This window comes from Phyllostomus discolor, chromosome 15 (assembly GCF_004126475.2).
Source record: "Phyllostomus discolor isolate MPI-MPIP mPhyDis1 chromosome 15, mPhyDis1.pri.v3, whole genome shotgun sequence".
Taxonomy (NCBI): domain Eukaryota; kingdom Metazoa; phylum Chordata; class Mammalia; order Chiroptera; family Phyllostomidae; genus Phyllostomus; species Phyllostomus discolor.
Window position 1 is genome coordinate 7,223,097 of NC_040917.2, and position 129,438 is coordinate 7,352,534.

A 129,438-nucleotide genomic window follows, 5' to 3' on the forward strand; every position below is an offset into this window, starting at 1 on the left:
TGAGAGGAAAAATATACGGGCATTTTCCTATCCTTCTGCTCTGCACACACACCATTAAAAACAAAACCAGCCAACACATGCAGAGTGGGGGTTTGTCATCAGGATCAATGACGAAGCAGGTGACCGCCCGAAGGGCCTGAGACACAAGACACGGATTATATTCACACTGTTTAAAAAAAAACACCCGAGTCATTAAAGACGAAAAGAGAGAGAGAGATGCAAGAGGAGACAGAAATACGCAGGGCGAGAGCAGGACCTCAGCCCTCCCGGGTGTGGCTTCCCAGCAGGGCCCTCTAAACAAAGAGGAGGCATGTCTGCCAAGGATGCTACTGAGGAACATGAAGTGTTGAAAGTCAGGGTTTTTACACGAAGGTACTTGCTATAAACGAACAAGGGTCAGACGACAGACAGAAAACAAACACCTACAGAGGGGAACCTGTGGGCAGCTCTCATTCCCCTGTCTGCACCGGTTTCCGTGGCTTCCCGCTCTCACCTTTGACACCGGCACCTATAAAATAGGGGGCCCACCTGCGTGCAGGTCGCTCTGGGCCCTCACGCTTCGCTGTGTATTCACCATCACCCGTCTCATTTCTGAGTCCTCGAGATTTAAATTCGGGCAAGAAGGAAGAGTGGTGCCCGTGTTTTCTGAGGAAACAATCCCAAGATCGCAGAGGTCATCATTTTTCCTCTAAGAGTCTCACCGTTGTAACTCTTACAGTTAGGTCTACTTTTTATTTTGTGCATATATGTCCTTCTTTTTCCATTTCTCCAGATATGTACACTGGACAGATAATGGAATGATTAAAGAATGTAAATATGTTTATTGTTTTTGATGTACACTTTAAACTGGATTGTGAGGAAAATTACACTGACTCATACCATTTAGAGCAGTTTATGGCAATAAAAGTTCACTTGGATTCACAGTATGGATGAATTCTGTCGTTCTCGTCTCTCCACCTTCACTGCGAGGTGATTGACATGTATCATTATGGAAGTTTAAGGTGCACAGCATGTTGATGTGACGCATGTAATATTGTAAAATGTTGAGCACAATAAGAATAGTTGGCATGTCTTTCACCCCAAGTAATTGTCATTTCTAAAACATATTTCCAATGACCAGGAATGTTTCTTCCCAAGGAAGTGAGAAGGACCTGGGCTTCTTCATAAAGAAATATGTGGAAAGAATGCCATCCCATAAATGACAATGGGCAGATTTCAAATACTTCATCTAACAAATGAGAATTCAAACAATTAGTCAAAATAAAAGTACTCAGAGAACCATGTCCCAGTTATGGGCAGGCTTTTCTGCACACGTTTAGTTATTCAGGAGGACGTGACGGGCTGCATTAACTACCAAAGACTCGCTCTGTAATGAGAATGTAAATTACACCCCAGAAAACAGTACTATTTCCCCTCAAAGGAATGAAAAACTAAATTACATAGATTTTGGTCTTCAAAGACCATCAAAACTTGTGATATAGACAAAGGCTAGGCAAAGAATGAATTTTCCACCACGCGTTTTTATAAAAGATGTTGCTCACACAGTTTCAAGCCAGTAGTTTGTCAGTGGCACCAGGGACTCAGAATCCAACGTAAGAAACAGCGATCCCGTGAGTCTGTGCAGCGCACATGCCCCAGGCTGGAGAGAATGCAATCTCAGTCCTAGTGCATGGGGTTAAGTTGTACTCTGAGCTGTTCTGAGGGCGCTGCACGGGTTAGAGAAAAGTTTTAACCTCCCTTTACCGTGGTAAGAATGAGAAAAGCGGCGCCTGACTTGGGGAGCCGGCCCACACTCTCCACTCTATCTCGGTTAGACGGGGACAACGTCCCAGAACATCAACATCAGGCAAGGCCGTGATGGATCGAAACACAAGTAAGACTTGTGTACAGTCACTTCTGAGCACAGACAAAACAGACTCCAGTCCGCTTGCCCACTCCGCTCCAGCAAGACATCTGCAGTGTGTCACCTCCAGCGGGGCGAGCAATCTTCGGCCCAAAGCAAAAGCGTGTTCCCAAACCTTTTCCCAAGCTCCACTGGCGGGCGCTGATTTACACTGAGAGGAGTCCCTTCCCCTGACCCCTGATTGGTCCATCCTCCAGCAAATGAGACTACAAATCCTCACAGTGTGATTGGCCCAAAAAGCAGTGTTCTGATTGGTTGGAGTGGAGCCACTCTGATTGGTCAGTGAAGATGCTAATAGTGGGGGGCGGTATAGCTGCACAACTGTGATGCTACAGGAAAGTCTCAGCATTATTGGTTGAAATACAATTCCAGGAGCTCCTTTAAAAGGGTCCGCTCAACAGACAGAAACACAGTGCGGATAGGCAGTTAGTTTAGTGAGGGAGGCAAACAGCTTAGTGCCGGCTTCTCCCTGAAGCGTGGTCTGTGTGAGAGGCCCCTGTTCGGGGACAGCTTCTAGGCTCCGTTTTTTAATTTAAGTGGTGACACTTGTCCACCAGGATCCCTTCTGGGTAAGTATCTTCTTTCTAGGGGTGGACAATAGTGTGGAGGAGCGTGGACAAAACGGCCTTTGGTCACAGATCTTTAAGATGTTATGTCCATCACAGGAGAATGATACCCCATGATACAATTGACATCTGTAAAGCCGATACTCATCCTTACCTTACAAGAAGTAATATAGTGCTCTACTTTATTTCTAATAGTGGTGAATTCTGCAGAACACACGATGCCATTAAAAGAGCTGATACACTGTTGAACTTTACATCAACAGGGCATGGGGTGTTCGCATGAATAACAGGGGTGCCACCAATTCAAACACCCTTGGGCACCGAGTTTCATCCGCCTTGTTATAACCTACAGAGGGAAAGGGGCTACACACACCCAGGGCATTTCAGATTAATTTTCAGTCATTAAACCCACCAGAGTGTTTAAACTCAGGGATTGCAACAGCAGACTGACAGAGATTTCTGCAATGCCTTCGTATATACGTCCACAACGCACAGGAGAAATTAGTCTGCAAACTATAAAAACATTCAAGTAGTCTTCATCTTTGCTGCATGTCTGGTCATGAGAAAAATGTTGACATTGAAGTTTTTTCATGGCCCTTTCCACAGCCTGTAGGGTAAGATGACGAGCAGAGATCCACCTGTGCAGGCTGTCATCTGGGGGTCCCCTGTGTCCCCCCCTTTGTTTCAGGTGTGTTGTGGGTGCGGGTGTGTTTCCTGGTGTGTGTGCTGTGTGCGTGGGTGTGCTGTGTATAGTTCAGTGTGTGTGCGTGTGCGCGTGTGCTCCCACAGTGCGAGCACAGAGCCCGGTGTGTGGTCTGTTCACACTCACTGAGAGCACGTCAGGGAGCGTTTCTGGAACGCACGTGTGTACACGGGCTGCCACGTGGACCGGGAGAGGGCTGGTTGCCTAAAGGGGCCACTGAGGGTGGGACACGCACTGCTCCAGGTGTGTCGGTCCAGCTCCGCCCAGGCTGACCCGCGCCTTGGGGTGGGACCTGCAGCAGCGACAGCGCTCCTCCCTTTGGTCCCGGTTTGGAAGAGCATTCGAAAAAGGTCACTTTATAAAGATCGCCTTCTTCTTTCTGAGTAACTGTTGCTGAGAATGCTTTCATTGGCTCCCTGCATTTTTTAGATATCTTCCCAATCATATCCATTATTTTCCCTTTTTCTTCTAAGGGTACAAATTTGGCTGCATTTCTACAAACAGCCCAGGGGTGTTGGTTTTCGTTGTCTGTGAACTAATGTGTATATACTGCCATCTAGTGCTCAGAAAGCAAAAAATCCAATGCAAGCAATTCGAACATGATTCTTCCATTCTTTGAAATAGGCAATGTTGAGTTTGGGCTACAAAGAGATTCAAGAACAATCATCATTAAATTCACTGATTTGAATCACTTCTGTACCATGAGGAAGAGTATAAATAACTACCTCTTCCAGGAGGAAATACTGGGCTTAGTGGAAAATTCAGTACCTATTAAATCATAAAACAGAGATTTTTCTAGTGTTTACTTAGAGCTTCCAATCACCAGCCACTGGACCTCACACAATCAAACCTTGTAGAAGACTCTTTTTAAAATAATTGTCTTTCTACAGACTGATGGAGTAAAATGGATATTTATTTTCTGTGGGAAACATTGCTAAATAGACTAAGTTAAAACATTTGGAAAGACTACATTAGCCTGTGTCCTGACTTCGATATCCAGATTGACAAAAACCTATACCCCCTAGGTCCTCGGCAGCTGTGCATGTCAGCTGTCTTTGTAGATATGGGCTGGGGGTGTCCTGCCACCAAGCAGACAGACCTGGATTGCACTTCAGGGGGAAAATGCCACCGCTGACACAGAACCAGTGGCCATTGTAAGGAGTGGTGAAGCACAAGATGGCCAGTGGGGGCCCCCAAATTAATCAGCATGTCAGAGATCAGAGAATGGTGACATTTACTATTAGGTCCCTATCCTACAGTGTTAGGAGTGGGGGCTTTTATATAGTTTGCACCGTTCTGCTATTGAGAGAAAGAACAGAGAGGAAAGGTAACAAGTGACCATGTGCTGTGAAACTCACCCTGAACTTCCGACATCATGGCCCCTTGGGGTTGTGTAGGGAGGCAGACTCAGTAGGGCTGCTCCTTTAATAAAACTCAGGAGCCTCCACTTCCAGTTTGGAGGAAACCAGTGTTGATGGCTCTGGGACCGGGAAACGCTCAGGAGGTACTGTATGGATTAGGGAAGGTGTTTGAGAGGATGGGAGGTGAGCTCCCACTGCTTTCTCCTCTCTGGGCTGTGTTACAAGTGGGCTCGTGGGCTCTGAGTCCTTCCTCCTTTCGGCAGCACCCTCTCTGGCTCTTCTCACCACTTCCTGGAGAGATTTCTTTCCTTTGCATCCCTTGTCTGCATCACTCAGCATCTTCAACCATCACCAAAATTCAGAGGACTCCAGAATCTCTCCCCAGCTCCAACCTCTGTTTCAAATTCCAGTCCACCTGCCAGTTGAATGTTCTAGAGTTTTCCATCATTGAGAGCTGCAAACTCTGCCTCTGCAAAAGTGATTCCCATTTACCCCAAGCACCCATGCTCCTCTTGGTGCTTCATTTCTGGTTGACAGCGCACGGCTTCCCCCGTGGCTGACTGTCCACCCTCACTGACCCCTCACTGGCCCCTTACTCTTCTTTGCCCTCCATGGCCAGTCGTCCCATTTGGAGATTGTAAACTTCTCAGCTGCTCCCTTTCCTCAGTATTCTTGCTGTGAGACCCAGCGACATCTCCTCCATGTTTACAGTTCTTCCCCGAACTTCACACGTAGGTCCTACTCAATATTTGGAAGCATGTGCATCTGTTATGGGATAAACCCCACTTGAACATAGCGTATTTTTATGTATTGTTGAATGTATTGTTTGACTGTATTGTTGAATTCAGGTTGCTGATATTTTTGAGGACTTTTGCATTCATTGGGGATATTGGCTTATAATTTTCTTTCTCGTGGTGCCCTTGTCTTGTTTTGGTAGCAGGGTAATGTTGGCCTTGTAAAATGAGTTTGGAAGTGTTTCTTTCTCTTTTATTTTTTTGGAAGAGTTTGAGAAGGACAGGTGTTCATTTTTTGAATGTTTGGTAGAATTCACCTTGAAGCCATCTTGCTCTGAACTTTTGTTTGTTAAGAGGCTTTTGATAACTGTTCAATTTCCCTATTAGTAGTTGGTCTTTTCAGATTTTCTATATCTCCGTGATTCAGTCTTCAGAAAGCTGTATGCTTCTAAAAATGTATTCATTTCTTGTAGCTTTCCAAAGTGTAGGTAAGTAATTGTTCACGTGATCCTTTGCATTTCTGTAGTGTCAGTTGTAACGTCTTCTCCTTCATTTCTAACTTTATTGGGAACCTCCCTCTTTTCTTGGTGAGTCTGGGTAAAGGTTAATCCATTTTCTTCATCTTTTCCAAGAACCAGCTCTTAGTTTCATTGATCTTCTCTGTTGGCTTTTTAGTCTCTACTTCATTTTTCTGCTCGGATCTTTGTTGTTTTCTTCCTTCTACTGCTGTTGAGCTTCTCTTGTTTTCCTTTCCTGGTGCCTTGCCGTGTAAAGGTAGGTTGAGACTTCTCCCGTTCCTTGAGGCAGGCATTTATCACCGTGAGGTTCCCTCTTACACAGCTCGGCAGCATCCCAGATGTCCTGGTGTGCTGCTTCCCATTTTCATGTGTGCCAAGGAATTTTTGGTTCCCCTCTGGATTTCTTTGTTCACCCATGGGCTATACAGTAGCATGGTGATTAATCTCAACATAGTTATGAATATTTGTCATTTGTAATTGATTCCTAGTTTCGTAAGTTTGTGGTGTGAAAGATGCTTTATATGGTTCCAATTTTCTTAAAATGTTAAGATCTAATTTGTGGCTTAACATATATATGGTCCTGGAGAATGTTCCTGTGCATTGGGGAGGAATCATGTATGCTGCTGTTTTGGGATGGGATAGATGTATCTCTTAAACCCAACTACTCTGATGGGTCATTGGAGGCTGGTGTTTCTTTATTGATTTTCTGTCTGGCTGATCTGTCCATTGATGTAAGTACAGGTGTTGAAGTCTCTTACTGTATTGCTGACTGTTCTTCCCTTTAGGTCTATTAATATTTAGTTTATGTATTTAGATGTTCCTATGCTGAAAAGCACCTATATTTTATTCTTTATGTATATTGTACTATTTAATTTGTTAACATTTTTGCATCTATGTTCATAAGGACTATTGGACCTTATTGGACTACTACTCTGGGTTTGATATCAAGGTAATGCTGGCCTCATAGCATGAATTTGGGAGAATTCCTCCTTTTCCATTTCCCAGAGCACCTTAGGTAGAAACTCACCAGAAAAGCCATCTAGGCCTGGAGTTTTCTTTATGAGATTATTTTAATATATAGATTCATTTTCTTTAATAAATATAGGGACTATTCAAAGTATCTACTGTTTCTGTGATACTTCTGTCTCTGTATTAGTTTGTGAGAGCTCCTGTAACAAAATATCCCAGATCAGGAGCCTTCAACAACAGAAAATTTGCTCAGATTCTGGAGGCAGAAGTCTGAGATGAAGATGCTGACAGGGTTGGTTTCTCCAGAGGCCCCTCTCTCCCAGATGGCCACGCCCAGGCTGCCTTTTCACATGAAAGTTGAGGAAAATAATCCTGGTGCATGTGCTTGGCCCTTGTGTGTCTGTGTCCTAACCCTCCTTTATTCTTAGGACTCAGAACAGGTTGGTTAGTGCACACACCTTCACAGACTCATTTTACCCTAACCACCTCATCGGAGACCCTGTGTCCACCTACACTCACATTCTGAGGTCCTGGGGGTCAGGGTTTCAACATACAAATTCTAGGGGCACACAAGCTCAGCCCATGAGTGTCTTTCAAGAAATCTGTGCATTTTATCCAAGTTGAAGAATGCATGATTATAGTTGTTTCTAGTATGTTCTTCTGATTCTTGTTGTCTATTCAGCAGGAAATATATGAACTTACACTTTCTGTATTTCCAAGTTCTGGTTTTAGGTGCATAAACATTTGGGCTTGTTCTGTGTTTCTGACAAACCGATCTCCTAACATTATGAAGTATCCTCTTTGTCTTTCACAATACTCTCTACTTAGAAACGTGCTTTCTCTACTGTTAATATAGTCACTTCACATTTCTTTTGGTAGGTGTTCATGTGGTATACTTTCTCTTCCTTCTTGTTTTTACCTGTTTCTTGTAGACAGGGTATGGTTTCATCTTGCCTTTATAACCAATCCAACAGTTTCTAAGTGTTCATTGGGATGTTTATAACATTTAACGTGCTTACCATCATTTATTTAAATCTGTATTTTTTGTTTCCTATTGTCCCATCTATTCTTTGGTTCCCGCACTTTTTATGCTTTCCTTTCAATTTGGTATTTTTTTTTAGATTTTTATTTCTTTATTTTTAGAGAGGGAAGGGAGGGAGAAAGAGAGAAAAATCAATGTGTGGTTGCTGGGGGCTGTGGCCTGCAACCCAGGCATGTGCCCTGACTGGGAATTGAACTTGCAACACTTTGGTTTGCAGCCCACGCTCAATCCACTGAACTACACCAGCCAGGGCTTCAATTTGGTATTTTTAATGATTCTGTTCATGATGTGTGTTAGCCTGTGGCTCTATTCTTTTCCTGTGGCGGGTTCTGAACGCACAGCACATCTCTTTAGCCTACCGCAATCTACCTTCAGATCATATCACACCACGTCACATGTACCGGAAGGGCTCCAAAGCAAAGTGCTTTTCCCTCCTCCTCCTCCCACCTCTCTGCCCTTTGTGCTAGAAAACCAACAGTAAATGGAGAGGCCAAAGAACTTACATGTATGGCCCATGGACATGAACTAAAGGAGAGAATACCATGGGGGGAGGTGCACAGGGTGGAGGAGAGTAAAGGGGGGAAATGGGACAACTGTCATAGCATAATCAATAAAATATATTTAAATAAAAACCAACAATATATTATGACTTTGGTGCATGTAGTTAGCCATTTATATTTAAATACATTTAAAAAGAAGGAAAATGTATGCATTTTTAACCTATTTACAATTTCTGGTGTTTTTTATTCTTTTGTCTACAGTTACATCTGGTGTCACATCCCTTTTGTATGAAGGACTTCCTTTAACATTTCTGATGGTACAGGTCTGTTCACGGTGAATTCTTTTAGCTGTCATATGTCTGCAAAACTCATTATACTGCCTTTGTTTTTGAAAAATGTTTTCACTTGGTATAGAATTCTAGTTGGTGGTTCTTCCACCTTTCAAGGGACTTTAAAGTATGTTTCAGAAATTTAAAGATGATGCTTTACTGTCTTTTGGCTTGCTTTTTTTTTTTTTTTTGTCTTGTCTGATGAGAAGTCTGTGGTCACTTCATCTTTGTCCTTCTGTGCTTAAAGTTTGTTACCTGTTGCTTTTAAAATTTTGAATCACTGATTTTAAGCAATTTGACTATTATATGTCTCAGCATAAATTTGCTTCTTTTGCTTGCAGTTAATTGCACTTCTTGGATTTATCAGTTTAGAGTTTTCATTACATTTGGAAATTTATCATCCACGAATTCTCCAAATTAGAAGTCTCCTTTTCCTCTCTTCACTTGGGGACTCAAAATGTAACAACATTTTTCCAGAAATATTCCCATAGCTCATTCATGTCTCCTGATATTTTTCTGGTTTTCTTACAGCTGCTGTTTCCCAATTCACTAACCCTTTGTTCTGCAGCGTCAAACCTGCTATTACGGCCATTCAGTTATTTCTCATCTCTGACAGCATATTTTCCATCTGCAGCAGTTTGATTTGAAGTCAACATTCTCCATCTTTTCTCTACTAGCTTGAACATATAGGTTGTAATAATGTTTTATAGTTATATAGGTGCTTTAATTTAATGAAAACTAATGTAATACAACAATTGTTTTATAACTAGTTTAGTGTCCTTTTATAGTAATTCTATCTTTGTATCATTTCTGGGTGCATAGACTGATTGGTTCCTGTCCTCATTTTGGGTTCTATTTTCCTGCTTTTTTGTAGCTCTGCTAATATTTAGGCATGAGACACTGAATGTTACCTTCTTCTTTGCTGTACATATTTGTATTCCTGTAGGTATTCTTGAATATTCTTCAAGAATGCAGGAACTTGGGAACAGTCTCATCTTCCTGAGGCTGGCCTGAAGCTCTGATGGGCCAGACTAGAGGAATCTGTGAGTCTGGGGCTGTTTTTAGTCCCCGCCCCCCTCCCCACTGAGACCTGTGCTTCTTAGCCCTCCGCCTTGTGACATATGTGGTTTTCCACTCTTGTGGTGGGGACACAAATCTGTTTCTGTGAGTCAAAGGTCTTCTTTCTCTGCTCCTTTTGGGAGGTTTTTGGACCACAGGTTGTTCCCTTTACAGACGCACTGATGCACTCTGCTGGAGACCTGAGGAAAATCCTCTTGAAGATCCACCGCCATTTGAGCAGATCTCTCTTCCCCAGCTTTGTGCCCTGCATGCTCATGCCCCCTTGGCCCGCCCTGGATCTGTAGCGCGTCTCCACTAAGGGAGACCTCCTCATAAGATGTGGGCTGGAATCCTTCAGTTAGCCAGGGGGGATCTCGTTCTTCATCAGAAATGAATCTGCTGTTTTGATCATCTGTCAGACTGCGCTATGTTTTAGCTGAGGAAGAGAGGCTTTATTGCCTCCACAAACCATTTAGAAACAAAACATTATTATTATTTTTAAGAGAATGCCTCCCTCCTTCCCTCTAGGGTAATTACTGTCCCCCTCCCCCCGCCCAATATACTCTAGGGATACAGCTACACTGTATCATTAACAGTGGTTTCAAATTGCAATGATTCCCTTAGGGACAGGGCATGCAGGTATGGTTTAAAACAGATTCCAATATGCAAAAAATGCACATTTCTACAATTTCCCCCTTATATCCATCATTGGCCAAAGGAGGAATCTCTGTACTCATTTCTAAAAGTTAGAAACAGGTTTTACATATAATCAACATTTTGCATCAACTAAAACAACCTGAGTATAATTATTTAACCTATTAATATGGCATTTCCTTACACTGAGCCTAATTATAATTCCAGAACAAATTTAGCTTAGTCATGAGATGCCATTACATTACTGTATTTCTAAATGCTGTTTCTAGTATTTAAGATTTCCAAACGTATGTACTCAAGTGAGATTAATCACGTTTTCAATTTTGGATAATCTGATTAAGATTTGCGCTCTTCGGTTGCAAGCAAGAGGAATTGGTTTCTTGTCAAGCAACGTTGTAATTAATGGGAGGTAAATTCCCACAGAGTGGAAGAGAAGGCGAAAGGACCAGAGAGACCCAGGAGGCACTTAAGTGTGCCGTTCTCATTTCGATTTGATCTCAACCATTCTCCTGAACCATTTTCTCTTGTTACAGGAATAGCTCCTCAAATTAACCTAGTGTCGGTATCACCTTGATGACAACATTAAGGAAAGTGACTGACAGGCGCACCAAAAGGCTGTCCAGTGGGGAATTAGTTAATCCCCCAGATGAGAATGAGGTACTAGTACAGCTTCCAAAAAAAAGAATGCATGAAGCATAACATCAAAAGATGTTTATATTGACTCAGTTGTGGGTCCTAATTTTTCCTTTGCTGAAGAACATGGGGATTATCAGCTACCTGCAGGTTACAGGTGACTTATTAGCACCCTCACTGTCGCCAAGGACATTTAGTGAGCAGTTGTGAAGTCCTGTGTCTCCCCGAAGTGAGGCGGCGGAAGGGGCGGGGCCAGGACGCGTCATCCCGCGGCGCCGCGGCCGGGGGCCGGAAGTTGTGCCCGCGGAGCGGTTGGAGGCCCGTGCACCCGTGTTCCCCTTGCACCCGCACCTCCTAGCGCGCGGTCCATTAGCGACGCTCCCCGGAGGCGCGGCGAGGCTGGTGGGCCGTGTCCTCCCGTCGTCAGCCACCAGAGTGAGGGTGGGCGCCGGCCCTGACCCCAGAGCCCCAACCCCGGTCTGTCCCGGACCCGATCCTTTCCCTGTCGGGTCCGGGTGTAAGGATTCCTGTAGCAGCCACACGAGGACTGGGCTCCGGCGCTCGGACGCGGACACAGATTTACGGGATCCCCAGCTGTTCCTCTCGGAGTGGGTCCTGCGGGGCGACTCGAGATTAGTGCTTATTCCGACGGTGCCCCAAAGGGAGTGCCATCTGTGTAGTACACGAAGCAACGTAATATAACGACCTCTGTAGTTCACACTTGCACAAAAAAAAAAACCCATTTTCAACTTTTTTAAAGGCCATTTTGGCAGTAAAAACCTAAATCACGAAAACCTCATTGGCTGTAGATGGGATTCTATGCGGTTGCCTCGCAATAAGGATTTTTTTTTTTTAATTCTTCAGGCAATTACGTATCAACCATCTATCTTCAGCCTTAGCCGTAACTACTGTTTAGCACTACGTGCTTTTCAGGTGTTATCTCTAATGACTGCAATGCTGGAGGTTGATAGTATTTTTCACAATTTTACAGTTAGAATTGAGGCTCAGACACGTTACGCAACTTTTTCAAGACAAGAGCTCGATCCTCAGGACGAATTTAAATTTAAGTTTCTAGTCTGAAACAGCATGTTTGCACCACCCGAAGTTGCCCTTAGCAACGAACGCACTGAAGTACCAAAGAATAAGGTGCAGGTTGGCGCGCACATTTCAGCTGGGGGACAGGGACGTTTGTAATTGATGCAAGGGACAAAGATTTGTCATAGGTGATCATTTAAGTATCGCAGCCCCCAATATTTGTTGATTTGAGGTTGGATTTTTTTGTTAATTAACAGTGGGGTCTTTACTGGCCCAATAGAGTGTGTATGGGCTTATGGGTTAGTCCAAAAGCCAACCTCTGGAATTGTGTATCTATTGTTAGGAGACAGGGTAGAGAGTCAGCCCAGGGCCAATCATTCAAGTACCTCTTGTTATCCCTCTAGTGTGCCAGAGGCCATGCTGCTGCTGGGGGTGTGATGTTGTATAGACCTGGTCCTTGTGCTGTTGGAACTTTCAGTTGGGCTGAGGCTGCGGGACAACTGTATTGATAAGGCTTCTACAGTAAAAAAATGACTTCTTAAACTCAAGTCGCTATATCTAGGGCTGACTTCAACAATTCATACCAAAGGTACTATGTCCTTGGACTCTGAAAGTTCCATATGTGTGTGTACCAGTTAATCACTTTGTTTATTGTTGGTGTTTTAGATACTGACAAAACACTTCAGTGATGATGGAGTCAATCCCCTTCCTCTTTTCCATGGAGAGCCTGCCATGGGAAAGTATTAGGTCTTTTCCAGTCTAACAGTCTCACGTTTCCGTGTGTGATCAGCGCTTCTTCACAGTGGCATCCATTTTGGCCTGTGATGTGCTCAGGGTGAGCGCTGCTGAGCCAGGCCAGCCCAGTCCGCACCCTGCCATCTCCGCAGCAGACTTCGGCTGAGCTCTGGCTCTAGCCCGGGTCCTGGGCAACATGCTGATGCCTGTGATGGTCTGCAGGGTCACCCGACACCTCGCTTCCTCTGTCTCTTCTCGGTGACTGGCCACCACGAAAGCCAGTCCTGATTCAGTGATTCAGGGGAGGAGACTCAGCCCCAGGTCCTGCCTGGGAGGGATGTCTGAAGAGTCTGCAGCCCCGCTTCACAGCCCCCATGGACGCGCCCTGCCCACTGGCCCCTGATAATTTCTCCAGCCTTTCTGTTTCTGATTAGAATGAATAACAGGCTCCCACCACCTAGTTTTCAAATGTAAAATCTGTAACAATTTTATAGACACGTTTTCTTGAAAGTGATGGGAACCTACAGAACGATTTGAAAGCATATTTCGTAGAACTTCACTGTAAAACCTGCAAACACACAGAGACCTCTCCCTCTCAGGTGCTGAGCTCTGAGAAGAGGGTCCGATTTCAGCCTGGGCTGCTTTCGCCCACAGGAGCCGAAAGGGAAGCTGCCCGGTGAGCCTCGGTGAGGGAACACATAAACCTCACAGCTGGCAGTGAGTGTGGCAAGGCTGTTGGGTGAGGACATGCCGAGGGAGGACTCCCCGGCCCGATGACCCGCAGGGCCAGGGCACGGGGAGGAAGACTGGCAATGGCCCGTCTCAGGGCGAGGTTGTGGGTGGGCTGTCACAGAGTCCGAGAACGTCCACTAGAAATGACCGCTGGACAATCAGAAGGGGGCCTGGCTCTTGGGAAAGAAGTGGAAAAAGAGGGAACTTTGGGATTGTAGAGTCAGCAGGCAGATTCTCAGGTTGTCTTTGTCCACAAAGCGTGATGCTTTTAGCGGGTTGTGCGCTGACTTTCGGTGAGTGAGGAAACTGAGTCGCAGAGGAAGTGCTTGGCTCGGTGGACGAGTCACGTGAGTGTTTTGCACAGGTGCTGGGTGGGCATCTGAATTGTTGTCATGTGTATGTAAATATTTTTATTTTTCAGGTTAGAGGGCAATTCTGAAACAAATGCCTGTGACTATTTATTCATAAAAATCCTGTACAAGGGACATCGCCACATACCTGAGAATCAGTGAGTTGTAATGACTTGGATAACCTCCCTGTTACTGAGACATAAGTTTCATCCTCAAAATTGTTAAAACATGAACTAAGCAAATGGGGATCGCAGACTTAGCTATTTTCTGTGTTTTGAAGTGTGTACGTGTGCTGATAGCTTTAGAATCCACTATTGCTCCCTGGGAGGAATTGTCGGAGGAGCCCATACTGTGTGTGCCCACGCTGGTCTGTCTGACACAGTTCACCACAGTCAGGTCTGCATGGACTGAACACCCGCCGTGTTTGATGGTTGTGCTAGTGACCAGAAACAGACTGAGAGGTGGCCAGGCTCCCCAGGACCACAGTGCAGCAGGTCTGAGCGTGACGGCCACAGAAGGATGGCGTGGAACGAGCCCCAGGGAGTTTCACTGTGACTCTCAGGCGGCAGCAGCCACTCCTGAACTCAGCAGCATCTGCGTCTGAACTCGGTGCTGTCCCAGCGCCACGCTGGTGGTGCCAGCTGTGCTCGGAAACATCAGCTCACACCGCGCACTCGTGTCCCTGCAGGTGGCTGCCTCCTTGGGGCGGAGACGCCAGCAGTGGGTGTAGAAGACCGCGCTCTCTGCAGAGGTCTCTGCACCTGTGAAGCAGGTGGGTGGCCTCCACCCCATTTTGGAGGGAGCACCTGGATGCCATTGTGACTATTACTTTGAAGGAAACTTTTTAGGGAAGGCTATGGTGCATGCTGTTTGAACACACTGTTTGTAATTTGGGCATGTGGGAATACGGGGTTCTAGCAACTGAAATGAATGTTTGGGTCTCCAACACCATGGGAGCTACACCTGGGCAGCCAGCCCTGAAGGGGTCTTCCCATGTGTCGTATGTCTCAGAACGTGCTGCATCCTTAGGGAGTGACTGTTCTGCAAAGTCCTACAACTCTGAGCTGAGTGACACCTATACAGCTTTGAACTTCTGGGCTGCTTCCACAAACTTCCACCCAGCTGCACTCTCAGTAGCAGTTGATGGAGGATGCCTGTTACATCCTTCCCCAAACAGGGCATTTAAAAATCTCTCCCAGGTGCATGGGAAAGATGGCACCTCCCTGTCACTGGAACTCCTCTGAGCCCTGGAGACACTGACCGCATGTCTGTGCTGGAGCTGTTGGCCTTTCCCTTCCCGGGAGGCCACCGGCTGTGCTCCCAGCACCACTGACAGGTCCCGTCTGTCAGCATTGGGTCTTTGCCCCTGAGATGCGTGTCCCTTTCCACAGTCCCCGCGTGTTTCCCCCCCACTGTCATGGTCTTTGCCCCTGAGAAGGTTTCCCCACCTCCGCCCACTGCCATGTTTCAGGTAGACGCTCTGTGACGTCCAGGGTCCAGGAGGCAGCAGTGGCCTCCTCCCCTCCCCCACTCCGGGGGGCTTCCCTGTGGCCATCAGAGCTCTCTCCCCGCCCCACCCTCACCTGTTCTAGAACTTACTGGACAGTAGGCTTGGTATCCCTAGTGACACAACAGAAGTCACTGTGACCTCACTGCACCCTGAGCAGCTCTGCTCAGACGTGGGTCCCACCATCTCAGGAAGGGGAGCTCGTGCACCCCCAGTTGCTGCTCTACCCTTCACCCAGTCTCACCACAGGACTCATGGCTTCCCCGGGTCCAGGTGAACGCCCACTGTCCAGGTGCCACTGAAACAGGTGAGAGGGACAGTTGAGTCCCTGGGGCTCCTGGTGTGTGTATGTGTGTGTGGGGGGCGTGTCAGGGGGCAGTGGGACCTCAGGGTTTCACAGAGGGTCCAGGTGCTACGATGTAGAGCCGGAACACAGAAAGGGGGAGGTGGCAGGTACCTGGAGAGTTTGGCAGGCAGCCCAGGGCCAGGCTGGCTTCCAAGGCCAGGGGTGTGTTTTAAAGTCAGGGACAAGGACAGCAGAGACTGTGGAGTCCAGTGGGACCCACCCAGGTAGAAGGCAGGATGTGGAAAGAGGACAGGGGGGTTACAAGCAGCAGCATTGTCGTTGTGACCAGAGCAGGTGGCTCCTGTCCGCACCCATGCCTGTGTAAGCCCTTTGACCTCATCACAGCTGATCCCCGCTCCAGCCCCACATGGGGACTGACCTTCCCAGCGGTCAGGACTTAGCACAGGTCACAGAGCTCGAGCCAGGCGGGTGGGATTTTCAGCAGCAACTCAGTTCCAGTCTGAGAGACCAGGTGGTCAAGATGGCTGTACAGTTAGCAAGGCCCCTGGACTGGGTGCCGAGGCCTGAAGGTCAATGTGAGGGTGGAGAGATCTGAGTGACAGGGACACAGGCAGAGCACACTGGGCCGGCGGGTGGCTTTGGTCAGCCTTCAGGGTTTGGAGTGTCAGACTTCCTGAGATTAACACCAGTTTCCAACACCTGCTGGTTCTTGGCCAGCTCTGCTCTCTCACTGGCTGGCCGCCCACCAGCTCCCGGAAAGGCCCGGGCAGGCTGCTGCTGTCTGGGCCGACGCAGCTCTGCCGGGCCCAAAGGGACAGACGGGAACAGCAGGCAGAGGACACAAACTCCCCCACCAGGCAGAGCTCTGCTTGCTGTCCCCGCCTTTTCTGTGACAGGAGGGGACAGGTGCCACGCACTCAGGAGTCCATAGACCCTGCACACTCTGTGAGCCACGCCTGGGCTGGCAGCTGGAAGACAGGGATGGAGATGCCCGCTGCCTTCACCGCAGCTGGGCCTTGGGTCTCATTCTGATCCAGCTGCCTTGGGTCCTGCGGCGAGTGACCAGACCCTGGGTTCTGAGGAGCTGGTTGGTGGAGGGCTTTTGCAGAGGCCAGGATTGGTAAGGTGGAGAGAGAAGGAGAAAACGAAGTCACAGTGTGAGGACACCACTCTGTGGTGTTTGAGAAGACGGTTCCTGTGACTTAGCCCATCAGTAAATACAGACCCCAAATTTACAGAATTTTTATCTGTAATTCTAAAGTAGTCTACGAGGGCAATGGCAGTCTGTCTAGTTAAACAATAGTAATATTTAGTATTGGAGACCCCAAAGTAAAGTCAAATGTCATTTAAATTCTTTTACCTTCTAAAAATGTTGAGTTTAAACTGTTGAAAGTGTGATGATGCACATGACTCAGAAACAAAAACCTGAAAACGTGTTCGTGGTAAAGGCTGCTTCCCAGCCCTCCTCTCCCCTGCGCAGTTTGTCCGTGGTCCCCTGTGCAAGCAATGTCCTCCCTTCGATTTCTCGGAGCTCTTCATGTGCTGAGGATAGGAACTGTGGTCAGTTTCCTGTGTGTTTCCCGTAGTTCCCTGATGTAATGTGCATAAACAAATACAAATGTGCGTGTTCGCCTTCACTGTTTTGTACACAATAGTAGCACCTTGTACACACTGCACCCCACCTGGCTCTTTGCTTACGGGATGCTTTGGGGAGGCCCCCACAGCAGTACATGGAGCACTTTGCTTTGATTTAAAGCTGCCTGGTGTTTCATTGTGTGAGTGTTTGCTGCGGACAGGCACTTAACATTATTTCACATCTTTCATTGTGACAAACAAGGCTGCAGTGAAAGCCTTGGTATATGTCACTGTGCGCCTCTCTTTAGAATCAGTCCCTGGAAGTGAAATTGTTCAAAAGATATGTCCGTTGTAATTTTATAGCTATTGCCAAATTATTCTCAAATGTGTTACAGATTTCCTCATCCAATGTATTAATATAAAAATGCCTCCATCTCTAGTCTCATTAACAATTATAACATTTTTTGACTTTTGCCAATCTGATAGGTTTTGTATTATTAATAAAGTTAAGCATCATTTTGTCTTTGATGCTTGACTGTCTAGTTAAAGTGTTAGCCCATTTATCAATTGGGTTCATGATCTTTGTGTTGTTTATTAATTTCTAGGAACTCTGCATATTAGAGGTATGGGGTGTAATAGGGAGTAAAATATGAATGTTTTTCTTTTTATTGAATTTATTGGGGTGACATTTGATAATAAAACTATGCAGGTTTAAGGCTACAATTCTGTCGCGCATCATCTGTGTATTGTAATCCATGTTCATCACCCCAAGCCAAGGCTCCTTCCATCAGCCTGCACCTCCCCTGTGCCCTCTTCCCCCTCCCCCACTCCCGTGCTCTCTGACAGTTACCATGCTGTTGTCTGTCTTTGGAAATACCTGTTTTTTCTTATCGTCTCTCTTGATTTATGAGTATGCTGATGCAGAAGTTTTATTGTTATGCAGTGTAATCTATGAACACTTTTACTGCATTTGGATTTTCAGTTTTCATTAAAAGACTCTTCCGTTGGTACAACGTGGTAAAGCAATTTGCTCATGATTTCCATTAGTGCTTTTCTGATTTTATTTTTACCACTGAAACAATTGACTTGCTTGGAATTTATTTGGGTATACAGAGTGAGTTATGGGTGCAACTTTTTTCTTATTTATTTCGCTAGATGGTGACTCAGTTGTCCTCATAGCATGTATCACATAGTCATTTTTTACTGTTATTTGAGATGTCACCTTTATTACACAGTGATCTCCCATGTGTTCTGTGTCTCCCTGGACTCTCCACATTGGTCTGTTGTTCCTGCATCTGCTCATGAGCCGGTGCAGCAGCATTTGAACTAGGACAGCGGTGTGATGAGGGACTGGTGGGGCTCGCCCCCATCTCCACTCTTTCCAGAGGTTCTGCCTGTCTTTTTCCTTCTCTGTTTGAACTTCAGAGAATGGCTTCCTGGGCCTTTGAAAGGGTCACTTAATAGAGGAGCCCCCGTCCAGCCAGGCACGGGCCTGCACATGTTCCGATTGCTGCGATTCTCTGTCCCAGGCACATGTGAGCGCGGCTGTCCCTGAGCTCTGGGGAGGCTTCTGTGCCCGCACGACACAGCCCAGACGGTGTCTACCTGCTCCCTGGGGAGGACGTGGCACCGTCCACTTGTCCCTTTAGTGTCTGCCTTTGCAGACACGTGACCCAGCATTCGATGAGCAGAAGGGGTTGGTCACCAGTGAAGGCCGTTCTGTGAGCTCAGCCTCTGCGACTATAATAGCGAACTGCAGGCAGGGGTTCAGTCTCCGCCCTTCGCCGGATTTCTTGAACTGAGAGACCTGGGTGAGGACACCTGCAGCCCAGACAGGGGGACCTGCATCTGTCAGAGGCACCTCCCCTTCCTGAAGCAGCCCATCCTGGGCCAAGAGGTCATGTGAAGGTCACATACTCCTCATCACAGAGAGCAGGAATACCAGTCTGCACACACGTGCCCTCGCTTCCCCAGAGGCTGAGACGAGGGCGGAGTCTGAAAACGTTCGTGGCACAGAGACCCGTCCCCCTGACAGAACCAGGCCCGTCCTGGACCAAAGATCCCCTCCTCAGATATGTTGTTTATGGGGTTGGTTGCCATGGAGATGATCAAGTTAAAGATCTGGGTTTCTCCTTGAATCCACACCAGTTTTAGGTGATACTGGGCCCCGGTCTGAGCCTATATTTTGTTCTTTCTTTTTTATTTATGTTTAGAGAGAGGAAGGGAGGGAGAAAGAGAGGAAGAGAAACATCAGTGTGTGGAGGAAGGGGTGGGGTTTTGGACCCTGGTGGCTGGCTGCTGATACGACCTTTGAATTCACCTCAGATTTCTCATTTTTTTCAGAAAGGGGATAAAGATGTCCCTCATCACTTCTGTAAGTGTGAAAGGTAAGGGAAGATAGGATTAAAATGTAGCTTTTAGGAAGAACTGTGTTTTCCAAAGTTCATAATAATGACTCTTAGGATGAAAATTTCCAACTTGTTTTCCTTAGATTTACTGCTTATCAGTAAATGGAAAACTTGGTGTCTAGAAACTCCACCCGATTTCTTGGGTTCAGAGTTGGTCTCAGAAGCCAGAAGCCCACATTTTGTACCACTTTTGTCCCAAGACTTCTGTGTAAATGTGTAAGGAAAGTAAACTCATTTTGGGGAGTGAATAAAACAAATATACGGTTATTTTGCTAAAAGCAAGATTAAACGAGGCCAAATTTGTTCAAAGAGCGCCCTGCTCTCGCCCTTCTTCTTGACCTCTGCACCTCCAACTGACCTTGGACGGCCCTGGGTCCTGGCATTGGAAAGCCACCTCCCGGCACATCTGCTGGGGACGGGGGACTGGCCCTCCCTGGGGAACTGGGAGGGTACAGGGTGGGGCCGTGGGTTTGAGTCCCTGGCCAGCATACTGGGGATGTGGCCACCTGCACGCTACTAAGGAGAGTTGCGAGGCCCTCAGGTCAGGAACTTAAGGAACAAACAGGCTGCCATCTCTCTGGGTGGACCACCTGACCCGTGCCAAGGAGGGTCACGGGTCACGGTGCCTTTGCCTCACAGCCTTTGCTTTGTGATGTCACCAGGGTGTGATCCTCAGTGCCACCACACCCTGGTGCCTGTGGCCTCAGAGCAGAAGTGGCACCAGTAGCGGAGAGAGGTGGACGCAGGAGCCAGGAGGGCTTTGTCCTGCGGGCCTGGTTCCCCCTGGCACCCAGAGGAGCAGGTGCTCACACTCAGCACCTGCCACCAGCTCCAGGCTGGGCTGATGGGTCCCCAGGCCCCTGCAGCCATGGGGTGTCCCTGAGACCCTTCCTGAACCACACGGGTCAAACGCACGCCCTCTGAGACACTCCCATCTTTGAGTGTCTTCATTCTTGACCTAACTGTGGCCCCCGTGGCCAGGAGTGAAGGGTGTAAAGCTTGATGACACGTTGAGTTCTGGAGGCGGTTTTACTCGGAGCTGGTGAGTTCGTTCACGGTGAAGGGGTTCATTCAAGGACGGGGAGAAGGGAGGGAGAGGGTGAGGCAGTGCCGGCCGGTCCTCTCCTTGTCTCTATCCTGTCACCGTGTCCCTCAGATACTGTTGCTGCTGGGACTGGACAAGGCGGCCGCTGGAGCCTGGGGGCCTGGCGGAGCCTTTGCTCGCAGCCCACCGATGTCTGCACCAGTCGTGGCGTGGAGCTGCTGCAGTGCGGAGCTGCCACCCTGCCCCAGAACTCCATCGGGATGATTTTTTTCCTTTTTCTGGCCAATTCCTATTGCCACTTTGTCTCCACAGGGGGTGTGCCCCCACTGCCTGCACAAATCGTCTCCTCCGGGCAAAGAGCTGCGATGGTGGAGCAGACCCATGACATGGCCGGGGGTGAGTGTGACGGGGACCAGGGTGCCCCTGAGGAAGCAGGGATTCGTGCTCAGAACAGCATCACGTGTGAACCAGTCCACGTGTCATGTCCTCCCTGGCTCACTGTGAAGCCAGCTGCCAGCGCGACCTCCACGTCTCCGAGCAGGTCAGTGGACTTTGGGAAAAGGGACAGTACACTGCCAGGCATGGGCCTTAGGGAAGCCTCCAGGGTCCTTGGGCTCCCTCAGACCTGTGGCCAGGCCTGGGCAGGATCCAGAGGGGACTCCATGGCCAGGGTGACAGGGACCTTCAGGGAAAGGAGCCCAGGAGAGACAGGGACAGACAGACACAGAGAGGAAGAGACATGCAAAGACAGACAGAGACAGAGACACAGAGAGACACACAGGCAGAGAGACACAGACAGACAGAGACAGAGACACATAAAGACATTCAGAGACACAAAGATACACAAAGACAGACAGAGACACAATGAAACACATGGGGAGAGAAGAGTCACGGAGAGAGACAGATATGCAGAGACACACAGGGAGACACAGAGACAAAGAGACAGAGTCTGTGGGCTGGGGGAGGCCTGGCAGACCCAGGGAAGGGGAGGGTGCTGAGGGGACCGGCAGCTCATGTAAATGGTGGGGATGGTGACAGGTGACCAAGGCCACAGGCTGACAGCTGTGAGAGGGCGAGAAGCACCCACCATTCATGCCTGCAGTAGCAAGCAGGTCAGCGCCCTGGTCGGGGGTGAAGCCGCTCTCCTGAGATGGGGCCTCAGCTCTGGAAGGAAAGGCAGTCAGGTGCGTCAGAAGGACACATTTGGGGCTCAGAGCCTGGTGGGGGCGGTGAGCCCCACGTAAATGGGTTGTCAGGCTTGGCGAGGACCCCTGTGGACCTCCCTGTCCTCCTGTCCTCATGGGCAGGGTCTGCTGTGGACATTCTGGGACATACACTGAAGCTGTCACAAGGCCTGCCTCACCTGTAATTCAAACACGAAATTTTCTTGGAACAAGATGAACTTAATGATGCAATTTAAAAAGTTTCCCTAGGGGTTCCAATTGCAATATACCTGGTGAGCTTGTCTTCGAGGAGCCCTGGGCTTTCTGGAATTTCCTGGAGAGGCAGGGGCTGCAGTGGGGACCCTGGGCAGCCACACAGCCCGCACAGCACAGCAGTGTCCCAGGCCCGGCAAAGTGCACGTGACTCACACTAGCCGTCCTGCTCCTGGAGAGCCGTTGGGGGAAACACAAACTGACCACGTGTAAGGGAGACACTCCCAGGGTCCACCACAGCCCTGGGAGGGGCCCAAGTCCGTGTCACCTTGTCTTCCGCCTGTAGCTTCCAGTGAGAGCACCCGAGAAATGCTCAGGTGGTCTCAGAAAAGAATCCCAGGCCAGCATCAGAGGAAAACTGCGGGCATCACACCTCTTCACAATACACCAGTCCCAGGTGTGACATTTAACTTGCATATCTCATAACACAGTGCACAAGATGTGTGGCATGGAACAGGGGTGTGTTGTATCCATACACTCACAGAAGTGTGCACAACAATCACTGTGCTGTCTGGGATTTTGTCACACTCACAAGTCACAGCACTGGTGGCACCCAGTGCACCACGTGACTGGAATGGAAACCCAGGACCATGCTTAGAAACCATGAACTAGTGAAAGACAGCCTAAGCAGCACAGGGGTGCATGCAGGGAGACCCTGGACAGGATCTGTCTCTGAGAGTGGCACCACAGCAGGGACCCCCAGTGGGAGACCCTGAGCACCGAGCACCTGGGCATGGGCCCGCCTGAGCTGGGAAAGCCCTGAGTCACCCCCAAAGTGAAGACCCCTAATGGACACCTCGCTGAACCCAAACTGCACTGATGATACACCCCCTTGATCAGAGCCCCCCTGAGCATGAACTCCTAGACTCTGTGTGACCCCAAAACAGGTGCTTCTGTGAGCATGGGTGCCTGAGCATGAGCCCACCGGAGTCTTCACTCCCCGCATCACAGACACCCCCTCAGCCTTAACTGCTCAGAGTCTGGACCACCCAGAGAACGCACCGCCTTCAGAATGCACCCCGCTGAACACAGACTCCCACAGCGTGAAGCACCCCGAGCACCACCCACAGGGTGGGCCCCCTGACCATGGACTCTGCTGATCACACCCTGTCCCGACCACAGCCTGCCTGACGTCCACATGTGCACGTGGACTATGCATAACACTAACACGCATGTGATCGGCAGTGTGCCCTGAGATTCACTCCTCCCGGAGCAGATAACCCCTGAACAGGGACAACTAGCTTGACCCCATTTATCATGGACCTTGGGGTCACCACTCTCCTGACCACGCCTCTCCTGAGCATGCACTCACGAGGTTATAAACAGCCTCCAAACCTGTGTTCATGGCAGCATAGACTGATGCTCTGCCCATCAGCCCTTCCGAGTCTAAGTATCGCCACACCCTGTACCCGCCCTGAGCACAAAACCTCGGCACAGTGCATGCATACTGAGACGGGGCCGTCTGGGGAATGATCGCCTGAGTGCTGAGTGTCCAGACATGCACCACGGTGCAGAGGCTTTCCCGATCACATGCTGCTGAGCTTGAGCCCTGTGGATGACATGTTGTGAGCACAGGAGGCCCAAGTGTGGAGCCTGGTGGCCATGATGCCCAACCATAGACTCTGCTCTGCAGCATAGACACCGCTGTCATGGACCTGGGTGGGTACAGAAATACCTAAAGAAATGAATCATTGGATGAAGACCGCTGCTTCCCATGGAATGACCTTGTAACTGACATCCTCAGCATTCTCTTCGTATACATGGATTCCTCTGATCATGGAATCCCTGAGCGGAAACACTTCTGAGGATCAACCGTGTTAGCTTGGATCTTCCTGATTTTGGATGCCCCTCATCGTAACTCCGATAATCCTTTTCCCTGTAGAGAGAATGGACCCTCTCATTTATGTGTACATTCTGTACCTGTAGCTTCCCAAGCATGGAAGCCCCAGCTTGTGACCCTCCTGATCGTGGACCGGCTTTTGAAAACCGCCTGGTCTTGGCCCCACTTGGGCATGTACCCTGCTGGTCATGTGTAACCCCTGAGCATGAAACTGTTGCCCTTGGCATCTTCTGGGCAAGGACCAGCCTTGTGGCCCACACTTGAAGGGTACACTCTGTTGCTTGTAAACCCTTGTTGTTATGTACCCTCAGTATTGTAGCCTTTTGTTCGCATGTACCCCTTGTTGTTGTGTATCCTCCATATGTTGGTTCTCCCGAGAAGCCATGCACTCACTCTCGACGGATCTGTCTCTGTTCACCAAGGGTCAGTCAGTCAATGGAGAAAACACTGAGGAGCACAGACCCATGTCATTTGGTTCCCAGCTGGGAACGGAAGAGTTCTGAGAACTAACCCTCCTGAGTGTACACTGACTGAGCAGGCTATCCCGATCGTAAACCACATCAACATCCCTTCCAGGTTGTGAAAGTTCTGGACCGAGTCTCCTCTGAGTATGGATGTCAGCATCGTGGAAATTCTGAATTTTGCCGTGCCCAAGTCATCAGTTTCCCTGACTGGAGCCCATTTGGAGCATGTGCACCTCAGGTCTCCCATCAGCCCTGTTGTGTTCATTCCTTTCAATGGCGCCCCAACTGAAAACCTATGATCATCCTATGATGATCTGCACCACAGCCAAGCACTATCCTAGTATCAAGCATGAAACTTGTGAGTGATGTTCTGAGCACAGGAGGCCTGAGTGTGGAGCTAGGTGGCCATGATCCGCAGTTTTCGACTCCGCTCCGCCACATAGGCACCAGTCTCGTGGACCTGGATGAGTATGAAAATATCTTAACAAACGAATCATTGGATGAAGAAACCTTCTTCCCATGGAATTCCTCTGTAACAAACATGTTTAACATTCACTACGGGAGCGTGGATTTCTGTGATGGTGGAATACCTGAGCAGAAACACTTCTGAGGATCCAACCCATTAGCTTGGGTCTTCCTGATTTTGCATGCCCCTCATCATAACTCCCCTCTTTTCCCTGTAGAGAGAATGGACCACCTCATTTACATGTACCCTCTCTACCTGTAGTTTCCCAAGCATGGGTGCCCCAACTTGTGACCCTCCTAATATTGTTCCGGGTTTCTGAATACTACATGGTCCTAGCCCCACTTGGGCATGTGCCCTGCTGGTCATGTGTAATCCCTGAGCATGAAACTCTTCCCCTTGGCATCTTCTGGGGAACGACCAGCTTTGTGGCCCACTCTTGTGCTTATGGGCCTTTCAAGGGTACACTCTCTTGCTTGTAAACCCTTGTTGTTGTGTACCCTCAGTATTGTAGCCTTTTGTTGGCATATACGCCTTATTGTACATTCCCTGAATGTGTGCTCTCCTGGGCAACCACCCACTCATTCTCGACAGACCTGTGCTGTTCACCAAGGGTCAGTCAGTCAATGGAGAAAACACTCATGAGCACAGACCAACTTCATTTGGCTCCCACCTGGCAATTTCCCTGGTCGTAGCCCATTTGGAGCACATGAAACTCAGGTCTCCCATCAGCCCTGTTGTGTTCATTCCTCACAAGGGCACCCAAACTGGAAACCCTCCTCTTATGATCAGCACCTCGGCCAACCACCATGATCTGGCACCACATGAGATAGTGCCCCAGGAATCAAGCATGAACCCAGTATATGTAATGTTCTGGGCCCAGCAGGCCCAAGTGTGGAGCTAGGTGGCCATGATCCCCAATCACAGAGTCCACTCTGCAGCAAAGGCACCTACTTGTAGACCTGGATGGCTGTGGAAATATCTTAACAAAAGAATCATTGGATGGAAAAACCTGCTTTGGGTGGAGTTCCACTGTTACACACATCCTTAGCATTCTCTACGTGAGTGGGGATTCCTCTGATGGAGGAAAGCCTGAGCAGAAACACTTCTGAGGATCATGCAGGTAAGTGTGGATCTTCCTGATATGGGGCATCCTGATATGGATGCCCCTCATCATAACTCCCTGAAAGTGAATACACCCCCTCATTAACGTGGACCCTCTGTACATATATGGTCCTGAGCGTGGAAATCCCAAATTGTGAGCCTACTGATTTTGTACAATTTTGTGAAAATCCACCTTGTCCTAGCCCCCCCTGGGGCCTGTACCGTGTTCATCGAGGATAAACCCTGATCATGTAACTGCTGCCCCCGGCATCTTCTGGGCAAGGTGCAGGCTTGTGACTCAAAATTCGAAGTATGAGCCCTTTAACGGTACACCCTCCTACTTGTTAACCCTTGTTGTGAGGTCCCCTAACTCTTGTAGCCTTTGTTCCCCCATACCCCTTGTTATTGTATATTCTCACAGTGTGTGTTCTCCTTAGTGGCCATACCCTCACTCTAGATGGGCCTGTCTCCCCTCACCAAAGGTAAGTCAGTGAAAGGACCACACCCACAGCTGAGTGGGGATCCTGTTCATTTGGGGCCCCCTGAAGGAATGAAGAACTTGTGAGAATTCACCTTCCTGAGAGGGCCATCCTGACAGTCACCCCCATCAACATCCCCTTCAGAATGTGAAAGCTCTGAGACAAAGGGAAATGGAAGATTCCTTGGATGCCATCATCATGGAAATTCTGAATTATCCCGTGCCCTAGTCATCAAGTTTCCTCAATCCTAGCCCATTTGGAGCATGTCCACTGCAGGTCTGGCCTCAGCCCTGTTGTGTTCATTCCTTACAATGGCGCCCAAACTGAAAACCCTCCTATGATGATCTGCAACACAACCAAGCATTGTGACCTCATGGAACATGAGGTCGTACCCCAGCATAAAGGATGAACCCTGTGCACGTAATGTTCTGAGCACAGGCGGCCTGAGTGTGGAGCTAGGTGGCCATGATCCCCAGTCATGGACTCCGCTCCATGGCATAGGCACCACTCTCCTGAACCTGCCTGAATACGGAAATATCTTAACAAAGGAATCATTGGATGAAGAAACCTGCTTCCCATGGAATTCCTCTGTAACAAACATCTTTAGCATTCACTATGTGAGCGTGGATTTCTGAGATGGTGGAATCCCTGAGCAGAAACACTTCTGAGGATCAACCCCGATACCTTGGATCTTCATGATTTTGGATGCTCTTCATCATAATTCCCCTAACCCTTTCCCTATAGACACAATGTACCCCCTTGTTTATGTGTACCCTCTCTACCTGTTACTTCCTGAGAATGGAAGCCCAAATTGTGTGACCCTCCTGATCTTGGACAGGCTTTTGAAAACCGCCTGGTCCTAGCTCCACTGGGGCATGTACCCTGCTGGTCATGTGTAACCCCTGGCATGAAACTGTTGCCCTTGGCATCTCCTGGGCAAGGACCAGCCATGTGGCCCACACTTGTACACGTGGGCCCTTGAAGGGTACACTCTGTTGCTTGTAAACCCTTGTTGTTATGTACCCTCAATATTGTAGCCTTTTGTTCACATGTACCCCTTGTTGTTGTGTATCCTCCATACGTTGGTTCTCCCGAGAAGCCATGCACTCACTCTCGACGGATCTGTCTCTGTTCACCAAGGGTCAGTCAGTCAATGGAGAAAACACTCATGAGCACAGACCCATGTCATTTGGCTCCCACCTGGGAATGGAAGAGTTTTGAGAAGTAACCCTCCTGAGTGTACACTTACTGAGTGGGCCATCCCAACTGTAAACCACATCAACATCCCCTCCACCTCATCCATACTCTGAGTCTCCTCTGAGTATGGATGTCAACATCGTGGAAATGCTGAATTTTGCCGTGCCCAAGTCATCAGTTTCCCTGACCGTAGCCCATTTGGAGCATGTGCACCTCAGGTCTCCCATCAGCCCTGTTGTGTTCATTGCTCACAAGGGCACCCAAACTGAAAACCCTTCTATAATGACCTGCACCACAGCCAAGCATTGTGACCTCATATAAAATGAGGTGGTACCCCAGCATCAAGCATGAACCCTGTGAGTGAAATGTTCTGAGCACAGGAGTCCTGAGTGTGGAGCTAGGTGGCCATGACTCCCAGTCATGGACTCCACTCCACGGCATAGGCACCACTCTCATGAACCTGGATGAGTATGGAAATATCCTAACAAATGAGTCATTGGATGAAGAAACCTGCTTCCCATGGAATTCCTCTGTAACAAACATCTTTAGCATTCACTATGTGACCATGGATTTCTGTGATGGTGGAATCCCTGAGCAGAAACACTTCTGGGGATCAACCCCATTAGCTTGGGTCTTCCTGATTCTGGATGCCCCTCATCATAACTCCCCTCTTTTCCCTGTAGAGAGAATGGATCACCTCATTTACTTGTACCCTCTCTACCTGTAGCTTCCCAAGCATGGAAGCCCCTACTTGTGACCCTCCTGATCTGTGACAGCGTTTCTGAAAGCTGCCTGGTCCTAGCCCCACTTGGGCATGTGCCCTGCTGGTCATGTGTAATCCCTGAGCATGAAACTGTTGTCCTTGGCATCTCCTGGGAAAGGTCCAGCCTTGTGGCCCACTCTTGTGCTTATGGGCCTTTCAAGGGTACACTCTCTTGCTTGTAAACCCTTGTTGTAGTGTACCCTCAGTATTGTAGTCTTTTGTTAGCATATACCCCTTGTTGTACATTCTCTGAACATGTGCTCTCCTGAGCAACCACCCACTCACTCTGAACGACCCTATATGTGTTCACCAAGGGTCAGTCAGTCAATGGAAAAAACACTCATGAGCACAGACCCATGTCATTTGGTTCCCACCTGGGAATATAAGAGTTTTGAGAATCAATTCTCCTGAGAAGGGACCAGGTGAGCGCAGACATCTTGACCGTTAACCACATCAACATGCACTCTGGGATATGAAAGCTCTTGTCCAAATCTCTTCTGAGCATGGATGTCTACATCATGGAAAATCTGAATGATCCCATGCCCAAGTCGTCAGTCTCCCTGATCCTAGGCCTTTTGGAGCATGTGCACTGCAGTTCTTCCATCAGCTCTGCTGTGTTCCTTCCTCACAAGGGCACCCAAAAGAGAAACCCTCCTGTGATGATCTGCACCTCGGCCAACCACCGTGATCTGGCACCACGTGAGCTTGTACCCAAAGGCCTAAGTATCAACCCAGTATATGTAATGTTCTGAGCACAGGAGTCCCGAGTGTGGAGCTAGGTGGCCATGATCCCCAATCATGGACTCCGCTCTGCAGCATAGGCACCACTCTCCTGGACCTGGATGAGTATAGAAATATTTTAAATGAATTATTGGACAAAGAAACCTGCTTTGCATGGAGTATCCTGTTACAGACATCATTAGCATTCAGTGCGTGGGCGGGTTCCTCTGATCTTGGGATCCCTGAGCAGAAACACTTCTGAGGATCAAACAGGTAAGTGTGGATTTCTTGATTTTGGATGCCCCTCATCATAACTCCCTGAGCCTTTCCTCCTGTAGAGAGAATGGACCCCCTCATTTGCTTGTACTCTCTGTACGTATTTGTTCCTGAGCACCAATGCCCCGAATTGTGACCCTACTGATCTTGTACGATTTTGTGAAAACTCACCTGGTCCTAGTCCACCTTGGGCATGTGCCCTGTTGATCAGGTATAACCCCTGAGCATGAAACTGTTGCCTTTGGCATCTTCTGTGCAAGGACCAGCCTTGTGGCCCACCCTGTGCTCATGGGTCTTTCAAGGGTACACTCTCTTGCTTGTAAACCCTTGTTGCTATGTACCCTCAGTACAGCAGCCTTTTGTTGGCATGTACCCTTTGTTGTATATTCCCTCAATGCGTGCTCTCCCGAGAAGCCATGCACTCACTCTGGACGGACCTGTCTCTGTTCACCAAAGGTCAGTCAGTCAATGGAGAAAACACTCATGAGCACGGACCCATGTCATTTGGCTCCCACCTGGTAATTGACGAGTTTTGAGAATTAACCCTCCTGAGTGTACACTTACTGAGCGGGCCACCCCCACTGTAAACCACGTCAACATCCACTCTGGGATGCGAAAGTTCTGGACGGAGTCTCCTCTGAGCACGGATGACAACATTGTGGAAATTCTGAATCATGCCACACCCAGGTCGTCAGTTTCCATGATCATAGCCCATTTGGAGCATGTGCACCGCAGGACTCCCATCAGCCCTGTACGTGTTCATTCCTCACAAGGGCACCCCAAATGGAAACCCTCCTGTCATGATCTGTGCCTCGGCCAACCAGCATGATCTGGCACCAGGTGACCTTGTAACCCATGAATCAAGCATGAACCCGGTATATGTAGTGTTCTGGGCCCAGCAGGCCCGAATATGGAGCTAGGTGGCCGTGATCCCCAGTCACACAGTCCACTCTGCAGCAAAGGCACCCACTTGTAGACCTGGATGGCTATGGAAATACCTTAACAAAGAATCATTGGATGGAAAAGCCCTGCTTAGGGTGGAGTTCCACTGTTACACACATCCTTAGCATTCTCTACGTGAGTGGGGATTACTCTGATCAGGGAATGCCTGAGCAGAAACACTTTTGAGGATCATGCAGGTAAGTGTGAATCTTCCTGATATGGATGCCCCTCATCATAACCCCCTAAAAGTGAAGACACCTCCCCATTTCCGCATACCCTCTGTAGGTATATGGTCCTGAGCATGGAAGTCCCAAATTGTGACCCTACTGGTCTTGTACGGTTTTGTGTAAAACCCACCTGGTCCTAGCCTCCCTGGATCATGTACCCTGTTGATCAAGGATAACCCCTGATCATGTAACTGCTGCCCTGGGCATCTTCTGGGCAAGGTACAGCCTTGTGACACAAAATTGTATGTATGAGCCCTTGAAGGGTACACCCTCCTGCTTGTTAATCTTTGCTGTGAGGTCCCCTAACTCCTGTAGCATTTTGTTCCAACGTACCATTTGTTATTGTATATTCCCCCAATGTGTGCTCTCCTTAGTGGCCATACCCTCACTCTAGATGGGCCTGTCTCTCCTCATCAAAGGTAAGTCAGTGAAACAACCACACCCACAGCTGAGTGGGATCCTGTTCATTCGGGACCCCCTGGAGGAATGGAGAAGCTGTGATTATTCACCCTCCTGAGCGGACCATCCTGACTGTCACCCAAATCACTGTCACCCTTCAGAATGTGAGAGCTCTGAGCCAAAGGGGAATGGAAGAGTTTCCTTGGATGTCAACATCATGGGAATTCTGAATTATCCCATGCCCTAGTCATCAGTTTCCTCGATCCTAGCCCATTTGGAGCATGTCCACGGCAGGTCTGGCCTCAGCCCTGTTGTGTTCATTCCTTTCAATGGCGCCCAAACTGGAAACTCTCCTATGATGATCTGCAGCACAGCCAAGCATTGTGACCTCATGGAACATGAGGTCGTACCCCAGCATCAAGGATGAACCCTGTGCACGTAATGTTCTGAGCACAGGAGCTGTGAGTGTGGAGCTAGGTGGCCATGATCCCCAGTCATGGACTCCGCTCCATGGCATAGGCACCACTCTCGTGAACCTGGATGAGTACAGATCAGAAATATCTTAACAAACGAATCATTGGATGAAGAAACCTGCTTCCCATGGAATTCCTCTGTAACAAAATTCTTCAGTATTCATTGAGTGAGCGTGGATTTCTGTGATGGTGGAATCCCTGAGCAGAAACACTTCTGAGGATCAACCCCATTACCTTGGATCATTCTGCTTTTGGATGCTCTTCATCATAATTCCCCTAACCCTTTTCCCTGTAGAAAGAATGTACCCCCTCATTTATGTGTACCCTCTTTACCTGTAACTTCCTGAGAATGGAAGCCCCAAATGGTGACCCTCCTGATCTTGGACTGGCTTTTGAAAACCGCCTGGTCCTAGCCCCACTTGGGCATGTACCCTGCTGGTCATGTGTAACCCCTGGCATGAAACTGTTGCCCTTGGCATCTTCTGGGCAAGGACCAGCTATGTGGCCCACACTTGTACACGTGGGCCCTTGAAGGGTACACTCTGTTGCTTGTAAACCCTGTTGTTATGTACCCTCAATATTGTAGCCTTTTGTTCACATGTACCCCTTGTTGTTGTGTATCCTCCATATGTTGGTTCTCCCGAGAAGCCATGCACTCACTCTCGACGGATCTGTCTCTGTTCACCAAGGGTCAGTCAGTCAATGGAGAAAACACTCATGAGCACAGACCCATGTCCTTTGGTTCCCACCTGGGAATATAAGAGTTTTGAGAATCAATTCTCCTGAGAAGGGACCAGCTGAGCGTGGACATCTTGACCGTTAACCACATCAACATGCACTCTGGGATATGAAAGCTCTTGTCCAAATCTCTTCTGAGCATGGATGTCTACATCATGGAGAATCTGAATGATCCCATGCCCAAGTCGTCAGTCTCCCTGATCCTAGGCCTTTTGGAACATGTGCACTGCAGGTCTCCCATCAGCTCTGCTGTGTTCCTTGCTCACAAGGGCACCCAAATGAGAAACCCTCCTGTGATGATCTGCACCTCGGCCAACCACCGTGATCTGGCACCACGTGAGCTTTTACCCCAAGGCCTAAGTATCAACCCAGTATATGTAATGTTCTGAGCACAGGAGGCCCGAGTGTGGAGCTAGGTGGCCATGATCCCCAATCATGGACTCCGCTCTGCAGCATAACCACCCTCTCGCAGATTTGGATGAGTATAGTAATATCTTAAATGAATTACTGGACAAAGAATCCTGCTTTGCATGGAGCATCCCGTTACAGACATCCTTAGCATTCGGCACGTGGGTGTGGATTCCTCTGACCATGGAATCCCTGAGCAGAAATACTTCTGAGGTTCATGCAGGTAAGTGTGGATCTTCCTGATATGGATGCCCCTCATCATAACTCCCTGAGCCTTTTTTCCTGTAGAGAGAATGGACCCCCTCATTTACATGTACTCTCTGTACCTATACGTTCCTCAGCATGGAAGCCCCAAATTGTGATCCTACTGATCTTGTACAATTTTGTGAAAACCCACCTGGTCCTAACTGCCATTGGGCATGTACCCTGTTGATCAGGTATAACCCCTGAGCATGTAATTGTTGCCCCTGGCATCCTCTGGGAAAGGATCAGCATTGTTGGCCACACTTGTAGGCATGGACCCTTGAAGGGTACACCCTCCTGCTTGTTAACCCTTCTTGTGAGGTACCCTAACTTTGTAGCCTTTTGTTCGCATGTAGCCTTGTTGATGTATAATCCCTCAAGTTGTGCTCTCCTTAGTGGCCATGCCCTCACTCTAAACAGGCCTGTCTCTGTTCAGCAAAGGTCAGTCAGTGAAAGGACCACACCCACAGCTGAGCGGGGATCCTGTTCCTTTGGGACCACCTTTGGGAATGGACAGGTTTTGAGATTTCACCCATCCGAGTGGGCCATCCCGACTGTCACCCACATCAACACTCCACTCTTGCCCATGAAAGGTCTGGGCCAGATCTCTTCTGAGCATGGCTGTCAGCATCATAGAAATTCTGAATCATCCCATGCCCAGGTCATCAGTTTCCCTGATCATAGCCCATTTGGAGCATGTGCACCACAGGTCTAGTCTCAGCCCTGTTGTGGTCATTCCTCACAATGGCGCCTTAACTAAAACCACTCCTATGATAATCTTCAGCACAACCAAGTATCATGACCTTGCACATGAGCTTGTACCCCAGATCAATCCTGGACTCAGTATATATAATGTTCTGGAGACAGGAGGTCTGAGTGTGGAGCTAGGTGGCCATGATCCCCAATCATGGACTCCGCTCTGTGGCAAACAGTCCCACGTCATGGACTTAGATGAGTATGGAAATGTCTGTTTTTTAAATATATTTTATTGATTATGCCATTACAGTTGTCCCATTTCCCCCTTCACTCCCCTCTACCCTGTACACCCTCTCCCACCCACATCCCCCCTTTAGTCATGTCCATATGTCATACTTATAAGTTCTTTAGCTTCTACATTTCCCATACTATTCTTACCCTCCCCCTATTTTTAACCTACAATCTATGCTACTTTTTCTCTGTACCTTTTCTCCCTCTCTCCTCCTCCCACTCCTCTGTTGCTAACCCTCCATGTGATCTCCATTTCTGTGGTTCTGTTCCTGTTCTAGTTGTTCGCATAGTTTCTTTTGGTTTTGCTTTAGGTGTTGTTGTTAATAATTGTGAGTTTGCTGTCCTTTTACTATACATGTTTTTTTAATCTTCTTTTCTTAGATAAGTCCCTTTAACATTTCATAAAATAAGGGCTTGGTGATGATGAACTCCTTTCCCTTGACCTTATCTGAGAAGCACTTTATCTGTCCTTCCATTCTAAATGAAAGCTTTGTCAGATAGAGTAATCTGGGATATAGGTCCTTGTCTTTCATGACTTGGAATACTTCTTTCTAGCCCCTTCTTGCCTGTAGGGTCTCTTGTGAGAAATCAGCTGACAGTCTGATGGAAACTCCTTTGTAGGTTACTGTCCCCTTATCTCTTGCTGCTTCTAGGATTCTCTCCTTCATTTTTACCTTGGCTAATGTAATTATGATGTGCCTTGGTGTGTTTCTTTTTGGGTCCAACTTCTTTGGGGCTCTCTGAGCTTCCTGGATTTCCTGGAAGTCTATTTCCTTTGCCAGAATGGGGAAGTTCTCCTTTATTATTTGTTCAAATATGTGTTCAATCTGTTGCTTTTCCTCCTCCCCTTCTGGTACCCCTATAATTCGGATGTTGGAACATTTAAAGATGTTCTGGAGGTTCCTAAGCTTCTTCTCATTTTTTTGAATTCTTATTTCTCCATTCTTTCCTGTTTGGTTGTTTTTTTCTTCCTTCTGGTCCACTCTATTGTTTTGAGTCCCAGTTTCCTTCCCATCACTATTGGTTCTCTGTGCATTTTCCTTCATTTCTTTTATGGTAACCTGCATTTTTTCATGTAATTTGAGCCCCAAACCAACCAATTCTGTGAGCTTCCTGATCACCAGTGTTTTGAACTGTGCATCTGATAGATTGGCTTTCTCTGGGTCGCTTAAAATGATGAGTCCTGGGTCATTGATCTGTTCTTCTGTTTGAGACATATCTTTCTCTCTCTCTCTCTCTCTCTCTCTTTTTTTTTTTTTTTTTTTGGTCTGGTTGCTCCTGTTACTGTGAGGGGCAGAGCCTTAGGTGTTCACCAGGGCTGGGCACCCCAGTTGCTAGATTGTGACGTTGTATGTGGGGGCGTGGGTGAAGGTGGGGGCCGGAGGGAACAATGGCGGTAGCTCCATTTTCCTGGGAACTCAGTCCCTTCTCTGGGATCCGGTGTTGCGCGCTCTGCCCTCGTCCACAATTGCAGCCTCACTGGGTCTGCCAGCTGTCCCTCCAGTACTCATGGTCCACCCACTGCGATCTGGCGCACCCCAGATGCCTTATGTGCCCCCAGTTGCCTTATGTGCCCACTGCTGTCTGTTCTCCTTGCTGAGACCCACGCCTGGCTGTTCCTCTCCGCCCCTCCTACTGGTCTGGATGAACGGGTCTACTTCAACTTCTTGGCTGTCCGACTTCCATTCAGATAAATTCTCTGTCAATTCTGGGCGTTATTCTGCCTCTAAATTGTTGTTGTTCTAATCTTGGTTGTGCATGGAGGTATGGTGCGTCCACCTATGCCTCCATCTTGGAGGAAGTCGAGTATGGAAATGTCTTAACAAATGAATCATTGGACAAAGAATCCTACTTTGCATGGAGTTTCCCTCTTACAGACATCCTTAGCATTCACTACGTGAGCAGAGATTCCTCCAGCATGGAACCCCTAAGCCAAAATACTTCTGAACGTGAAACTGGTAAGTGTGGATCTTCCTGATTTTGGATGCCCCTCAGCAGAACTCTCCTCACCTTTTTCCCTGTAGAGAGGATGTTCTCCCTAGTTTACGTGTACACTCTGTACTCGCACCTTCCTGAGCGTGAATCCCCCAAGCTGTGACTCCCCTGCTCATGTCCAGCCAGCTTGTTTGTAAACGTGCTGGTCCCAGTTCTCCCCTTGTCACGCACCCATTGACTGTGTGCAGCCCCTGAGCCTGTACCTTTCTGAACACAGACTCTTCTGTGTTTGGATCCCCTGGGCTGAGCTGTTCTCCCATGGACCTGGTAAGTGTGGGTTTTCCTAAGGAGGCCCCCTGGTTATTAACTGCCATGCTCTCATCCCTTTCTGTTCCTGTCCCTCATCAGTAAAGCAGAGACCATGAGAATGTACATTCCAGATGCGAGTCCCCTTGGGTACGTATATTCTTGACTCCGTCATCCTGAACCGTAGGCTTGTTGGAGGACACACCTTGGTGAACTTGGGCTTGGTGAGTATGTACCCACTGAGGCAGGGAATGCTGCTCAGAATGAACCTCTCAGAGCAGGGGGTCTCTGAGTGTGGACCATCCGGAGCTGAACAACCTGCACTCTGTCCCTCCTCAACGTGGAACCACTCAGGTACAGTAACTGTCCCAAGAATGCCCTAGGTATTTGTCAGTTGGTGACAGCCCCTATGGAAAGGAAGCCAGGCTCATTCCCTGTGACCCCAGGGAGTTAGGTTGGCTCTAGAGGTGGAAGTGGGTGGTGGCCTACTTCCCAGCACTGTGGGAAATGACTCCAAGCAATGACAGCTGTGACCCCTGTTGGCTGGGGCTGCCTCTGACCGAGCCCCCAGGTACAGCAGGGTGCTGGGGTCCCTGGGGAGAGGCTCACAGCAGATTGGTGCTTCTCTGGTGTGGTGGGCTTGGCCTGGGTGTCTTAGAGGTGTGATTCCAGAAAATTCCACAAAGTAAGAGAAGCCTCATGATACAACTCACAGTCAGATCGTATTTTTGTATTATTTATAAGAAGCTCTGATGGTCTTTAGAGAGAAGGCACCACACTCTCCTCTGGAGGCTCCCAGGCCATGAGCACCAGGGACTGGGCTGGGCACATCCTGGGGCTCCAGGAAAGGGGCCCAGTGACAACATGCACCCTTGCACCCTGCTGCATGCAGGATGCCCTAGCCTTCTCCCCATTACGTGGGGTCTGGTCTCATGGCGACCCCAGTGTGCAGACAGGTGCCCCAGCCACCTGGATTATCCAGGGACTCTTGGACTTAACTCGCTTCAGGTGAGTAAACAGAGAAAGCCAAGCCCTGGAGAAACCCAGGTGAGTGTTTAAGAGCTCATGCTCTCCACCTGCACGGTTTGCCAACTGCTCACCTCCTGGTGCCGGGTCCCTCCCAGGCCCAGGGCAGAGGCCACCCCCAGCTCCAGATGTGGCTGTGAGCTGCAGGCATGCTGGCCCCTGGCACTGGGGGGTGGGGAGGGTGCTTACAGCACAGTGACCTGCAGCAGAGCCACACTCATCCAGCGAGGACAGCCAGGAGTGAGCAGAGTGTTGGTCCCCAACATGGAAAATGCCCTCGCGTCTGGTCAGAGGTAAGGTGTCCTGCCAGGCCAGCTGTGCCTCTTAGACAACCTGAGGGAGGGGCGCAGCTTGCACAGCAGAGGTGGCTCAGCCCAGACACCTGCCAGGTAACCTGAGACTGCAGGGGTGCACAAGGCTCCTGTGGGGCATGGGGACTCTGGCACAGAGCTCTCCCTGCTCAGCAGCCAGATGCCTGTCCTGCCCTGACCTGGTCCGGAGCTCCTGTCTGGAGTTCCGAGTCCAGCTCAGCCACCTGAACCAGGGCCCTTTGGACAAGAGAGATGCCTCTCGCCCAGCATGAAGACTCCGGACTGCAGTGGGCGCATCCTGGCAGAGCTGTGCTTCCTCTGCCTGCTGCCTGTGGATGGTGACGCTGAAACCATGGGCACGGTGTCCCCACCCCAGGCCTGGAGCATGCTCCCTAGGGCAGGGAGCAGCTCCACTCCATCCCACACTCACCCCCACCCCTCCAAAGCTCGCCCCCACCCATGCACACCTGCAGCCACATCCTCTTTGTTGTGTCATGGGCGAAGCTGGTCACGGCCTGTATCTTGTCTCCCCCTCCTGGCCTGGGTCCCCACATCATCGGACCCACCTTCATGCACCCCGGAGCCGTCGCACACGCTGCCACCTGCCATCTAAACACGACACAATTAAGAGCCTTTTCTGTGGTCATGGTGGCTCCATCGTTCCTCCCCTCCCTTCACAGAAAATTCCACACTAGTGTGTCAGGGTGGCCTGTGCTTCCCCATGTTTCTGGTTCCCCCAACACAGCGCCCCTGAAACATCCGACCCTCCCCCTCCTCAGGCCATGGGCTGCTTCTCAGTGGTCAGAGCACGGCATCCTGCCTGCCCACACCTTTCAATCACTCTCTCCCTGGTATGCCCGCCAGGAAGACTAACATCACGTTGGATATTGAAGGAGAGTTCCTCACATGCGGAATTACTTGGTGTCTTAGGGGCCCGTGCAGAAGGAGGTGTGGCCCGGAGGTATGTGACAGGGAGCCCTACTGCCCCTGGGGAGCCAGAAACTCACCACAAGGGGGTGTCCTGTGGTTGGACTCATAGGTGTCCACCCTCAGGGGCACATCCCTAGGGACACAGCCCCAGGGACCCACCACCAGAGGCCCATCCCAGGAGTCCCGCCCCGAGGCAGTGCTCACAGTTGTCCCTTTATCTTCTCAGTAGCTGGAGGCAGTTGAAACTCGTGAGGCCGAGTGGCCAGTGGAGACGGGCTGTCACAGGGGAAGGAACCTGGTCTTCTGAGGGAACAACCTGTGGTGTGAATAACCTCACTTAACAAGCAACTAAACTCTCTGGGACTGTGAGGCAGCAGCTACCCGACCAGACTGTTGGGAGGGTTCCTGGAAGGTTCTGTGGTCAGAGTCAGCGAGCGGCCGCACGGTGGCTCTGATTTCCCCACCTGTGTTTACTGGACAGGAAGTGGGAACAGGCCTTGGACAGGCAGCCTGGACTCGGATGGAAACCCTCGCCTCTGTCCTGGAGGGCACAGCAGGTCACAACAACAGCCCCATATCTCCATGACAACCCTGCATCACAGCCATCAGAATCAGCTGGGTCCGACTCCACGTGGGAATCCATGAGAAGGCCACGTGTACACTCCAGTCTGAAGACAGAGTGGAGGTATCCAGAGAAATGCTGAGGGCTGGAGAAGGTTCTAGACAAGAGGGACACCACAGACAGGGTGTGTGCACATGGGCCCACGTATACATGCACCTCCACATTCCATAAGGAGGGCTACTTGCATGTTTATTCTGTGGCGTGCCCAGCGCAGCACCCTGCTGAGTGTGCCTGCCGGTTGCAGCCCGTCCTCCCTAAGTGCACACTGCTAACAATACACGTCATTCTTCCAAAGGCCTGTTGTCTTGTGTATTCTGCCTCTGTGGGGGACCAGAGGGCTGGGGATGGAAGCCAGATGAGGGTGGCTCTTCCCTCGATGGGCTGCTTCCTCATGGCTGTCACAGTCGGGCCAGGGCAGCTGTGTGGACGTGCACAATGTCTCCTCGTCTGCCCTTTAAACTCTGGGCTGCACATCAGGGCTGTCCTCACCCCCTCACCCCACAACAGCGGTGTCAAGGAGGCACAGCCACCTCACTCCATCCTGTTTGCACAGAATTACCCCACTTCCCAGTTCAAAAGGGAATGAATTTGGGATTTAAAAAGTGTAAGTGTGGCTCTGGTCAGTAAACGCGTGTGCACAGGTGTGTGTGTGCACTGAGGGGCAGCGTGCACTGAGCAGTGAGGTGGAGGGAGGCATGGTCCCAGGATGGGGCAAGTGTAGACAGAATGGCTAAGCTTCACTGAGCAACAATACCCTCATGCCCTGAGCTTTGTCTCTGCTCTTTGTAGAGGACAGCGAAGAAACTAGAAAATGAACCCACATTTCTGGGGGATCTGGGGAAGGCTGATTAATGTGCCAGGGGCAGGCGTGCCTGCTATGCTCTAAAGCCCTCGCTGGCCTTCTAGCCAGAGAGCTCGGGGTGGGCAGCCAGGCCCCCAGGGAAGGACTGGGTGGTGTGGTAGGAACCGGGCCACAGCAGGAACTGGGGCCTGACAGAGTGTCTACACTGTGCTGACAACACTTCATTCTCTGGTTGGGTGAAGCTTTTGGTAGTTTTTCTACATGTGACAGAATGAGTCCCTGTGATATAGAAAGGTCAAGCTGGTCAGCATGGAGTTCGGACTGGATGACCCAGTGTCAGGAAGCAGAGGGACCAGTGAGGAGGCTGGTGTGAGCGGATGTGGGTCCCTGGAACAGTGAAGGGCCAGGCCCCCTCCTCCTCCCCCACCCAGCCCCTTGCCCAGCTGCCTGCCCGAGTCCCACAGCAAACCCACCTCGGGGTTGTGCTTGGCAAGCTGGGCCTTTTCAGAAGTGAAGCATATGTACAGCTTGAGCATAATTATTTTACATTTATAGTGAAGTTCTTAATTTCACCATTTACAACCCATCATTTTTCTTAGCTACTCTATTAGACATGAATGTTCAAGTACCTTCAATTTACACTCACCAAACAAGCACGCTGTGCTACTCCCCACCATTAGCTTTGAAGTAAGTACTCACAGGATTGTAGACGTTGAACTTTTTGATGAATGAAAAACTACGGAATTCTATGCAGCAGAAAGAAAGAAGGAGCTCCTACCCTTTGCAACAGCATGGATGGAGCTGGAAAGCATTATGCTAAGCGAAACAAGCCAGGCAGCGAAAGACAAATACCACATGATATCACCTTTAACAGGAATCTAAACAAAACAAAAAAACTAGCAAAAGATAACCAAAGACACTGAAATAGGGGATAGTCTGACAGTGACCAGAGGGGAGAGAAGAGGGAATTTCAGGGGGGAATGGGTAGGGTTTACAGGAACAAATTTGGAGGACACATGGACAAAAACTAGGGGTGGGGGGTAATGGGGTGAAGTGGGGAGGGTTGGGTGGGTGAGCTGGATTGGGAGTAGGGGGGAGAAAATTGTACTTGAACAATAATTAAAATAAAATTTTAAAAAAAGGAAAAAAAAACCTACCTTAGCTTTGGGTTTCATTGACAAATCTGGAGTGTCCCACACCTTCACCTTCTGCGCCTGTGTGGTTATCACAGGGGTGAGCAGGTAGGTGACAGTGATCAGATGCAGGCTGGCTCTTTGGAAGTTTACCAAACTTCTCTGTGTCTACTTCAGATCAATGACACAGGGATACTCCTGCCTACCTAACACAGTTTATTAAAGAGAGTAACAGGAGGTGTCTTATGTGGAAAACTAGTTGACATACAATGGTGATAAAAATCCCTCCATCTCACGTGTGGGGGCCAGGCTGGCATCTACAGGAAGTGCTGGGACCTATAGGAAGTGCTAGGATGTACAGGAAGTGCTGGGATGTGCAGGAAATGGTGGGATCTGTAGGAAGGGCTGGGATGTGCAGGAAGTGCTGGGATGTACAGGAAATGGTGGGATCTCCAGGAAATGCTGGGATCTGCAGGAAGTTCTGGGATCTCCATGAAGTGCTGGGATGTACAGGAAGTACTGTGATCGACAACAAGTGCTGAGATGTGCAGGAAGTGCTGACATCTGTAGGAAGTGCTGGGATCTCCAGGAACTGCTGGGGTGTGCAGGAAGTGGTGGGATCTACAGGAAGTGCTGGGATCTGCAGGGAAATGCTGGGATCTGACTTTCTAATTCACCCAAACTTTCATCTCTGAGTAAGAATTACCACCAGATGTTGGATGGTTTCTGAAATTCAATGATGTCAACATGTTAACATTTACTGGACTCATTAATCACAGTCCTGGGGTGCCAAGGGACGTTTCCCTGCTGCGCTAACTCCTTGTGGCAGACGAGTGCCTCCGGAGCAGCCGGAGCTGCACGCTCTCACAGGGAACTGCAGCTCTGCAGTACGCCTGTCACCACACAGATTTCACATGAAATGCTTTGTTACACTTTTAAAAAAAGTATTTAATGCTGCAGCTCATTTAGTCATCTTCAGTGTAATGAATTTGGGAGGTTAATGCCTGGCTAATTAAGCATCAATAATCTTTATTAATGTGTATTTCTTCACTGAATACAAAATGAACCACTACAAAATATAGTCAGTTATCAGAAGACCTCAGCCACTGAGCAAGTAGACTAGCCACAAAAAGAAGTTTATTAAAAAAAATAGACAACAAATGTAAACATCGTTTTCACTCACGAGGCTCCATGACCCAGCCTCAGGCCCGGGCCTCACCCCTGTGCAGGAAAGCACCTTCCCTGTGGACTAGTCAGTTTAATCACCTTGCAGTGCGCTAGGAAGTCAGTATGGAAATAAATGACCAGATTCTAGGAAGTGGACACAGAGGAAATCGCAATGTACAATAGATCTCAGCAGAAAAACAGTTCTTCATAGTAACACGTGAGAGTGAATCCTTGTATTGCAATTGTCTTTCTTTTTTTGTTGTTGTTTAAAAATATATTTTATTGATTATGCTGTTATGGTTGTTCCATTTTTTTAAATATATTTTATTGATTATGCTATTACAGTTGTCCCATTTCCCCCCTTCTCTCCCCTCCACCCTGTACCCCCTCCCACCCACATTTCCCCCTTTAGTTCATGTCCATGTGTCATACTTATGAGTTCTTTAGTTTCTACATTTCCCGTACTATTCTTGCCCTCCCCCTATCTATTTTCAACCTACATTCTATGCTACTTATTCTCTATACCTTTTCCCCCTCTCTCCTCCTCCTACCCCCCTGCTGCTAACCCTCCATGTGTCCTCCATTTCTGTGGTTCTGTTCCTGTTCTAATTGTTTACTTAGTTTCTTTTGGTTTTGCTTTAGGTGTGGTTGTTAATATTTGTGAGTTTGCTGTCCTTTTACTATACATGTCTTTTCTTTATCTTCTTTTCTTAGATAAGTCCCTTTAGCATTTCATAAAATAAGGGCTTGGTGATGATGAACTCCTTTAACTTGACCTTATCTGAGAAGCACTTTATCTGCCCTTCCATTCTAAATGAGAGCTTTGCTGGATAGAGCAATCTGGGATGTAGGTCCTTGTCTTTCATGACTTGGAATATTTCTTTCCAGCCCCTTCTTGCCTGTAAGGTCTCTTTGGAGAAATCGGCTGACAGTCTGATGGGAACTCCTTTGTAGGTGACTGTCCCCTTATCTCTTGCTGCTTCTAGGATTCTCTCCTTCGTTTTTACCTTGGCTAATGTAATTATGATGTGCCTTGGTGTGTTTCTTCTTGGGTCCAACTTCTTTGGGGCTCTCTGAGCTTCTTGGATTTCTTGGAAGACTGTTCCCTTTGCCAGATTGGGGAAGTTCTCCTTTATTATTTGTTCAAATACGTGCTCAATCTGTTGCTTTTCCCCTTCCGATTCTGGTACCCCTATAATTCGGATATTGGAACATTTAAAGGTGTCTTGGATGCTCTTAATCTTTTCCTCAATTTTTTGAATTCTTATTTCATCATGCTTTCCTGCTTGGTTGATTCTATCTTCCTTCTGGTCCACTGTATTGTTTTGAGACTCATATTCCTTCCTTTCACTATTGGCTCTCCTCCGAGTGTCTTCCTGCATCTGTTTTATGGTAATCTGCATTCTTTCATCTAAATTTCGTCCAAAATCAACCAGTTCCGTGAGCTTTCTGATCACCAGTGTTTTGAACTGTGCATCTGATAGATTGGCTAATTCTTGGTCGCTCAATAGGATGAGTCCTGGGGGACTGATCTGCTCTGTTGAAAACATATTTTTTTTCCCCTGTCTCTCCTTTTTTTTTTCCCCCGGTCTGTTTGCTCTTGTTACAGTGGGGGGCGGAGCCTTAGATGCTCACTGGGGCTGGGCACCCCAGTCGCTAGATTGTGACGTTATATGTGAGGGTGGGGCGGGGGCGGCAGCGGGAGCGGGACGGGAGAAAACAATGGCGGTAGTTCTGTTCCCCTGGACTCAGACCCTTGTCTGGGCTTCTGGGCCGCGAGTTCTGCCCTGGTCCACAATCGCTGCCCCTCTGGGTCTGCTAGCCGCAGCTTGCGTACTCAGGGATCACCACTGCCTTCTTGCGCCCCCGGATGGCTTTTGCGCCGATTTCGTGCCAAACCTTCCCCCGACCTCCGCGCGCCGCCGACCCGAGCCAGCCCCGTGCCCGCCTGGCTCGTCTTCTCCTACCAGTCCGGATGAACGCGTCTACTTCAACTTCTTGGCTGCCCGACTTCCATTCAGATAAATCCTCTGCTGGATCTGGGTGTTATTCTGATAGTAAATTATTGTTGTAAATTATTGGTTTTCTAATCTTGGCTGTACGAGGAGGTACGGTGCGTCCACCTATTCCTCCATCTTGCCGGAAGTTTGTCCCACAATTGTCTTTCTAAACGGCTTCACTTCTGAATTCATTAAACACAGAGTTGACTAGAATTAAGTGAAACAGGAAGAGGAGCAGAGGGGGGAGACAGATGGACCCCCTCCAGGCCACCCCCCACGTGGCATTTTGGTGGAAGCAAACTGAGCACCCAGTGTCTGTACTTCTCCCATGCGTTGTTTCAGGCACGTATTTCCTTTCCTTTCCGCTGGACGTTACATGCCCCGAATGACAGAGAACAAAGCAGCCAACCACAGTTCTGAACGTGATAAAATTTTCAGGAAGCCCAATCGATGGCCTAATTCAACCTCCACCAAAAGTAAAGCCAAATCATAGGGTGGACGATAACCCAACAAAACGCAGTAAGTACCTGAGATTTTTCTGCAGGAATCTTAAATACGAGATTGCGTTCTTTAGGGCAACATGTCCCTCTGCTCCTTCCGTGCTCATTTCGTCATCTGCTGGCCACACGCCTGCAAGGTGACGAAGGTGTTCCCAAGTGGCCAAGTAGAATATTTCATGATTTCTACGGGCAGGTGTTCTGTCACCTCTGATTTCATTTCAGTGGCTGACATCTCAGTTACTCAGCAAACCTTAAAGAGGGTAAGATTCTAAAGAACATATCAATTGAGACTTGTAGTGTTTCATTGTATGGACACATTTAAATATCCATTGTCTGTCATCTGAATGACCACATTCCAGTAACAGAAGAGGAAGGAAACAGACTTGGCAGGAGAAACACCGACCAATCTGCAAGCTCCTGGGGAACGACTTCTGTTGTTTTGTGACTCAGGGGTCTCTTTGCATGATTTCTAAGTGGCTCACTTACAATGTGAAATCACTGAAAATCCTGATCTGCTTTTCAAAGACCCATTTTATAAACCCATATCTGAAATTAATCCGTAATACATTTGCCCTTTCCGCCATAGCAGCTTACCACAACAGATTTCTGACATTTCAGTCACAACTAAACTCAGTGTGAACGACCACGTACTACTCAAGTTTGGACAGTGCCACTGCTTTGTGACTCGGCCGTGTCTCTCCCTACCTGTACCTGGATTTATTATCATAGTTCTGCATTTAAATACAGAAAAATGAAATTCAATGACATGAATGTTTACAATACAGGATGTATGTTCCAACTTTTAAAAATTCCGCTACAGAACGGAAAGGCTTCACACTCCTGAGGGCCAGGCAAATGGCCACTGAAGGAGGAGGCATCCTTTCCACCGGAACCGCCCGAGGCATTCCAGACCTCATTCCGCCCCCCCAGGAACAGCTGGGGCTACAAGCAGAAGACAGCACACCGCTGTGCTTCCGGGAAGCACACCAGCACAGCTGGGCTTTTCCTGGAAGTGAGCTCTGCCGTGCTGCGCACTTCCTGCTTCACATGGGCAGGCAGTACACGTTAGCAGGCGGGACTCCTAAGGGAAAATCAATCCACGTGGATAGGTTACAGTGATCACATCCATTGTTTGAGAAGTTGTCCATGCGTACCATTGTAGGAACATGGCCACAGCTTTGGAAAACACAGCAGCATAAAACAATTCAAAGGTAGACACAGTGTTTTAATTTGTTCCCTTAAAAAAAAGAAGAAATGCTTGAACAGGGTAAGGCACTTAAGAAAGGAATTCCTTCTCCAGCTGGTAGATGGAGGGCTGGCTGGTTCTGCTCTTCATCCGGCACAAGGGCACCGTGCAGTCGCCGCTCTGGCCCTCCGTGTCCGCGTCCAGTAAGGAAGGCACGTGCAGTATAGTTCTGTCCTTGGCACCCAGGGAAGAGTGAGGGGGCAGTCCCCCGTCATTCAGCCTCAGGTTTGTCTGGGTTGGCCCAGGCTCTCTTCTCCCTGGGGAGGTCTTGGGGGGTATCTGACAGGAAGCCCGAGGCAGAGGCCCAAGGTAGAGGCACGGTGGCGGCCGTTGTTTGTGTTCCAGGCGAGGCCTCGCAGGGCAGGTCGCTGCGAGGACCAGAGAGGGCGAGGGGCAGCCCCCACACCTGCTCAGGGGGCGGGGCAGGGGCCCTGGCGGCACCAGCTGGTTGAGAAAGAAGACACAGTGTGCGATCAGAAAGACAGCGATGTCCATAACAAAGCTTATCAAGAAAAACAACTAGGATGACAGTGCAGTTTCTTTAAAGGGGGTTTCCTTAAAAAACCTGAACACAAACATTTTGAAACTGTTAGGACACATGGTTGTTCAGTGTCTCCTGAAAAAGTACTGCAAGGCAGGAGAGAGGCTTCCCATGACGGAAACGGCAGCTGTCACGGGGGCCGAGCTGCCCCACAGTGCTCAGGCCAGCCACCAGTGCAGCACACACAGGGCGGGATCTGAGATGGATGGGGCCCGGATACAGCTGAGACTTAAAAATGGTGGTGAGCCCGGCCTGGTGGCTCAGTTGGTTGGAGTGTCATTCCATACACCAGAAGGTGGTGGGTTCGATCCCTGGTGAGGGCAGATACCTAGGTTGCAGGTTCCAATCCCAGTGTGGGTGCATATCAAGGTGACCGATTGATGTTTCTCTCTTACACTGATGTTTCTCCCTGTTCCCGCCCCCTCTCTTTGTCTCTAGCTCATCAGTAAACTTATCCTTGGGTCAGGGTTGTTTTTTTTTAGGTGAGGATTTAAAAACATGATGGTGAATATGATTAAACTTCACTTCTAGGTTATGATTTGAAAAAACTCATGAAAATAAAGAAGAGTCAGGGTTTTGCATGTTAACTGTTTTCTTTCTGTTCAGAAGGACTGACTTATTACCACGCTAACAAATAATTACTGGCCTACAAAATTAAGACAAAAAGAATGGCTTCCTAGAGATCACATATCATGAAAACCTATACAATGTACATCTGAAACCTATATAATCTATCAACCAATGTCACCCCAATAAATCTAATAAAATAAAAGGGCAGTTGCCTATGGGACTATTGTGCTAGGATTTCTCCCGGTACAGTGAGAAATTACTAAACCTTCACTGTGTTACAAAAGCCTAATAGACCAATTTACTTAAAGGCAATGAGGAATAATCTAAAAAAACCACGTCCAGGTGTAGCACTTAAGGAGAAGAGGAAGCGGAGAGAATGAAAGCGCCATCTGCCCCAACACACTTTACCGCCAACCCCAGAGTGACGTGTCCCCACACAGAGTGTCAGTCCCAGGGACTGTGCCTCACCTCGCACTCGGGACAGAGCTCTGAAGGGCCGTGACAACCTTCACAGAGAGAGGTACCAGTCACCCGGTCAGCACCTAGTGAGCTGTGCGCTTTTCACAGGACACCTGCACACTCCATCTGAGCAGTGGGGCCAGGTGACGCAGGACACAGGTGCCCCAGGCAGGGGAGATGACCCGTGTTCCTTCCAGCTCTCCCACTGATTACTGGTCCATAGTGTGGGCAACCTGTCCCCTCACCTCGAGGGACACAGGGCAGTTATTGTCACATGCGCTTTGTGTTTTAATGTGTCATGACCAGTTTGAGTCACTGAAGTTTAGTTACACTTCTCCCAGAATCCAAATGATAGTTACGTGAAAGAGGAGGGTAAAATCTGAAGGTCCACGTGAACTGTGAAAACAAACTGGGAAATGTGACACTCGGAAATGTAGTCACTTGTCAGACACCCAGACTGGGAGGGGACATGCCACGTGCAGAGTGGCAACTGGATCTCTGCAGGGGGTGCATGGGGGTCCAGAGCGCCATGGGCACTGCCCTTGAAGGAGTCCTTGCCCTCCGTCTGCAGCAAGCACCTCGTGGAGAGAGAAGGCCTGGACAGCAGGCTCAGGGCGCCCGGCAAGGTCAGCATCGTACGCTGGCCGCTGCCTCCAGAAGTTACTAACAAGAGTGTTGTAGCCACTCACCTGGCCTTTGTAAGGAACATGAGTCTGATGAAACAGTGGTTCCCTTCGGTGACAGGACCACACAGTGAGACCCACTGATGCGAGACCCTCTGTGACACAGCCAGCACGGGCTGCGGGAAAGCGCAGGTGGAGACTTGGATGTGCTGCGGTTGTCAGTGGTTCCCCATGGGAAACCTATCAACGAACCTGACGCTAGCCTCACCACAGGTTAGAATTATGTGTTGTTCATGGGGTCGGTTGCCATGGAGATGATCAAGTTAAAGATCTGGGTTTCTCCTTGAATCCACACCAGTTTTAGGTGATCCTGGGCCCCTGTCTGAGCCTATATTTCATTCTTTCTTTTTTTTTATTTATGTTTAGAGAGGGGAAAGGAGGGTGAAAGAGAGGGAGAGAAACATCAGTGTGTGGTTACCTCTTGAACACCCCACTGGGCACCTGGCCTGCAACCCAGGCATGGGCCCTGACTGGGAACTGAACTGGCGACCCTGTGCTTCCCAGGCTCGGGCTCAATCCACTGAGCCACGCCAGCCAGGGCAGTGGCCACGTTTCTGCCCCAGGCAATAAATGACGAAGGCGGCTGGGACTGGGCACCAGGGTCAGGCCACACCGTTATTCTGGGGTCGGGGTGGATTGATGGGCGGGGACAGAGTGACTGGAAATCTGTCAGTAAATTGTGGCGGTGGGGTGGGGTTTTGAACCCTGGTTGCTGGCTGCTGATACGACATTTGAATTCTCCTCAGCTTTCTCATTTTTTTCAGAAAGGGGATAAAGATGTCCCTCTTCACTTCTCTCAGTGTGAAAAGAAAGGGAAGATAGGATTAAAATGTAGCTTTTAGGAAGAACTGTGTTTTCCAAAGTTCATAATAATGACTCTTAGGATGAAAATTTCGAACTTGGTTTCCTTCGATTTACTGCTTATCAGTAAATGGAAAACTTGGTGTCTAGAAACTCCACCCAATTTCTTGGGTTTGGAACTGGTCTCAGAAGCCAGAAGCCTACATTTTGTACCATTTTTGTCCCAAGACTTCTGTGTAAGTATGTAAGGAAAGTAAACTCATTTTGGGGTGTGAATAAAACAAATATATGGTTCTTTTGCCAAAAGCAAGATTAAACGAGGCCAAATTTGTTCAGAAAAGAGCGCCCTGCTCTTGCCCTTCTGTCTCGACCTCTGCGCCTCCCACTGACCTCCGAAGGCCCCGGGACCTGGCATCGGAAAGCCACCACCTGGCACCGCTGCTGGGGAAAGGGGACCGGCCCTCCCTGGGGGACTGGGAGGGTGCAGGGTGGGGCCGTGGGTGTGAGTCCCCATCCACCACATTGGGGATGTGGCCACCTGCATGCTACTAAGGAGAGTTGCGGGGCCCTCAGGTCAGGAATTTAAGGAACACACCGGCTGCCATCTCTCTGGGTGGACCACCTGACCGGTGCTGAAGAGGGTCACGGGTCACAGTGCCTTTGCCTCACAGCCTTTGTTTTGTGATGTCACCAGGGTGTGATCCTCAGTGCCACCACACCCTGGTGTCTGTGGCCTCAGAGCAGAAGCGGCACTGGTAGTGGAGAGAGGTGGCCGCAGGAGCCAGCCCCCATCGCACACAAGGAGGGCCTTGTCCTGCGGGTCTTGTTCCCCCTGGCACCCAGAGGGGCAGGTGGTCACTCTCAGTACCTGCCACCCCCTCTGGGCTGAGCTGACCGGTACCCAGGCCCTGCAGCTATGGGGTGTCCCCAAGATGCTTTCTGAGCCACACCGCTCAAACACACGTCCTCTGAGACATTCCCATCTTGGAGTGTCTTCTTTTTTGGCCTAACTGTGGCCCCCGTGGCCAGCACTGACTGGCGTAAAGCTTGATGACGCATTGAGTTCTGGAGACGGTTTTACTTGGAGCTGGTGAGTTCATTCACGGTAATGGGGTTCATTCAAGGACAGGGAGAAGGGAGGGAGAGGGTGAGGCAGTGCTGGCCATTCCTCTCCTTGTCTCTATCCTCTCACCGCGTCCCTTGGACACTGTTGCTGCTGGGACTGGACAAGGCAGCCGCTGGAGCCTGGGGACTGGCCGAGCCTTCGCTCTCAGCCCACCGACGTCTGCACCAGCCACGGCGTGGAGCTGCCATGCTGCCCCAGAACTCCACTGGGATGATTTTTTTCCCTTTTTCTGGCCAATTTCCATTGCCACTTTGTCTCCACAGGGGGTGTGTCCCCACCACCTGCACAAATCGTCTCCTCTGGGCAAGGAGCTGCGATGGTGGAGCAGACCCATGACATGGCCAGGAGTGAGTGTGACGGGGACCAGGGTGCCCCTGAGGAAGCAGGGACACGTGCTCAGAATGTCCCAGACGGCATGACGTGTGAACCAGTCCATGTGTCATGTCCTCCCTGGCTCACCGTGAAGCCAGCTGCCAGCTCGACCTCCACGTCTCCGAGCAGGTCAGTGGACTTTGGGAAAAGGGACAGTACACCACCAGGTGTGGGCCTTAGGGAAGCCTCCAGGGTCCTCGGGCTCCCTCAGACCCGCTGCCTGGTCTGGGCAGGGTCCAGAGGGGACTCCATGGCCAGGGTGACAGGGACCTTCAGGGCAAGGAGCCCAGGAGAGACAGGGACAGACACAGAGAGGAAGAGACATGCAAAGACAGAGACACAATGAAACACATGGGGAAATAAGAGACACAGAGCGAGACAGACACAGGGAGCGAGAGACACACAGGGAGACACAGAGACAAAGAGACAGAGTCTGTGGCCTGGGGGAGGCCTGGCAGACCCAGCGAAGGGGAGGGCCCTAAGGGGACCGGGGACTCATGTAAATTGTGGGGATGGTGACAGGTGACCAAGGCCACAGGCTGACAGCTGTGAGAGGGCGAGAAGCACCCACCGTTCATGCCTGCTGTACTGGTCAGTGCCCTGGTCGGGGGTGAAGCCGCTCTCCTGAGACGGGGCCCTGGCTCTGGAAGGAAAGGCGGTCAGGTGCGTCAGAAGGACACATTTGGGGCTCAGAGCATGGTGGGGGGGTTGAGCCCCACGTAAATGGGTCGCCAGGCTTGGTGAGGGCCCTGTGGACCTCCCTGTCCTCCTGTCCTCATGGGCAGGGTCTGCTGTGGACATTCTGGGACATACACTGAAGCTGTCACAAGGCCTGTCTCACCTGTAATTCAAACACGAAATTTTCTTGGAACAAGATGAACTTAATGATGCAATTTAAAAAGTTTCCCTAGATGTCCCAATTGCAATATACCTGGTGAGCTTGTCTTTGAGGAACCCTGGGCTTTCAGGAATTTCCTGGAGGGGCAGGGGCTGCAGTGGGGACCCTGGACAACCAGAAAGCCTGCACAGCACAGCAGTGTCCCGGGCCCGGCAAAGTGCATGTGGCTCACACTAGCCATCCTGCTCCTGGAGAGCCGTTGGGGGAAACACAAACTGACCACGTGTAAGGGAGACACTCCCAGGGTCCGCCACAGCCCTGGGAGGGGGCCTAAGTCTGTGTCCCTTGCCAGACTGCCTTGTCTCCAGCCTGTGAGCTCCCAGCAACAGCACCTGAGAAACACTCAGGTGGTCTCAGAAAAGAATCCTGGACCACTGTCAGAGGAAAACTGTGGATATCACACCTCCTCACAATACACGAGTCGCAGGTCTCATCACACAGTGCACAAGATGTGTGGCATAGAACGGGGGTGTGTTGTAGCCATACACTCACGGAAGTGTGCACAACAATCACTGTACTGTCTGGGGTTTTGTCACACTCACAAGTCACAGCACTGGTGGCACCCAGTGCACCACGTGACTGGAATGGAAACCCAGGACCATGCTTAGAAACCATGAACTAGTGAAAGACAGCCTAAGCAGCACAGGGGTGCAACCAGGGAGACCCTGGACAGGATCTGTCTCTGAGAGCGGGCACCCCAGCAGGGACCCCCAGTGGGAGCCCCTGAGCACCGAGCACCTGGGCATGGACCCGCCTGAGCTGGGAAAGCCCTCGGAATCACTCCCAAAGCAAAGACCCCTAAGCGGCACCTCGCTGAACCTGAACTGCACTGATGATAGAACCCCTGGATCAGAGCCCCCCTGAGCATGAACTCCTAGACTCTGTGTGACCCCAAAACAGGTGCTTCTGTGAGCATGGGTGCTTGAGCATGAGCCCACCGGAGTCTTCACTTCCCGCATCACAGACACCCCCTCAGCCTTAACTGCTGAGAGTCCGGACCACCCTGAGAACGCACCGCCTTCAGAATGCACCCCGCTGAACACAGACTCCCGTAGCGTGAAACACCCCGAGCACCACCCACAGGGTGGGCCCCCCGACCATGGACTCTGCTGATCACACCCTGTCCTGACCACAGCCTGCCTGACATCCACATGTGCACGTGGACTATGCATAACACTAACACGCATGTGATCAGCACGTGTGCCCTGAGATGCACACTCCTCCTGGAGCGGATAACCCCCGAGCAGGGACAACTAGCTTGACCCTATTTATCATGGACCTTGGGGTCACCACTCTCCTGACTACGCCTCTCCTGAGCATGCACTCACGAGGTTATAAACAGCCTCCAAACCTGTGTTCACGGCAGCATAGACTGATGCTCTGCCCATCAGCTCTTCTGAGTCTGAGTATCGCTACACCGTGTACCCGCCCTGAGCACAAAACCTCGGCACAGTGCACACACACAGAGACGGGGCCGTCCGGGGGAGGATGGCCTGAGTGCTGAGTGTCCAGACACACACCACGGGGCAGAGGCTTTCCCAATCACGTGCTGCTGAGCTTGTACATCTGGGATCAAGCATGAGCCACGTGTGTGACATGTTCTCAGCACTGGAGGCCTGAGTGTGGAGCCTGGTGGCCATGATTCCCACTCATGGACTCTCCTCTGCAGCATAGACACCGCTGTCATGGACCTGGGTGGGTACGGAAATACCTTAAGAAATGAATCACTGGATGAAGAAACCTGCTTCCCATGGAATGACCTTGTAACTGACATCCTCAGCATTCTCTGCATGTACATGGATTCCTCTGATCATGGAATCCCTGAGCGGAAACACTTCTGAGGATCAACCCCGTTAGCTTGGATCTTCCTGATTTTGGATGCCCCTCATTGTAATTCCCCAAACCCTTTTCCCTTTAGAGAGAATGGACCCCCTCATTTACCTGTACCCTCTCTACCTGTAGCTTCCCAAGCATGGAAGCTGCAACTTGTGACCCTCTGGATCTTGGACCAGTTTCTGAAAACCGCCTGGTCCTAATCCCACTTGGGCATGTGCCCTGCTGGTCATGTGTAACCGCTGAGCATGAAACAGTTGCCCTTGGCATCTTTTGGGCAAGGACCAGCCTTGTGGCCACACTTGTACACATGGGCCCTTGAAGGGTACACTGTATTGCTTGTAAACCCTTGTTATTATGTACCCTCAGTATTGTAGCCTTTTGCTGGCATGTACCCCTTGTTGTTCAATGTGTGCTCTCCTGAGAAGCTATGCACTCACTCTGGACAGACCTGTGCCTGTTCACCAAGGATCAGTCAGTCAATGGAGAAAACACTCATGAGCACAGACCCATGTCACTTGGCTCCCACCCGGCAATTGACAAGTTTTGAGAATTAACCCTCCTGAGTGTACACTTACTGAGCGGGCCATCCCGACTGTAAACCACATCAACATCCACTCTGGGATGTGAAAGCTCTGAACAGAGTCTCCTCTAGGCACTGATGCCAACATTGTGGAAATTCTGAATTATTCTGTGCCCTAGTCATCAGTTTCCCTGATTGTAGCCCATTTGGAGCATGGCACTGCAGGTCTCCCATCAGCCATGCTGTGTTCCTTGCTCACAAGGGCACCCAAAATGGAAACCTTCCTGCCATGATCTGCACCTGGGCCAACCACCATGATCTGGAACCACGTGAGCTTGTATCCCATGAATCAAGCATGATCCCAGTATATATGTTCTGAGCACAAGAGGTCCAAATGTGGAGCTAGGTGGGCGTGATCCCCAATTACAGAGTCCACTCTGTGGTAAATGCACCCACTTATAGACCGGGATGGCTATGGAAATATCTTAACAAAAGAGTCATTGGATGGAAAAACCTGCTTTGGGTGGAGTATCCCCTGTTACACACATCCTCAGCATTCTCTATGTGAGTAGGGATTCCTCTGATGGAGGAATGCCTGAGCAGAAACACTTCTGAGGATCATGCAGGTAAGTGTGGATCTTCCTGATATGGGGCATCCTGATATGGATGCCCCTCATCATAACTCCCTGAAAGTGAAGACAACTCCTCATTTACATGAACCCTCTGTACATATATGGTCCTGAGCATGGAAGTCCCAAATTGTGACCCTCCTGGTCTTGTACGGTGTTGTGAAAACCCACCTTGCCCTAGCCCCGCTGGGACCTGTACCATGTTCATCAAGGATAACCCCTGATCATGTAACTGCTGCCCCGGGCATCTTCTGGGCAAGGTACAGCCTTGTGACACAAAATTGTATGTATGAGCCCTTTAAGGGTACACCCTCCTACTTGTTAACCCTTGTTGTGAGGTCCCCTAACTCTTGAAGCCTTTTGTCCCACATACCCCTTGTTATTGTATATTCCCCCAGTGTGTGCTCTCCTTAGTGGCCATGCCCTCACTCTAGGTGGGCCTGTCTCTCCTCAGCAAAGGTAAGTCAGTGAAAGGACCACACCCACAGCTGAGTGGGGATCCTGTTCATTTGGGAACCCTGGAGGATGGAGAAGTTGTGAGAATTCACCCTCCTGAGTGGGCAATCTGACTGCCACCCACATCAACATCGCCCTGCAGGATGTGAAAGCTCTGAGCCAAAGGGGAATGGAAGAGTTTCCATGGATGTCAACATCATGGGAATTCTGAATTATCCCGTGCCCTAGTCATCAGTTTCCCTGATTGTAGCCCATCTGGAGCACGTCCACCACAAGTCTGGCCTCAGCCCTGTTGTGTTCATTCCTTACAATGGCGCCCAAACTGAAAACCGTCCTATGATGATCTGCACCACAGGCAAGCATTGAGACCTCATGTATCATGAGGTCGTACCCCAGCATCAAGCATGAACCCTGTGCGTGTAATGATCTGAGCACAGGAGGCCTGAGTGTGGAGCTAGGTGGCCATGATCCCCAGTCATGGACTCCGCTTCACCGCATACGCACCAGTCTCGTGAAACTTGATGAGTACGGAAATATCTTAACAAACGAATCATTGGATGAAGAAACCTGCTTCCCATGGAATTCCTCTGTAACAAACATCTTTAGCATTCACTACATGAGTGTGGATTTCTGTGATCGTGGAATCACATGATCAACCCCATGGATCAACCCCGTTAGCTTGGATCTTCTGATTTTGGATGCTCTTCATCATAATTCCCCTAACCCTTTTCCCTGTAGAAAGAATGTACCCCCTCATTTACGTGTACCCTCTTTACCTGTAACTTCCTTAGAATGGAAGCCCCAAATTGTGTGACCCTCCTGATCTTGGACCGGTTTTGAAAACTGCCTGGTCCTCGCCCCACTTGGGCATGTACCCTGATGGTCTTGTGTAATCCCTGAACATGAAACTGTTGCCCTTGCCATCTTCTGGGCAAGTAGCAGCCTTGTGGCCCACTCTTGTGTGCATCGACCTTTCAAGGGTGCACTCTCTTCCTTGTAAACCCTTGTTGCTAAGTATCCTTAGTACTGCAGCCTTTTGTTAGCATGTACCCCTTGTTGTGCTTTCCCTGATCCTGTGCTCTCCTGAGAAGCCATGTGCTCCCTCTGGATGGACCTGTGTCTGTTCACCAAGCGTCAGTCAGTCAATGGAGAAAACACTCATGAGCACAGACCCACTTCATTTGGCTCACACCTGGGAATGGAAGAGTTTTGAGATTTCACTCTCCTGAGTGTACACGTATTCAGCGGGCTATCCCAACTGTAAACCACATCAACATCCACTATGGGATGTGAAAGCTCTGGATGGAGTCTCCTCTGAGCACGGATGCCAACATTGTGGAAATTCCTAGTGTGGAGCTAGGTGGCTGTGATCCCCAATCACGCACTCCACTCTGCAGCAAATGCACCGACTTGTAGACCTGGATGGGTATGGAAATATCTTAACAAAAGAATCATTGGATGGAAAAACCTGCTGTGGGTGGAGTTCCAAAAATCCCTAGGATTCTCTACGTAAATGGGGATTCCTCTGATGGAGGAATGCCTGAGCAGAAACACTTCTGAGGATCATGCAGGTAAGTGTGGATCTTCCTGATATGGATGCCGCTCATCATAACTCCCTGAAGGTGAATACACCCCATCATTTACGAGTACCCCCTGTATGTATACGGTCCTGAGCATGAAAGTCCCAAACTGTGACCCTACTGGTCTTATACAATTTTGTGAAAACCCACCTGGTCATTGCCCCACTTGGGCCTGTACCCTGTTGATTATGGATAACCCCTGATCATTTAACTGCTGCCTGGGGTATCTTCTGGGCAAGGTAAACCTTGTGACACAAAATTGTATGTATGAGCCCTTGAAGGGTACAACCTCCTACTGTTATCCCTTATTGTGAGGACCCCTAACCCTTGTAGCCTTTTGTTCCAACGTACCCCTTGTTATTGTATATTCCCCCAGTGTGTACTCTCCTTAGTGGCCATGCCCTCAGTCTAGATGGGCCTGTCACTCCTCAGCAAAGGTAAGTCAGTGAAAGGACCACACCCACAGCTGAGCGAGATCCTGTTCATTTGGGACTCCCTGGAGGAATGGAGAAGTGGTGAGAATTCACCCTCCTGAGTGGGCCATCTGCCTGTCACCCACATCAACATCGCCCTTCAGAATGTGAAAGCTCTGAGCCAAAGGGGAATGGAAGAGTTTCCTTGGATGTCAACATCATGGGAATTCTGAATTATCCCGTGCCCTAGTCATCAGTTTCCCTAATCCTAGCCCATTTGGAGCATGTCCACCACAGGTCTGGCCTCAGCCCTGTTGTGTTCATTCCTTACAACGGGGCCCAAACTGAAAACCCTCCTATGATGATCTGCAGCACAGCCAAGCATTGTGACCTCATGGAACATGAGGTCATACCACAGTATCAAGCATGAACCCTGTGCGTGTAATGTTCTGAGCAAAGGAGGCCTGAGTGTGGAGCTAGGTGGCCATGATCCCCAGTCATGGACTCCGCTCCACGGCATAGGCACCACTTTCCTAAACCTGGATGAGTACGGAAGTATCTTAAAGGAATCATTGGATGAAGAAACCTGTTTCCCATGGAATTCCTCTGTAACAAACATCTTTAGCATTCACTACGTGAGCGTGGATTTCTGTGATCGTGGAATCCCTGAGCAGAAACACTTCTGAGGATCAACCACGATAGCTTGGATCTTCCTGATTTTGGATGCTCTTCATCATTATTCCCCTAACCCTTTCCCTGTAGAGACAATGTACTCCCTCATTTATGTGTACCCTCTCTACCTGTTACTTCCTGAGAATGGAAGCCCAAATTGTGTGACCCGCCTGATCTTGGACAGGCTTTTGAAAACTGCCTGGTCCTAGCCCCACTTGGGCATGTACCCTGCTGGTCATGTGTAACCCCTGAGCATGAAACTGTTGCCCTTGGCATCTTCTGGGCAAGGACCAGCCTTGTGGCCACATGTGTGCATCCACCTTCAAGGGTACACTCTCTGCTTGTAAACCCTTGGTGCTAAGTATCCTTAGTACTGAGCCTTTTGTTAGCATGTACCCCTTGTTGTGCTTTCCCTGATCCTGTGCTCTCCTGAGAAGCCATGTGCTCCCTCTGGATGGACTTGTTGTCTGTTCACCAAGCGTCAGTCAGTCAATGGAGAAAACAACTCATGAGCACAGACCCACTTCATTTGGCTCACACCTGGGAATGGAAGAGTTCTGAGATTTCACTCTCCTGAGTGTACACTTATTCAGCGGGCCATCCAACTGTAAACCCACATCAACATCCACTATGGGATGTGAAAGCTCTGGATGGAGTCCTCCTCTGAGCACGGATGCCAACATTGTGGAAATCCTAGTGTGGAGCTAGGGTGGCTGTGATCCCCAATCACGCACTCCACTCTGCAGCAAATGCACCGACTTGTAGACCTGGATGGGTATGGAAATATCTTAACAAAAGAATCATTGGATGGAAAAACCTGCTGTGGGTGGAGTTCCAAAAATCCCTAGGATTCTCTACGTAAATGGGGATTCCTCTGATGGAGGAATGCCCTGAGCAGAAACACTTCTGAGGATCATGCAGGTAAGTGTGGATCTTCCTGATATGGATTGCCGCTCATCATAACTCCCTGAAGGTGAATACACCCCATCATTTACGAGTACCCCCTGTATGTATACGGTCCTGAGCATGAAAGTCCCAAACTGTGACCCTACTGGTCTTATACAATTTGTGAAAAACACCACCTGGTCATTGCCCCACTTGGGCCTGTACCCTGTTGATTATGGATAACCCCTGATCATTTAACTGCTGCCTGGGGTATCTTCTGGGCAAGGTAAACCTTGTGACACAAAATTGTATGTATGAGCCCTTGAAGGGTACAACCTCCTGCTGTTATCCCTTATTGTGAGGACCCCTAACCCTTGTAGCCTTTTGTTCCAACGTACCCCTTGTTATTGTATATTCCCCCAGTGTGTACTCTCCTTAGTGGCCATGCCCTCAGTCTAGATGGGCCTGTCACTCCTCAGCAAAGGTAAGTCAGTGAAAGGACCACACCCACAGCTGAGCGAGATCCTGTTCATTTAGGACTCCCTGGAGGAATGGAGAAGTGGTGAGAATTCACCCTCCTGAGTGGGCCATCTGCCTGTCACCCACATCAACATCGCCCTTCAGAATGTGAAAGGTCTGAGCCAAAGGGGAATGGAAGAGTTTCCTTGGATGTCAACATCATGGGAATTCTGAATTATCCCGTGCCCTAGTCATCAGTTTCCCTAATCCTAGCCCATTTGGAGCATGTCCACCACAGGTCTGGCCTCAGCCCTGTTGTGTTCATTCCTTACAATGGGGCCCAAACTGAAAACCCTCCTATGATGATCTGCAGCACAGCCAAGCATTGTGACCTCATGGAACATGAGGTCATACCCCAGCATCAAGCATGAACCCTGTGCGTGTAATGTTCTGAGCAAAGGAGGCCTGAGTGTGGAGCTAGGTGGCCATGATCCCAGTCATGGACTCCCGCCTCCACGGCATAGGCACCACTTTCCTAAACCTGGATGAGGTACGGAAGTATCTTAAAGGAATCATTGGATGAAGAAACCTGTTTCCCATGGAATTCCTCTGTAACAAACATCTTTAGCATTCACTACGTGAGCGTGGATTTCTGTGATCATGGAATCCCTGAGCAGAAACACTTCTGAGGATCAACCACGATAGCTTGGATCTTCCTGATTTTGGATGCTCTTCATCATTATTCCCCTAACCCTTTCCCTGTAGAGACAATGTACTCCCTCATTTATGTGTACCCTCTCTACCTGTTACTTCCTGAGAATGGAAGCCCAAATTGTTGTGACCCGCCTGATCTTGGACAGGCTTTTGAAAACTGCCTGGTCCTAGCCCCACTTGGGCATGTACCCTGCTGGTCATGTGTAACCCCTGGCATGAAACTGTTGCCCTTGGCATCTTCTGGGCAAAGGGACCAGCCTTGTGGCCACATGTGTACACGTGGGCCCTTGAAGGGTACACTGTGTTGCTTGTAAACCCTTGTTGGTATGTACCCTCAATATTGTAGCCTTTTGTTCACATGTACCCCTTGTTGTTGTGTATCATCTCAATGTGTGTTCTCCAGAGAATCCATGCACTCACTCTCAATGGACCTGCCTCTGTTCTCCAAGGGTCATTCACTCAATGGAGAAGACACTCATGAGGACAGACCCACTTCATTTGGCTCCCACCTGGGAATGGAACAATTTTCAGAATTAACCCTCCTGAGTGTACACTAACTGAGTGGGCCATCCCGACTGTAAACCACATCAACATGCATTCTGGGATGAGAAAGCTCTGGACCTAGTCTCCTCTGAGTATGGATGTCAACATCGTGGAAATGCTGAATTTTGCCATGCCCAAGTCATCATTTCTCCGGACCGTAGCCCATTTGGAGCATGTGCACCTCAGGTCTCCCATCAGCCCTGTTGTGTTCATTGCTCACAAGGGCACCCAAACTGAAAACCCTCCTATGATGATCTGTACCACAGCCAAGCATTGTGAAGTCATGTAACATGAGGTGGTACCCCAGTATCAAGCATGAACACTGTGCACGTAATGTTGTGAGCACAGGAGGCCTGAGTGTGGAGCAGGGTGGCCATGATCTCCAGTCATGGACTCCCCTCCACAGCATAGGCACGGGTCTCGTGAACCTGGATGAGTACGGAAATATCTTAACAAATGAGTCATTGGATGAAGAAACCTGCTTCCCATGGAATTCCTCTGTAACAAACATGTTTAGTATTTACTACATGAGCATGGATTCCTGTGATTGTGGAATCCCTGAGCAGAAACACTTCTGAGGATCAAACCCATTAGCTTGGATCTTCCTGATTTAGATGCCGTGCATCATAACTCCCCTCTTTTCCCTGTAGAGAGAATGGACCCCTCATTTATGTGTACCTTCTATACCTGTAGCTTCCCAAGCATGGAAGCCCCAAATTGTGAGCCTCCTGATCTTGGACTGGTTTCTGAAAACCTCCTGGTTCTAACCCCCCTTTTGCATGTACCCTGCTGGTCATGTGTAACCCCTGAGCATGAAACAGTTGCCCTTGGCATCTTCTGGGCAAGGACCAGCCTTGTGGCCACATGTGTACACCTGGGCCCTTGAAGGGTACACTCTGTTGCTTGTAAACCCTTGTTGTTATGTACCCTCAGTATTGTAGTCTTTTGTTCCCATGTACCCCTTGTTTTTTTGTATCTTCTATACGTGGGTTCTCCAGAGAAGCCATGCACTCACTCTGAATGACCCTGCCTCTGTTCACCAAGGGTCAGTCACTCAACGGAGAAAACACTCATGAGGAGACACCCATGTCATTTGTTTCTCACCTGGGAACGGAAGAGTTTTGAGAATCAATTCTCCTGAGAATGGACCAGCTGAGCACAGCCATCTTGACCGTTAACCACATCAATATCCCTCCCCGCCCCGGGATGTGAAGCGCTTGTCCAAACCTCTTCTGAGCATGGATGTCTATATGTGGAAATTCTGAATCATCCCATGCCCAAGTCATCATGTGCACCGCAGTTCTCCATCAGCCCTGTTGTGTTCCTTGCTCACAAGGGCAACCTAATGAGAAATCCTCCTGTCATGATCTGCACCTCGGCCAACCACCGTGATCTGGCATCACGTGAGCTTGTACCCAAAGGCTTCAGTATCAACCCGGTATATGTAATGTTCTGAGCACAGGAGGCCTGAGTGTGGAGCTAGGTGGCCATGATCCCCAATCATGGACTCTGCTCTGCAGCATAGGCACCACTGTCATGGACTTGGATGAGTATAGAAATATCTTAAATGAATTATTGGACAAAGAAACCTGCTTTGCATGGAGTATCCCCTGTTACAGACATCCTTAGCATTCAGTAAGTGGCATGGATTCCTCTGATAGTGGAATCCCTGAGCAGAAACACTTCTGAGGATCATGCAGGTAAGTGTGGATCTCCCTGATTTGGATGCCCCTTATCATAACTCCCTGAGCCTTTTCTCCTGTAGAGAAAATGTACCCCCTCACTTGCATGTACTCTCTGTACCTATACATTCCTCAGCATGGAAGCCCCAAATTGTGATCCTACTGAACTTGTACAATTTTGTGAAAACCTGCCTGGTCCTAGAGGCCCTGGGGCATGTACCCTGTTCATCAGGTATAACCCCTGAGCATGTAATTGTTGCCCCTGGCATCCTCTGGGCAAGGATCAGCGTTGTTGGCCACACTTGTAGGCATGGACCCTTGAAGGGTACACCCTCCTGCTTATTAACCCTTCTTGTGAGGTACCCTAACTTTGTAGCCTTTTGTTTGCATGTAGCCTTGTTGATGTATAATCCCTCAACTTGTGCTCTCCTTAGTGGCCATGCCCTCACTCTAGACAGGCCTGTCTCTGTTCACCAAAGGTCAGTCAGTGTAAGGACCACACCCACACCTGAGCAGGGTTCCTGTTCCTTTGGGACCACCTTTGGGAATGGACAGGTTTTGAGATTTCACCCATCCGAGTGGGCCATCCCGACTGTCACCCACATCAACACCCCACTCTGGACCATGAAATGTCTGGGCCAGATCTCTTCTGAGCGTGGCTTTCAACATCATAGAAATTCTGGATCATCCCATGCCCAGGTCATCAGTTTCCCTGATCGTAGCCCATTTGGAGCATGTGCACCACAGGTCTTAGCCCTGTTGTGGTCATTCCTCACAATGGCGCCTTAACTAAAACCACTCCTATGATATTCTTCAGCACAGCCAAGCATCATGACCTTGCACATGAGCTTGTACCCCAGATCAATCCTGGACCCAGTATATATAATGTTCTGGAGACAGGAGGTCTGAGTGTGGAGCTAGGTGGCCATGATCCCCAATCATGGACTCCGCTCTGCGGAAAACCGTCTCATGTCATGGACTTAGATGAGTATGGAAATGTCTGTTTTTTAAATACATTTTATTGATTATGCCATTACAGTTGTCCCATTTCCTCCTTCACTCTCCTCTACCCTCTACACCCTCTCCCACCCACATCCCCCCCCTTTAGTCATGTCCATGTGTCATACTTATAAATTCTTTAGCTTCTACATTTCCCATACTATTCTTGCCCTCTCCCTGTCTATTTTCTACCTACCATCTATGCTACTTATTATCTGTACCTTTTCCCCCTCTCTCCTCCTCTCACGCCCCTGTTGCTAACCCTCCATGTGATCTCCATTTCTGTGGTTCTGTTCCTGTTCTAGTTGTTTGCTTAGTTTCTTTTGGTTTTGCTTTAGGTGTGGTTGTTAAAAATTGTGAGTTTGCTGTCCTTTTAGTATACATGTTTTTTTTTTAATCTTCTTTTCTTAGATAAGTCCCTTTAACATTTCATAAAATAAGGGTTTGGTGATGATAAACTCCTTTTACTTGACCTTATCTGAGAAGCACTTTATCTGTCCTTCCATTCTAAATGAAAGCTTTGCCGGATAGAGTAATCTGGGATAGAGGTCCTTGTCTTTCATGACTTGGAATACTTCTTTCTAGCCCCTTCTTGCCTGTAAGGTCTCTTGTGAGAAATCAGCTGACAGTCTGATGGGAACTCCTTTGTAGGTTACTGTGCCCTTATCTCTTGCTGCTTCTAGGATTCTCTCCTTCATTTTTACCTTGGCTAATGTCATTATGGTGTGCCTTGGTGTGTTTCTTCTTAGGTCCAACTTCTTTGGGGCTCTCTGAGCTTCCTGCATTTCCTGGAAATCTATTTCCTTTGCCAGAATGGGGAAGTTCTCCTTTATTATTTGTTCAAATACGTGTTCAATCTGTTGCTTTTCCTCCTCCCCTTCTGGTACCCCTATAATTCAGATGTTGGAACATTTAATGATGTTCTGGAGGTTCCTAACCTTCTCCTCATTTTTTGAATTCTTATTTCTCCATTCTTTCCTGTTTGGTTGTTTTTTTTTTTCTTCCTTCTGGTCCACTCTATTGTTTTGAGTCCCAGTTTCCTTCCCATCACTATTGGTTCTCTGTGCATTTTTCTTCATTTCTTTTATGGTAACCTGCATTTTTTCATGTAATTTGCACCCAAAATCAACCAATTCTGTGAGCTTCCTGATCACCAGTGTTTTGAACTGTGCATCTGATAGATTGGCTATCTCTCAGTCGCTTAAAATGATGAGTCCTGGGGCATTGATCTGTTCTTCTGAGACATGTCTCTCTCTCTCTCTCTCTTTTTTTTTTTTGTCTAGTCGCTCCTGTTACAGTGAGGGGCGGAGCCTTAGGTGTTCACCAGGACTGGGCACCCCAGTTGCTAGATTGTGACGTTGTATGTGGGGGTGTGGGTGAAGGTGGGGGCGGAAGGGAACAATGGCGGTCGCTCCATTCACCTGGGACCTCAGTTCCTTCTCTGGGATCCGGGGTGGCGCGCTCTGCCCTTGTCCACAATCGCTGCCTCACTGGGTCTGCCATCTGTGGCTTACATACTCAGGGTCCACCCACTGCGATCTGGTGCACCCCAGATGACTTATGTGCCCCCAGTTGCCTTATGCACCCACTGCTCCCTGTTCTCCTTGCTGAGACCCGCACCTGGCTTTCCTCTCCGCCCCTCCTACCGGTCTGGATGAATGGGTCTACTTCAACTTCTTGGCTGTCCGACTTCCATTCAGATAAATTCTCTGTCAGTTCAGGGCGTTATTCTGCCTCTAAATTTTTGTTGTTCTAATCTTGGTTGTGCGTGGACGTACGGTGCATCCACCTATGCCTCCATCTTGGAGGAAGTCGAGTATGGAAATGTCTTAACAAATGAATCATTGGACAAAGAAACCTACTTTGCATGGAGTTCCCCTCTTACAGACATCCTTAGAATTCACTACGTGAGCTGAGATTCCTTTCAGCACGGAACCCCTAAGCCAAAATACTTCTGAACGTGAAACTGGTAAGTGTGGATCTTCCTGATTTTGGATGCCCCTCAGCAGAACTCTCCTCACCTTTTTCCCTGTAGAGAGGATGTTCTCCCTAGTTTACGTGTACACTCTGTACTCGCACCTTCCTGAGCATGGATCCCCCAAGCTGTGGCTCCCCCGCTCAGGTTCTGGTTGTTTCTAAACTTGCTGTTCCCAGTTCTCCTCCTTGTCACGCTCCCTTTGACCATGTGCGATCCCTGAGCCTGTACCTTTCTGAACACGGACTCTTCTGTGTTTAGACCCGCTGTGGCTGAGCTGTTCTCCCACAGACCTGGTAAGTGTGGGTTCTCCTAAGGAGGCCCCCTTGGTTATAAACTGCTATGATCTCATCCCTTTCTGTTCCGGTCCCTCATCAGTAAAGCAGAGACCATGAGAATGTACATTCCAGATGCGCGTCCCCCTGGGTGCGTGTATTCTTGACTCCCTCATCCTCAAACATAGGCCTGTCCTTGAGGATACACCCTCGTGAACTTGGGCTTCATGAGTATGAACCCACTGAGGCAGGGAACCCTGCTCAGAGCATGGGGGTCTCTGAGTGTGGACCATCCGGAGCTGAACAACCTGAGTTCTGCCCTGCCTCAACATGGAACCACTCGGGTACAGTAACTGTCCCAAGAATGCCCTAGGTATTAGTCAGTTGGTGACAGCTCCTATGGAGAGGGAGCCAGGCACATTCCCTGTGACCCCAGGGAGTTAGGTCGGCACTAGAGGTGGAACTGGGTGGTGGCCTACATCCCAGCACTGTGTGAAATGACTCCAAGCAATGACAGCTGTGACCCCTGTGGGCTGGGCTGCCTCTGACTGAGCTCCCCGGGTACAGGAGGGTGCTGCGGTTCCTGGGGAGAAGCTCACAGCAGACTGCTGCTTCTCTGGTGTGGTGGTCTTGGCCTTGGTGTCTTGGAGGTGTGATTCCAGAAAATTCCACAAGGTAAGAGAAGCCTCATGATACAACTCACAGTCAGATCGTATTTTTGTATTATTTCTAAGAAGCTCCGACAGGATTTAGAGAGAAGGCACCACACTCTCCTCTGGAGGCTCCCAGGCCATGAGCACCAGGGACTAGGCTGGGTGCATCCTGGGGCTCCAGGAAAGGGGCCCAGTGACACCTGCACCCTTACACACTGCTGCATGCAGGATGTCCTAGCTTTCTCCTCATTAGGTGGGGTCTGGTCTCATGGCGACGCCAGTGTGCAGACAGGTGCCATGGCCACCTGGACTTTCCAGGGTCTCTTGGACTTAACTCGCTTCAGGTGAGTAAACAGAGAAAGCCAAGCCCTGGAGAAACCCAGGTGAGTGTTTAAGAGCTCATGCTCTCCACCTGCATGGTCTGCCAACTGCTCACCTCCAGGTATCGGGTCCCTCCCGGGTCCAGGGCGGAGGCCAGCCCCAGCTCCAGATGTGGCTGTGAGCTGCAGGCATGTTGGCTTCTGGCTCTGGGGGGTGGGGAGGGTGCTCACAGCACAGTGACATGCAGTGGAGCCACAGTCATCCAGCGAGGACAGCCAGGAGTGAGCAGAGCGTCAGTCTCCGACATGGGAAATGCCCCTGAGTCTTGTCAGAGGTAAGGTGTCCTGCCAGGCCAGCTGTGCCTCTTAGAGAAGCTGGGAGATGGGGGCAGCTTGCACAACAGAGGTGGCTCAGCCCAGACACCTGCCAGGGACCCCGAGACTGCAGGGGTGCACAAGGCTCCTGTGGGGCATGGGGACTCTGGCACAGAGCTCTCCCTGCTCAGCAGCCAGATGCCTATCCTGCCCTGACCTGGGTCCAGAGCTCCTGTCTGGAGCTCCGGGTCCAGCTCAGCCATCTGAACCAGGGCCCTTTGGACAAGAGAGATGCCTCCCGCCCAGCATGAAGACTCCGGACTGCAGTGGGCGCATCCTGGCAGAGCTGTGCTTCCTCTGCGTGCTCCCTGTGGATGGTGACGCTGAAACCATGGGCACGGTGTCCCCACCCCAGGCCTGGAGCATGCTCCCTAGGGCAGGGAGCAACCCCGCTCCATCCCACACTCACCCCCACCCCTCCCAAGCTCGCCCCCACCCACAGGGACCTGCAGCCCCATCCTCTTTGTTGTGTCATGGGTGAAGCTGGTCACAGTCTGGGTTTTGTCTCCCCCCGCTGGCCTGGGTCCCCACATCATCGGAACCACCTTCTTGCACCCTGGAGCCCTGACACACGCTGCCACCTGCCATCTAAACACAGCACAAGTAAGAGCCTTTCCTGTGGTCACGGCAGCTCCGTCGATCCTCCTGTCCCTTAACAGAAAACTAGGCACCAGGGTGTCAGGGTGGCCTGTGCTTCCCCCTGTTTGTGGTTCCCCCAACACAGCGCCCCGGAAACATCCAACCCTCCCCCTCCTCAGGCCATGGGCTTCTTCTCAGTGGTCAGAGTCCAGCTTCCTACCTGCCCACACCTTTCAATCACTCTCTCCCCGGTGTGCCCACCAAGGAGACTAACATCACGTTGGATATTGAAGGAGAGTTCCTCACGTGCGGAATTACTTAGCGTCTTAGGGGCCAGTGCAGGAGGAGGCGTGGCCCGAAGGTGGGTGACAGGGAGCCCTACTGCCTCTGGGGAGCCAGAAACTCACCGCAAGGGGGCCTCCGTGGACGGACTCACAGGTGTCCACCCTCAGAGGCACATCCCTAGGGACTCATCCCCAGGGACCCACCACCAGGGGCCAACCCCAGGAGTCCCTCCCCTAGGCAGTGCTCACAGGTGTCCCTTTATCTTCTCAGTAGCTGGAGGCAGTCGAAAACAGGTGAGGCTGAGTGGCCAGTGGAGACGGGCTCTCACAGGGGAAGGAACCTGGGCTTTCTGAGGGAACCACCTGTGGTGTGAATAACCTCACTTAACAAGCAACTAAAACTCTCTGGGACTGTGAGGGGAACAGTTACCCGACCAGACTGTTTGGGAGGGTCCTGGAAGGTTCTGTGGTCAGAGTCAGCAAGCGGCCCGCACGGTTGGCTCTGACTGCCCACACCTGTGTTTACTGGACAGGAAGTGGGAACAGGCCTTGGACAGGCAGCCTGGACTCGGATGGAAACCCTCGCCTCTGTCCCGGATGAAGCAGCAGGTCACAGCAACAGCCCCATGTCACCTTGACAACCCTGCATCACAGCCATCAGATTCGGCGGGGTCTGACTCCACGTGGGAATCCACGAGAAGGCCACGTGTATGCTCCAGTCTAAAGACAGAGTGGAGTTCACCAGAGAAATGCTGAGGGCTGGAGAAGGTTCTAGGCAAGTGCTGTGTGTGCAAAAACCGGGGCAGAAGAGGCGTGTGTGCACGTGTGCCCACGTGTACATGCACCTCCACATTCCATAAGTAGGGCTACTTGGACGTTTATTCCGTGGCATGCCCAGCGCAGCACACTGCTGGGTGTGCATTTGCACACAGCAGAGTGTGCCTGTCCGGTGGCAGCCCGTCCTCCCTAAGTGCACGCTGCTAACAATACACGTCATTCTTCCCAAGGCCTGTTGTCTCGTGGATTCTGCCTCTGTGTGGGCCCAGAGGGCTGGGGATGGAAGCCAGATGAGGGTGGCTCTTCCCTCAAGGGGCTGCTTCCTCATGGCTGTCACAGTCTGGCCAGGGCAGCTGTGTGGATGTGCACAATGTCTCCTCGTCTGCCCTTTAAACTCCGGGCTGCACATCAGGGCTGTCCTCACCCCCTCGCCCCACCACAGCGGTGTCCAGGAGGTGCAGCCACCGCACTCCATGTTGTTTGCACAGAATTGCCCCATTTCCCAGGTCAAAGGGGAATAAATTTGGGATTTAAAAAGTGTAAGTGTGGCTCAGGTCAGTTAACGTGTACATGATGGCCACGCTTCACTGAGCAACAATACCCTCATGCCCTGAGCTTTGTCTCTGCTGTTTGTAGAGGGGAGCAAAGAAACTGGAAAATGAACCCACATATTCTGGGGGATCTGGGTGAGGCTGATTAATGTGCCAGGGGCAGGCATGCCTGCTGTGCGCTCAAGCCCTCACTGGCCTTCCAGCCAGAGAGCTCGGGGTGGGCGGCCAGGCCCCCAGGGAAGGACTGGGTGGTGTGGTAGGAAACAGGCCCACAGCAGGAACCGGGGCCTGACGGAGTCTCTACACTGGCTGACGACACTTCATTCTCTGGCTGGGTGAAGCTCTTCGCAGTTTTTCTACGTGTAAGTGACAGGATGAGTCCCTCTGATGCAGAAAGGGCAAGCAGGTCAGAGTGGAGTTCGGACTGGATGACCCAGGGTCAGGAAGCAGAAGGACCAGTGAGGAGGCTGGTGTGAGCGGGTGCGGGCACCTGGAACAGTGAAGGGCCAGGCCGCCTCCTGCTCCCCCACCGGCCCCTTGCCCAGCTGCCTGCCCGAGTCCCACAGCAAACCCACCTCGGGGGTGTGCATGGCAGCTGGGCCTTTTCAGAACTGAAGCGTATGTACAGCTTAAGCACAATTATTTTACATTTATACTGAAGTTCTTAATTTCACCATTTACAAACCCATCATTTTTCTTAGCTGCTCTATTAGACATGAATGTTCAAGTACTTTCATTTTACACTCACCAAAGAAGCATGCTATGGTACTCCCCACCGTTAGCTTTGAAGTAAGAATGCACACGATGGTAGAGTTTGAACTTTTTGATGAATGAAATACCACCTTAGCTTTGGGTCATTGACAAGGCTGGAGTGTCCCACACCTTCACCTTCTGTGCCTGTGTGGTTACCACAGGGGTGAACAGGTAGGTGACACTGATCAGATGCAGGTTGGCTGTTTGGAAGTTTACCAAACTTCTCTGTGTCTATTTTAGATCAATGACACAGGGATACTCCTGCCTACCTAACACAGTTTATTAAAGAGCGTAACAGGTGTCTTATGTGGGAAACTTGTTGACATACAATGGTGATAAAATCCCTCCATCTCACGTGTCGGGGCCATGCTGGCATCTACAGGAAGTGCTGGTCAGGAAGTGCTGGACCTAGGAAGTGCTGGGATGTGCAGGAAGTCTGGGATGTACAGGAAGGTGGATCTCCAGGAAGTGCTGGTCAGGAAGTTTCTGGGATCTACAGGAAATGGTGGGATCTCCAGGAAGTGCTGGGATCTCCAGGAAGTGCTGGGGTGTGCAGGAAGTTCTGGGATCTACAGGAAGTGCTGGGGTGTGCAGGAAGTTCTGGGATCTACAGGAAGTGCTGGGATGTGCAGGAAGTGCTGGCAACTGTAGGAAGTGCTGGGATCTGCAGAGAAATGCTAGGATCTGACTTTCTAATTCATCCGAGCTTTCATCACTGAGTAAGAATTACCACCAGATGTTGGATGGTTTCGGGAATTCAGTGATGTAAACATGTTAACAATTCACTGGACTCATTAATCACAGTCCTGGGGCGTCAAGGGACATTTCCCTGCTGTGCTAACTCCTTGTGGCAGACGAGTGCCTCTGGAGCAGCCGGAGCTGCACGCTCTCACAGGGAACTGCAGCTCTGCAGTGCGCCTGTCACCACAGCATTTCACATGAAATGCTTTGTTACACTTTTAAAAAAGTATTTAATGCTGTGACTCATTTAGTCATCTTCAGTGTAATGAATTTGGGAGGTTAATGTCTGGCTAATTAAGCATCAATAATCTTTATTAATGTGCTTTTCTTCACTGAATACAAAAAGAACAAATACAAAATATAGTCAGTTATCAGAAGACCTCAGCCACTGAGCAAGTAGACTAGCCACAAAAAGAAGTTTATTAAAAAAATAGACAACAAATGTAAACATCATTTTCACTCACGAGGCTCCATGACCCAGCCTCAGGCCGGGCCTCACCCCTGTGCAGGAAAGCACCTTCCCTGTGGAGTAGTCGGTTCAATCACCTTGCAGTGCGCTAGGAAGTCAGTACGGAAATAAATAACCAGATTCTAGGAAGTGGACACAGAGGAAATCGCAATGTACAATAGATTTCAGCAGAAAAACAGCTGTTCATAGTAACATGTGAGAGTGAATCCTGGTATTGCAATTATCTTTCTAAATGGCTTCACTTCTAAATTCATTAGACACAGAGTTGACTAACATTAAGTGAAACAGGAAGAGAGGCAGAGGGGGGAGACAGACAGACCCCCTCCAGGCCACCCCCCACGTGGCATTTTGGTGGAAGCAAACTGAGCACCCAGTGTCTGTACTTCTCCCATGCGTTGTTTCAGGCACGTATTTCCTTTCCTTTCCGCTGGACGTTACATGCCCCAGAATGATAGAGAACAAAGCAGCCAACCACAGTTCTGAATGTGATAAAATTTTCAGGAAGCCTAATGGATGGCCTAATTCAACATCCACCAAAAGTAAAGCCAAATCATAGGGTGGACGATAACCCAACAAAACACAGGAAGTACCTGAGATTTTCTGCAGGAATCTTAAACACGAGATTAAACATGTCCCTCTGCTCCTTCCGTGCTCGTTTCGTCAGCTGGCCACACGCCTGCAAGGTGAAAGGTGTTCCCAAGTGGCCAAGTAGAATATTTCATGATTTCTACGGGCAGGTGTTCTGTCACCTCTGATTTCATTTCAGTGGCTGACATCTCGGTTACTCAGTAAACCTTAAAGAGGTAAGATTCTAAAGAACATATCAATTGAGACTTGTAATTTAGTGTTTCATTGTATGGACAAATTTAAATATCCATTGTCTGTCATCTGAAGGACCACATTCCAGTAACAGAAGAGGAAGGAAAGAAATTTGGCAGGAGAAACCCCGACCAATCTGCAAGCTCCTGGGGAACGACTTCTGTTGGTTGTGACTCAGGGGTCCTTGCATGATTTCTAAGTGGCTCACTTACAATGTGAAATCATTGAAAATCCTGATCTGCTCTTCAAAGACCCATTTTATAAACCCATATCTGAAATTAATCCGTAATACATTTGTCCTTTCCGCCATAGCAGCTTACCACAACAGATTCTGACATTTCAGTCACAACTAAACTCAGTGTGAACGACCACGTACTACTCAGGTTCTCAGGTGCCGCTGCTTCGTGACTCAGCTGTGTCTCTCCCTACCTGTACCTGGATTTTATTAACATAGTTCTGCATTTAAATACAGAAAAATGAAATTCAATGACATGAATGTTTACAATACAGGATGTATGTTTCAACTTTTAAAATTCCGCTACAGAACGGAAAGGTCTTCACACTCCGAGGGCCAGGCAAATGGCCACTGAAGGAGGAGGCATCCTTTCCACCGGAACCACCCGTGGACACAGGTCCCCAGGTGTCCACACACACTGGTCTTAGCCAAATGTCAGTGATTGATCTCGTAAAAATCTCTTCTGGAGTTTGAATGGTTAAAACTTTTATAAGTTACATTCAGGAAAACTTTTACAGTTACATTCAGTAGATTTTTCTCCAAAAGAGAAAATAGTGCACAATTTAGGTGGGGATTGGAAATATTTACGTGTTATAAACCTACAGTTAGGTCTAGGTACTTTAAATAGGACATTGTATCTATTCTAATTATCCATTTTTCAAAAATAGACACCTTTACTTAGTAATATCACATTTTTCTTCTGGCTTTTTGTTTCACTAAAAGAGAGAAACAGAGATAGAGGTAGAGGTAGGGGTAGAGGTAGAGATAGACACAGAGATAACAAGAAAGGAGAGGGAGAAATAAAACAAAGGAAGGCGGGGAGGGTGGGAGGGATCCAGACCTCACCTCCACCCCCCAGGAACAGCCAGGCTGCAAGCAGAAGAGCAGCACACCGCTGTGCTTCCGGGAAGTGCCCCAGCAGGGCTCTGCCGTGCCGCGCACTTCCTGCGTCACACCGGCAGGCAGTACACGTTAGCAGGCAGGACTCCCCAAGGGAGAAACAGTCTACGTGGATAGCATACAGTGATCATGTCCATTTTTGGAGGCAGTTGGCCATCCATTACCGTTGTAGGAACATGGCCACAGCTTTGGAAAACACAGCAGCATAAAACAATTGAAAGGTAGACACAGTGTTTTAATTTGTTCACCTTAAAAAAAAAAGAAATGCTTGAACAAGGTAAGGCACTTAAGAAAGGAATTCCTTCTCCAGCTGGTAGATGGAGGGCCGGCTGGTTCTGCTCTTCATCCGGCACAAGGGCAACCGTGCAGTCGCCGCTCTGGCCCTCCATGTCCGCGTCCAGTAAGGAAGGCACGTGCAGTATAGTTCTGTCCTGGCACCGAGGGAAAAGTGAGGAGGCGGTCCCCCGTCATCCAGGCCCGGGTTGGCCTGGGCTGGCCGAGGCTCTGTTCTCCCTGGGAAGGCCTGGGGGGGATCCGAGGGGTCTCTCAGGGGTGGGGCTCGAGGCAGAGGCACAGTGTTGACTGTTGTTTGTCTTCTAGGCGAGGCCTCGCACGGCAGGTTGTTTGCGAGAACCAGAGAGGGAGAGGGGCAGCCCCCACACCTGCTCAGGGTGCGGGGCAGGGGCCCTGGTGGCACCAGCTGGTTGAGAAAGAAGAGACAGTGTGCAATCAGAAAGGCAGCGATCGTCTAAAACAAAGCTTATCAAGAAAACCAACTAGGAAGACAGTTGAGTTGTTTTAAAAGGTGTTTCTATAAAAATCCTGAATAAAAAACACTTTGAAACTGTTTAGGACACGTGCTTGTTTGGTTTCTCCTGAAAAAGTACTGCAAGGCGGGAGAGAGGTTTCCCACGATGGAACGGCAGCTGTGACGGGGGCCGAGCTGCCCCCACAGTGCTCGGGCCAGCTGCCAGTGGGGCACACACAGGGCGGGCTCCAAGATGGATGGGACCGGGATCCCGCCAAGACTTAAAAATGGTGGTGAGCCCGGCCTGGTGGCTCAGTTGGTTGGAGTGTCATTCTATACACCAGAAGGTGGTGGGTTCAATCCCTGGTGAGGGCAGATACCTAGGTTGCAAGTTCGAATCCCAGTTGGGTGGCATATAGGAGGCAACTGATCCATGTCTCTCTTTCACATGGATGTTTCTCCCTGTCCCCACCCCTCTCTCTGTCTCTGGCTCATCAATAATCTTATCCTTGGGTCAGGGTTTTTTTTTCAGGTGAGGGTTTAAAAACATGATAGTGAATATGATTAAACCTCACTTCCAGATTATGATTTGAAACTCATGAAAATGAAAAAGAGGTTGGGTGTTTCCATGTTAACTGTTCTCTTTCTGTTCTGAAGAACTGATTTAATACCATGCTAACAAATAATTACTGGCCTAGAAAATGAAGACAAAAAAATGGCTTCCTATAGATCACATATCATAAAAACCTATACAATGTACATTTGAAACCTATGTAAGCTTATTAACCAATGTCACCCCAATAAATCTAATAAATAAAAGGGCAGTTGCCTATGGACTATTGTGCTAGGATTTCTCCCTGTACAGTGAGAAATTACTAAACCTTCATTGTGTTACAAAAGCCTAATAGACCAATGTATTGAAAGGCAATGAGGAATAATCTAAAAAAACCACGTCCAGGTGTAGCACTTAAGGAGAAGAGGAAGCGGAGAGAATGGAAGCGCCATCTGCCCCAACACACTTTACTGCCAACCCCAGAGTGACGTGTCCCCACGCAGAGTGCCAGTCCCAGGGACTGTGCCTCACCTCGCACTCAGGACAGAGCTCTGAGAGGCTGTGACAACCTTCACAGAGAGAGGTACCAGTCACCCTGTCAGCACCTAGTGTGCTGTGCTTGTCACAGGACACCTGCACACTCCATCTGAGCAGCGGGGCCAGGTGACGCAGGACACAGCGTGCCCCAGGCAGGGGAGATGACCCATGTTCCTTCCAGCTGTCCCATTGATTACTGGCCGATACTGTGGGCAGCCTGTCTCCTCCCCACAAGGGACACAGGGCAGTTATTGTCCCATAGGCTTTCTGTTTTAATGTATCATGACCTGTTTGAGTCACGGAAGTTTAATTACACTTCTCCCAGAATCCAAATGGTAGTTACGTGAAAGAGGAGGGTAAAATCTGAAGGTCCACATGAACGGTGAAAACAAACTGGGAAATGGAACCACTCAGAAATGTAATCACTTGTCAGACACCCAGGCTGGGAGGGGACATGCCACATGCACACTGGGGACCATACCTTCGCCCACAGTGCAACCCACCTGGGGCCTGAGAAGCACTTCCGTCAGACACGGTCCGCCGGTGACGCGCTGCCCTTTCTGTGGAAGAGGCCCAGGGAGGTGCGACCCCACAGGTCTGCGCTGAGGGGGGCGGGCAGGGGGGTCTTGGTTTCCACACACAGCCATCGGACTCCCGCCTTGGCCCAGAGCTGGGCTGGGGACAGCCCCTTCCCGAGGCGGGGCGGACCTCTGCAGCGGGCACATGGGGGTCCAGAGCGCCATGTGCACTGGCCTCGAAGGAGTCCGTGCCCTCCATCTGCAGCAAGCACCTCGTGGAGAGGGAAGGCCTGGACAGCAGGTCCAGGGCGCCAGGTGAGGGTAGCAAGGGTGGGCCTCGGGACCCCTGACCCTCAGGTATTGGCCGGGGGCGATCGGCGGTGCGGGGCCTGGGTGCCCACTGCAGGAGTCCCTCCCATTTCCTCCGCTCTTCCCGGGGCTCCTCCGCAGCCTGCGCTCTGGGCAGCTCTCTGAGATCCAGGCCCAGGGCCACGGAGGCCAGCAGCATGGTGCAGCTGTACAGGGCGGACTCCGTCCTCTTCCATGGGGACCTGCTCAGACTGCTGCTGGAGGTCACCTGCGGAATGCCCATGGCGGGGCTCCCAGAGGGAGCTTCCTCCCAGCTCTCTGCTTCCAGAGGGTTCTCTCTCTGGCCGTCTCTCCCCAGAGGGGAATCCACATGGGCTGGGCCGGGCAGCTTGGTCTGCTTTGGTTTTCTGGGCTCTGATCCGTCAGCGGGGGGTATTGGTTCTTCACAAGCACCTGAATAAAGATACAGATACACAGTGGTGGTAGCATTGTACAGTACAAACCCCCTAAACTCTATGTAGAAGAAAGCTGAAACCTGATAAATATTCTAAATGAAAGCGCATGCTGGAGTCCTTTTCAGTTCAGCAAATGATTCCCCCAGGTAGACCCTATAGAGTGGAATCCTGGGTTCCCAGGGGGCAAGCTGACCCCCTGCCATTTCCTGGCCTTCAGGAAACGAAAATAAAACTATTGTCGAAGCAAAGTCGTCTAGGGTCAGAAATGTGCACACACACCCACAGGCCCTGTAGCTTATCAGACAAAACGTGCCTTTTCCTCATCTTCATACACGCAAGGGCCAGGCCCCGCTACCTACTGCTCGCCTGTGTGCGAAGGAGCGGTCACACGTCACAGCGGTGGTCCTCAAACTGTGTCCCCAGCCCGGCCCACCCTCATCACCTGAAAACTTGTAGCAATGCCAGTGCCTGGCCCACCCCAGACATGCAATGAGAAAGTCCAGGGCCAGGGCCCAGCGGCCTGTGTTTCAGAAGCCTTTGCTCAAGTCTGGGAGCCGCTGCAGGAGAGGAGGATGCCCCAAAGCGGGCTGAGCCGCAAAGGGCAACAAATTCTATGGGCTGGAGGGAGAGATCATTCTTATCACTTAGGTGCCTAACAGTGAGCGATGGGAACGGCAGGCTGCTTCCTCTGCTCTATGAATCGGTCCACGACAGTCCTCCGGTTATATTCCCATGACTGCCTCCTACTACGCCCGAACTGTGTTCTGTCAGCAAAACAAGCCAGATGCCAGCTTTTCTCCCGACAAGCCCCGCTTCTTCCCACGGGTGACCCTTCTCCAGGGGACCCCTCCTTCCCCCGTGCATCCTCTGTCCTCTCTGCGAGACCAACAACCCAGCTCCTTTTCCCCTCAACTCTCTCTGTCAAGGTAGCACCTAACACCAATCCAGCCTGACACCCCCTTCGTGGGATCTCTGAGTCCTCCGAGGCCCGACAGCAGCAGTGCCGTTTCTTCCTTTTATTTTACTGTCCAGTCAGGGTCGCGTGGCATGCCCACAGGCGGCGAACTTCTGACCGAGGGACAGTACCTCCTGAGGGGTCTTCCCTGGGCACAGCCTTCATCGAGCAGCCATGCAATGCACTTTGGTGAACTGAACGCACAGCAATGTAATGGACCGCTAATTATCCATCCATTGTTTAAGCGAAAGAGCAGGGAGAAGCTATGGTCAGATGAAATCAGCAGGTTTCAAAGTATGTTGAGCGTTTCCTAATGTGTGATTCCACACACCTCTACTCATCAGAACAATATACACTTGCCCCCTGAAGTGGTCATGAACTTCCACTGACCAATGCAGCCCCCAGGCCGAGGTAAATATAATCAATATCATATAAGAAAAGGGGACCCTAGTACACTGCTCATGGGACTGCAGAGTGGTACAACCACTATAGAAAACAGTATGGAATTTTCTCAGAAAACTAAAAATGGATATGCCTTTTGACCCAGCAATTCCACTGCTAGGATTATATCCTAAGAACCCTAAAACACCAATCCAAAAGAACCTATGCACTCCAATGTTCATAGCAGCACAATTTACAATAGCCAAGTGTTGGAAGCAACCTAGGTGCCCATCAGTAAATGAATGGATCAAAAAACTATGGTACATTTACACAATGGAATTCTATGCAGCAGAAAGAAAGAAGGAGCTCCTACCCTTTGTGACAGCATGGATGGAGCTGGAAAGCATTATGCTAAGTGAAATAAGCCAGGCGGTGAAAGACAAATACCATATGGTCTCACCTTTAACAGGAACCTAAACAAAACAAAGAAACAAGCAAAATATAACCAAAGACACTGAAGTAGAGGACAGGCTGACAGAGTTCAGAGGGGAGAGGAGAGGGAATTTCGGGGGAAAAGGGGAAGAAGGGTTTTCAGCAACGAGTATAAAGGACACATGGATAAAAACTAGGGGCGGGTGGAAACGGGAGGGAGGAGCGGAGGGCTGGGTGGGTGGGTTGGGATGGGAGTAGAAGATAGAAAATTGTACTGCAACAACAATTAAAATAAAACTTAAAAAAAAGATCAAAGAGCCCTTTTAGGGTAGATTTGGGCATTCGGTAGATACTGCGCGCTTGCCAAATTCCAGGCATTGGGAGTACAGTGGGGAACAACCCAGAAAAAAATCCTTGTCTCCATGGAGCTGGCTTTCTCGTCTGGAGGGGACAGACAGCACACGCGTTCCCGGCGTCAGTGAAGACGAGATTTCGGGTAAGAGCCAGGAGTAAATACAAGCGGTATTACGTTCAAGGGCTGGGGTGGGATCCTACTTCAGCTAAGGCGGTCAGGAAAGGCTTTCGGGCAGCCAGGAAAGGCCTGAGCTCGGACATGAATGCTGAGAAGGATCTGGCCACACAGATGGGCAGTGGGAGGGGACTTTCAGGCATAACAGACAAATGTAAACCTTTTGCTCATTAACCTTCACGTGAACTGCAGAGTTAACAGAGACTGAACTGAGTCAGCCCCGTGCACCTTTTCATCCCTCTAACTGTCCCTGGGAGGAGTCATTCAGAGGGTCCAAACAGTTAAGAAAGAAAAAGTAGGATTACTTCTGTGATTGATTCCTCCATCCAGACAGTTGCAAATAATGAACAACATACCACAGAAGTGGTAGGGGGGAGGTTTAAAGGCTTTATTTATTTGTAAAGAGAGGGGAAGGGGGGAAAGAGAGGGAGAGAAACATTGATGTGTGTGACAGATATATGGACTGGTTGCTTCTCTCATGCCCCCTACTGGGCACCTCGCCCGCAACCCAAGCATGTGACCTCACTGGGAATTGAACTGGTGACTGTTAAGTTCACAGACTGGCACTCAATCCACTGAGCCACACCACCCAGGGCAGAAGTAACAATATTAATACTGTTATATATTAGTATTTTTATTAGGCCTCCAACTATGTTTGACAATAAACCTCTTGCCTTCATAGGGAAGAGTCAGGACACAATAGTAAGTCGGAAAGCATTTACCTGGGGAAGACACAGCACCTGTCTCAGGTGTACTCAAATGTGTTTAAGGAGGCGTTTGTACTGAACACACATCCTCGTGAAAATACAGAAGAAAACTGAACGTGGGTAATCAGTGATAAAGTGCTTGTAAAATTGAGCACAGCACCGATAAAAAAGTAAAGAAAATGACAACACATTTTGCTAAACATCCATCATTTAAATGGTCAAGGACAAAGACCATTTTTTTCTTTGATGATAACAATTCCTAAAGTTTTTCAACAATTTCCACTCCTCCTCAAACTTTTGATATGTAAATATTGAGTAGGAGTGCCGAATATTAAAAATAACTATGACATTTAAATTAGAGATTCCACTGTATTACTCTCCAACCAGTAGTTTTTCATAGTTAACCTGCTGAACATAATTTCATATCAAGAGGTGGCAACTAGCCAGAAGACCCCTGCTTAACCTAGCAGAATTTTAGGGTGTCTACCTTTTCATTTTTCCTATGTCTTATAATCAATTAATTTGGTTCTACATAATTACTTATGATACTAATTTTTCTGGTAAAAAAAAGAAGGGTGACAAATTCCCAGTGAACAATGTGGAGCCAAATTACCTTCCACTAGGAAGACTTAAAGGACGGGAAAGAACTTCAAGCTTAAGTGAAGGCATACGAAATGCTATTTCCTACCCTTGCCCTTGTTACTGGGGCGACCGGGGCAAAGCTGCTAGAATCCAGAACACGCAGAAGCTAAGTCCGACCCAGAATCTATTTCCTAAAGCACGTACCTGGCTGGTCCACAAATAATGACGTCAGTGGCACAGTCTTCTGATTTTTTATTAAGAGAGTTGACCAAGGGCTGTTGCCATCTGAGAGAGGTCTTATTCTGCAAAAGAAAGACGTTTATTCCCATGTAATAGAACCGCGTTAACAAATCAGGTGCTAATAAAGCACAAATAAGGCCTTCAAATGAGGCAGACAATATATAAAATAAAATAGGGATGATTTTAAACAACTTAACTAAATAATAATGTAGTAGGATGAACTCATCTTAGAGAGTAAAATCACGTTTGGATATCTCCGTTTTATTCCAGTTTCTTTTTCAAGGTTAAGTCTGTCTGACGCGATAGTTAACAGCCCCTGCTGCGCGGCACAGTGCACCTTGAACTGCCAGGTGTCACGCACGCACCTTTCTTTGCAGTCGGCTCTTTCCTTCATTTGAATTGAATTCGGTCCCCAAGTGCAGCCTTTCTTCCTGAAATTCCTTTTTACATCCTCAAATTCTTCCTGTCGACAGACGGTGTTGCGTCCCCAAGTTTTATTGCTTTCGTCTGAAGTCACTAAATAGACAGAATCACACATTGATCAATTTAAAAAAATGTAAAGTCAAAGGAATCTAATCCGTTGTTAAACTACCTTACTCAAAACACGTAAACATTTAACGCTGCAACAAAAGCGAAAACAGAAGAGCCGACAAAAGGGAGGAGGAGGAAGATGAAACTGAGGCTGGGAGATTCTCTCGGGTTCATCGTGCGGCTGAGACAAACCACGTCTCATCACCTCCCAACTCAGAGCTCTCCCTGCCATGCTCAGGCGCTCTCCCGGAAATAAAAGCTGCCGGCCTATTCCTCTCTGATTCCACCGTACACATCTGTACGTACACACTGTATACCCCACAGCTCCGAGTCAGGTCCTGTTGCTGTTCGGAGTCGCAACAGTGTCTGCTTGACGAAGTTGTTTTGAGAAGTAAGCGTACTAACGCATGGGAAAGGCTGGGAAAGGCTCAGAACAGTGCCCAGCACACAGTGGGTGTGCAGCGGATGCTCCCTGTTGTCATCCTCGTGCTGGGGGCTGGGCGCAAGGTCTCTGCTGGCCCTCCACCCCTCGCCATCCCTACACTTAGTGTCCTTCGCTGTGCAGATTGATGAGCAGGACTGGGTGCAATAGGAGAGCATTACTGAAATTCACCGCGTATCAGTGACCTCGTTGGGAAAGGAAGAGCTCCAGGATTACTATCCACTGCGTTATGACACTTATTCCTTTGGGAAACACGCCCAGGGTGGGCAAAGGTGCAGGTTCCCGGAGTAAGAGGCGGTGGTGTGGCCGCCTGTTGCACCGTTTGATTCTGTTCAACACCGGGGAAGAGGAGTGTGTGCCCACAACCACAACACGGGCCCTGACACCTGAAATTCTCAGAGGGCTGGCGTCATTCCACACACTTACAACTGACGCAGGAGTCACTGTGGAAAGTGGCTGTTACTACCACACACTTAGAAACACAATCCCATAACAAACTAGCTGTTCTAAAAACACAATTTAAAACATTATGACATTTATACTCTATGGCCATAAGAAATGAGGTGCAGATAAAAATAATATATAATCTGTGTATAACACATATACATACACATATGTAACCATGTTTTCACTAAAAATTAGGCATTTATACATACAAGAAAATTAGGTTAAGGAATATAAGACTAAATTTTGTTTCCCAAATAGTAGGGACATCTATTCAACGTCGAACACTTAGCTACAGCCGGCTACGAAGGCAAGTCTGCTTCAGCAGATCTGATGACAGAAAGGCACAGGGAAGCCCGTGGGCGGGAGGGTGCTCACACTGTATGGCCCGGAGCCTCGGAATCATGGTGGGGCTGCTGGGCGGGCTGGAGCCACTGCTGTTCAGACTCCTCCGCTTGTCCAGGTTGGGAGACGCCTGTACAGTTATTTTGTGCTGGAAATCTGGCCAATGGGAGAAAGAGGAAGAATTGAGGGCTCACGGTTTTGAGTTACTTTCACAGCCACGCCTTTAGCACACAGCAATACAAGCCAAAATGGCCAGACAGTAAGAATGAAGCAGAGCTCAGAATCAGTTCCTTCGTTTCTCATGCATCTTCCAGCCAGGGTTCAGGTCAATAATGATTCGGCAGCTGCGCTGGGTACAGTGGAGACACGCCCACACACGCAGAGAAATGAAATTTACTAAGTGCTTGTCAGTTGTACACTCTGTATCACCCCCCACACAAACACACTCGGGTCTCCCTGCTGCTTTGGGCTTCCATTTCCTCGTGAAGGCTCTTGTGTCACAGACAATGTACACTAAATAGATTTTTCTTTTATTTTATAAATAGATTTTTCTGCTTTTCCCCATTGATGCCTTTGTTAGTTTAAGTTGCAGACCCAGCCAAGGCCCCTAAGAAGGTGAAGCAAAACTTTCTCCCCTCCTACAGTTGACAGTCTTTGTGGTCGCACATTCTAGACATGGTAGTTTCCATCACCTGGCTGTAAGAGGGGTAATGACAGAGAGACCCAAAGAGCCAGGGGGATATACGAGAGGGGGACTGATGTCACCAGAGGGCAGAGGAGACTGAGAAACTGAGTAAACTGATCCAAAAAAAATCCTAAAAACTCAGACACAGGTGGAAGGAATCACTGGGCGTTCTTTCAGTGCCTTAACCTTTGACTGATTTTCGATTGACTGGAGTATGTTTACAGCTCAGTGGGGGCAGAGGTTAACTTTTAGATTTTGTCTGGTGATGATGCAAATGATTTCCGTCTGGCCAATAAAGACAACCCCAAAGGTTATGGTTTATTGCCATATCAGGCATTAACCAGGCATGTATTCAACCCGGCAATCTAATCCTAACCTTCCGTCATGAAATGGTCCTTAAGTGCCTCGCTCCTCTAACTGTGAGAACCAGCTTCATCTGGTTCCCTCCTTAATTAGTGAGTTGAATGAAATCTTTGACACATGTTCGTTTCACACTTGCAGGAGAACTATTGTTTATGTGTTTGAAAATTATACTTGAAAGAACCACCTGGTATTTGAAATAAGGAAGTGGAATTCGGCAGGCAAGACAGCTATCCAGTTATCCCTAAGCTTTCTTAACAGTGTCTTCTCGTTGACCCTCCCTGTCCAATCCAACACACAGTATCTTGTAACTCTAGGCTGTGTGCTCTTCTTCCTCATGGTCATAGTTGAGAAATTCATATTCTCGATTCTGGAGTTGGCCAACTTGGATTTAAACCCCAGTTGACTGCTTACTAGCCAGGTGGATTTTGGGAAAGCAAATGAGCCTCTTTGTCTCAAGTGGGGAAAAATATCATTATTCCTACTTCATAGGACAGCCAGGAAAAACGAAATACAAGTAAGTATAGAAAATACTTTGCTGTGTATGATGTGCATCCACGTTTTTGTATGCATTATATATGGGATTATTATACTCATCACTATACCCATGGTATGTAATCATTACACCCATGTATAGTGTGCATCCTTATTTTTCCCTCAAAGACTGGGCAAAATAGTGCGCATTATGCATGGCAAAATGTGGTCCTCAGCACAGGTCTCAGGACCTAATAAACCTTCACTAACTCTGTGTCTGATTCGTTTTGTTCTCCCACAGGTGTCCAACCCATAGCCCGCATGCGGCCAAGGGTGGCTATGAATGCAGTCCAACACAAGATCGTAAATCTACTTAAAACCTTTGTGTTGTTGCTCATCAGTTTCCATTAGTGTCTGTGTGTTTAACGCGTGGCCCAAGACAACTCTTCCTCCTGTGCGGCCCAGAGACGCCAAACGGTGGGACTCCCGCTTCTGTCATTTACTTCTAAAGAAGGGGGCCTTCTCAGACCCTCCACCAGGTCTCCTCTCTCTGCTAATCATGGACGTGTTCCCTCACAGCAGTTAATAATTATAGCAAGAAAATAAGTATATGTTTAATGATTAGCTTAAGGCTCACCCCTCCCCCTGCACAGCATCAGCTCCACTTGGGCAGAGGCCGCTGGCCTCTGGCACAGCTGGCCCCGCCCCAGTCCACACTGGCCCCGAGCCTCCCATGTAAACGGCGCCATCAGTCTTGGCTGAACAGATATCTTCCCTGTGTAAGACTTTCAGTAACATGAGGGCAGAGATCACGTGTATCTTACTGCAATCCCTAGTACTGGGTTCATGGTAGGTCCCCAAGTGTTGGCTGGATGAGAAAATCACTCGAGGTTTGCAATAGGTTCAGACTGGTGCTCATAGGTAATTGCTGAGAATTACGTGGCAGGGTGGAGGGGGGTCTGGAAGACAAAGCCAAAAGAAATGAAGTACCAGATGGGGGGCTCCTTCTATCTAGCAAGTGAGAAATTATGAAAGACAGGAGCGGGCAGAGCAGGGAAAGAGGAAAGAGGGGACACGGGTCCTCCAGACGTGAGGACGACTGGGCGGCAGGTGGCAGGGGGTGTGATAAGAGAAATATTCTCACCCAGAGATCTGAAACAGTGTATTTCAGACTGTAGTGTTTTATAAGAGTTTGACTGGCCCCATGATCTGTCATAAAATTATGGAAGCAAATTCTCCATGAGTTTGTTTGTTTTTTTCTTCTTTTTAATAGGAGGAGCCTCTAGCCCAGAGCAGAAGGCAGGTGTGCTCTTGCTCAGCTCGGAACTGGAACTCAGAACTGGGCCACGGCGCCTGAGTGACAGATCATGGGGAACAGATGATGGGAGAGGAGACACTAAGCCCCGCCTCCCACCAAGTTTCCCAAGTGAATCAATGACTATTAATGATGATAACGGAGTCACAACACAGACAGAAGAAAGCTGCTGTAGCTAAGCACTGAAGAGGAAAACTCACACCAGGTGCCTCTCTGAATTTCTCTATCAGCTCACCCTGAAAGGAGAAGTCTCACCATAAATAAACTAGACTGTTTTACATCGTGCCTGACATGTAAGACAGTCCAGCTGGGGGTCCTTCAAACTCAAAGCCAACATCGGAAGAGAACCTGGAAAAGGACCTCTGTCTTTTTCCCAGAGAGGGACCTTAGCCCGTCCTCACCTCATCCAACTGAAGACTCAACAGTGTGTGGTGTGCGCTTGTGATGACCCACACCAGCAATCAGCCGGTCACTTGCGGATTTCTCAAACAACCTACAAAAACCCTATATGGACCGCACAGCTGCCCGTCTTTTGTAACGAGTATTTTTACAGGACAACTCATACATACTTTCTATAAAACCTAACTGTTGTTATTATTTAAATCTAACTTGTGTGACACTAACAAATATCTTAGAACACTAGAACCCATTGAACACTCCAGTACACAAACATACACAGAGAAATAGACAGGGACATGGGTACAGATGGGGAGATAATCAATACACATTCTCTAAAGCGCTGCCAGTCTCGTTCTGTCCCCACTCTTCCCTGCTATTAGAAAAAAAGAATCACAAAATATGGAGGGTGCTTGGTTCTTCCTTAAATCAAGTGTAAAACATGCTATTAAAGAATTAATTTCATAAACATAGGTTTGCTATTTTCTATTTTGGTTAGCTTCTCCTAACACATGTAATCCCTGCAGATTATCATCATGATGATTTAAAAATGTTTTTAAAATCTTCCCTAGATGTCCTGGTTCATTTTCATACCCACAGGATTTTAAACCCTCAGAGGAGAGTGATTAAAGGGCTTGGCCGATTTTGTTGAAGGTGCTGCCAGCATCTTCCGTGTCCCCGGGGAGCTCAGTTACCAGGGGACACTGCCGACCCATCCTGTGGAAACATGAACCTAGAGGAAAAATAGCAGCCGCGGCCCTGGACCCTCACGGGCCTTGCGGTCCTGGTTGGGGACAAGCAGTACAAAGGACTTCAGCTGATTCCACAGGCGAAGACCAACTAATCAACACGAGAAAGTCCTCTGAGGGGCGAACACGCAGCCCGAGGCGCACCTCGATGCCCGCCCGAAGCTGTTTCCCACGTGGAAACCCATCAGTTCATCACGCGGAGGCTGTGAACTGAAGGAGTTCGATGTTGGAGAATCTCTTTCCCCGCCTCTCCCCAGTGCTGACCTCACGGAGTGGCTGGTGACAGGGTGACGTACGAGAGCCTTGGGGGACAGGAAGACAAAGTCATACCTGAGGGTAAGCTGATCCGATGCCCATCTTTGAGCTTTAAGCGACCCTTCTTGAACTTGCCCTTCCTCTTCTTGACGTTGGGCTTCTCCTGGTTCATCTGGAATAAGAGGATGTTGAGCTCGCGCTCCAGCACGTCGATCTCGCGCTCTGCCAGCTGCTGCTCCCGCCGCTTCAGCAGCTCCTCCTGCGACTTCTGCTGCAGGGCGGCTCGGCTCAGCTCCTCCTCGCGGGACCGCAGCTCCTGGGGCGAGAGGGACACTCGCATCACCACCCAGCAGGCCACACAGGGCAGCGCTGGCTGCTGGCTGCGGCCCCGAGCAGTGGGGACAGAGACCTGTTGGCACATCCCCGGCTTAGACCAAACCAACGCCTGTGCACGGGCCCCTCCTTGCGCTTTTAGTTCTATGGTTCTAAAAGGCATCATTATTATTTTAACCTCGATTTGAACATTTCTCTCTCTTGCCTGCACAATTACCTGACACATAACATGTACACGAACACGTAGGAACAAAGCACAGATGGATGTGTGTGATCCAGTTTAAAATAAACCCAAAGTTAAAGCATGGCTAATTAAAGGATGAGGATTCCAGTTACAAAAGATGGCAGGTCAGGAATTCCTTTACTTAGAGACTTCTTAGTGTTGAAGAATCTGCTTAGAGATGAAAGCATCTTGGTGGAGAGATTGCGGGAAAGAACAAAGCTAATGTGTTAGGAGTCAGTGGAAGGCCCCTCAGACGTGAACATGAGACATCTTTGAAAGAGGCCAAGGAGAACTATCCCCACTTACAAAGAACCGGTCAGGTCGCCGTGGCTGGGTGGCAAGTCCCATGTCATCCGCAGGTGTCACGGACAAGCTCACATAAGTCCCTTTGTCATGGTACTTTCTGAGGAAAGGCTAACTTCCTCCTGCTTTTGATTTAGAATTACTGAACTTCTGAGAAAGAGAAAATCTAGGGCCTGAGGAATGTATGCACTTGTATTCCTATTAAAAAAATTTTACTTAGTAGTGAGACTGAGAACTGGACAACGTTTTTGAGCTGCAGTCCCTCCTTATTCCATTGCTGCCGAGTGCTCCGTCCTCTCCCGGAGACAAACACCGCTGTCCCTGCCACAGGACGCTCTCTTCCAGTTCCCTGAGACTGACCCGCGCCTCGTGGGAGTCCAGGCACCCGCAAACGAGTCCTGACACCGCCCCCCACGCACTTAACCTTGGAATCGCCTAACACCAAACGCCCAGTTGGAAACCCCGCCTTCTAGGGCGGGGCTGGCGCGGTGAGCTCTGAGCGCTGTGCAAACACGTCACGCTGCACACAATCACAACCGCTCCGCACACAACAACAACAACAACAACAAAACAGGTGCGTGACGAAACTGTAAGATGCGGCTCAGGGAAGAAACAGCTGGACCGAAGACTAAACGCCACTTCAGTCCACTAAACCCTTGACCTCTGACAGATGGACTCAAAGAGTAAGTGGAGGCTGTGTACAGTTGTCGTAAAGGGAATAAACAGAAGTCTATCCTTCCACAAAGAAATACAGTACTGTCAAGAAAAGACAGAGGATGTCCTGGCCTGGTGGCTCCCTTGGTTGGAGTGCTGCACCGTACACGAAAAGGTTGCGGGTTCGATCCCCAGCCAGGGCACATACCCCAGGTTGCTGGTCTCCCTGCTGGGGTGTGTAAGGGAGGCAACCATTCGATGTTTCTCTCCCTCTCCCCATTCCTCTCTCTCTAAAAGTCAACAAACATATCCTTGAGTGAGGATAAAAAAGAGAGAAAGAGAGAGAAGGAGGAGCTCTAAAAACAAAACAAAAAATTTTTTATTCAGATCACACGAATCCTGAACTTATGGTAATCCTACCAAAGTGGGCTGTAATTATCCTTTGAAACAGTCTTTAAATTTACTTTTCTAAACAGACTTCATAACCGTAATTGCAGGAGCAATGACTTACTTAAGACCAATTAATATTCAAGTCACTTCGGCTAATATGCAGTAGCTGACTCTCATTTACAGGGCAGGTCAGCATTTCTCCCTAAGGTTGTGCCGGATATAAACTACCACGTGCTGCTTGAAAAAGAAAAAAAAAGAAAATATTACCTACTTTTTAAAAATATTATGGAATGCATTATTTAATTGGTGGCATTCTCCCACCAGTTTGTCCAAACTGGAGATTTTACTGCAGTGTATTTGGGGACAGAGGACAATTTCCAGTCACTCCCAACTTCTAACTCACTGCTGTATGCCCTTTTGTTAAGATATTACTTTTCAGCGGTGCTGATATCAATCCAATTAGCTATTGTGAAATGAAATGGCATGAGGAAGAGATAAGGGCAGCACATTCAATCGGGGGTTTTGTTTGTTCCTGCTACAGTAACTGAATGAGAAACCATGTTTAATTCCCGGCCCCAAGCTAAAAGGCAAATCCCCTCGCCAACAACTTGATGAATAAAAGCAGAAAAATTCCCTCGCCTGAGACTTCATAAGAGAAAAAAATAAGGTCAGAAAGAAAATAGCCACAGTACTCTTCCTTCTGATTGGATCTGAAAACATTCACCCATAAAAGAAAAAAAAACCATATGGGGTATTAGAGCCCCTTTGAATACTGTGAAATTATGAAGCACACAGAAAATTCTTTTGGTGGCTGAGATTACTAAGTAGTAATATTTGTTTAATTGCCTGGCACAGCCCATTCTAATGGCAAACCCAGACTCCTGGTGAAGATGTTAATCATTAACGGTGACATGCCTTCATATAGTGGTTCAAAGACACTCTGTTCGCCCAGCGCACAAAGGCAGACACTCAGAGATAAGGAGCCAGGAATTCGGGGAGGAACCGGTATCTGCAGAGGCTACAGTTTACTGAGTAACACAGGGCACAGCCGGCCAAGTTACTGACCATTAACTCCAAGTCTGACGCCTCCTACCTCGAGCAATCAGTGAGCCAGAGAGGAGATAGAGCACGCTCTGTAGCTACAAGATGCGGTTAGAAATCTCTGAGCAAAAAAAAAAAAAAAAAAAGATTGTACAGGCTTTCATTGTAAACTGAAGGCTCACAGGAAATACACCATAAATGCTGTATTTCAAGGAGCACTGCGTAAGTCACATTAGAAAAAACACAGACACTTGCACGTATAGGACAGCTGAACAGACTCGAAGAATAACAAAGAACTATTATAAAACCTCGAAATGGAGAAAGAGCAGAATCCATTTGTGAAGCATGCTTTTTGGTTTCTACCAAACCCACAAGATGAGAAGGAACTCACTAGCTCTACCTCCACTGATGTGATTGTCATTAATCAAAGAGAATCAAATAAAATAGTTTAAAATAACCATTGTTAACATTATTTCCAAATTTTAAAATCTGTGATCTCAAGTTTTATTTTTCCTCCAAGTCCTCTCCCAATACCCCAAAATCTTTTTAATTTTTGCTATCAGACATCTAATTTTAGAATTCCTGAAAACAATTTGGGGAAGTGTAAAAAAACATCCATTAGAGTCTTTTCTGTATCATTTTAAGTCCACAAATTGTTTTCAAGTTTCGAAGAAACACACGTATAATATCACTGATAATAACTCTTCAAAGAACTGCAGGATTGAAGAAGTTAATCTGGTCGGTCATTTTCCTGTATTACTTGATTGCTAAAACCTGGGCCTGGTGGGGGGAGGGGCGGTGCGGCTGCTGGGACCTGCCCCACCACCCTCAAAGCCACCATGTCTTTGTTCGAAGGCTAACACTTAATGCTGGAAACAGGCAGCTTTGCTGGTGGTGGGGGGGCGGGGAGAGAGAGCCACCTAGCTCCTGGGACATTTAAGGGTGAGGAGACCAGAGCACAGCCTGGGGCCAGCAGCAGCAGAGCCCAGTGCCAGCCGGCTGTCTGGCTCCAGTCCTGGGTCTTAACCACCACACTGGACTGCTCTAGACCCTGGAATTCCGCCAAAGATGTCACACTAAAACGGGGGAGGGGCTCCTGTGGATTTTGGAATCCCAGGCAGATACCCCCACAGCCCACGGGAATTCCTGGAGGGAAAGGGGCCGCAGGCTAGAACATTCTCGGTTTGGGGACCAAACTTTAACGCCTGGAGCCCAAGAGGTCCTACCTCTGAATCTGAAACAACACGAAATATAGCTCCTCCCTCATCGGATTTAGAGGGCAGCCCTGCAATCCCCAACCTTTCTGTGCCCATTTCTGTCCTTTGCCCAGATGTCCAGGCCCCTTTTCCACCTTCCAGCCACCGGCCTGGGGAGGCTGACCATCGGACACAAGACAGTGGCCAGGACCTGAGCCGTCAAACAGGATTATCACTTCTCACTACAGGAGCGTTACGTACCGGTAGTGTCAGGGCCTAAGGTTGCATTTGCCAGTGTTGTATTTCTAAACCTACAAAATCTGAAACATCTAAGGAAGAGAGTGAGTTACCTCTCAACACTTCTTGAAAAAAAATGACTTCAGGAAAAAAAAGAATTTGCAGCTTATGTATTTCTCTCTACCCTTTATTTTAATCATTGTACATTATGAAATACTTAAAACACACTGTAAGCGGGACAGCCAATACCCGCGCACTCGCCGTCAGCATTCAGTAGGTGCTAAGGCTGTGCCGCAGGCCTGTCCCACCCTCCGTGCCCCACTCTAATCCTACCCGCCCCCACCCCCGGGATCAGCTGTTCCACGGTCCCCTTCCGGTCTTCCCAGCCTCTGCTGTTGGATGCTCTGTACATCTGAACAGTTTTGTTGTCTATGGTTTTATGAATTTGCATCAGTGGCACCTAATGTAAACCTTCTTCTGCATCCCGCTTTCCCGCCCAAGGTTGAGTCTGAGGTTCACCCACATAGACACTCGCAGCCAGAGGCCACGCGTCAGAACTGCCGTGCGGCTCCCGCTGAGTCCGCACAGCGGCTCAGGCACCTGCCCCCCTCTCGCTGGTTGTCGGGTCGCTTCCCGTTTTCCATGGACACAAACAATACCTAAGGGATCGGCCTTCACTTCCTCATGCGTGTATGGGAGTTTCTCAAGAACACACACTCAGAGGTTAAAGGTTAAGTAGCTGAGCTGGAGGCCTCTGTCACAGCCTAAGGTTCATAGTAGGATTCAGAACATTGACACACTTTAGATTTGTTTTTCACTTAAAATAGTAATAGTAATCATCATGATTGCTGGGAGCTCTCAATACGATTTTTGAAAAGTTTGTGTAGGCTTTAATTGTAAACTGAAGGCATATTAAGAAAGTTTACTTAACGCCAACCATATACCAAGAAAGTTTACTTAACGCCAACCATATACCAAGAAAGTTTACTTAACGCCAACCATATACCAAGTATCATCCTTTGTACTTTGGTCAGTGCTATGGATGAAATGACCAAGAAGGAAATAGCATTAGCTCATGACCTTATTATTTAGCAGAAAATGCAGACCAAGAACAATTAAACAAGCAAATAATAATAATAATGATGACTCAGGCCAGCCATTACAAGGGAGGAAGGAGCAGGCTCCTGTGACAAGATTTTATCAGGTGCAGCAAGGAGAGGGGCTGAGGATGCTGGAGCCAGCGATTGTGAGGCGGGGATCAGAGCTGGGGAGGGGACAGGGCTCTCGGCAGAGGACAGACGCATAGAAAGGCTGGCAGTCAGGGTCGTGGCATCAGAGGACCTGGAAGGAATTCAGAATGGCTGGGGACAAGGTCAGGCTAACTATGGAAAGGCAAGGGAAGTTAATACGGAAACGGAGTCGGCCATGAAGCAAGGATGCTCTGATGCATGTTTGGAGGGGTCTTGGGCAGTGGGGCGGGGTAAGGCAGGGGAGCAGGACTGGATGCAGGGTCACCAGGTGGGATGCCACTGCAGTGATCAGGAGATATGAGGACATGGGGTTAGGGGAACGAGTGACTACGATGGTCCCTGTCACACCGGAGGCCACAAGAAACATCCTCAGACACCTGTGAGGCTGAGCACCTGAGAGAACGGTACTCCACTAACATAAAAAGGGAAGTAGAATCAGGGCAGGGGGCGGGGAAGTGGACTTCAATTTTTGGCTTAAAAGTGTTGAAAAAATAGCCCACGAAGCCCCTTTTAAAAACTTGTCAATGAGATCCCAGTACCCAGCCGGGTGTACAGGGCCCCCCCCTCCAGGGCACAGGTGGCCACACTTGTCTTCATGCCCCAGGACCCTGTCCCTGTTCCTGGACACAGTGGACAGTCACCTTATGTTTGCCGGGAAAAGATTACAACACCGAAATGCAGAACGGTTCCCCCACAGGCACGTTTTTAAAACTCATTTTTGTTTTGGAAAACAATCTGCACTTCGAGGACGAACTCTGACAAACATTTATTAATTCCCTATTCAGCGAGATAACAAAAGTAAGCTACTCAAGGGTCGAATTTAGGCATTGGATGTCTTGATGGCATGCACAGTATTATATACACATATATAGTCATACACACACACACACACACACATATATATAGGCTCAAGAAATGGTTACATGTGTATCTTCAAACCACAACTTCTTATTCCCTCCTTTGCCCTTTCCTTTGCACCAAGGTCGGCTATTGGCCTTTAGGATCAAAGTCGATGTGAAAGTCTAGAGATGGAATTCAGGGCCGCACTGCGTAAGTAGTCAAGGTCACTTAACCACAGGAGAATGGCGTTCGGCTATACCATCATCCCATGTTTCCAGGTCATAACTTGAAACATCATCCCATGTTTCAAGGTCATAAGCAAACAGACTCTTTAGCACAGTATTATTGCCTAAAAAGAACTCTGCTACTAGAATCACAACTGTGTGAGGCATATAAATTCCTTCCTGGACAACTATATGCCTTTACAATGCTTATCAGAAACTTGCAATGTTGCACTTTGGCCCATTTATTGCACCCACAATAAGAAGTGAACCCTTTGAACAGTTTATACTTCAGACCAACAGAATAAACCTTGATTCATCAAAATGAGCTCCTATTACAACCATGTCTTTAAAAAAACGAGTACTGCTTCCAAGGCACAGACCCATGCCTTGACCTTGGGGTTCTTCAGTGACCGTGACCAGTCATTTGTCATCTGTCAAAGGAGACCGGGCCAACGGGACTCACTTCCTGGCAAGTCTGCTTCCCAGCTCAGTGCGTTTGTACTTCTCGCCTTTCACATCGTTGGAATATAAATGCTGCTTCAACATGTTTAACATACAGCTTTATTTTCCTTCTTCTTAAAACACATGAACCAGCCAAAGCTTAACTCGCATTAAAAAGTTTTAGAAACTGACACATTTTCCCAGTGTCTCCCATAAAAGCAGTGTCTTGGAGATAAAAAGAGGAGGGACTAGCCCGAAAGAGCCTTTAAAAGATAAAACTAGAAACAACACAGAGGCCTCGTTTAAATCCCGATGTGTGCCAACCAGCGCTAAGAAGGCCCCCCAGACAGACTGAGGCAGTTGAATGAGGAGCACAACACAGTATCAAGGAATTACTGTTACTTTGGAAGATAATAACGGCAAGAAAGTGGTTTTGAACTGTCTCACTGGTTAGAGATGCACACTGAAGCCTTTATGTATAAAAATGACGTGAGTCTAGGACTGAACTTAAAATACTCTGGTTAAAAAAAAAAAGACGATGGGGAAATACAAGGTGTTTTTTTATGTTCCAATTCCACGTTTCAAGTCCAGTGGTTTTGTTCTAGCTGGAAAGCAAGAGTCAACCAACGCCGATGCCTGGGAACACTTTAGGACAATGCTAATGGTGGTTCTGGACCCGAGTTTTCCAGGCTCCCACAAACGCGCGCCTGGCAGGCGAGTCAGTACGTAACGCTCACCTTCTCCTTTGTTCTCAGCTCGTCAAACATCTGCTGGATTTCCAGCTTCCAGTCGTCTTGCATGGAGTGAAAAGATTCCTGAGGCATTTCGGTCATGACCGCCCCCTCAATAGTGGTCAGCTGGTCGAGAATTAAGGCGAATGATGGACGGATATGAGGGTCTTGCTGCCAGCATTCTAAAAGAAGCAAGAATCTCATTAATGCCCCTGTCCAACCCAGCTCACATTCTGAAATAAACAAGTATCTCATTAATAGCATTTCTCAGCGGAGCTCACATTATCAGCCCATGTTGACAGATCTGCTGGGAACGAAAAATTCTATTGATGGTGATTTGGGAATTTTGTTTCACACGAGGTCCCTGCCGGGGGCGGGCACCACAATCACGGTTGGGTAGGGCTCTGGGGGCCGGCTCCACCTCGCCCACTGGTGCCTGTAAGAGCACGCTGACCCCTGACCCGCAGCTGCCGGCACAAGGTACGCAGGGTTCCTGGAAGCACAGCTTTCCCTGCAGTCTTCAAGTCCGGTGCAGAAGAGTTTAAAGCTCCTGCAATTGTTCCTAAAGATTATTCCTAGAGATGGTGTTGGGAGTTGTTAATGCCCTCTACTTGGAGAATAGGATCACCTTTCAAAATAAATATTGGTATTGTTGTTGTGAAACTGAAATGAGGCATTTAAAATGCTACGAAAACACCGGTAGCTGATGAAATAACGAGGGGTGACTCTTGGTCCCTGGTGACTTTCACTCCTCCTGTGAAGAGGATGCGCAAGTGGCGCCGTTCCCTCTTCGCAGAGACCTGAGCATTTCACCGCCACCGCGCGGAGCACACGGCTGGTTCCTTTAGGGAAAACGGGTGATCCAGCTGTTCTTTATTACTGTAGGGTGCTTCTGATCATTGCTTCTGAGAACATTTGGAAGATTAAATTTATCGAATCTTTCTATTTGTCTTTAAGTTAAAATGTTTTATTTATTTATTTAAATCCTCACCCAAGGATATGTTTATTGATCCCAGAGTGAGAAACATTGATGTGAGAGAGAAACATGGATCAGTTGCCTCCTGTATGTGCCCCAACTAGGGATAGAGCTCACAATGTAGGCATGTGCCCTGCCTGGGAATCGAACCTGCAGCCTTTCGGTATACGGCCTGATGCTCCAACCAAGCCACACTGGCCACAGCTAACTTAAAATTTTGAAAGGGTTATGGATCACACAGGGCAGGTTGCTTGATAGGATCTGACTTGAAGACTCAAAAATAGGTGAATTCTTAATTTTATACCCTTTACGATAAAGGACACAAACATATCAAGGAATGCTTAACTGTCTTAACTTTTTATCATGTGGGCATTTTCTAAGTTTCAAGCTTCATGGGTTCATATAAATTTTAATTTACTATCAGAAAGCCCAAAATCGAATTTCTCGACCTAGCCCTTATGTGTAACATTGATATCCCGCGCCGAGTTTTAACTCTGATCTTGCAGAATCCAAAACTTGGACAGTAAGAGCTGAAGATAAAGTAGAAGCATCCTGTGCTGAGTTCTGCATTCCTTTATCAGATTCTTTTAAGGCAGGCTTTAAGGAATTCTCACGTCGTCTTCCTCGGGATAATACTTGGGAAGGCACTCAGGAAGAGACGAGGGCAAAGACCCGAAGGTCCCAGTGGAGTTCCAGCAAATGCTCACAGGGAGTGGCGGTGACACCACGCGCCCAGCGTTTACGGATGAGCCCAGACGAGTCCAGTGAACAGGGGCCAAGGAAGGGACGACGGGGGAAGCCCAAGCTTCAGCAAGGAGAGGAATGACTGCAGGGAAGGGGACGGAAAGCTGACGCGGAGCATCGCAGAAACAGCCGGGGAGTTGGGGGTGGGGGTGGGGGCGGAGTCGGAACGCGGTGAGGCGGGGGACTGTGCTGGGAGAACCGGAGGGGACGCTCGACACTGTCACAGGAGGAGACAAAGCGAAGCAGAGGCCTTGTCCACACACAGACTTCAAACCCCTGCACGAGAAGCTGAAGGACGGTCTGCGTGAGGGGTGGTTTCATTTGTCCTGTCCTTACAGAGGAAATCAACGTGTATTCCATCTTTAAAACTGAAAAGAAGGCTCATAGTGACTCAGAACCACTGCTCGATTTGCTGTGTTTTAAATGTTTTTTAATGTATTGATGTTTTTGAGACAGAGAAACATCAATCTGTTCTTCCACGTATTCCTGCATTCATTGGTCGATTCTTGTATGTGCTCCGACCGGGGATCAAACCCACAACCTTAGCGTATCGGGACGATGTTCTAATCAACTGAGCTACCTGGCCAGGGCCTAGGTTTGCAGTGTTTTAGGCGGTGAGCTCTCTGGGGCAGGCCTTGTGCCTGTCTTGCTCTTTCTAGACCTGGAAATGTAACAGGCTTTCAAACAACACTTGCTGAATTATTCATGAATAAAAAACTCCCGTTGTTACGGAGTGTCTTCCCGATCACAGGCCCAGGTTCATTAGGGAAAATGTATAACAAAATGTAACAGAACCAGCATCTGATGGCGACACAGGTCATCAAGTTTAGGAAATCAACCAGACACTGTTTATATATTTGATAAATGGATAGTGAGGTTCTGACTTGTAAAAGGAAAAAAAATCTTTGCCGAGGTAGAAAAGTACACTTCTGATGTTTGCGACCCCCGGTCCTTAACAATATTAAGCCTGAGTTAACCAGAAATTTATGAATACCCGTTTCCTGCATTTTTGTTCAGTTTAGATCCCCCCTTCTGTTTCTAGCACAAAATCTGCCTGACGTATTACATAAATAAGTCAATGATACCCTGTACCGCAAAGTAACTTGTTTAATAGTTTTGGGTTTTGTTTTTGACCATTTTATTGTAGCAAGTTCTTAAAAACATTTTCTTAAAGAATTTGACATTTTGTTATTACATACATGTGATCTGTTCCTTTTTTCTTTTAAAGACAAGGCTCTAGTCTGCGGCATAGGGCACTCTGAGGGGACACGTGGCTTCCACGCCTTAACATGAGCTCTGAGCGTCAGGGCCGAAGCTGCCCTGGCTGGGGAGTTCACTGCCATAGAGATCTACCACTCGCCCCAGCGCCGCCCGAGTCTCCAACGTGTTATAGTCACAAGAGAGGTTCTAACCCACAGCCTGATAACTAAGGAAGGTAACTGGCTGCTTACAAAAAGAGTTAGTTAATGTTTGAGAGATAAGGACCACACACGTAAGGTCAGGGCAGACCATGCCAAGTAAGGTTGTAAAACATTTTTTGATCATCTGGTAAGACTTAAAACAGCAGACCTGAGCCCACTCAATGTCGTCCTTGAATTCTACTCGGTGAAAACTTTATTACCGTTCCGGTGAATTTTGCACATCAATGAGTCACTGATAAAAACCGGAGTGTTTTTTAAATTACTTACTTCATCAGAATTTTCCCTGACATCTGAGATCAAAGGCAAGCTTTCTAACTCTAAAACAGTGCAAGTCCTTAAAAGCACTTGCGAATCAGAACCACAGAAATTTCGTCTGCAGTTTAAAAAAATATATAGACGTTCTCATGAGCGGGTCCCCCCGCCCCCACAGACGCGCAGAGGCAGGGCGCGCAGGTACCTTTCATGAGCTTGGCGAAGGGCTCCGGGCAGGTGGAGGGAATGGGCAAGGTGAGCTTGTTGACTGCCACGCCGTAAGCCACAGCGAGACCGTCGATGCCACGATAGGGGACCTCCCCCGTGAGCAGCTCCCACAGCAGCACGCCATAGCTGGAAGGCAAGGTTGTCACAAAGTCAGTGGGGCAGGGGACCGGGCTTTTCCCTCTGACACAGCGGGCGGGACAGCTGTATCAGTGTCTTCCTCCGGCTGCTAGTGAGGACCTTCTCTTCCAAGAAAGTGGCCCTCCTCCGGAGGGGGGAGGTCAAGGTCTCAAACGTGGTCACTCCCAGAAATCAGCTGTGCACGCACGACCCGAATGAAAACTGCGTAATGCACAGGAAAGCCCGGGTGCAGCTCTTTGGAGTAACATAGTGGTTCTGATGTTTCTCCTTCCGCCTCGTTTTCCTACGCGTAGACGAAACCTCGCGAGGACTGACAGGACGAGAAGATGCTCGCCCCACATCCCTCTGACGCTGCACACCGCTGGACTCAGATGGAAGGGTTTGTAAATAGTTTGTCAAAATTGTTTATCTTTCTGCCTCTCACTTCCTGTTTGAGGGTCTATTTTAAGAATGTGTTCGCCAGGCAGCTCGACAGTAACAGACCCCAGAAATCGGGAGGGCCTCCCCGGACCCGCTGGTGGCACATCACCTCTCTACTTTGCAGGGAGGAGGGGGAGGTGAGTGGGAGGGAAAAGCCAAGATGGACAGTAGCTGCTGTCAAGCTCTGGGAGGATCGGCAGGTGTGACCCAGGGTCACGGCTTTTCCAAGTCCTCAAAGCCAAATGCAATTACAAATACAAGAGAGGACCCAGTGGAAGGACTTCTAAACCAATTTAAAACAATTTTATTTATTTTATTTTTTGACAGAATGGGGAAGGGACGGAGAGAAACATCAACGTGCAGGAGATACATCGATCAGTTGCCTCTTGCATGCCCCCAACCAGGGACCTGGCTGGCAACCCAGGTATGTGCCCTGACGGGGAATTGAACCGGTACACTTTTGGTTCACTGGTCGGCCCTCAGTCTACTGAGCCACCCCGGCCAATGCTACACCAATGTTTTAAATGAAGCTGAAGGACCAAATTTTACTCCACATCCATGCCACAGACTCGAAGGCAACACAGAGGAGCCTGGAAATAAGTTTGCATCATATATATTTAATCTCCCCTATAAGACTGGTCAGTACCTTAGTGCCCCTTTACCTTTTTCAAAACGGGAAGTAACTCAAATTATCTTTTGTTAATACACACACACGAGTCAGCTACTCCAGACTACTCACTGGGCTGCACATTGACACCCATGAGCACATAAGAAAGTCCTATTTACTTTCTTTTTCATTTCTATTAACATCACCAATACAGTCCTACCGTCCTGTTCACTTTTCTAATCTTTTATCTTCTGATGCGAGGAGCTGTGGGGCCACCCCGTCACAGAGACGATAGACAAGGGCCCCTGAGAGGAGACCTGCTCTGCAGAGCTGTGGATTCTCTGCATTGAGGCTCAGGCCATCCCGGACACGATGGCATCTCACGAACAACTCTCCGTGTGAGCCTACTGGGCTCAGACGAGCGATGTGGGACCGGCAGTGTGCCCCAAGAATGCTCACAACCTGTGCTACCGACCTCTTTTCCCTTAGATGGTCAACTTAAAAAATGACAACAGCCCAGCACAACGATAACCGTCTGGAATGAATGAATCAAAATTATACCTATTTTTTGGTCAGATAAAAAATATATAGTGAATTTTTTGGTGTGCCACAGAATTTTGGTCATTCATGTACGTGCGCCCTAAGATCAAAGAGGTGGGAAACCGCTGCTCTAGACTGTGCACGGAAAGCATTCAGAACAAAATAGTGTAGAAACAGCAGAGTGTGTCCAGTGGCAGGGCCGTGGGGACCCGTCCGCCGGGGCTCTGCTGGCCCCAGCAGAGGTGTGTGAGTCCCCAGGCCCTGGGGCCGGCGCCTGCTCTGAGTTGGAGGAGCCAGCACAGCTGAGTGACTGCGGCCCGGAGGCAGCAGACGGGAGTTTGAGCTTTGAGGGGACTCCCACCCACCAGCTCTGTCCCACTCACAGGACCCTTGAAGCTGACCTTGCATTGACTCATCTGTACACTATAGAAACGCCTGTTTGCAATTCTCACAGCACTCTTCTTCCTATTTATTTTTAATTGTCCTTTATTCTTTGCAATTTGGGTAGTACACTTAATACCACATTATGTTAGCTTTAGGTGTACAACATGGTGATTAGACACCCAGGTAACTTACAAAGCGGTCACCTGGCTCAGTCTGGTGCCCATGGGACACCCTACAGGGTTATTCCATTTGACCTTACTCCCTCAGCTGTACTTCGCACCCCGCTGTGACTACTTTGTAACGGCCATTTGTACTCCGGAATCCCCTCATCCTTTTTACCCGCCCCCACCCCCTCCCATCTGGGGACTATCGGTTTGTTCTCTGTATCTCAGTTTGTTTCTGTTGTGCTGGTCCATTATTTTTTTTTTTGAAAAAAGGAATATCCAATGTAGTAGTAAATCACATCATGCTAGAACTATCAACAACAAAGTTGTAACCGATAGTTTTCAAAGGCTATCTGCTCAGTTTCTTGAAAGTCAAATTCTTAATTTCGAGATCAAGTAAATGCAACTCACAGATGAATCAAAATCACCTCAGAACAGGGGACCAAAGCCATCCTGGTGTAACCGAAATGTGTCTAAATGCACAGACGTGTCCTTGCTGTTCTCACCAGCAAACAGGAACCCAGAGCCACGTGATAACACCGATGGAGCTCGGTTTCCTGGAAGTTTCAGAGAATGACTAATTCAGGACAGGTCATTGTTGCCAGAGAGAAGAGGGCTTCCCCAGGTAAAAACCAAAGTGAAACTGGAACTATTCCTGCGGAACTATGTATCTAAAGTGCAGCGTGCATTTCCTGTTCTTTGGGGCCGGGAGGGGACAGGACACGTGAAGCCCTGCCCAAGCGCTCTAGTGGCCTGGAGGTCAAGGGTTGCAGCAGCCAGAGCAGCATCTCAGGCCTGGGACCCCAGCCGCTTGCTGGTTTTGCACCCTGAGGACATTGCTTAACCTCTCGGTACCTTGGGTACCGACTTTGTGAAGCTGGGGCACAGGAGACACTGCCCAAACCCAGCAGGAACGCCTGCCTCAGCACCTGGGAGTCTAACGTCCGGTAGGAGGAAGATGGGCAGGAGGGAGGTGGGCGTCAGCAGGCACGTTTGTGAACGCACCAGCGAACGCACAGCCCGCAGCACGGCGCAGAGGGCAGCGGCAGTTCCTGAATGAAACCGTTTTCACGGGACATTAGGAAAGGAGGGCCGAAAGCACAGGTTCATGCAGGCCAGAGGCGGCTGCCCGTCCCGCCATCCGACACCGCCGGGCTCCAGCACACGTCACTCTCGTAAGGAATTCCGTGGCTCCAAAGTCAGTCGTTTCCAGTCCTTTGCATAGCATTTCACGCCTTTTCCTTCCCGTCTATTTTGCTTCCAGCTGCCAGTTTTTACTGTTTCCAGCTTAGCCTCCCTCTCGCCTCTTCTACTTAGTGGATTTGACTTAAAATCTGATCATTCCAGCTTACGAAACTGAGAATTAGAAATAAACACACTTTGAGAGACAGCCTGGCCAAGAACTGCACAGACTCGAAGACCTGCATTTTGGCTGGTTTTAGAAATTTTTTTCTTACCTCTTGGTTCTCGCCTATGCTTAGAATAATAGGGCTGCTCTTAAGCATTTATATAGATTATACAGCCTTTGCATAGCTTGTAATCACACAGTTTATAAGGAAGCACATGAAATGACACAGTTGTAGTCTTCGGTGATATTTTAAATGTAAAATTGATTTTGACGTATTTTATTAGTTTTTAGAGTCTTGAAGAATCTAAAGGGTCTTAGAAGAATCACCTATTTCACTTAACATGTCTTGGTGTCACAGGGTCAGAAAATCACTGTAATTAAACCAAGGGAAAAACGTTGACTGTTTCGGGAAGACCTGTGCGCTCAGACCCCCCCACAGAGAGTCCGGTCAGTAAGGCCCAGGCATCTGAGTTTTCAGAACGGCCCTACGACATTCTGGAACCCCTGAGCTAACAGTTGACAAACTTCTCAAAAGAACAATTAAATTATATCTTAAATGCAGACGGTGAGGTTTCCATTTAAAGGACTTTTTTGGAACTTATACCAGCGGCGTCTCTGCCACTGACTTGACATGTGAATTTGAGAGTAACTTCTGTGGCATCCAATGGTTGGAAGGGGACCAAGTACTGCTGGTGACGACTCTGAAAGTCAGAAAGAAATGGACTCAAACACCAGTTCCTCTGACCCTCTCAGATACAGACTCTTAGCAAGTGACATTTCCTCTCTCAGCCCGAGTTTTCTCTGATGTACAAAAGCCTTGGAATTTTAACCACAATGAGATGCCACTTCGTGACTACTAGGATGGCTACAATCAAAACATTAGATAACAACAAGTGTTGGTGAGGATGTGGAGAAGTCGGAACCCTTGTACTGGTGGGACGAGAACAGAGCAGCTGCTTTGGAAGGTGGTCTGGCAGCTCCTCGAATGATTAAACACATATTTACCTTATGGCCCAGCAATTAAATGCCCAGATACACAGTCAAGAGAACGGAAAACGTACACCCTCACAAACACTTGTGTGTGGATGTTTATAGCAGCCTCAGTCAGAATAGCCCCAAAGTGGGAATAATCCAAATGCCCACCAAGTGATGAACAGATTGACAAAATGTGGTCTATCCACCCAATAGAATATTAGTCACCCTTAAAAAGGACGGGAATTCTGTCACACACCGACATGGATGAACCTTGAGGACATGGTGCTAATTGACAAACACCAGTCCCAAAGGGCTACATATTGTATGATTCCATTTATATGAAGTGTCCAGAATAAGCAAACCTAAAGCTACAAAAAGGAACATTAGCGGTGGCCTGGGAGGGGTGGAGTGCTGGGGACGATGGCTGAGAGGTGCAGGGTTCCCTTTACAGATTATAAAAATGTTCTAAAATTTGTTTGTGTTGTATTAAATACTAAAAGCCCTCAGATTATGCCATTTAAGTGGGTAAATTATATGACATGTGAATCATATCTCAATGAAATGATTAACAAACAGAAGAAAGGACAGGAATTTTAATACACCACAGTGAACTTCTAGAGTATTTTCAGAATCCAAACACGTCTACACAGGACTTCATGGGCACTAGCTAAAAGCAAGGAAGCCCCTGGCGGGTGGTAACGACTCAGCAGAGTGGTTTGGCTCTGTCGCTCTGCTGCTGAGCGGCATCACCCTCGATGACACACGGCTGCACGGAAAACCAGGTTGCCAGGGGTCCCTTTGGGGCCAGCTCTCCGCTCTCAGACTGGCACCTTCAATCTTCAGAAGATGCAATCTATCTCAAACTCCTTCCATGCTACTGTTGTGTCCGGGAATCATGGGGAATTAACATTTTGCTTAAAGTGAAGATTTATTTAACTCTACTTCCTGACAAAATCTTGGCATTACTGTGCACTCCAATTTATAACCAGTTTTAAGGAAAGCTCAGTTTTTACGAGAAGGGTCTCCTATCAATGGAAGTGAGGACGATAAAAACCTCAAGTGACCTGCTCCACTCTGGTTCTGGGATCAAAACCATCAAACCCTCCTCCAAAGGCCCACGGTGCCCTTTATGCTCAGAACTACGGAGCACTCTGGGCCCCCTCACCGGACGCAGGGCAGCCCGCCTCCGCAGACGGCTGCAAAGCGGACAGCCCGACGCTCACCTCCAGATGTCGCTCCCCTTAGAAAACAGGGAGGACTTGATGACCTCCGGCGCCATCCAGGCGTAGGTGCCGGCCGCGCTCATCTTGGTGGTCCGGTGCCACTCCCTCGCCAGGCCGAAGTCCGTGATCTTCAGCGTCTTACTGCAGAAGTCATCGTGCTCTATCTTCTCCAGCAGCAAAACTTAAAAAAGAAGTGATATATTTTTATAAATATTTTATCATTTTCTAGTCCCATTTTTTTGCTTCCTATTTTCAACCCAGTCCTCAATGCAGTGGGCAGACTATGGGAGAACGAACTAGAGTTGCACCATTTTACCTTCCTTACACCACCTGCATCCTAACCGCTAGTGGGTCATTTGTGCCGGAAGTTGTGAGTTTTTTTTTTTTTAGAAGTCCACAGACACGGTACAGCTCAGCCCTTTATGGGTGCTTCTCTTCATGTGACAGTGATTTCGAGGGGCCAGGACCGTCTCCTGAGGGAGCACAGGCAGGATCCCAAGTCCCTGCGCGTTTACCTGACATACTCCGTCCTCCTACCAGGCGGGTCCTCACCTGCAGGCCGAGCCTTTTCTACGGACTGGATTGAAGAATCCCTCAAATGGATGACATAATCCCCAAATTGTTATCAAACATCCCATTTGCAAAACGCGTATAGATATTTTAACTCATGAAGAAATTTTACGAGACAGGAGTGCTTCCCTGAAGCTCAAAATAGAGCAAGAAGTGAAAACTTTCCAGAAACGTTATCCGGATGCTCACTCCCCGGCTCCCAGGCCCCTGAAATGAAGCACCTCGTGCGCAAGCGCAACTTGACAACTTCCGGAGGGCGGCGCTGGCCAGTGGCCCCAGGCCCCGCGGGCGACAGCAGCCGTAATAAGCCGCTTCGCACGCCCTCCCCTCCCGCCCACCGGCTCGCCCCTCCTGGCGCCTGGGTCCCTCTCTTGCAGGGCTGACTCTCCACTGCCCATAACCACGCGGAAATGCTCCCGGGTTTCCACGAGGCTCTAGGTCAGCCGCCCACCTATGTCACTTCCTCCCGTTGGCTGCAAAGGGGGCAGTTTAAACCCACTGAGTTTTCCTTCTTCTTCTTTTTTTTATTTTTTAAAAGATTGTATTATTTATTTTTAGACAGAGGGGAAGGGAGGTAGAAAGAGAGGGAGAGAAACATCACTGTGTAGTGGCCTCTCGCACGCCCCCTACTAGGGACCTGCCCACAACCCAGGCATGTGCCTGAGTCAGGGAATTGAACCCACAGCCCTTATGATTTGTAGCCCAGCACACAACCACTGAGCTACACCAAATCCTGCTGTGTTTTCTAACTGATGTCCTCACTCCTGCCTTAAAACCCTGCACTCCAACACACAGCTCCGCCATCCCACTCCACTCCTGGATACTCTGCAAAACCCCCTCCATTTCCCCGGCCACTACGTGACCTTTGGCCTCACTGTTTCAAAACTGGAGAACAGCACTAGACATCCTGCATGTTTCATTTCCGGAGCATGATCATACAGAGAACCATTTCCCGAATGTTAGTTATAGGGAAAATCAACAATTGAAGGAGTCCATTCCATTGGTCAGGCACACCTATAGGCATCTTAATCAGATCACCCCACTATAATCATACAGGTATGTACTATTAATTATCTGGACTTGATAAGGAAACTAAAACCAGCCACACTGAGTCATCCATCCAAGGCCACACAATGAAGAGGCGTTGAGGCTCCAACAGTCTGACCCCAGAGGCCAAGGTCCTAAGTGCCGCCGACTCTGCTCCGTTGGCAGGATGTATCGATTTTTCACAAGGGAAACCTCTCTCTGTTTTGGGCCCACACTGCTTGCCGATCTCCTGTCACTGGACCTTGACTGAGTGGAGGCAGGTGTGGGGTGGAGTCCCGCTTCCGCTCTTGGCTGCCGTGGGGACCGTGATCACGTGCACCTCACGTGGCGGGAGTGAGGAAGGAGTTCATGCAAAGTGCTGAGAACGGTGAAATGCAGGGAGCGTTTCATAAGGAGCATGCACTCGGGTGCGTGCACACGCACAAACACACACTTTTATCAACGGGTTGCAAGTGTTTTTAGCAAATCTTCAAAACCAGTTTCTTGGCTGCCGGGAAATAGGAGGTCTCTCGCAAGGCTGGAAGTTCCACTTTGCAGTGGATTCACACGGCATTCACGGCATGTCCTCAAACGTCTACAGTGGATAATGGTCACAAAAGTCAAAGAACTGGTGCCGCTGGAGAGAGCCAGCATGGCTCTCCCTGTCGTCGAGAAGGGACATTTGAGTGGGGATATGTCGCCAATGCCGAGCGAGTGCTGCTGTGCTCAACGTGTCTTCCCCAAGCGCTCTTCTCCCTGGGAGATCAGAGAGCAAGGACCCCTGGGCCAGGTTTCTACCCATCACATAGAGGCCAAGTCAGGGTTTAAGGTGGTTGTACAGTCACAGAGGTGGTAAGTAACAAGGCCAAAACTCTTCCCATTTTCTTACTCACACACATCTCGCCATACTCTGTAGTGAAGGATGGGGGAAGTATATGGGGTGGGGGGGGGCTCAGTTCTGTGGAACAGCCTCTCATTCTTTCTGCCCACCTACACTATTCAAGGGCCAGCTTCCTTAGGTCACCTTTCCAGAGCATCCTACAAAATCGTGGCTATTTCATCTTCCCAGGCATTCCTTATCCACATATTGTTTTGTCGGTTACCTTTTCACCTAAAATGCATGGTCCTAAATTGCACACGAACTACTCAATGCCAGGAGCTGTGTATTACAGCTGTCCCCTGCGATCCCCAGTGTCACCTAACACAGTACCTTGAGCATCAGGCGTTCAATGGAGTAGTTTTCATTAACGGCAATTGGATAATTAGCGCCAGTTCTGATAAGAATATTGCCTACCATTGACCTCTCCTTTTCTGTGTGTGGTTCTTCCCATTTGATCCTCACCCCTTGCTGTGAAGTGGCAATTGCGATTTCCAGTGTAGACGTGGCATCCCAGCTCGCAGGGCTACAACACACAGCCAGTTTCAGATGCCACCCGTGTCCCTGTGTCCTCAGTCCCTGTGCTACCCACCAGTGACACTGCGGGTTACCAGTGGGGCCAACCAACCAGAAATGTCCTTAGCTACCTTGTTTCACAGATTAATTTTTGAATTTTCTTCCTTCCAGGTCAGCCTGAGGTATATTTATTTCCACGTTTTGCTCCTCATGTTTATAAAAAAAATCTAACCCCATATTCTTAAACCACAGAAGCAAAACAAAACCCAACATAATTAACTACTTCATCAGCTGTATTACATTTTTTCCATTATAATATTACTAATTTCACTTCTAAACAGTGATTATTCTTACCACCAAAAAAGACTCCACATTAGTGATTAAAATGGCTTTCCAAGACACTTTAAGAGGCGTTAATTAGCTCCTCATTCTCATAAAGATGCACACAGGGAGGGTTGCGGATATGTGATGAAAGCATGCATTAAAAAAATTCCAGGCCCCCCCCCCCCCACCGCCCCAACCTCAGGAACAGCCTGGCAGCCCTTGAGAAGCAAAGGCCAAAGAAAGGCAGCTCTAAACTCAGTGAAAACAGAACTAAAAATGAGAACTAGAACCGAAGCATTTAAAAGGAACTGCATTTCCACATAAAGGTCACGGTGAAGTGTGCTCTCAGCAGCCTGGGCACTGTTGGTCGCTGCACCTCCCCCAGCCCCAGCCCCACAGCCTCCCCAGGAGCCAAGTGCTTCCATGCTTTGAACTCACAGAAAACAAGTTAAAATAACACTCTGAATGTCAAGTTTAGAGTCCCATGAAAGGCCCATTGTTTGGGAGTCTATTTCAGAGGTGTTCAGCAAAATTCCTGAAATTCCTTATCTTTTGGGCAAAGTGACCGAAACCAAAAATAGCTGGTGCCCCAACAGGTAACAGAATGGGGCAGCCGGCCAGGTTTCAGCCTAAGGACACGAGGTCGGATGCCAACTTCCGCTTCCTGTCACTCGCCAGGGAGGGCGACAGGCACCGCTGCCCCCCCTCCCCCCTGGAAGGTACAACCTGCAGACCAGGCAAAGCGACCTTCTCTGGCCACGGGCACGGTAAATTCCTGCTAGTAACCTAGCGACAGGGTCGGAGCCCCTTCTCCGGCACTTCAGTGACGATCTCTGACCCCTGTTCGCCCTGGTCTCTGCAGTCCAGCCTTTACAACCTTGCCCTTAGCCTACTTACCCAACCATGAGGCACTTGGTTCTCCCCGCTCCTTTGAAGTTTCACTTCGGTATTTTCAGAATTATGGCATATAAGGCATACTTTTTTTTTTAAAGAGGGAATTACAATGCATTCACTCTATTTTCTCAACATTTATGGGATTGCTATGTCCAAGTTCCACGCGAGTCAAATGGGTTCATTTTGATTAATCTTTAACCACAAACATATTATCACCAAGAGAAAGTCAGAAGAAAGAAAACAAGTGGAGAGAAGCAACGACGTGAAAGCATAGAGTAACAAACACCCCTTTCTCTCAGTCTAAGATATAAATAAGGCGACTCCGTGAATTTCATCTCGGAACGATCAACCATTTACAGGGAATAAATGCTAACTTTCTAAGTTCACCAAGCAGCCCCCATTTTTTTTTTACGTTTCTGTCCATCTGTCCCCACCCCCACCACCCCGACGCACACGCTACTCACTCACACCCAGGTTTATGGAATCAAGTCCAGACCTTCACCCTGGACTTCCAGGTCCTTCCACCGCAGCTACATGAGCTTTTCTGTTCTTCCCGTACTTTCCAAAACAACCCGCCCCCTGACAATTCTGGGCACTAAGAGCCATTTCTAACAAACACACCCCCACACATGTCCTGTACCCCCTTGTGCATGCTATATGGCTGTCTCCCCATCCGCCCTGCAGAAAAACAGCACTGGGACCCTCGGGTGCCCCTTAAGCATCAGGGTAGAAGCATGGGGTTCCCACCGGTCTACTCACTGCGAGACCACTCCCAAGTCCATAGCCTTTGAGATCTCAGCTTCTCTTTCCACGAAGGGAGTGAGCGCCTTCCACACTCTTCCTGCTCCAACAGTGTATGAGCCTCTAAACACCACCTGCCCTGGCGCCTTCCCTTGGAACCTCAGTGGGACGTTCTCCGCGTTTCTAAGCGGTGTCACGCTCAAACATTGCCTTATCATACTGCTTGGTCTTGTCTCCCTAAGCGAAGCATAGGGACAGACGTCTGCCAAAGGACAGACGGCACCTCCCTAATCTTCCGTCTGTCTGTACAGCAACTAGCATTTTTTTATTTTTTTAAATATTTTATTTATTTTTTGAGAGAGAAGAGGGGAAGAGGAGGAGAAAGATGGAGAGAAACATCAATGTGTGGTTGCCTCTCATGCATCCCCTACTGAGGACCTGGACCACAATCCAGGCATGTGCCCTGACTGGGAATCGAACCAGCAACCCTTTGGTTTGCAGGCCGGCGCTCAATCCACAGAGCCACACCAGCCAGGGCTAACTAGCATTTCTATATGCTCACTAAATATCCGTTAAACGAAAGAGCAAATGAAGACTGTAGGGGAAGGAGTACGAAGAAAACGAGTTACAAGCGTTTTCATGTGAAGTCAGCAGCTCGTCATACAACACGAACTGGAATAGTACCAGGAAAGGAAGGCTGTTCCGAAGAGTCCTTACGACAGGACCGTTACTTGAATGCCGACCCATCAGCAGCATCCGATAGGGCTGATCACCCCTCCCTGAAACACGGTCTTCTCTGGCCTTCAGGGCACCGGGTTTTCCTTCCTACTCCAGCAGCTCTGTTTTCTGGCTCCTCCTTATCTCCCTGAGCTCTAATTCCCGGATACCTCCAGGACTCAGTCCTTGGGCCTCTGGTCTTCTCTGCCAGCGCACACTCCCCAGAGAGTCGTAGCCGATCTCTCAGAGCTTAAATTCCCCCTCCACGCCGGTGAGCCCCGGATGCTTACCTCCACCCTGGGCCCCTGCAGTCTAGTCTCAGAACCGCAGCCGATGCGACCCCGTGAAAATGTCGGTCACAGCCCAGTCCGTAGCTCAAAACTCTCCAGTGTCACAGGGAAGTCAACGGCCTTGGGGGACCTAGGAGACTCTGCATGACCTGACTCCCCCACAGTCCCAGCCCTGTCCTACTATCCCCTCCTATTGATTGTTTAATGTCTGTGTCACCCACTGGAATGCACATGTCGCCAGGGGAGGGATCTGTGCCTGCTTTGCTCACTTCAGAACACCCGGGGCCTGGGAGAGCCCCTGGGACACAGACACCGATCAGTAAGTGACTGTAAAATACAAATGACATGCGGGCCTACTACGCGCAAGGAGACAGACTCTGTAAAGAAAATGCCCGCGTGGTCAGGTGAACCAGAGCCTTCCACTGCTCTCACCCTGCAAATGAAAGGCACTGGGCCTGCCTGCCCCGGCCGCACTCAATGCTCATGGTCAACACACGGAAAACACCTCCCGTTTCGCTGTGTGTGAAGTCTAGTTCTGTATTTCTATCGCCTTAGGATTTCAAACAAAATAAACTCCTTAAGATCACGCTGAGCCAATAATAACTGAAACATCACAGGTGCGATCAAGGTACTTCCCCAAACGGCACGTGATTTGCTCCCTTTCCAAGAGCTTGAAACAATGTCCCAGTATTGACCCTGGTCGTGAAACAGTTACAGCAGCAAGTCGTACTTCATGCCTCCTCCTTGACCCTCCACTTATCAGCCCAAGTTACCGGCAGACCTGCCAAAGCGCCCAGATGGCAGCGCTCCGACAGAGAACAAAGCCCAGGACTGTTTCCTCCTCCCGCTGGCTGGCGGGGCGGCGGGGCTGCCAGGCAGCCGGGCAGCCAGACGGCAAAGCCCCTCGCCCCCAGCTGAGGCGAGTAAATATATGATTACACCCCACTGTCTTTTGCAGAATGACTGACAATAATGATCTTAGGTTAAAAAGTGTCCCACAAAACTTCTAGGTATCGATGAATTCACACACAAAAAATTAGGGAATATTAAAGGTACTCAAAGTTTTTCTTTTTTTAGAGGCATACATATGTATCTATGCATATATATAGTATATTTTACTGATGATGTTATTACCGTTGTCCCACTTTTTCCCCTCCCCATTCTGCCCAGTACCCTCCTTCCCTCCTGCAATCCCCACTGAACTCATGTCCCTGGGTCGTGCATGTAAGTTCTTTGGCTTCTCTATTTTCTATGCTATTCTTAACATGCCCCTGTCTATTTTGCATCTACCGATTTGTACTTCTTCATCTCTGCACCTTTTCCCCCATTCTTCCCCTTCCCTCTCTCACTTGATAACCCTCCAAATGATCTCCATATCTATGACTCTGTTCCTGTTCTGGGTGTTTGCTTAGTTTTTGTTTATTTCTTTGTTTTAGTAGATTCAGTTGTTGATAGTTGTAAATTCGTTGTAAAAGTTCTTTTTAATGTTCATCGTTTTGATCTTTTTCTTAAACAAGCCCCTTTCACGTTTCATGTAATAATGGCTTGGTGATAATGAACTCCTTTAGCTTTACCTTGTCCAGGAAGTACTTTATCTGCCCTTGCATTCTAAATAATAGCTTTGCTGGATTGAGTCATCTTGGATGTAGGTCCTTGCTGTTTATCACTTTGAATACGTTTTGCCAGTCCCTGCTGGCCTGCAGAATTTCTTTTGAGAAATCAGCTGACAGGCTTATGGGAACTCCTTTGTAAGTAACTCTCTGCTTTTCTCATGATCCTTTTAAGATTCTTTCTTTATCTTTAACCTTTGGCATGTTAATTATGATGTGTCTTGCTGTGGTCCTCTTCGAGTCCAACTTGTTTGGAAATCTCTGTGCTTCCTGGACTTGTGTGTCTATTTCCTTTGCCAAATTAGGGAAGTTATTTTTTTTTCAAATAAGTTTTCGACTTCTTGCTCTTTCTCTTCTCCCTATGAATGGCAACCCTATGATTTGGATGTTGGCACATTTGGAGATGCCCCAGAGTCTTCTTATACTATCTCCATTTTTTTTTTTTAATTCTTGTTTCTTCTTTTTGTACTGGTTGACTGTTTATGTCTTCCTTATGTTCCAAATCATTGATTTGAATCCTGGCTTCCTTCCCTTCACTGATGGTTCCCTGTAGATGTTTCTTTATGTCACTTAGTGTGACCTTCATTTGTTCCTTCACGTGGTTGTCGTCCTCAATGAGTTCTTTCAGCATCCCGATCACCAGTGTTTTGAACTCCGCATCTGATAAGTTGGTTATGTCCATTTTACTCTTTTTCTGGGGTTTTGTTCTGTTCTTTCATTTGGGCCATAGTTCTTTGTCTTCTCAACTTGGCAGCCTCACTGCATTTGTTTCTGTGTATTAGGTAGAGCTGCTTTGACACCCTGTCATGTGTGTGGGGCGGAGCCTTAGGTAATCGCCAGGGTAGGGCAACCCACTTCACCGATTTGTGGCTCTGTGTAGGGGGAGGGCTCAGAGAGGGGACAGTGTGCTGCCTGGTTTCTGGGGGTTTGCCCGGCACTCATCCCGTTTCCAGTCACTTCACCCACTCCCCATTTGTGACTGGCACTCTTCCAGCTGTTGCCCTGGTGCTGCGTCCCAGAGTGGATGGTTTTGCATATGTTTTAAAACCATATGGGCCCTTCAAGCAAAGTTTTCTGAAATTCTTTCCGTTTCTTCTGCCACCCCAACCCCCACTGGTTTTTACAGCCAGAAGTCATGGGGATTTATCTCCCTGGCTCTGGGGCCCTGGGCTGTGCGGTCTGGCCTGGGTCTGTGATGGCGGCTCCCAAGGTGTCCCTGCCGGTTTTTCTCCACCACACGTGAACGTGGGACTGGGAGACTTCGTGTGTCCATTCCCCTGACGCTGCCGCCTCTCCACACCACACCACTTCCCTCACCCCATCTCCATGTCTCTGCCCCTCCTACCCATCAAGATGGATGCGGTTTCTCTCTCTTTTTTTAAGATTTTATTTATTTATTTTTAGAGAGGGAAGGGAGGGAGAAAGAGAGAGAGAGAGAAACATCAATGTGCGGTTGCTAGGGGCCGTGGCCTGCAACCCAGGCATGTGCCCTGACTGGGAATCGATCCTGCGACAGTTTGGTTCACAGCCTGTGCTCAATCCACTGAGCTATGCCAGCCAGGGCTTTTTTTTTTTTAAGATTTTATTAGGATGCGGTTTCTTTAAATCCTTGGGTGACAGACTTCCATATAGTTTGATTTTATGACGGTTCTGCATGGTGTCTGTTTTGAGATTTAGTTGTAATTCTTTTCAGTGGTTGCACGAGGAGGCCAAGCATGTCCACCTATGCCGCCATCCTGATCGGAAGTCAAAGTGTTTCTAAACAATATATAAAAATGAAACTGTCACCATTGTGGCTTATAGTTTATTAAGTGTTCTGACATATGCCAGCAGTCAGCAAGCTATGTCCTGTGGGCCAAATTCAGTCCAGTGCCTATTTTTATAAATAAAATTTTATTGGAACACACATACGGTCATTTGTTTTCACACTGTCTTATTTTAATTTTAATTTTAATTTTTATTTTTTAGAGAGGGAAGGGAGGGAAAAAGAGAGAGAGAGAGAAACAATCAATGTGCGGTTGCTGGGGGCCGTGGCCTGCAACCCAGGCATGTGCCCTGACTGGGAATCGAACCTGCGATGCTTTGGTTCGCAGCCCGTCACACTGTCTTTTGATGCTCTCGGCTACGACGGCACAGTTGAATGTTGCAACACAGACTTTATGACCTGCCAAGCCCAAAATACTGACTATCTGGACCTTTACAGGAAAAGTGTGCGGACCAGGTGTACACCATCTCACGGACCCTCACGGCACCCTACGCAGGGACTCGGGGCCCATGGGCCCACAGTTGGGGAGCAGTGGAGTCAGAGATCAGACACCACAACAGCATGACATGCCCCCATGTCACAGGGACAGATTCTTAGCGATGTCCCTTCCCCTGGGGATAAACACCCAGAATAAGCCACCCATATTCTCCCAGGTGGCTGCTATGACCAACCATCCATGTCATCAGTTAACAGGATGGGGGATAAGTCTGTGGCTATGAAGGATTTATGGAACAACCCAGACAACCATGGGAAGGAACCCACAAACCTGGTCCTTCAAATAGCAGTTGCCAAACTCGGCTCTACATTTGAATTATTCAGAAGCCTTTAAAAAAATATCATGCAGCATCAGTGCAGCTCCAATGCACTGATGGATGGATAGGGTTCGATCTGCGTGCAAGTAACTGAGTTAAATGTTAATGGCAGAATCCAGGTGTTCCCCTAAGTTCCTTCAACTCTGTATAGTTGAAGGTTTTCAAAACAAAATGTTCTAAAGAAAAAAATCATCACTTGTTTCCAAGCAAAGTCAGCTGGACTGGAGCATCCAAAAAAACAAGACAGGGAATGTTACCTTGTTAAAGCTCCCGGGGAGCTGCTGACAGGGCTCCGGGCGTGGGAGCGGCTGCTGCACAGCACCACTCTCCACCAGCGCAACTGGGCATCTGGCCCAGGGCTCATCGGGGTGTCATCCAGGGTCCCCCCGCAGGTCCCTGAGCTGGCAACAGCTCCAATGCAAAAGCAGATATGAATCTCCACGTGTCTTCTACCAGGTGTCCTCCCTAAAACAGTCTTAGAAAATACAGCGTTCCCCCTGCCTTAAAATACTATGTTAGCATGTAATGGGACTATTCTTGTTTTCCTATTATTAACTATCTTTAAATATTTCTAATATGGTAAATATCAACAGCTCTACTCTCCATAAACCAAAGTTCTTTCAAGCCCTGATAACAAACACTTGAGGACTGTTCGTGGAGCCCATACATGGAGAAGATAAAAGCTCCGATTCTGGAGCTGGAAGTCCTGGATTAAAGTCTCTGACGAGCCAAGGGACCTCGATAAAGACTGTTCCTCCCTGGCTTCAGTGCTGCCCCTGTAAAATGGCAACAATTAAATGACCTAGCCCAGAGGTCGTGCGCTGAGGGGTAAATGAGGTTAGAGTGTGGGCTGTACCCAGCACCCAGTAAGCATCATATAAACGTTAGCCCTTGCTCCTGTTCCTGCTATTATTCGGCTAAAGCACTTGACATGAAGTGGTCGTTGAAGAATCCGGATTTTAAGAAAGAACTAAATTCACACTACTGGGGTCAACCGTACAAGCTGAAGTGTCAGGCTCCAAAACAAAACCAGCACAAGTCTCCCAGACTCCCTGGAGCCCCCCTTCTGCCCCCCAGAATTCCATCATTAAGGTGTCTCCCCCTTTGGGGAGCCCCTCAAATACTGTAGAGGGTTTGGGGACAGTCCCACAAATATTTGGAATTGAGATCATCAGCCAGACATAGTAAATCTGGTCATTATTTTCTCACTCTGGTGAACCAGAGAGAGAAAGACAGAGAGAGAGTGCCCTGAATTATTAACTCACTAAACAAACAGTGGCCATAAAAACTGGCCTTGGTCCAAGGAGATAAACCACCCGCACCACACCGACGTCTGAGCATCTCACAGCCCCGCCGCGAATCCGCGGTGGTAAAGTCGTGAAGCAAATGATCCCGAGCTTATTTTTTTCTTTGTAGGTGTTTGTGTTTTAGCAGATTTATCCACTTTCCTCTTCAAAACCTTCAGCGGCTCACTCCCAGCCATGGAGAGTGGACACATCTCAGTGCTCATTCAAGGTCTCCACTGTGCAGTGCACGCTAAATGCCTGTCTCCTGCCCCAACCCCGCCCCCGCCACCCCTCCACGCCCCCACCCCGTCTACCTTTCATCCTGGCCACACCCAGCTCGTCACTTTCCCCTCAAAAACCCCTATGCTTTCCTGCCAGTATGTATCCAACTGCCTTGGAAGAGTTAAAGAAACATTAAGCAGATTTTTTTTTCCTACAAGACTTCCATCCACTCCAAGAAAAGGATTCAGTATACAGTATCAGAAATCAAGAAATTCAGGTCCAATGAGGTTATATAATTCGCCCAAGGTCACGCAGCTCGTAAACGATGACACCGATATTCAAACACTGGTCTGAGTGACTTCCAGTAACTGTAGCATTCTAGAAAAACCAACGCTCCTTCCAGTAAACTGGCTGGTCTGGAAAGGTTCAGCATGTACGCGCTGGTGTGACAACCGGGTGCTTGCGGGCGGCCTCCTGAAAGGGAGGGCTATTTCCCTGCCCTCTGCCCTTACTGTGCAGACAGGCCCGATGACCATGAAAGTGACCCCGCATGGACACTGAACACCTGCCCCCTCACGACGATAAAACATTAGAGGGGCCTATATATTTGGTACGCAAGTGGGAGAATGGAAAGGGAAGGTGAGGTGACCCTCTGTGATTGCTGTTCTTCTGAAAACCGGTCCTTGGGCAGGCTGTGTTTCCAAGGCAGGTTGGCTCCGTAGCCACTGGGATATCGGGGCTGATCCCCCTGTGTCCCTTGGAGCAGGAAGTGGCCGCGGTGGCGTGAAGCGACAAGTCTAGAGGGAAAGGGGCAGACGGAGAAGGAAGGCGAGCAGGTCTTTTACCTGATCACAGCATAATTAATAGCTCCTCCGAGTCACTCTTAAAAGCTTTTTAAGCACCTTAGAGATTACATTTGCTATAATTTTCTCAAATAGTCCCTTTATGTACATCATACTAATGAGAAAAGCTAAGGAGAATTAGATTCCTTTTGTAGGTTTTTTTTAGTTAGAGCTCTAAATTATATTTCATAATAAATATTTATGTCTATTTATAGATTGTAGATGCTGTTGATAATGATATAGATAATGATTATTCCCAGAAGGCTAAAATAATCAGCATAAAAAGTTGCTTAATCATTGAAATAAAAAGTATAAAAGTAAGCAGCTACCTAAATTTGTGGTTCAGTTTCTCATGGGATGTTTATTTTCTACTTTTACAAAAAGGATGGAATACAGTAAGCGATATTTAAAATAAAAAGGAATCATAATTATGCCACGCAATCTTCTTTCAATCCTGAGCTGTGCCAGGATAAACAAAACACTTCGATGAATTCTCATAATTCGAACCTTCCTCGGCAGCTCACATACTGTTCTATTTTATCTCCGTTCCTCTCTAGGACTTCCTGGAAACCAGGTCCACCGCACCCACGCTCGGCAGCGCCAACAACGCCTGCTCCAGCCTGGGCAACCTGGCCAGCCCTGGCTCAGGCCACCTGTGGGTCCGCCCTCCAGAGCAGCCGCAGCAGCCTTTACACACACAAATCAGACCACACGGCTCCTCCCAGCGCCAGGCGCACGGCTCGCGGTGGGCGGCTCTCAGAGCGCACGGCCAGGTGGTCCGGGTGGGTCTCCACCCTCCAGGACCACTACGCTGACCGCCTCCGCACTCTCCACTTCCACCTCATTCCACGGTGTCCCCACGCTTCATCTTCCTTCCGCCTGGATCTTTGGTGACCCTTGCCTCCTGCTGGCCACGTCTCTGTTTGTGTCACGTCCTCGGAGCCGCCTGCCCCCATGACCGCGGTCCCAGCAGCCCCCACCCTCCTGCCCCACACCATGCTTGATTCTCTTGAAAGCACGTACTAACGTGTCATCGCACGGCTGCCGTCTACCTTTCTCAGCAGACTGTGCCCTGTGCCGGACAGGATACGGTCATCGGCTTTGCCACTGTGTCCCTGGGGCCCACCCAGGAGTCCCTGGTGCGGAAGAGACACCCACAACGTGTGGATGAATGAGTTCCAGCTCACCATAATTTTTCCGTTCCCTGACTGCATTTAAACCTGGCCAGGTTCACTGCAGACCCAAGGTGCACCACGCTGTTGGCTAGGTGCTATACAGAGAGAGATTTAGCGAACTGTTTTCTGCTTACTGTGTATCCCCGGAGCGACAGGGCCCAGCACGTTTTAACAACATAAATGAGCTTAAAACCTGCAGATTTGGCTCTGTTTTCAATCTTTTGCTGTCAGTTAGAAAGGGACAAAAGTGCTTGTGTCATCACAGCATCTGAGGTATTATTTCAACATAAACATCGTCTCAAACCACATGATAAAACTGAAAAAGACCCAAGAGAAAAGAGGCGAGAAAATCTATCAAGACCTATTACCTTCCTTCGACAGATTTAAACATTTGTTTTAAACAGTAGTTTCCACTCACTTGGTTCCAAGTAGCCTTATACCGACTCTTTGTTACCGGAGTAGACTGCAGGATTAAAAAAAAATCAATATTGATTTTTAAAACCTTGTTTACACTATCAGTAAGTCACTACCCCCACAAGCAAATAGCAAGTGGAATCAAACAAAATGCACTGTAACAGAACAAGATGTTATGGCTTCACCTATCCCAAGAGAATTCCAAAGTCTCTGCACTGATTCCTCGCATACTTTACGCCAGAGGGCCAGGGTAAGCAAGGTGCGAGGTGAGGTGCCGTCATTCGCACGTTGCAGGCCCTATTCAGAATGCTCACGTCACAGTAATTTAAGGACTAGACTGAATGGCAGTATTGTAACAAGTATTTGGCTAGGCTAGTGACCTAGCCAATTAAGTCTTTTTAATAAAAAGTGCAAAATGTTAACACAAAGGCAACCCTGCCTGACAATTAGAGAAAATTAAAATGCTCCAGGAAATTTGTTTTGATGGTGGAAAAGTCTTTCAAAAACTAAGCTGCAACGTATAATCACCTTCAAATTACATAAGATCTACCACGGACCCAGTAGTGGATTCCACTATACAAGTTTTTCCAGTGTCAATAAAAACTATTTAACCATAGTTATTATTCCACGGCCATGTTATTTCCTTTTTACTGCTGAATGGTATTAGTTCTTTAAAAGTTTTTAATTTATATTTAAAAGTCCATGATTGCAACATGGACTCATCTCCCTCTCTATGCTTGGACAAACACTAGCAAACATACTGTTGTTCCTTGTGGACAACTCCCATAGACCCCCAAGTATGATTACAACCCCCCAAAAGACAGACCTTCTGGTCTGAAGACCAACGCAACCCCGATCGTTTGCCTGTGTTGGGGATCTGATGTTCTGCCGCAGAAGGCACCTGCAGAATGCTGGGCTCTGTGAGAATCACAGAGTCGCTGTGATTGCTAAGACACGGGGCAAGTGTTCACGCTACCACTGTCTTTAAAGTACCTGGTTCTGCGGAAAACCTGGGCAGACACAGGCTTATAGGATACACAGACAGGCTTGTTCTTTGGCGGCAGGTTAAACGTGGCTTTTCCTAAAAGCGTATTTTAGGAAATAAGCGCCAAGCGGTAGCAAAGACTGTCAGGTTTGAAGCATTTACCAAAATAAATGCGTTAAAATTTGTACTGTGTCTACCATACACAGCCCCAAAGTAAATAACTGTGGAGCCCTCCCAGCGGCCTCCGTCAGAACTCTAGTGTACACAAAACACTATCGCAGCCCCTTCGCTACGCCGTATTTTGTTAGGATTTGCTCCTGTTACTTCAGCAGTTGCAATCTAAATGATAAAGACAAGGGGTTCCTGGGAGTCATAAAATAAACCCCAAAGTATTCAATGTTTATACAGAGTTACCAACAAATTATTTACAGCTCTCATAATCAAAATGCTGCCTTAGTCATTGGCAAGTCAATTTCAGGGCTGAAGGATTTTGAATGGGAAAACACATCTGCACAAACACACAACAAACGTATCATATCTCCTTGTCACTCTTCTTTCTGCAGACTTGGGGAAGGACAATGTTTCCAGTTGAGTTAGCTCCTGTCCTAGCAGGTTTTACAAGGTTGAGAGACAGGCAGCTGTGGCGGCCAGTGCCAGTTCTGACTGCATCCTTTAACCTGTCGCAAGATTTCATCTCATTCTAAGAATACTGAGTGATTTCCCATATCGAAGAACCAGCTTCAAGCAGCAATTCTACTGGCTCTCCTACATGGTGAAATACAATAGTACGTGTGTTCAGTTTAGCTGTCAGTTCTTTACTGACATCTGGAAAACAGACCCAGATTTATAAAGAAAGCAAATGATACGGGCCAGGGCTTCAGGATTTCAAGGAGCTGTGCAAGGACAATGAACTTGCCCTTAATCAACCCAAATGTGCTCGATGTCGAAAACTGGTGCTTCTTATCTGGAGGCTATTCACCAGCACTCACACTACCCAACCAACACTAGAAGCACACTTCTTGAACAGAGACCTCCGAACGGAAAGCCCTTGGAGACGTCAAAAGGCACAGGGCCACACTTAAAGTGGGAGAGGAGCATCCTCAATAAGCACTTGGGAAGCTGAAGGAAAGGGGTGTTTGATGAAAGTCACTAGGCCAGAAGGAGGGCCAGGGGTTCTGCATAAATCGAGGAAGGCCTCAGTTTGCAAAGTTCTACCCAAACGAGCAAACCACGCTGGTAACTAAAGGCTTAAACAGCACCATTACGTTTCCAAAAGACCCAGATATGTCACAAGTGTTGTTTGCAATCAAGTCTGATCCGCATTTGTAAAACAGGCACCCAAAAACAAAGCCAAGGTTAGTGTGTCACCTGTCCCAAAGCAGGTCACCGAAGAGTGTGGCCGGACCTCTGAGTACTGGAGGGCCTGAGCAGGAGGTGCTGCTGGCAACCCCGACTCATTCCACCTGGCACTGGGCCCCGGGGGCCCGCCCAGCTCTAGCACCAGGGTGGGCTGTGCCGGGCATGGCTGCGTAGCGACCCCTACTACCCCCACCCCGCCCCAGTCCCACTTACTGTTGCTGGACTTGAGGTCCCGGTGAAGGATGGGCACCACGGCCTCCTGGTGCAGGTAGAGCATGCCGCGCGCGATCTGCACCGCCCAGTTGACCAGCACGTGCGGGGGGATGCGGCGCGCACAGCGCGGGCCGGGGGCGCGCGGATCCGGGGCAGCGTTGGCGGCTGCCAGCGCGCGGTTGAGCGCTCCTCCGCGGGCGAACTCGAGCACCAGGCAGAGGTGGGGCTGCTGCAGGCACACGCCGCGCAGCTCGATGATGTTGGGGTGCCGCAGCATGGCGAAGAGCCGCGCCTCCCGCAGCACGCTCTCGGCCGCCGCTGCCGCGTCCTGCTCCAGGTCCCGGCGCGCCGCCTTCACCGCCACCTCATGGCCCTGCCAGGTGGCTCGGTACACCTGCCCAAAGCCGCCGGCGCCGATGAGCTCCTTGAGCTCAAGGCGCTCAAAGTCGACGTGCACAGGAGAGCCGGGCCGCGGTGGTGAGCTGGCGGGTGGCTGTACTGGGAGAGCGGTCGGGCTGCACGGCGCCACGTAGTTGGCTGGGAAGATGCCCAGGCGCCGCTGCACCTGGCCGGCCCACCAGCCCTCGTCGCCGGACACGGCGGCATCCTGGGACAGCACTTCCACCAGCTGGCCGCGCCGGAGGCTCAGCTCGTCCTCGCCGCGCGCCTCGTAGTCGTACAGCGCGGCCCACAGCCCCACGTCTGCCGAGGCCGAGCCACTGGAGGAGGCGGACGAAGACGATGCGGAGCCGGCGGGGGCGCCTGGGGCCGGGGATACCGGCCTGTCGGCTGCGCCCTCCGCGCCCGGCAAGGCCATCGGGGACAGCCGTGAGGGTGCAAGCAGAGCGCGGGGCGGCGGGCTCAGCCTCCTGTGTGGCCGTGGGCGCGCATCGTCCGGCGGTGTCGCCTCGGCGCCCTGGGAAGGCAGGGAGGAGGGATCGGAGCTCGGGTACGGCGAGGGATCGCGGGCCCACGATCCGGAGAACCTGGCCTCAGCCACCGTTCCTCTTCAGCCGCTTCTGCTGCTGCAGCGGTCCCCACGCCCGCGGGGGCTCTAGCACCATGGTGGCGCGCTGGGCCTGCGGCGGGCCTGCAGTTCACTCAGCCCGGCCGCCTCCTGGGACCGCCCCTGCAGGACCCGCCCCCCGCTCCTCCCCGGCCCGCCCGCTGCACAGTGCCGGTCACGCCCCCTCCGAGCCCGCCCACAGCCCCGGACCCACCACGCCCCCTCGGGGCTCCCCTACCTCCCCTGCTGCTGGCGACCCGGACTCCTTTGGGCCGCGCCCACTTGGCCCAGAAGGCGGAGCCAGCGAGGCTCAGCAAAAAGTTTGCGGGAAAGTTAAAATTGAGCCAACAGTGAGGGTCCGGGAGTTCACTCTTCCCCCAAAAGCAGTAACGGCGCAGGAGGACGATCAAGGGCTGGAGGTCGTGACGGGAAGGTGGGTTGCAACCCCCGAGCGTCACTGTGCGTCCCAGGACTGGCTGCCGACCAAATCCGAGCGCGGTTCCGGGCCGGTGTGCCCGGCCGTGTGCTTGCGAATGCACCTCGCAGCGAGAGCGGACTGGATTACACACCACCGTGCTGTGAGCTGCGGATCCGGACAGCCCCCAAGCTGTAATTCGCGTTAGGTAGCCCCGTTTGCCTTTACTGTTTACGCAAATACGGAAGGACTACCTGTCCTCTGTGAGCCCACAGGTGAGTTTAGAAGTCACAGGCACTGGCCACGATCGGGTGCTAGAGCCTCGGCCTTACCTGCACCCAGGAAAGGCGACTAGAACAGAGCCGGCGCAGAAACTCCAGGGCTCCCAGCTACGCTGACTGCTCTTTTGCAGGTTTTTCCCCGACCCAGCCTCCCGGGGACTTCCTCTTCTCCGCCCCATTCTCCCTCCTTTCTGCCCCGTGTACAGTTCTTTCCACAATCGTGAGGGGCTGCCATCAACCACAGACACGCGATTGTCCTCTTTATTTGATGGGATGTTGGAAGAAACCACGACAGGTGTGAATCCACCTGATTTTTCCATATGTATTGAGTACTCTGTGTATGACACCGTGCTATGGGTCTGGGGTTTCAAAGCCCTACCTAGCTCTAGGGATACCAGAGGATAAAGTTCCAGGACAGGAGAGTAAGCCAAGTGTCCTGGCCTCCGGGCGGAAGAGCAGTTTATTTGGCCTGTGGGCACTGGGGGATGCTGTGCGTTGCTGGAGCTAAGCATGACTGGGACTCACAGAAGACACAGGGAGAAGGCTCTGGCTGGTGCGGCTCAGTGGGTTGAGCGCAGGCCTGCAAGCCTAAGGGTCTCCGGTTTGATTCCCAGTCAGGGCGCATGCCTGGGTTGTGGGCCAGGTCCCCCAGTAGGGGCTGAGCCAGAGGCAACCACACATTGATGTTCCTCTCCCTCTTTCTCCCTCCCTTCCCCTCTCTAAAAATAAATAAATAACCTTAAAAAAAAAAACAACCCTGAGGTGTGGGTCCTTTACTACCAATAACATTGAATCACAGGAAGAGAAATGTCTTATCTTTTCAGTTCTTTTCAGTCCGTTCTATTACACCATTTACTGGCCGTGTGACCTTGACCAAATTCCTTCACTTCTCTATGGCTTAGTTTTCTCATCTGTAAAATGGGAATAATAGTAAACCGTATGGGCCTCACAGGGCAGTTGGGAAGATTGAATGAATTAATAGATGTAAAGGCTTGGGAAGGTGCTTGGCACATAGTAAGTTCTCAGTAAACGTTAGGTCTCATTAAGATCTCTTTCAATAAAGGGGCCCAGCAGGTCTCCGGTCAGTCCCTTTGGCAAACATGGTTTCTCATTGTTTTGCTTTTTTAGCATTTACATTCATGGTTGCCTTCTGTTTATGACAAGTAATGTGGGTGTTCCATTTGCAGCAATGAACATAAGATTCTTCATGCAAATGCATTCAATAAAAAAGGAATCCACTTAAAAGAACACAATTGAAGTGGTACAGTTGGTAAAATCCATAAGACTGTCCTGGAATGCTGGAAGTTTGGAAACCACAGCTCAGGTGGCAGGAGCCTCGATGTTTTAGGGCAGAGCAGTGGCATGGTGACGCGTCAGCGTGTGAAGATGCTATGAACCAGCATGGAAACGGCAGGTGTGACAGGGCGAGGTGAGAAACGGGAAAGCCGGTGAGAGGCCTGTGGAAATAGGAGGGAGGGCTGAGGAGAATGACAACCCATGGTCCGGGGACTGGAAATAAGGAGACAGGTGCCCGGAACCATATGAAGGGCAGAGTCAGGACATGGTCACCAGTCACAGGACCCCAGGCCCTAAGCCAAACTCAGGGGTCCGGATAAGTTCCAGAATTTAGAGCTTAGAGGATTTTAGTAATAGAGTGTGCGTATGAATATTAATGCTCCCTATTGAGTACGGGGCCGTGCTCATAACCAAACATTACTATTGCTGACCCCAAATATAAAAACCTTCTCAGCAAGCGGGATAAATAAAGACCACGAACAGCTTCACGTCATTCAAGTTACGCTTTGTTTTGCTGCCAAGTGAGTTTGATGACACCTTAAAAAATTGGTTTTGGTCTTCACAGCTTTTGGGATTTTAGAATTGTGGATAGGGCTCCTAATTTTAGCACCTAGGTGGGTGCTCATGATGTTCAATGACCTAGGGAACAGTTTCAGGGAAACTTCTTTTTTGACATGTTGAATTTGGAATTGGGGATGACTTGGAGCCACTAGTCCTACCGTTGGAATGTCAGAGGGTCCGGAGTTCGGGACGTTGGGGGGGGTGGGGCGGAAGGAGCGGAGGTTTGGAGGCAGTTCTCTAAGCCGACGACGCGGGCTAAAGAGGACTCTCCTGGGCCATGAGGAGGGCAGGGTTACCCAGTGTGTGCCTTTGAGTTCGAAGGCCTGTGGCACCTGGGCAACAGTCTCATCTGCCCCGGCAGACTCTCCCTGCCCTGCTGGGACCCAGCCTCTCCAGCTCTGGACAGATCAGCCTGCAGAGCCTTCCAGCTCAGCTGACCTTGAGCCTCGCTCCACTTGCTGACCTGGTATTAAGAGGAGCACCGAGCCCTGGCTGGCATAGCTCAGTGGATTGAGCATGGGCTGTGAACCAAAACATCGCAGGTTCGATTCCCAGTCAGGGCACATGCCTGGGTGGCAGGCCACGGCCCCCAGCAATCGCACATTGATGTTTCTCTCTCTCTCTCTTTCTCCCTCCCTTCCCTCTCTAAAAATAAATAAATAAAATCTTTTAAAAAATTAAAAAAATTAAAATGTTTAAAAAAAAAGAAGAGCACCCAGTGGGGATACCCCCCCGCACCAAGATGTAGACTCAGCCAGTGGACCGCCTTGTGTCCCAGGCAGGGTGAGTCCCTGGGACCTTTTCCCCATTTGGGAGCTCCGGATGGGGAGCCTATATGGGCAGGATTATCCTAAAATTCATCATTTGTTGACTCCGTGTCTTTTCTGAGCACCCCAGACCTCACTCTCGGGAAAGTGGAGGGGGTGTCACGCACCACTCAGAGGTGCCTTCCGGAACCGCGCGCCCTGTGTAGCCCGCACAGCAACACATCACAGACTATCCGAGTGCTAAGACAGAACTTCGGCGGGAAATGTATTGAATAGAAGTTGATAAAAAATAAGGGCCAAGGGAGAAAAATTAAAAAGAATCAGACAAAGAGGATAACAGGATTGTGTTAGGGAAACAGAAAACAGCCATAGGGAATTGCTCTCCTTAAAAAGAAACCACCCAACAGAAAAACAGGAGGTGGGTTTGTCCATATTGGCTGCGGAAGGACCCTCCCTTAAGAACCTTCTTCTCTTTGGGAATCTTTCTCTAGTTTGTTCCCGCTGCCCCTATGATCTGCGCTCAGCAGTCCTTAAAGCGCCGTCTGTGGGCCCCCGGAGATCCCTGAGACGGTGTCTGAGTATTTGCAAGGTCAAAACTATGTTCATGCACTCCTATGTTCACTGCAGCATTATCCACAGTGACCAACATGCAGGGACAACAAAAGTGTCCTTTGATAGAGGACTGGATAAAGAAGATGTGGTGCATGTATATCAGGAGGGAGCAAAAAAAAAAAAACCTCCAGAATTTATTTATAAAAACTGTGTATATATGATTTCATGTTTAAACTTCAGTCACCTTCAAAGTACTCTCCATTTGATGCAATATACCGATTGAGATGTTTTTGTCCACTGCTCAAAACAGTTTTGGAGCTCATCAATTTTGTTGCCTTTTAGGGCTTCTGTCGTTTTTGTTTCAGCTCTTCCACATCGGCAAAATGCTTCCCTTTGAGGACTTTTTTCATCCGGGGGAAGCAAAACAAAAGTTGCTCATGGTGAGATCAGGTGAATAAAGGAGGGTGGGGCACGGGGGTCCTGCCATTTTTTTGTGAAAACCCCCTGAACACTCAGTGCAGTGTGGGCAGGTGCGCTCATAAGTCACCCATCATGAAATGGGCGAACACGTTGAAAGAGTCTTCAAAAAAATCCACTGAAGCCGAACACAGCCTCTCACAACAACGCCAGTAGGTGTACTGATACAGATGGGTTTCTAGAACATTTACCTAGCAGGGGAAGCCTGTACTACAAGGGGCCCACCCTCCAGAAGAAAATTCCAGTATTTTTGTGTCCCCTGAAAAAAAGACCAATAGAATACTACTCAGCCATAAGAAAAGACAAAATATGACCATTTGCAACAACATGGATGGAACTGGAGAGTATTATGCCAAGAGAAATAAGTCAGTCAGAAAAAGCTAAGAACCATGTGATTTCACTCATACATGGGATATAAAACTGAAACTCCTGGAAACAGATAGTAGTGTGGCGGTTATTGGAGGCAAGGGGGTCGAAGTGACCTAATGCATGGTGACAAAAGATTATTTGACTCTGGGTGGCAGGCACACAGAGCAATACACAGATCGTGGGTCACAGAAACATACACTTGAAACCTATATGGTCTTATTCACCAATGTCACCCCAATACACTTTTAAAAAATTATTTTCAGCCCTGGCTGGTATAGCTCAATGGATTGAGCGCGGGCTGCAAACCAAAGTGTCGCAGGTTCGATTCCCAGTCAGGGTGCATGCCTGGGTTGCAGGCCATGACCCCCAGCAACCCTACATTAATGTTTCTCTCTCTCTTTCTCCCTCCCTTTCCTCTCTACAAATAAATAAAATAAAATCTTTTAAAAAATTATTTTCATACTCACACTAAAATGTCACTTGTCTTTTTCACTGTGTTGACATTCGCACTGAGTGCACAAGCAGAGGTCGGCCAGTACAGCAAACCCAGGCAAAGGCAAAGGTCAGCCAGTACAGCAAACCCAGGCAGCGGTACCAAGTCGCACAACAGTTAACGCTCAGTGTCACGGAATGCAGCAAAAGAAAACAGGCCGGGTTCACTCTGAGGTGTCCTCGACAAAGCAGTACAAATTGCTAACTTACTGAATCTTGACTGGAGTACTGGCCTTTACGTTCTGTGTGACGAAGCGGGAAACATGTGTAGAGCAACGGCACGCACGCCTTCCCCAGCGCGATGGCTGCCCTGTGCAAAGCGCGCGAGCGGTGTTTCCAGCTGGACGCCAGGCTGGTCCCTTTTTTCGTGGGCCACCGTTTTTACCTGAAACAGTGACTGAGAGACAGATTATACTTGTTCAGATTTGGAGATTTGGAAGGCGTTTTCTTGAAAGTGAACGGAGTGAGGCTATTATGTCATGGCCAAACCACAGATGATGGTTTGTTACCAGTGATAACATTTGAGCTTCTAAGCAAGACTCAGGATCTGAGAAACTTGTAGCTGCTCTTATGAGCTCGAGAACTTCCCAGACACTTCAGGACTTTTTCTGATCCGGGTGGTATGATATTAACAATGTGATTTCTTGATATTGTGCAACGGCCAACATTTGGAAGATCTGTCAGCTCAGTTGAACCAATATTTTCCAAAGACAAATATCTTTTTGTGTCACAAAGTCACAATGGAAAAAACCATTCAAGGTGACTAATGCAGTTCACTGATAATGGTTTCAGACACTACATTGCAACTAGTCTTTAACAGACCACTACTTGCTGCCCTGGTTGGTGTGGCTCAGTGGATTGAGCGCTGGCCTGTGAACCAGGGGGTCACAGGTTTGATTCCCAGTGAGGACACATACCTGGGCTGTGGGCCAGGTTTCCAGTAGGGGTGCATGAGAGGCAACCACACATTGATGTTTCTCTCTCTTTCTCCTTTCCTTCCCCTCTCTAAAAAGATAAATAAATAAATACTTTAAGAAAAGGAAGAAAAAGACTACCACTTGCTGAGTTTTGGAACATTATCAAAGGATACCCACTGTTACCTACAAAAGCTATTAAAAACAGTTCTCCTTTAGAAAAGACTAGTGGTGTCCAGGAATCGGGGAGGTGGAAAGAAGGGTTGGAAGGTGGCTACGGTTACAAAAGGGCAGCACCAGGGACCTGTGTGATGGAACTGTTCTGTGTCTTGGCCGGGGTGCTGGTCACACGAGTGTGCACATGGGACACACACACACAAACAAAGCCTGTGAAACAGTGAACCCCAACAGTTCCCTGGATTCTATCGATGTTGGTTTTCTGGTTGTGACATTGTATGATAGTTTTTTATAATTGCATATATACCTACAGTTATCTCCAAATTAAAAGGTAAACAATACTTTTGCCTTTTCTAGCCATCCATCTGTACGAGGCTGAACGTTCCCTATATTTAAACCCACACAATTTTTTTGCCACGAGCTGAGTGCGGACACATATGAGAATGCATCTGTCTTCTGTACAGCGGGGCAGAGAAGAGCTACGGAAACAAGAAACATTGCCACTCGAGTCATATTCAGAATCACTGTAGGTCAAAGGTCGGGTTAAAAAGAGAAAAGTGGGCTCTGCTGAGGCTTCTGCTCAGTGGGGCACCAGACCCTTTGCCCAGTAGCCTGCTGTACAGCTGACCAGCCTGCTGGACAGAGCTGAGACATGACAGCAAGATGTTAGTAAAGGCAACTAGTCTATGAAATGGAATCAACCCTCACGTGTAACTAGAAAATTGGGCGTTTTCTCACGGGCTTCCCCTTAGGCCTGAGGAAGATCAACGAGAGGGCATTTCGGACTCTCTTCCACCTGCTTTTGACTTCCAGTTTCCTGTCCGAGGGAACTTCGTAGCCAATAGCAGAAAACATCATCCCTTTCCTGGGTGGGCTAATCCACCCACCGGGGTAGCCCTGACCCCAGAGAAGAAGGAGGGGGCAAGTTACCCTGGGAATCGGTACAGAGAAGGGCCTCTAGGTTCTGGCGTGCAGAGGGGTCACAGTTCACAGCAGGAAGTGGGGATGGTGAAATCAATCCAGAGCTGCTCTTGACACCCCGAGTTTACAGAGTTAAGATTAACAGATATGAGGAGGTGGCCATGGGGGACAGGGTATGTTTCGTAGACTGTATGAAGCAGCTGACAGGTCATGGGATCAGTGAAAAGGGACGTTGTAGGTGCCGTGTCCAGCTGCCCCAGGTCCCTGGACATAGGCCATTCTGTGCTCAAGTCTCGGGGTGGCTGGTGGCCCGCACTGGGAGCTAGTTGACCGATGAGAGGGAAGCTGGCGTGGGCTCCCAGGGCGGGAGGGGACGGATAACTGGGGAGTGAGGGCAGGGCCACTCGAGGATGAAGAGGAAGGAACACAGATTACAGGGTTCCCGGGCCACTGAGGTGACTCAGCTGCGGGAAAGCATTTCCCCGGGAAGAGCCGAGAAAGGAAGCGCGACCGGAGAGGACTTGAAAAATGGGCCAGCGTGTCTGGGCCTGAGAGGAGACGAGAAACCCTGGAGAGGCGGGACGGAGGGGTGAGGGAGAACATTCTCTCAAGAACTGGGTGTGAATTCTTTAAAAAATGGAAAACATTGGCAGATCAAAGCCGTTTGCTGGAATTTTTAGCTGTTTTTCTCGGACCCCCACACTTCTCCATGGAGAACGCAGGACCCTAGGAACACAATCAGCAGTCCGACGGGATTGCGCCTCTGCTCTCAGCAGGTTCTGCGCCGGACTTCAGACCGCACGCGGTTCGATTGGCAGACATCCTGGAACTCGGGAAATGGCGCTGTCATTGCTCCTCTTGGAGTGCACATGTGTGGGTGTGTTGGTGACGTTTTATGATGTGGTGTGGTTTGGTGTGACCCTTCACCAACTGAAAGGGACCGTGGCACTGTGACGCTGATCAGCGGCACATCCGCAGACAGACTGGGCCCCATTCTGGCATTGCCACAGTTTTCCACGGTTCTGAGTCTTGCGCCTCCGTGGCCTGCTCTGCAGAGCGGTAGCACGGTAGCACGTGCCCCACGGTGGTGTTTTAAGGATTTATTGAGCTAGTATTTAAAGCACAGTACTTAATGAGTGCTAATAAGTATTAGCTCTTATTATTTTAGTAGAAGTTCCCGTTCACAGAGGTCCCTTAGGAAGGAAATTTTAACATAAAGCATATTTAACCTTTTTTTGGGGGGGGGGGGCGGGCTTCCATTTGGTATATTTTTCTTTGTCAAGTACCATTTCATCTGTCAACCAAAATTAAACATTTTTCAGAGTGGTCAGAACTAAAGGTTGGTGTGGTGATTTCTAAGGCTTTGGGGCATATCCCATCTCAAAAAATAATGCTTTTTGAGTGAACCAAATTATACATGCATGTGATGAGTTATAACCTTTATTCTGTATGATTGTTTATGCATTGTAAACCATGCTATAATAAAACCAAGTAATAATAGCAACAGGCACTTTGTACTAGAGATAGGACCGGACACACAGAGAGAAGAGGTTCATTGTCCAGCATCAGTTTTGGGGAGTGGCAGGCAGTGATCTAGTCCTTGAGATGTCAAGGTGAACAAAGCAAAGTTCTCTCTCATCGTGGCACTTCTGTTTCAGCAGCAATACATGGTAAAGACAGTGAATTACGCAGTACGTTAGATTTTGGTAACCGCTGTACAGACACAGCAATGAGAGCAAGACAGGATGGATTGGGCACGTGGGTGAAGGCGGGGTGTCACCAGGATGGACAGGGCGGCCTCCCCAAGAAGGTGAGGTCTGAACAAAAATTGGGAGGAGATGAAGGAACTGGACAAGCAGTCATCTGAAGAAAGAGTAAGTGAACAAATGCATAGGAATGACCATCTAGGTTGACTGCCGCCTTCTCAGAAAAGCCCAGTTTATTGCTCCCAGGAAGGTGGTGTGGGTAAAAGTAGGAGCACTTTTTGAACTCGCTCAGGTT

General features: G+C 49.0%; 1 protein-coding gene across 1 annotated transcript; it reads right to left on the reverse strand.

Annotated features, from left to right (window-relative positions):
- Positions 1–72,597: 72,597 nt before the first annotated feature.
- Positions 72,598–120,349, reverse strand: MAP3K21 (mitogen-activated protein kinase kinase kinase 21). The gene is made up of 10 exons (XM_036016189.1): positions 119,210–120,349; positions 102,572–102,752; positions 96,750–96,898; positions 93,158–93,333; positions 85,364–85,604; positions 81,088–81,210; positions 79,658–79,808; positions 79,257–79,354; positions 74,688–75,464; positions 72,598–73,046 (listed from the first exon to the last, which is right to left on the reverse strand). Exons 1-10 carry the CDS (start codon positions 120,024–120,026, stop codon positions 72,943–72,945), a joined length of 2,817 nt encoding a protein of 938 aa, XP_035872082.1. The 5' UTR covers positions 120,027–120,349; the 3' UTR covers positions 72,598–72,942.
- Between the last annotated feature and the right edge of the window lie 9,089 nt (positions 120,350–129,438).

What these genes read in the sequence shown, in the direction of transcription:
- MAP3K21 (XM_036016189.1), bottom strand. Translation starts at nt 120,026, where the DNA reads ATGGCCTTGCCGGGCGCGGAGGGCGCAGCCGACAGGCCGGTATCCCCG. An exon ending in CTTCGCCAAGCTCATGAAAG is followed by an intron (nt 93,334 to 96,749) that starts GTACCTGCGCGC and finishes TGCTTCTTTTAG; the next exon opens with AATGCTGGCAGCAAGACCCT. An exon ending in TCGGATCAGCTTACCCTCAG is followed by an intron (nt 81,211 to 85,363) that starts GTATGACTTTGT and finishes CCCATTGGCCAG; the next exon opens with ATTTCCAGCACAAAATAACT.